Source organism: Balaenoptera musculus, chromosome 2, assembly GCF_009873245.2.
Source record: "Balaenoptera musculus isolate JJ_BM4_2016_0621 chromosome 2, mBalMus1.pri.v3, whole genome shotgun sequence".
Lineage (NCBI taxonomy): Eukaryota > Metazoa > Chordata > Mammalia > Artiodactyla > Balaenopteridae > Balaenoptera > Balaenoptera musculus.
Genome location: NC_045786.1, coordinates 33,198,705 through 33,325,359, shown reverse-complemented (window position 1 = coordinate 33,325,359; position 126,655 = coordinate 33,198,705). Strand labels below are relative to the sequence as shown.

Genomic DNA, 126,655 nt, shown 5'->3' with positions numbered 1-126,655 from the left:
ACCCTTCCAAGCAACCCCGCCTCCTCTTTGAAGGTCCTCGTCCCGGAGTCCACCTCCCGGGAGACTTCGGTCCAGCTGCCAGGCCCAGGGGCCCTGGTCCTACCAAGAGCAATCCCCAGCTTGGCGTTTAAGGCTCTGTCCCTGGTGACTTCAGCCTCGTTTTCCCCCGGCTGCGTGGCCTGCTCTTCTGCTCAACAGAAGTCTTGTTGGGTTTCCGGGACACAGCAGACCCTTTGACGCCAGACGCTGCCTCCTGGGCTGGTACAATGCTTCCAGTCTCGTCCTTTCCGCCTTCATAAACCATGCTAATCTGTCAGCTATGGCATTTCCAGTTTTTCGGGGAAAGGAAGAGTCGTGCCTGTTTGGAAGGCTTACATTAATGAGATTAATATTCTAGAAAATATAACTCACCTGTTTATTTCATATTCTAGTGTTAAAATGACACTGACAAGATGTTTGACCTTGGACAAGTTACTTAACCCCTTTCTGCCTCAGCTTTCTTCTCTGTATGATGTTGATGATCATGGTTCCTACTTCACAGAGTTGATAGGAAAATTGAATTAATTGTGGAGCATTTGTGCCTGGCATAGAGAAACTCTATTTGTTTGTGTGTAAAGATTGAAAGGGGAGACTGAGAAAAAAAATACAGAGAGAAAAGAAAGAGGGAAAGGGAGTGAGGGAGAAAAAACTGAAGGAAGGGAGGGAGAGAAGAAGAACAAATTTACACCTTAATCCTCTCTGCAATGCTGGTGACACAGCAAAAAGGATGAAGATTTGAGATCCACCTCTGACAGCACAAAAGTGTTTAGCTTAGGCAAGTTAAACTCTCCAATCATCCGTTTCCTCATCTGTAAAACAGACATAATAACAATACTCCAGGGTTTCTGTGATGGTCAAATAATGCCTGGCACAGAGTTAGTTATCAATTAACTACTTTTTTACCCCCAGGGACATCCAACCAGAAAGTTAGCCATTTCTTTGTGTCTGGGTTTTGCTTTTCTTTTTGAAGAAGACAATCAGAAAAAGAGAGAACACAGCTATAAAGGTAAAGTGGTCAGCACTGACTGAAAATACATTTATAATAGAAATGCAATTTCTTAGAAACCTAACAAAATTATTTCTTTAAGTGGGTTAAAATTATTAAAGTATAGGCTGCACAATACTCATCAATACACAAACCAGTATTTGCAACACTGACTTTTGATTAATTTGCTTGGGAATTCTTACGACATTAGAGTCCAAAGTTAAAGAATTAATGGATACACAAGCAGAGCTGTCTGAAAATAAATCTGAAAACCAATTTAAGCCAAAATTCTAGAAATTATTTTTAAAGAACATTTTAAAGGTGGCAGAATCATCCTAAGGTTTGTAAATATAACAAACTGTTTCCCTTCAAAAACATTTCATAATGAATAATAATGATAGATGGAAAGACCTAAAAGTAAATAAGAAGTTGCACCTCCTTTGCCTGCAATGTCTTGCCCATATCTCCTCTCATCCACTATCCTGCTCCCTAAATGAAGTTCAGTCATCTTCATTCTTCAGACACATTTGTCAACAGCCAGTCCCAAGTCTCCCAGCTGTTCCTTCCTGTCTTCCTTTCTCTGTCCTCACCTCTAAAACAACACTGCCTTTTCAACAAGATCAGCAGTGAAGTGTGTACCAAAGAGCTTGTAGTTAGAACCAAGTATTAAAACTGTAGGTGACTGGGACTTCCCTTGTGGTGCAGTGGTTAAGAATCCACCTGCCCATGCAGGGGACACGGGTTCGAGCCCTGGTCCGGGAAGATCCCACATGCCACAGAGCAACTAAGCCCGTGTGCCACAACTACTGAGCCTGCACGCTCTAGGGCCCGTGTGCCACAACTACTGAGCCCGTGTGCTGCAACTACTAAAGCCCAAGCGCCTAGAGCCAATGCTCCGCAACGAGAAGCCACCGCAACGGTAAGCCAGTGCACCACAACGAAGACCCAATGCAGCCAAAAAATTAATAAAAGTTTTTTAAAAATTAAAAAAAAAATACACACACACAACTCTGCAGAGTTACGGAGGCTGCCCTGCAGTTTGGCTTGGAGGGAGGAGAGGCTGGGTTGGTGGCATCATGTGAGATTAAGAGGGCCTGAAACCAGAAGGCCTGAGATGAGGGGGCATTACAAGTAGGACTGGCTGCTGAACCCCCTCCCTAGGCCTGGAGATGGTTGGAGCTGACCAGAGGTCACCCTGCAAGGGGCTCCCTCTTGCTCAACCTGTTCTCGGCTCTCATCTCCTGCCCTGAGTGTCTGTGCCAAGGGTAGACCTGAGTTTTGGTTAAGTCTGCCCTGCGGGGGGAGGAGGGGATGAAGGGCAGTCTCTGGCAGTGGTACATGTTCTGACTCATTCTGGCAGGTTCCAGAAAGGGGAAAAGAAACAGGACAGGGTCCCAACTCTTGTTCTGTGGCCTTAAGAAGCCTTCTGAAACGGAGCAGGGCCCTATGGTCTATGCCCCCCATGTCCTCCGCCTGCCTTTTGTCTGTGGAAAAACTTTAGCCAAAGGATAAGTTTAATCAGAGAAGTGAGAAAATGCAGAAGCAAAGAAAAGCAGTCAAACAGGACTAAACAATAATAGTTTAGTCAGTAAGCAAAGTCAAGAACCTTTAGTTTCTCCTCAAGGGCTACAGAGAATATTCTGAGCCATATCCTGTGAGCTGTCTTGTAGGTACCGAAACCCACACCAGGTGGAAGAAGTTAACCACATAATGACCAGGCTGTAGCCATAACATAAGCTGCCACAATGCAGAGAACTGGCCTCAAAGAAATGGAAACAAACCAACCCTGGAACTGAAGATTAACTGTACCTAAAACAATCAAGATGACGCTGATCAGACCACCAATGACCAAGTTCAAGATGACTGTCGGAGCTGACTGTGCTGTTTCTGCATGTAGCCCCCTCCCTCCGTCTATAAAAGCTCTTGCCCCGGATTGTCAGTGGGCGGAGTCAGCCTTCGGACAGGAGTCCACCCTCCCCCCCCACCCCAGTTGCCAGCATCCAAAATAAAGCAAACATTCCTTTCCACCAACCTCACCTCTTTATTGGCTTTTGAGCAGCGAGCAGCTGGACCCCACTTTCGGTTACTCTTCCAGGCAGCACCTAATACCTACAGAATTCTAGTGACTCTTTAGCTGCAGGGCAATGAACTATTTACTTGTTCTGTACTGGCCCTGCCTCTCCCCATAGAGACAGGAACTGTCTTTCTTATTCTTTGTGTAGCTTTGTCAAGGCCCAGCAAAACACCTGGCACAGGGCTTCCCTGGTGGCGCAGTGGTTGAGAATCTGCCTGCCAATGCAGGGGACACGGGTTCGAGCCCTGGTCTGGGAAGATCCCACATGCCAGGAGCGACTAGGCCCGTGAGCCACAATTGCTGAGCCTGCGCATCTGGAGCCTGTGCTCCGCAACAAGAGAGGCCGCGATAGTGAGAGGCCTGTGCACCGCGATGAAGAGTGGCCCCCACTTGCCGCAACTAAAGAAAGCCCTAGCACAGAAACGAAGACCCAACACAGCCATAAATAAATAAAATAAATAAATAAAAAATTAAAATAGCTTTACCTTTAAAAAAAAACAAAAACAAAAACACCTGGCACAGAATAGGTGCTCCATAAATACTTAAGGAAATAATAAGAAACTGCTGACTAAAGGCAATTAATCAATAACCAGTGAGCCTCCTCCCCTGCCCCCCACCCCCCCCACCCCCCCATCCAGGCCCTGGGCATACTGCACAGCTTCCTTATTTTCTGAGCATGGGCTGTGTGAGCAATGGGCCAGGAGCTTCCCCTGAATACTCACAAGCTAATGAAAGCCTAGATGATAAAAACCATGTAAAGAGAAAACTTTTGGGGGGAAGGGTGTGGGGCTGATGTGTGTATGGGAAGGGGTGTGGGCATGAGATAGTTGAAGGGGGAGGAAGATTTCGTAGTTTTAAAATAGACTTGCCAACCCACTAATTATATATAGTGTCTGAAGACACCAAAGCTGTCCTCTATTTGGAAAAAAACATTTGAAGTGACTTGCAAATACACTGTATTTTTTCTTTCTCCTCTTTTGGGAGGGGGTGTGTTGAGCATGTACATTACAACAATTATAAAAAAGAGTTTTAAGGAAAAAATATTGCCTGTAATCCCACCATCCTACAGTTTTCACATTTTCATGTTATTTGCTCGTTCCATTTGTTATGCACATGATTTTTCCATCTTTGTGAACTTTACAGAGAGGCAATTTTTTAGTCTTTCCTTACATTTGTCTCCTGAACATTTTTCCTTGTGGCCAAATAGGCTTCATTATTATCATTTTCATCAGCTGAAGAAATTGCAATGTTTGGGATTGTAATAACAATGGAGCCATGAGGTCTGCATGCACAAAATGTTTTCCTTTTCCTACACTTTTGCTGGAGGGTAAATTCCTGGGTCGAAGGGTATGGGTGCTTTCCGGACTGGAAGTGAGTTTTGGCACCTCCATCATGAAGGGCTGGTTTGAGCCTCTGTAGCACCAAATTCAGTACCTCCCTCGGATGCTAAAATGTAGCACACAAGAGGCTCCAACAGCTGCACTGCTGGCCTCATTCACACAAGCATGCCCCTGGCTCCCTTACAAGAGAACTGGAAAGGGCTTTCTGAATCCAGGGCGCAAATGTCTTGCAAGGGCTCCGAGAGGCTGGCAACTGCCATTCAGAGAAGCAGGAAGTGGACTCTGCCTGTACTGGGAGAAGGAGGGTGGCCTTTTTGGGCAACCCTAAGGAATCCATCCATTCCCTTCACCCCACCCCACAAATTTCACTTGCACTTGAATTCCGAGTCCAGTTCCAAGGTCCTCTAAAGGTTGAACTCCTTGGAGAGAACAGAATGTCACTCATGTTTGCACATGATACACATCCCTCTGATGCTAAAGGGTATGGTATACATGCCAAACACATGGTGTCCCCTCTAAAACGTGTACAATAAGCATTTCTGAGCATGAGCCTTAAGGAGAGAAGACATTTGCTTCATTGAAGAGTTCGTCTCTGTCAGAGCTCCCTCTTTTTCTTGATAATTCTGAAGCAGAGCCAAATGAACCAGCTCAACCAGGGCTGGGTTTTTTGCAAGACAAATTTTCTTCTTCCTGCCCTCTTTTATTCTGTCTTTAGTCTGCTTTAATTGTTTCAGGTACTATTGTATCCATGTTTTGATGGAATACTACCTCAAAGCCATTTTGGATTTAAGCAGGATCTGAAAGACCCATAAATAAACAGCATGTTAAGTAGAGAGAACATCATTGACAATTGTATTACTTGATAATAATGTGTACCATACAATGAGCTTTCGTTTATTGTTATCAAAGCACATGCAACTTTTCAGATCCTCCTTCTCTGTGATTTCAACAAGATACTTAAAACTTTGTTTTGCTTTTTTGTATGAATACTTATTGAAGGGTTTTCCCATCCAAATTTTTCCTTTTCCCATCTGAATTTTCAGGGTCTTTTTGAGCTTTAGCTGTGGGTCGCATCCTGTACCCAGAAATGCAGAGAAATTTCAACATTTAACATGTACTCTGTATCCAACCTGTTTGGCATAGTTGAACAGACAATTCAGTGCCTCTCTCCCCAAACATTGCTTTCCTGTCAACAATAACTGCCCACTGAAATATGTCTCTCATAAACATCTCTGCTCCTTCCTTTCTAAGAAACCCCAGGAATATAGCACTAAGTTTAGACCTGCTTCACTCTTACTTAAGGCTTCCAGATCAAAAGCTCTACTCCTAGTCTGCCATCTGCCTTCTCTGCTTATTATTCCAAACCCCCCTACTGCATCCGCCTTGCCAGACAGACCAGGGGAGTCCTGAATCTTCAGCGTCTACCTTGCCCACATTCTCTTTGGAGGGGGTGGTCCAAATCTGCTCTTTCCTCTGTCAGATCTTGGGGCTCCTGCTTGCGCATTGACGGAAATCAGCACAGCTCCCCTGGACACAACACACTGGGCTAGACCACTGCTAATAGATTGTTCTGAGGTGATGAAGTTGTTCTGTATCTGTGCTAACCAAGATGGAGCTACTGGAGCATTTGAAATGTGACCAGTGAATGAGGAATCAAAGTCTTCATTTTATTTTTAACAGATTTAAATTTAAATTTAAGGGGCTTCCCTGGTGGCGCAGTGGTTAAGAATCCGCCTGCCAATGCAGGGGACATGGGTTCGAGCCCTGGCCCGGGAAGCTCCCACATGCTACAGAGCAACTAAGCCCGTGCGCCACAACTACTGAGCCTGCACTCTAGAGCCCGCGGGCCACAACTACTGAGCCTGCGCTCTAGAGCCCGGGAGCCACAACTACTGAGCCTGTGCTCTAGTGCCCATGTGCCACAACTACTGAAGCCCACATGCCTAGAGCCCGTGTTCTTCAACAAGAGAAGCCACAATGAGAAGCCCACACACCACAACGAAGAGTAGCCCCTGCTCACCACAACTAGAGAAAGCCCGTGCACAGCAATAGAGACCCAACGCAGCCAAAAATAAAAATAAAAAATAAATTTAAAAATTTTTAATAAATTTATTTAAAAATTAAAAAAATTTAAATTAAAAAAATTTTTAATAAATGTATTTAATTAATTAATTTTTGGCTGCCTTGGGTCTTACTGCGCGCAGGCTTTCTCTAGTTGCCGTGAGCGGGGCCTACTCTTTGTTGCGGTGCGCGGTCTTATTGCAGTGCGCGGTCTTCTCATTGCAGTGGCCTCTCTTGTTGTGGAGCATGGGAGCATGGGCTCTCGGCGCGCGGGCTTCAGTAGTCGTGGCTCATGGGCTCTAGAGCGCAGGCTCAGTAGCTGTGGCGCACAGGTTTAGTTGCTCCGCAGCATGGGGATCTTCCTGGACCAGGGTTCGAACCCGTGTCCCCTGTATTGGCAGGCAGATTCTTAACCACTGCGCCACCAGGGAAGTCCCTTAAATTTAAAAAGCCACGTATAAACTAGTGGTTACTCTACTAGACAGTACACCTATATAGACTCTGCTGTATGTAGTGGTGTCCCATGGCCCTGAAATTTAACGTGACTTTTTTTTTTTAAGGTGAAAGGTTTGCTATGCTACCTAAAGGTAGACCAAACCAGAGAGCCAGAAGCAGCAGTCCCAGGCATCTTCTGCAGGGGTCGCTACAGAGTTGTCTGAACCTTCCAACAGAGGACAGCCATTTCCTTGTCTTTTTAACTAATAGACTTTATTTTTTACAGCAGTGTTGGGTTCACAGAAAAATTAAGCAGAAAGTATAAAGAGTTCTCATATATGCCCCTGCCCTGACACAGTTTCCTCTATTATTAACATCTTGGATTTGTATGGTACATTTGTCATCATTGATAAACAAGTATTGATACAATATTATTAACTGAAGTCCATGGTCTACCTTAGGGTTTTTTTTTTTTTTTTTGGCTGTGCCTCATGGCTTGTGGGATCTGAGTTCCCCAATCAGGGATCGAACCTGGGCCCCTGGCTGTGAAAGCGCCCAGTCCTAACCACTGGACCACCAGGGAATTCCCAGGGTTCTGCTTTTTGTGTTGTACAGTTCTATGAGTTTGGACAAATGCATACTGTTACGTATACACCATTACAATGTCATGTAGACTATTTCACTGCCTTAAAATCCCGTGCTTCACCCATTTATTCCTTCCTTCCTCTACCTGAACCCATAGCCACCACTCTTCACTGTTTCTAGTTTTGCATTTTTCAGAATGTCATATAGTAGCAAGCCTTTTCAGACAGCGTATTTCACTGAGCAATATATTTAAAGTTCCTCCATGTTTGTGCCTTGACAGCCCATTTCTTTTTATTGCTGAATACTGTTCCATTATATAGATATACCACAGTTTATTGGTACATCTGAAGGACATCTTCGTTGCTTCCAATTTTTGGCAATTATGGATAAAACTTCTAAAAACATTTGGGTACAGATTTCTGAGTGGACATAGTTTTTAATTCATTGGACAAATACCTAGGAGTGCAATTGCTAGGTTGTAAGACTATGATTAGCTTTAAGAAACTGCCAAACTTTCTTCTGTCCCATGTTGCATTCCCATCACCAATGAATGAGAGTTCTTGTTGCTCCACATCCTCAGTAGCATTTGGTGTTGTTTTGGATTTTAGCTATTCTAATAGGTATGTAGTGCTATCTCATTTTAATTTGCAATTCTCCAATGACATATTATGTTGACCATCTTTTCATTTGCTTATTTGCCATCTATATCTTCTTTGATGAGGTGTCTTGATATTTCGACCACTTTTTAATTGGGTTGTTTTCATACAGTTAAGAGTTATTTTTATATTTATAAGTCTTTTATAAGATGTGTTTTGCTATTTTCTCCCAGTCTGTGGATTGTCTTTTTGTTCTCTTAACAATGTCTTTTGCAGAACAATTTTTAATTGTAAGAAAGTCCAACTTAAAAATTTTTTTCATGAATCATGGTTTTGGTGTTTTATCTAGAAACCCCATCGAACAACTAACCATCTACATTAGAAATGGTCAGCCATACTAGTAAGCTGAGTTACTTAGAACTAAAGTCGCAATTAAGCAATTTGTATAATTATCTTTAAAAAGGATTACCTCTTTTGACTTATTTACCTGTATTTTGGACTTTTTCCTAAATATTCAATAAAAATTTTTTAAGAATAAACCATGTGCACGGAGAAAAAAAAAAGAAATAACAACAACAAACAAATAATCGCCAAAACTCCCGATTTTAACATGTGGTCATAAAAAAGATTCATAATTATGACTTTGGACTTCAGGTACAGGAAATTGGATTAATCGTAATTCTTGGTTCATAAGACTCTCAGCATTGGCTCACACATAGCCTGCTTTTAGTTATGTCTAGAAAAGTCAAGGCCTTGATCATATGGTACCACATGCCTGGCCTCTTCCCATCTAAGGATATCATACTGAATTCTGTCATCACTACCCTGCTTTCTCTTCATATAAATTCCATCTATGTGACTTGCAAAAAGGTGTATTTTGGTTTACTATCTGGTACTTTTATTTTGTTGTCTCTAGGGATCTCTAGTTCTGATCACTATATTTCTATTCCATTGTAAGAATATATCACATTTTATTTACCCATCATTCTTCAATGGGGACTTGAGTGGTTTCTGGATTTTTGCTTTCTGTAAACAATGCTATGAAAATTCCTATGTCTCCTGTTACACCTATGTGCAAGTCTGTCTTGGGTATACACTTAGGAGTAAAATTTCTGGATTATAGGATGTTTGAAAGTCCAACTTTAAAAGGTATTAATTACCAAAGCATTTGAAGGATTGAACCACTTTTGGTTAATATCAGGAAACTTTAAGAGATTATGTGGAATCCCTCCAACATTAGATACTGCCAGACTTTAAAATTTTTGCCAATTGAATGAGTGTAAAATAGTATCTTACTATGGTCTTGATTTGCACTGGTTTGTAACTTGGCTTTTCCCTTTCTTTGCAGATAGATAGCTTAAGTTATTTTTGGTTTAAAATGCCTCTTTTTAATAGACAAATTCATCAATAATACTTTCAGTTAATGCTTTGTGTCTTAAACAGTCCTTCTGTATCCCAAGGTCTAAGCAGTAATCATCTTTTTTTTTTTTTTGAGAGTTTAAAAATTGTTTTACATTTAAGACATTATTTTTTTCCCCCTATGGTATGACATACGGATCAATTTTCACCTTTTTCCACACTGATAACCAGTTGTGCTCTCAGTACCTAACAGTCTCCTTTGCCCAGTGTGGTGTCCCATCTCTCTTATACCAAGTTCAGCTCATGCATGGCTTTTTCTGGGCATTTTGGTCTAATCTACTGGGATTCTGTATAGCCCTTAGCTAATACCACACTATTTTAATTAACATGGCTTCATAGTGAGTCTTAACATCAGCAGGAAAAATGCCCACCTCCCTGCTCTTTCCTTTCTGAAATGTCCTAGCCTTTTGCTCTCCTTTATCTTTTACTTTAGAATCACTTTAATAAGTTCCAGGAGAAAACTTAGTGGGATTTTTGATAGGAATTGCTTTGAATCTATAGGTCTATTTGGGTACAAATGACATCTTCATGATATTGTCTGCCTAGCCACGAACATGTCTATTTTTTGAGGTCTTAGTTATCTCTTAATAATGTTTAAGCATTTTTTCTTAAAGAGGTCTTCAACATACATTGTTAATTTCCTAGGTACTTGGTATTGTAAAAGATGTCCTCCAGTTTTCCAGTTGTTTCTGCTATAAAGAAATGCAACTGCCTTCTGAAAATTAATGTTACACCTACCACCTAACAAAACCCTGTATTTCTGGTACTTTCTCTTTAGAGTTATTTGGGCTTTCTAAAAAAACAAACATGTAATGTACAAATAATGAGTTTCCTACTTTCTATTTCTTATAAAATTGGCTAGGATCTCTACATGATTTTGAATATAAGCACTGATAGTGGAAAACCAGCCCTTTGTTTCTGGCTTTAAAGGGAAATGAATTTTCCTCTTTTTGGAAGATGCTTGTCTTTTGTTTATTTGGTTTTACATAGAAACTATCACCTTAAGGGAATTCCTTTTTAGTCCTAATTTATCAAGGGTTTTTATCATGAATGGGTATTAAATTCTACTGAATACTTTAACTGGGTCTATTGAGATAGTCATAATGGTTTTCTCTCATTTACAGATTTCAATGCTAAGCCATCATTACATATGAAGGTAGAATATACATACTAAGCTACAGTATACAAGTAGTAAGCAAACAAATGTAAACATAGACATTTGTACTGTAAAATACTATTTTAATCTGTTTTACATAATATTTCAAGTTTTAAAAAGGTTGGCGGCCAGGTAAGTTTGAAACCACAGGACAAATGGTCTTTTGGAGGTCTTTCTACTTCACAATTCTCCAATTGCTGTGTTTGAGTTATGCTGTTTCTGTTTCTCTAATCCTACCAAAACGAAGCTTCTACTAGATGCTAATTCAGTGTGACAGAGTTCAGAACAGAGAATCAGACAAGAGCTAGAAAATATGACATGTTCAACTCACAGGAATGTAAGATCACAGTTTGTCATCCTAAGATTACTCACAAACAGATGTGAGTTCATCTCACAAAATTAAGTAAAGTAGAAAACTGAAGGACCAAAAGTCAAAATGAACTACCAGAAAGAATAAGAGAAAAAGTAATACAAGGGAACATTATGGTTTTCCTTTTTATTTAATCAAAGACTGGTAGATAAACATAAATACAGCACAATTACTTCAGATCATTCTTCATATTGTATACACACAGACCAATGAACGTAATCTGAAAGAAACCTGCAGTCAGCAATGAAATGCATACAGCTTTTCCTTCCCTCGCTCAAAAAAATTTAAAAACACACAAACTTCGAATCTCATCAGCACACACTCTCCTGTGACAAATGATTCAGACATAAATAGTGGGTGCAAAGAAACTATATGCTAACATATGTATAACCTTTGTTAATGAAAAACAGAAGCAGCCATAATGATTAAGATACATTCAGTTACTGATAACTAGTTGTGCCCTAAAGGGCATTTATCAAAAGAGAAATCGTGCTGCAGAGAAAAGCTATATATACATACACAATGAGAAAATAAACTGCAAGATTAACGCATGCATGTTTAATACTGGAAAAATCACAGCCCTCCGACATTTCTCCACGTTTGTTATAAAAGCCCTCTGCACTCAACTAAAATTAAAATGATCTTAAAAGGATAATACTTGTAAAGTTTACTTAAGTCTTTTCAGCCACAGAAACTGCAATGTAAATAAATGTTCAGAGTCATTTTCAAAACAAAAACAAAAATCTATTCTTCTGATGACATGCATGATTAAAAGGTCTATGCAAGATACATTGCTCTACATTCCCAATGACTAGGAAAAAAAACCTCAAGTCAATTTTTAGTTTGCAGATGGTCAAAGGATTTTGTATTCCAGGAGTTCAAATCTTCTGGATCTTTTCACCAACAACTACTGGATTTTCTTTTCTGATTTTCTCAGCAGCATCAGCTTTGTAATTGTAAGAGCAATTGTGTACATCTGAGTAACGGTGTACACCACAGTAAACATTTCCACACCGACATTCAAACCCTGAAAATGGATTAATGCACATACATGAGTTGAATGGAAGGTCTAAAAATATTAAACTCTCTAGCATAATTAATGTTAAAAAGATCATATATTTAGGGCAGCAATCTAAAGAATCATTCCAAACAAGCAGTTTCACAACCTAGTAACATTCTCAAAATCCATAGCTGATAGCTTCATTTCTTTTTCCTACCTACAAATACAGGTTTGTATCAGCAGACCAAGTCATAACCACTTCTCTGAGCGCAAGTTTTCACCTGTGACACAACTGCTTCCTATCAAAAACAGGGTTGCTAAATTGAAAATGTGAAACACTCCTCAAATACTACAATGTGAAAAAATAAGCATACTGTCAGAAGGCAATCTTAAGATTTAATTAAGGAAGATGAAATGAAACTTTTGACAGAACTGTTAACAAATAGTGTAGTATATTAGCTTTCCTTGGCTAACCTCCAATGGAGAGGTGAACTGTAATCTGGCTGAGTGATTTAGAGCATGAGATGGAGTTATGGTTGCTTAAGTCTGAATCTATTTACTAACATAGGCACATTACTTAGCCTCTCTGACCCTTAGCTTCTGCATCTCTAACTTTGGAATTGGTTACAGTAAGAATTAAATGAGGAAGTATTAAGTGCCTAACATATAGTAAACATGCAATAAATGCTACTTATTTTAGGGAAATGCCCCAAGAATTGAAGCCAAAACAGAGAAATAAGCAGTGTGGATAGTCTTTAAATAAAACCAGTCCTGCACCCCCAAATTAGGATTTTATGGTAATGATGGAATTGCTGGAAATGGAACATAGGAATCAATATTTTAAACATTGACATTTGATGTAAACTTCCTTTACCAAATTTTTTTAAACTTCAAAAAGATACTCTGTAACTTCATAATTTTCTTTTATTTTAAAAATTTTATTATTTATTTTTTGGCTGCACCACACGGCTTGAGGGATCTTAGTTCCCTGACAAGGGACTGAACCTGGGCCCTCGACAGTGAAAGCGTGGAGTCTTAACTACTGGACCGCCAAGGAATTCCCCTATAACTTCATAATAATGAATGAAAAATGGAGCCAAGAATAATACTAGACTGACAAGACAGAAATTACTAAGTCGCAGCCTTCTTTCTAATCATGAAGTCGAAGTTTCTGAGGTTTAGGAAGACAGTATTTGATGCTAAATATGTACACTTTAAAATGCCTTACTTGTTCACGTCTGTATTCTTTAAATAAATACATTTGCCAAGGCATGGGCCAGTCTTAAACATGTCTGATATCAGACTGTAAATCTCCTTTCCTCTTTATCTACACCTTAGCCAGACAAACCTTCCTAAAACATAATTTACTTAAAATCTTATCTCGGGCTTCCCTGGTGGCACAGTGGTTAAGAATCTGCCTGTCAATGCAGGGGACACGGGTTCGAGCCCTGGTCTGGGAAGATCCCACATGCCACGGAGCAACTAAGCCCATGCACCACAACTACTGAGCCCATGTGCCACAACTACTGAAGCCCGCGCACCTAGAGCCCGTGCTCTGCAACAAGAGAAGCCACCACAATGAGAAGCTCATGCACAGCAATGAAGAGTAGCCCCTGCTCGCTGTTACTAGAGAAAGCCCACACACAGCAACAAAGACCCAACGCAGCCAAAAATAAATTAAAAAAAAAAAAATTATTTCCTCTTAAGCCAATTTCTTAGGCAGAGTATTCAGCACAATGCCTGGCACATAGTAAACAATAAATGGTAACTATAGCTGCAACTGTTCCCCATCAGTTAACTACAGTACACATCATGAGCCTTATCTCTATGGTGGTATCTAACCCCCTTCTTCACATATTTTGTGCTACAATCCCCTTTTATGGTCCCCTAAACATGCCCTATCCTTTCTGCGAGCTTTCGTTCAAGGTATTTTTTTTTTTTTTTTGCCTGAAATGCTCCCATTTCCATCAGTTATTAAGTCCTACTCATCTTTCAAGACCCAGCTGAAATATTCTACCTTCATGACTTTGATGGGCCTCTACTCCTCTTCTTTTACATAAATTAATCACACCCATCCCTGAATTCCCAAAGAAATCTATTTGACTGCACTTAAATGTACTCTTTGCCAAATATCCAAGTAATATTTCAAACATTTTCTTCTCCCTCTCTTAATAACAATCCCAGCTAACAGCTCTGTTACAGTAGTCAACATGTATTGATTACTTATTGCATGGCAGCACGCGGCTATCACCTTACATATATGAGCTCTCTGAACCCTCATGACAACCTGTGACTAGCCACTTTACATAGAGAAAGTACTTCACAGCTCACCAAGGACTTAAATATTCTCTCACACATAACAATTTCAGCTCTCTGAAGGCAGGAGCCACATCTTTGCCCTTTCACAGCACCTGGCACACTGACCTTACCTGTCTAATATTCTCAAACTCAGCTGAAATGAATTTTTTAAAAGAAAAGCTATTCATTTCACTATTAGGTATGTAATTAAAGCTACTTTTATTTAAGAAAATTCAGAAGGTGAAGCATATCCATTATTAACTCATATGGGAACAGAAACAATCTTAATTGAAGCCATTAATAGTAAGTCATGCATCATCATAAATAAAATCTTTATTTTAAACCATGTGATTTAGGCCCTTACCAGTAAGTCCCACTTTCTTCCTGCACATGAAACAGCGATTCTTTTTTTGTTTTGGTTTTTCAAGAGACTTGCTTTGCTCTTCAGATGGCTGCTGTGCCGTTTCTGATACTGAAGCTGATAAAAATAGGAAGGTGGTAAAATTTAATTATTCAATGAGATTTTGAAATTTGGGTGGTTGTTACCCCTCACCCCACCCCCACTGATCTGTTTATTCAGAGGATAACTGAGTAATTTACTTATTTACTAGCATGGAAAGATGCTCACATTAAGTTACAAAGTAGTTTAAATAATATGACCCCCTTTTGGTGAAATGCATATATGTATGTAAAGTATGCATGTATGTATACACACATGGAGAAAATCTAGACTATACACTGACATGTTAACAAGTGACTCTAAAAGCACTATATTTTCTAAAATTTCTAATAATTATGTATTTGACCAATAAAAGACATACAACACACAAACACTACTTGGGTATTCTAAGGGAGTGTGTAAGAAAATGGTCACATGCAAACTTCTAAATATTGTTGAGCTCAGAACTATGTACATTTCAAAGACAATAAGGGGAAAAAGCCTGAAACCAAGATTTAGTGGAATACTAAGTATGTTCAAAATTCTCAGAATGTTTCATATAAAATCTTTAAAATATTGAGAATAAGACAAATTGATTAAAATGTTATAATTAAGATAATAAATTGATTTAAGTGTTGAAGCCAAGGCCAGCTGCACCAAAATTCAGGTCTAATTATTGCCCCTAAATCCTAACTAATGTGACCCCCGCCACTCCCTCTCACTAACTACCCTGGCCCTCCCAAATGCTGTTACTAGAGTTAGAATCTATCAGGTGACCTAGCAGACATGGTGTCTTGTTCTAAAACAGTCAGTGACTTGCCAGGGATCAAGGATTTAACCTCTCCAACTTTATCACCAACCAGTCCTTCTTCTTCAGTAATCTACTCCTTAACCAATCTATGGGACTATGCCAGGTACCTTTGCTGTGTACAACCAATTCAAAAGGGCTTCCTTTCTCTCATTTCACCTAGGTCAACTGCCCTTTAAAGCCTCCAGGAAACCCTGTCTCAGTTCTCTTGCAATGTTTCACTCTGATTACCCTTAATTCCCTTAAATACTCTCTACCAAATTCTGGGCACTTCACATGAGCCCCCTCTTCCATCCATGCTTTACACATTGCATCCAAATCATCTGCCTTACATGAGAATCTAATGATGTGCCCTCCAATGTTTAAAATTCTTTGACAACTCCCCACTAACCCCCAGGATAAATAAAGCCCAGAGGTCCTTCAGGATTTTTCTCATCCTTCTTTTCTAGCCTTGTCTCTCACCATTCATCAACAATACTCCATGCTTCAGCCATACTGAAGTATTTGCAGTTTCCCTGGACATACTAAATTCTCTCTTACCTCTGGGCTTTTTGTAAAAGTTGTCCTTTCTATGTGGAACAATTTTCCTATGCCCCTCTTGTCCCTCCTCCTTACCTGGCTAACTCCAAGGTGTCTTTTTTGTTTAAGCTTATATTATCAACTCTTACTCCATTCCCTCCCCCACAACTTAGACTAGGAAACCCTACTATGCCCGGTAGCACTTTCTGTACTATTATATTATAAATGCCTACTTGACTTAACCTGCCCTTAACCTTTCAGGGCAGGAACCTGTCATTTTCATCCTTGTTACCAGTGCCTCCTACTACACAGCAGGCATTCAATAAATATCTGTTGAACTGAATTAGTATTGAGTTATTTACCTATTGTATTTATGTGCTCCATTTCCCCAACTACACTGTAAGCCTGCTGAGGAGAGGGATAGCATCCTATTCCCTGTTCGAATTTCCAGCACCTATCACAGTGAACTACACACAGTAGATGCTCAAACATTTGATGTAATAGATTCTAACCTGCTTATGTTAACACATTATCTCATATTTTAACAAAATATGACAAAAGGCAAAACACCACAAACTAACAAATAAATATGCATGAATGAAGAACTCTATAACATGATTATTCCACCTGGACATTCTAAAGCTAGATGGGGAGACAGTGCTACCAATATCTACATTTTATTTTTGAAACAAAATGTGGATACATAAAGCCTTTTATTTTTAATAAGTAAATACCCCTAGAATGTAAGCTCTGTGAGGGCAGGGGCTGAATATCTCGCTTACTGTTTTATCCCCAGCTCCTAGAACACTATCAGATAAGGTTTGGCTGTGTGTAAAGAGCTCAAAAATAGTTAACTTGCAATCAGAAAAGAATCTATTCTATTTATTACCTTTGACATCTATAAGGCATACCTATTCTCCCAAGCAAGTCTGATACTCAAATATACTAATATAAATAATGCTTTACTGGCAGTAACAACACCACTATCCCACAAGATTACATATTTAAAAAAACCAATTTAACTACTGAGACACAAACTTTGGTATCTGGAAATGGAGAATAGTGAAAATACATTTATCTGCTATGGATACAAATGCTACTGTATACCTCAACAGAGACATTTCACAGTATTAACCCGAAAGATCTGTCAAGGCAAATGGTTTCTCTTTAACTGAGGTAACTGCATAACCTTTGAAGTGAAGGATCAGGTGGCACGCTAAAAGCTTATAAACTAGGGTTCAAATTTGAGGCTGACCAATGTCCACTATCCTCATCAGACTAAGGTAACCTTAGCTTACCTGCAGTTAGTGGCTGGTACCTGAATTTAAACATTTACCAAATGAATTCATGGGCAAGATGGTAACAGTATTCTGTAAAAGTCTAAGATTCTTAGAAATTATTCCTGTTTCCCCAATTTTCATGTGAGATTTAAGATCAAAGCAAACCATAATTATCAAACTCTAAGTTATGTAAAAGGAAACAATCTTTTAAAAGGGCCATACTAAATAAATAAATAAATAAGCAAGCAAGCAAGCCATACAGTAGACTAAGGGCCAAAGGGCCATACTCTTATTGAACCTGAAGCCAAAATAAGGACGGTTTCCTCAGAACTAGGCAGTTTTTCATATTCTGAATTGAGAATTGTAAACAGAGAATACCCACTTGTTAATGATTAAGAACAGGTGGCTGCCTGTGTTGCATCCACTGGTCCTAAAGGGCTATTCGGGAGGCCTATGCAATGGCATAAAGGCTGAGAGATAAACTGTATAGCACTTGCTAATAATTTTTAATGGTAATCTCAACTAGACAAAGCCTTCTGGCCACTACTTTAAAGATCCTTCAAAAACACCAGGCAGGTAAAATTAGTTTAACTACCCACATGGAGGACCACATTCAAGAGGAACAAGGCCCTCTGCTCTGGGTCCTGTGGAAGGAAGGAAGGAAGGAAGTGGGGGAGGGAGGGAGGGAAGAAAAGAAAGAAAAGAAAGAAAAAAGTACACAAATATAACAATAAATACATAAAACTATTTAGCACTACCTGTTTGGGGGATAGTCAAGACACATGGTGAAAAATAAAACTGAACATAAGATGACATTAATACGCAATCCCCGAACATTATCTTACAGTAGATACAATATCTATGTAATATAACATATATCCCTTACATATATGGATATATGTTATATATATAATATAACATATATCCATATATATAACTTGTCATGACGAGTCTCATTCAAGTATTAGACTAAGCATTCTGAGGGTGGGGACTATTTCTGTTCACCACTGTATACCCAGTGCTTACACAGAGCAGTTGCTCAACAGATATTTAGTGAATAAATGTACACTTTTACAATGACCCATTGGGATAAAATTCATTTCCCTTCTCTGGACTTCACTTTCTTACCTGCAAAATAAGGGGGAGGACAAAATGATCTTTATGTTATTCTTAGCTCAAAAATCCATTACAAGACTTCCCTGGCAGCACAGTGGTTAAGAAACCGCCTGCCAATGCAGGGGACACGGGTTCGAGCCCTGGTCCGGGAAGATCACACATGCCGTGAAGCAACTAAGCCCCTGCGCCACAACTACTGAGCCTGCGCTCTAGAGCCCCTGAGCCACAACTACTGAGCCCACGTGCCACAACTACTGAAGCCCGCGCGCCTAGAGCCCGTGCTCCGTGACAAGAGAAGCCACCGCAATGAGAAGCCCGCGCCCTGCAACAAAGAGTAGCTCCCGCTCACCGCAACTAGAGGAAGACCTTGCGCAGCAACGAAGACCAACACAGCAAAAAAAAAAAAAAAATCCATTATAAAATGAAAAAATTTTTTAATATTCAAGAGAAAAATTAGCCTGCATAGTGGGCTAATAGGGTCCAAAAAAAATAGGGTCCCAAAAAAAATAATGAGAATCATATATTTAATTTTATGTTTTCTAACGGGTATGTTAAAAAGTAGAAACAGATAAAACTAATTTATGTTATCATTTAAATACAAAATCAATATGAAAAGTATTAATAGAATATTTCACTTTGTCTTTTTTGCTACTAAGTCTTCAAAAGCACTGTATATGTTACACCTAGAGTGTAACTAGCAAATAAATATGCACTAAATATCTAACTTCGGACTAGCCACATTTCAAGTGATCACATGAGGCCAATGGCCACCATCCTGAAGAGAGCAGCTCTGTAAATGAGATCAGTTTCTAACAGCAGTTATTTGGAGGCAAAATACTGTTACATTAATCCTTAAAATACAACTTTGTGCCATCTTACAACAAACAAAAAGAAGCAACCAACCTTCAAAATGGCTCTCTTCCCTTATCATGGATTAGAACCCAGTACCTTAGAGATTTTCCATGACCTGATTCTAGACAATCTTTCCAACTTTAGTTCCAACACATACTTGTCTGAACTGGCCACTCTAGCAACTGTTGTTCTATCTCCCAAATTTCGTGTTTTCCTACCAGTATGCTTTTGCTTTTACAAACTCTTCTCCAGCAAAAAAGCCCTCTTCATGGTGCCTATCTTTCACATAAATGGAGTCATACAATACGCTGGCTTTTTGTACCTGGCTTCTTTTATTTAGTATATTTTCAAAGTTCATCCACGTTGCAGCACGTATCAGAACGTCATTCTTTTTTATGGCCGAACACTATTCCAGTGTATGAATATACCACTTCTTGTTTATCCAATCACCTGTTGACAGCCATATGGGTTCTTTCCATATTTTGTTAATTATGAATAATGCTGCTATGAATAGTCTTATATAAGTTTTTGTGTGAACACATTTTTTCAATCTCTTGGGAATTAGGAATGGAATTTCTCGGTCATAGAGTTAATTCTATTTAACTTTGAGTTAACTTTTTTAACTGCCAAACTGTTTCCCAAAGTGGCTGCACCATTTTACATTCCCAACAATAATGAATGAGGGTTCCAATCTCTCCACATCCTTAACAACACTTTGGCCATTTTTATATCTTCTTTGGAGAAATGCCTATTCAAACCCTGTGCCCTTTTAAAAATTGGGTTGTCTTTATTGTAGAATTATATTTCTTTATATGTTCTAATCAGATATATGATTTGCAAATTTTTTCCCTTTCTGTGTTGCCTTTTCACTCTTGATAGTCCTTTGAAGCAAAAAGGTTTTTAATTTTGATGTAGTTCAATGTGTCTATTTTTTCTTTGCTTGTGCTGTAGGTGTCATGTCTAAAGAAAACTAATCCAAGGTCATGAAGATTTATGCCTGTTTTCTCTTACAAGTTTTATAGTTTTAGCTCTTACATATTGGCCTTTGATGTATTTTGTGTAAATTTTTGTGTACGGTGTGAGGTAGGGATCCAACTTTATTTGTTTAAATGGCCCAGCATCATATGTTTTTCCCCTATGGAATGATCTTGGCACCTTGTTGGAAAATCAATTACCTGTAAATGTGAGAATGTTATTTCTGGACTCTCAATTCTATTCCATTGATCTATATGACTATCCTCATCTCATACTAGTACCATGTAGTCTTGATCATTGTAGCCTGTATTAAGTTTTTTTTTTTTTTTTAATTTTTTTTTTTTAACTTTGGGTTTATTTATTTATTTATTTTTATGGCTGTGTTGGGTCTTTGTTTCTGTGTGAGGGCTTTCTCTAGTTGTGGCAAGTGGGGGCCACTCTTCATCGCGGTGCGCGGGCCCCTCATTATCGCGGCCTCTCTTGTTGCGGAGCACAGGCTCCAGACGCGCAGGCTCAGTAATTGTGGCTCACGGGCCCAGTTGCTCCGCGGCATGTGGGATCTTCCCAGACCAGGGCTCGAACCCGTATTCTCTGCATTGGCAGGCAGATTCTCAACCACTGCGCCACCAGGGAAGCCCTGTATTAAGTTTTTAAATTGGGAATTGTTAGTCCTCCAACTTTGTCCAGATTGTATTGGCTATTATCACCCACTCTTTAAAAATCAATCTCTGATTTTTAATCCATACAAATTTCTGATTTTTAGTTGAAAGGGACTATTCCTCTCTGATTGTTCTGAACAACTGATCTGACAATTCAACTTGGTATGAAGAAAGGAACCCTTAGAGTTGAAAAGATTATGAGAATTCTAATTTACTCTGCCACTCAGTGCAGGTATCCCCTCTACTTTGTTCCTGACAATAAGTCAGCTCTCTGAAAACACTTCTGTGATGGAGAGCTCACCACCTTAGTCATGATTACATTCTACTGCTGGAAAGCTTCCATATTCTCTTATGCTAAGCCTCCCAAAACACTGGGATTATACAGAATAAGAATATCCTTTGTAGTTATTAACAAAACACATTTCATCTTCATTATTTCACTGACTTCTAATAACTTCTAAGGTGGACATGGTTATTATTCTCCTTCAAAAGTAATTAAAATAAGGTTCAGAGAAGAGGAGGTATCAAGATATGAGAACAGAACTTCTGAATCCAAATTCCGTATTCTTTTTACTCTGCTCCAATATCTGAGGGACTGAGAGGTTAACTGAAGTTAAGCATATTGTTCTAATAGAAATGAAGTATGATAGTTTAGAGTGCACAAAGACACTTAAATGTTTTCGTTTTTAAAAAGCTAAGCTGGGACTTCCCTGGTGGTCCAGTGGTTAAGAAACCGCCTGCCAATGTAGGGGACACGGGTTCGAGCCCTGGTCTGGGAAGATCCCACATGCCGAGGAGCAACTAAGCCCGTGCTCCACAACTACTGAGCCCACGCTTTACCCGCAAGCCACAACTACTGAGCCCACACACCACAACTACCGAAGCCTGCGCGCTCTCGGGCCTGCATGCCGCAACTACTAAAGCCTGCGCACCTAGAGCCCGTGCTCCGCAACAAGAGAAGCCACCGCAATGAGAAGCCCACGCACAACGAAGAGTAGCCCCCACTTACGGCAACTAGAGAAGGCTCGTGTGCAGCAACAAAAACCTAACGCAGCCGGAAAAAAAAACTTAAAAAAAATTTTTTAAAATACAAAGCTAAGCTTTCATAAACTGGAAATCTGTCATTCCTAACTGATACTGTGTAAGTGAGGTACCGTTGTTTATTAAGCTAAAAGGCATAATTAAACGAGAAAGATGCAGTAATATGGTAAATTCTCAGGTAGACATGAAAAAAATTCTTCAGAGCTTCTCCGTTAAACAGGAGAAAAATTATTCAGAGCCATGAGGACAAAATGGAAGCAGTACCACCCACCTGGTGGCAACTTACCTAATTATAAGCAGAATACCTACAGGGAAAAAAAGCTGTTTCAAGGACACTATTCTGAAAACTCCAACAACAATGTTAGGAAATTCTGGCTTAGGCACACAGATGCTACTCTTGTACCCTCTTCCACCTGGGATGACCTTCCTATCTAAAAAAATTTCCCTTGAGGAATACAAGTGGAATAATAAGGAAGAAAACAGATACCTGGGTAGGTCACCAAACCAGTTGATCCTACCCTGGGAACTGAGGGAGGGCTGGATATGGCAACAGAAACACACACAAGGACATCCTAGTCCAGGAAGCACCACAACTGTCTAGTGGAAAGAATAATGGTCTAGAGTCAGGTGCCTAGGTTCCAGTTACAGCTCAAATGACCACAGGACTTGAGTCAAAGACTTCTCTTTTCGTCCATCTATTAAGTAGATGGAAAAAATATTCTCTGCATTTGTTCCTATCAAATAGGGAAATCACAAGTACATCATGTGTTATGAGTGTATGTGTATATATACACACACATACTCGTGTGCATGTTTATAATAAAAGATATTTTAAATTCAACAGTATAAGATATTTTTTAAAAACTAGGCTGTTAAGAGATTTTACCCACTGAAAACTAATCCTCTCAAACTCAGATGAAACTTACATCTGATTGTTCAAAGATTTGCTATGCTGAAATTATGAATGCTAAGTTTTTAAAAGGTACTTAAAAGTTAATACTGGTTTAACTTACAAGTCATTGAAATTACAGTGAAAAAAGGAGTCTATACAATTTAAAACCCCCCTACAATTTCTCCTAATATGGCATCAAGACCACCGTTTGCATTAATGTATCTAGGGCTATGTGGAGAAAACTATATTGTTCTCCATACACCATAAATGTCACTTCCTATTACATTAGTTCACCAACTTACAATCTTCATTTTTTGTCACACTTGCAAAACAACTGCTATTTTATTCTTTTTCTTAAAAGAAATAAATTTATTTATTTATTTATTTTATTTTTGGCTGCGCTGGGTCTTCGTTGCTGTGTGTTGGCTTTTTCTAGTTGTGGCGAGCGGGGGCTACCTCTTCTTTGCGGTGCGTGGGCTTCTCATTGCAGTGGCTTCTCTTGAGGAGCACGGGCTCTAGGGTGTGCAGGCTTCTGTAGTTGCAGTACATGGGCTCAGTAGTTGTGGCTCGCGGGCTCTAGAGTGCAGGCTCAGTAGTTGTGGTGCACGGGCTTAGTTGCTCCGCCGCATGTGGGATCTTCTTGGACCTGGGATTGAACCCGTGTCCCCTGCCTTGGCAGGCGGATTCTTAACCACTGCACCACCAGGGAAATCCCTGCTATTTTATTCTTAAGCAGCATATATTTGCAGCATATATTTTCCCCCTACCAACATTCTAAAATTTGTTTGATTGTAAGACATAAATAACACCTTCATGGTTGGCAGCCTATTTTCATTCTTCCTTACTTAGCTCTCTCTCAAAATTGCTAAGCAACCCTTGCTTCTTGAAAATTCTCTGTTGACATCTGTGGCCTAAAACTAACCAGGATCTAGATGACTTCTTCCTGTCCCCTTTGCTGACTCATTATCCTACTTGCTCTTCTTGATTTTGCCTCTCATTTTCAACCTGTGCCAAAGACTTCCAAATCTCAGACATAATACTGATCATACATTTAAATACCTATTAACTATCTACAACCTCCAATTGAGATTTTAAGTTTTGAAATTTGACCACTTCCAATTTACTCTATCTAAAATCTTGTCTAACCATTACTTCTTTCAACCTCCCGGTCGCAAACAACCACACCATTGCCATTTCAACTGTCATACAACTGAAAGCTTTAATACCACCCCGTCTTATTTCCCATGTCTAATGGATAACTAGATTTGGGGAATTTTTCTATTTCTGCTTTAAAAATATTCCTTATCTCTGCCCGTCCTTAAACTTTCCTATTTAACTAAAAAATAAAAATTATTCACATACTATTTATGAATATTTACAATATTATACTGGAATACTTATGTTGGCCAGACAGTACATTTTTCTATAGCAAAATCTACAAAGAGGCAAATTATGCCAATCATTTGTTGGGCATGAAATCAGAGGAAGGGGAATTAGCCAGCTTAACTAAATTTAAACTTCAGCAAACTTCAGCTAAGATTGCCAGATGTATCTGTCACCACCCTGTGAACACCATGTACAATGGAAGGTTTCACTGGGCATGGTATCTTCTCCCTTTAAATCACGCCATAGGTAAAATGACACACAGCTCATCTTTGGACTTGTCTTTCCAGAGTATCCTTCTCAATTTACACATTGTTTCCACACAGTAATAGAATATAACTAAGCACAGATTTTTAACAGCATCCTAAATGCCTCCTCCACCATCTCTGCCCACTAAGAAAGCCTTCAAACACATTTTCAAGTCTTCCTAGATCCACTTCACTTTAATCCACATAATGTGGATATAAAGAGCATGGGCAAGAACAAGAGACACCATGCTATAAATAAGAGTAATTGAATGTGACTGTTGTGCTGGAAGTCACACACGGGGAAAGAGGGGGTCACTGCCAGTCAAAATAATCAGTCACTTACATAACCTGAGTCAAAAGCAAGAGATTCCTCTCAAACCAGTAGCCCCAGTTTGCTGGGAGAGGAAATAGTATTTAGGTTAAATTGGGCAAAACGGTAAAAGAGAAAAGTATAATACCACCACTCATTCATTTAATTATATTTCTTAAACAAAACAGATTTTTAATTTTCTATGTTTATGCTGATGACCTAATTATATATAGGTGGGAAATGGCTCCCAACATTTCAGTCAATTAAATACTTGAGGATATAAAATATTCTGCTCATAAAGAAAACAAATGTAAAAATATGTTATCTTAGGCAGGTAATTTAAAAAACATACGCATCTAAGATAGTGCCTGGCTTGTAATATTCAAATGTTAAATAAATGACAAAATATATGCTAGTTCATGTGCAAACCTTGCAGGTCTTCTGTTTCAGGTATTGCTTTATCCACAGATGTACTGTCCACTTGGGAAGATGCTACAGATTCTGATAAAAGTGACTGATTTGATACAGGGCTAGAAAAGCAAAAATATTTAGATTTTAAAAGATGATCTCTATGCATGAATAGTAACTAAAGTGATTAATAAGTAAGAGTTCACATATGTAAGTAGATCATTAAGACAAGAATTAATCAGAGATACTTTTTTTTTATAACTTAAACATAACTATAGAGCTTTGAAACTTGAGACCAATTTGGACCAGAAGTTTATTGCTTTGAAAATAAAGCAACAGTATATGTCCACTGTGTATGAATTCACTAAATGAAAACTAGTATGATAAAGACATGATTCAGGAACCCTAATACAAAGTTGTATATGATACACTGGCATAGCAGAACTGAACATCTCCCATCATAAACTGGAAAAAGGAACTTCAGAGTAGAAACTTAATATCTGTTTCCTAACAGTAGAGTAAGAATAAAACAAACATTTCTGTGTTTTCAGGCTTCTAAATGATGTGACTTCAAAGTTAAAAAGAAAAAATACACTACAATACAAATAGATATCAGTACCACATCATGATATTAAACGAAGAGAACCTGTGACAAGACTGCACTTTTTAATACAAAGCACTAGTACTTGCATAATAAGCCTATGACTAGAAGAACTGAACATGCTTCAGAAGGACTTCAAGGGTTGGTCAGGATATATTATGAAAAGAAATAAAGAAAAACCTGTCTGAAAGGAAATCTGAGACTTAAAAGACAACTCCCTACTCCCACCCCAATTTAAACCCAATAAAAAGATTTTTCTGACTAGTCACTAATAATAATGAGACAGATACAATTTTATGCCAGTTAATCCTAAAGTGACTTTACATAGTTTTCCTTCTTAACAGAACTGATCATATGGAATATATGCTTTATTTTTCAATAGCTTTCCAATCACACTTCAGAGGCTACATCTTACCTTGGCTGCATAGATGAAGATGTAGAGTCTAACGCCGACTGAGTTTCTGGGACACTGCCATCTGTGCACTGAACTGGTAAAGACTCAGACAGACTACTGACAGAAGGTGCTGTAACAGGACCACATCTCAGGTTAGTGACTCTGTACCCTGGGCAGGCCAACACCTCATCTACAAAAATCAAGATCAGTTTTCCAAGAAATATAGTATATGGATTTTGTTTTACTATATAGTATGCCGGTTCATTACTTTAGTTAAAATTTTTTCAATAGTTTTCCTATGAAAAGAATGCTGATTTTAACCAAGGAAACCATATACAAAATGTATATATCCAAAATTAAACTACTATTTCTTAGGACTGATTATTACCCAAATCCTTTAATTCGCAAATGTCTTCCAAGTACTAGCGCACAAATATTTCAAATAAAAAAGAATTTAGCAGTAAGGCAAACGTAAGTTCAAAATTAAAATCTGTGCTCAGGTTATATTATTTTACTTGTTCTTTGAAAGGCAGAAATGTAGACGATGACTTAAAAAACAATTTATATTCATTTGATCTTAGCCTTAAGTAAAGAAGTTTTGATTAAATGATTCTAGCTTTTGGCTTCAACACGAAGTAATGATGAGAAAGACTCTACACACAATTTTAAATGAACTAATAACAGCCTGCACTTTCATTCACCACAAAAACCTATACATTTAGGCATTAACCTACATGAGAACTATCCTAGATGAGTACCATTAACACTTTACTTTTGCAAAGCTTACACTCAAAATCCTCATGATCCTTCTTACACAACTACTGAAACAAAAGCCACTTCAATTCCAGGAGAATCCTTTGACATAAAAATGCATAAAGAACTCAAATGAACTGGGGATGAACATCCCTTTCTCTGAGTCAAACTGTTACACCTCTCCTTCCTAATGGAGAAAGGCTTTTTCTACAGTCAGCTGTGGCTATATATAACTCACTCTTTCCTTCTACAACTGTCTTGGCTTCAAAAGTCATCCTAGATAAAAGAAGCAAGGTCCTCGTACAGCCCTCACTCCCTTACACCTTATTTTCCAAGACAGCTATATATACTTGAATGAAGTGTGCCTCTATTTTAATAAGATAATAGAATTCTCTAACACAGCAAGTAAGAAGTAGTTCTTTTCAATGGGTAAAGATACTCCTATTCCTGTTTCCAAGACAGCTATATATACTTGAATGAAGTGTGCCTCTATTTTAATAAGATAATAGAATTCTCTAACACAGCAAGTAAGAAGTAGTTCTTTTCAATGGGTAAAGACACTCCTAATCCTGTTTCCCTACCACTGATAATCACAATATGTAATGAGACATTTTCCTGATGTAAGTGTAGTAATAGAAGTAAAATGTGAAAGCAGAAAAAGGTACTGGGTACCCTGTGCTATTCAGGTGTATCTCAATTATGAATAGTGCTGTGTTTTACTTACCAGGTAAGAATTACTTACCAGGTGGGCTTATTCTACCATTACTACTATTCTGTCTTTGAAGATGTTCTTTATAACATACTGAACACATGCCATTTGTACGAGGGTTTCCATAAAATCCGCAGCCAGTGGAACAAAGCATAGGCACTTGGCTGTGATTAGTTTCTTGAGCCATGTTCCTCTGTTGCACACCTGAAATTTACACAGAATTAGCAAAGAACTCAGACACACACTACAATCATACATTATCCAAATTTGCTTTATATAATAAAGGAAAATGCACTTATACTCTGCCCTAAACCACTCTGTGCAGCTGTCTCAACACATAGGCTGAGGTAGAGACAGAAAAAAATAAAGATTAAAAGGATACAAACTAAACTTTTATCTCTGACCCACTCTATACAAGTAGGTCTGTACTGGTTCAAAAAATGTTATGAACCAGAGAAGGGTATCTGTACTAAAGACTCTGTACCATCAGAATGTTAAGGAAAATCCTTTAAGTCTAGGTTCAGCTTGGACTCCTAGTAATAAGAAATACACAGTTTGCTATGTGTTGTATTATTAACTTTTAAGCATTTAAACTTTTGCTAAAAGTTCATGTTTTAACTTGCATAATGTTTTCTGTTTAAAAAGCATTGAACATAATATCAATGCTGGTGAAGATGTGGAGAAATTGGCAGAACAATGGTAAAATGAGAAGTTGGGTCAATCTTTTTGGAAAGCTATGTGGCAACTCACCTTAAGAGCCTTGTAAAAGATTGCCCTTTTGAACCAATCATTCTCGTTCAACAGAATAACTAGGGTATAATCAGGAGAAAATTATATATACATATGTATATATATATATATATATATATATATATACATACACACACACACACGGGATGTGTTTTACAGCATATTTATAATGCTGACAAACTTAAAATAACTTAAATATCTAACATTAGGAGAATGGATTTTTTTCACAAGTTAATAAGCAGTCATTTAAAATATTTTAGAATTCTTTTTGGAGGAAATTGCTGATAATGAATGAAAAAGCACAATATGAAATGTATATACAATATGTTGCCAATTAGGACAAAAAAAGGCATCTATTAACCATCAATAAGGATAAGAAAGAATATATCCAAGGATGGCAAAGCTAACTGATTTTTTTTTTCTGATTTGCACCTTCTCTGTACTTTTAAAATCCTCTTAAATGAAGATACTACTTATGTAATTGGGAACAATATTTATTTATTTTTAGAGTATTTAAAATTTAAAAACTAACAGGCAGAGGAACTGTTTGGGAACCACACAGGCAATAATCAATTACAGCAGATGGAAGAACTCCATGTGCCATTTCTCCCATACAGCAAGTGGTTCTTTGGCATAAATAACATGAGAAGGTAAAAAGAGGTTCTATCTCACTTTATTAAAAAACAAAACAAAACAAAAGCCTCCCAAATGAAATGAAGGTTCCTCCAAAATGCGTGTATGTGTATTTACAGATGAGTGTATGTTCAAAGATCATACAGGATAAGACTAAGCAAAGAAGGACACTGTTCTGCCACTGAAGTTTCCCTGAACTGATAAACATTCACTGTTTACCATTAACAGATTTTTTTTCTTCACCTAAATTATTTGAAAAGACAGTTGTGGAATGGGGGGAGGGTATTTAATGCAAATTTCAGAACCAAGAGCAATAATGCATTTGACTCGATTACAAAACAAAGCAGGTTTAGCATTTGCCTTTAAAAAGAAAAACCTAAAACTGTTGAGAATCTTTAGACCTTTAGGCCTAGGAATATAAATAAAAGATCTAGGGCTTCCCTGGTGGCGCAGTGGTTGAGAATCTGCCTGCCAATGCAGGGAACACTGGTTCAAGCCCTGGTCTGGGTAGATCCCACATGCCGCGGAGCGACTGGGCCCGTGAGCCACAACTACTGAGCCCACGTGTCTGGAGCCTGTTCTCCGCAACTAGAGAGGCCGCGATAGTGAGAGGCCCGCGCACCGCGATGAAGAGTGGCCCCCGCTTGCCACAAATGGAGAAAGCCCTCGCACAGAAAAACGAAGACCCAACACAGCCAAAAATAAATAAATTAATTAAAACCCTTAGGAAAATTTGAAAAAAAAAAAAAAGATCTTTACACATAGGAATGTAATTTGGGATTTTGACCAACATCTTTTTTACTTCATGATGGCAAGTCATTTCAGAATCTAATCTTGGCTGCTCTGCTTTATATATATGCTACTTTTTTAAACCCTCCCTTTCCTGTAGTTCTGTAAATACATATACAGTGTATCAAACTAAAAGAAACCGTTAACAATGTTAGGATAGAAAAGCAAATGGCAAACATTCTGTTGATTTTGGGGGCCTATATTCATGAGGGATAGTGTGTTTGTCTGGTTTGGAATCAGGGTAATTGCTCAAGGTCATGGATGTAGCTAATAAGTGATGGAGCTGAGATGCAGTAGAAGTCCAAGCTCTGAATCAGTGGTTCTCAAAGTTTGTTCCTTGGACCCCTGGGGAGGTCAAAACTGTTTTCATACTAATGCTAACTAGTTATTTGCCTTTTCCACCATGTTGACATGTGCATTTGTGGTGCAAAAGCAATGGTGGGTAAAAACCTGGAGCTTCATCAAGGAGCCAAACCATAACAATGGCACTGAAGTATACTACCTTGTATTCTTCATCACCACACTGTCACAATAAAATTATTAATTTTATTAAATCTTGAGCCTGAACACACACGTCTTGCTAATATTTTCTGTGACAAACTGGGAAGTACACATAAAGCATTCCTGCTGCATATAAAAAGTATGATGACTGAAGAAAAAGCACTTGTGCAATTGTCTGAGTTACAACCTAACCGAGTCACCTTTTTCACAGAACAAGCTTTTTATTTCAAAGAACAACTGATAAACTCTGGTTATTCAGACTTGAGTATGTGGCAGGTATTTTCTCAAAAATGAATGAAGTAATAAGCCTGTCACTTCAAGAAAAATAACTAATACTATTTATTGCTGAGGACAACATTCAAATGAAAAAAAGCTTGACAAGTATCTCCAATTTTTAGAGAGTCTTTGATAAGGTCAGTGGTTATATTAATGACATGTGAGTAGTTGGTACTATTATCGACATTTGGAAGGTCTGCATAAGTCAGTAAACCAATATTTCCTAAGTGACCAATGTATGATAGTACAAAATTATTCATGAACAAAAGATTTATTCAAAGGGAAAGAACACTGGATTTCAGAGTAACAGACAAAAGGTTTTTATATAGTATGAGATTCTACAGTGCAACTATCCCTTTAAGAAACTACAAATGCTTACATTTTGGTGTAATATCAAAGAAGAGAAACCTCTATTATCTGAAAATGTTATTAAAATACACCTTCCTTTTCCAACTACGTATCTGTATGACACCAGCTTTTCTTTTTAACATTGTAACAGAATGCATGCAGAGGCAACTATGAGAATCCTGCTGTTTGCTATTAAGCCAGACCTTAAAGAGATTTGCAAAAATGTGTAACAATGCCACATTTCTCACCAAACCATTTGGGCAGGGGGGAGGGAGAAATGGTTATTTTTCATAAAATACTTTTAAATAAATTAATAAATATTTTGTGATTTTTCTCACTTTAATTTGTAACATGATAAAATTTTCGCTAGATATGACAGACATAAACAAAAGCTCTTCAACGTGCTCAATAATTTTAGAGATTATAAAGGTCCTGAAACCAAAAATTTTGAGAATCCACTGCTGTAAACCATCAATGCAGGCAGAATCACCTCAAGAAGGCAAACACTGATTCTTTGGGGAATGGGAGTACAAAAAGAAACCCCCTTACTATTTATGTATAAAACACAGCTATACATATAATACATAAATAGATAACTATTATATATATGTGGAATTAAAATTTTATGGAGGTAGGAAGCCAATTAGGAAAAAACTGTTTTAAAAGGCTCCTGGGGATGGGGGGGAGGGCAATAAAGGAAAAAAGATTGAGAAACACTTTTTTTTTTGGCTGAGCCATGTAGCTTGTGGATCTTAGTTCTCTTACCAGGGATGGAACCTGGGAAGTGAAAGCACCGAGTCCTAACCATTGGACTGCCAGGGAATTCTTGAGAAACACTGTTCTAAATCACCAACTATTCTATGCTACCTATTAATGACATTAAAATGATATGTTATAAGAATTAAAGAACCTTCCCCACTGGTACTGATAAATCTTTCAGTATATGTTGGCAATGTACAAGCATCCAGAGAAGATAAATATCTTATTTCTATAAAAACTCAAGTAAATATTCACAGATTAAAAGTACAATATGACCACCAAGTTTTTTATATCACAATCCCTGCTTCTGAATAATAAGACTAAATTTTAAAACATGTAACACTAGCAACTTCCCCAAGCCAAACTGCCCTGCACAGTAGCAAACTAGCAATTATTTTCATAAGCCAAGAGCTTTCTTATAAAAAGCTATTATCCTGGCAGATAAAAAGCACAAAAGATTTCACAGGTTACTTAAAAAGAAAAGAAAAAAAGAGACAGAGAGAGAGAGAGAAAGAGAAAAAGGAAAAGAATCAGCATTAGTTATTCATTTTTAGGCCACAAAATGTACCTTTCCATTAAGATTCAGGAAAAGACCAAAAGCCATAAAAGGGTATCTTAGTTTATCTTTATGTGTAGTGGCAAAGATGGGGTAGCTATGGAGAAACTGGAAATCTTGCATCCCCTTGCTACTGCACCTTTTTGGTAGGTAAACAATTTGGAGGGCCCATTAGCCTGGCATTCAGGAAGGAAAAGAGGAAAGAGCATGAGAAGGCAGAAGAATTCCTTAATTGCTCTACGTATTGTGGGATTATAAAACTACAAACCCAAGGAGGTAAAGAATGAGATTACCAGACATACAGAGAAAAATGGATTAGCATGGTATAATTAAAAAAAAGGAAAAATTACAAATTAAAGAGAATTCAGAAAATGTGATTTCTGACTCTTAACATTCATAATCAAACCTACAACTGACTGTCCTCTCTACCCCACTCGGATAGTATTTAGTTATTCAGAGCTTACTATGGGCCAAAAACTGCCTTTATTGTTTTATTTATATTATCTCATTTAATTCTCTCCAGAACCCTATGATGTTGGTATTACTGATATCCCCATTCTTAAATGAGGAAACTGATATTCAAAGAGACTGAATAACTTGCCCAAGGTCACATATCTAGTAAGCAATTAGGTCAATGTCCTTTTTTTGATCTTAAAAAAACAAAGAGAATGACTTTCAAAGTCCATCCTGTCCCTGCCAAACATAAATTCATGAGCATTCATGAATTCTTATTCTTTTCATTTAAAGATAATTTAAACTTTCATTCATTTATTCAACCTTAAGATATTATGCAGCTTTAATTAGCTTAACCAAGTTCTTGAGAAAATTTGTTTTTCCTTTAAGTCTTTTAACCTAAAAATTCTCATTAGCATAAAAATTCAAGATCAAATATTTTAAGATTGCAAAGAAAATTCATTATCAATTATTAAAATTCTGACAAAAGGACAGCAATGAATGAATGCAACATAGACTGCAACGAATGAATGCAACATAGACTCAATTATAACTGCAAATACATGTCAATTAAACTTATTTCCCTCTGCTTCATCCCCTAGAATTTTAAGTCACCAAGTTCCAATAATTTTCATTTTGAAATATCTCATGCTCTTTTCTTTTGCATCCCAATTCTGACTCATCACTTCACACCTGGGTTATTTTAACGGTTTTTTTTCTTCTGTTTTACTGCCTCTCCTCACAATCCACTTATTTAAATTCTCCTAAAACACCCAGTTCTCATCATATTACTTCTGTTTTAGTTACTAAATAATTTCCCCAGAAAGGAGTACTAGACCTGGCATTCATGCTGTACATACTTTACCTTAACCAGCCCAATTTCCCTGGAAAGTATGCTGAGTGAAAAGTGAACAGGCTTGGGGTCAGATCCCAGTTTTGCCGTTTTAATTACCTATTAAGAGCTTGCACGTGTTACTAAACTTCCTTAAGTTCAACTCCTTAAAAGTGTGCTCAGGTGCTTGCTTCAGCAGCACATATACTAAAACTGGAACGATACAGAGAAGATTAGCATGGCCCCTACGCAAGGATGATACGCAAATTCGTGAAGCGTTCCATATTTTTTCAGCCATAAAAAGAAATGAAATTGAGTTATTTGTAGTGAGGTGGATGGACCTAGAGTCTGCCATATAGAGTGAACTAAGTCAGAAAGAAAAACAAATACCGTATGCTAACACATATATATGGAATCTTAAAAAAAAAAAAGGTTCTGAAGAACCCAGGGGTAGGGCAGGAATAAAGACGCAGACGTAGAGAATGGACTTGAGGACACAGGGAGGGGTAAGGGTAAGCTGGGACGAAGTGAGAGAGTGGCATTGACATATATACACTACCAAACATAAAACAGATAGCTAGTGGGAAGCAGCCGCATAGCACAGGGAGATCAGCTCGGTGCTTTGTGACCACCTAGAGGGGTGGGATAGGGAGGGTGGGAGGGAGACGCAAGAGGGAGAGGATATGGGGATATATGTATACGGATAGCTAATTCACTTTGTTATACAGCAGAAACTAACACACCATTGTAAAGCAATTATACTCCAATAAAGATGTTTAAACAAAAAAAAAGGTGTGCTCAGAACTTCCCTGGCGGCACAGTGGTTAAGAATCCGCCTGCCAGTGCAGGGGACACGGGTCCGAGCCCTGGTCCTGGAGGATCCCACGTGCTGCGGAACAACTAAACACATGTGCCACAACTACTGAGCCTGCGCTCTAGAGCCCACGAGCCACAACTACTGAAGCCCGCGCGCCTAGAGCCCATGCTCCGCAACAAGAAGCCGGTGCACCGCAACGAAGAGTAGCCCCCTCTCGCTGCAACTAGAGAAAGCTGTACGCAGCAACAAAGACCCAATGCAGCCAAAACTAAATTAATTAATTAATTAATTATTTTAAAAAGTGTGCTCATATTTATTTAAGACAATGTATATAGAAAGCTTCCATATAGTGCCTGGCACCTAGCAGAAACTCAGTAACTGCTCCAACTCTGCTCTGCCTAAAAACAGAGGGTCCTTTTGCGCTTGTTTGAAACAAATCATCCTCATTGCTGGAAACAAGCTTCTAGCTCATACTGCTCCTTCCTTCGTAAACGTTGTCCACTTCCTCACTCTGCCTATAACACTCTTATTCAGCAATCAGCTTAAATTCTACTTCTTCTGGGTTCATTTCTGTCCACCTCAATCCTCCTCTGCTCTGTATTTCTACAGAAGCTGTCTGTACACCACCCTTTTGGGGCACTTAACCTTACCATTACCCAAGTGCTTTACAGGTATACAAATCATTTCCCAGTTAAACAGTTTCTTCTTCAAATCCCCTTTATGCCTAATATGAATATTACAAAATATTTTGTTGAATAAACACATTTCATTATTGTTAAAAGTATTCACGTCAGGCAAAAACTGGTTATTTTCCATTGAAAAGGGGTGAAAACAGATTGATGAAAAATGTTTCAATCACAGTACTCATAATTTATATACTGAAACAGTCATTCAGCAAGAATGATCAGTAACCCAAGCCAGTTACAAAAGGCACGTACAATTTTTCATTTCATTGTTCTTCTCCCTCCTCCTGAAATAAATAGGGAGGATATATAATTTATAATGATGACTTAAATACAGAAGTTGTTAACTGGCAAACAAGTTAAATCTGACCCACAGGCATGTTTGGTAAGCCAGCACATATTAATTTTTAAAAATTAATTGTTAGCATTCAGAAATTGGGGAATGTCAAATAAAAATCCCAGGTTTCCAGCTTCTCTTGAAAAACAGCAAGACCTGACAACAGTGGACTGATGTTCCTCAAATTAAAACCAATCAGTTAGGACCCTCTTAGATAGAGCTTATACTCTCCAATTCAAGGCTACCTTCACTTTCAGTTACCTAATCTTAACCTATGATGATACCTATCATATGGGCAACATACCTATGTTCTGGAGGTCAAGAACCTTTGCAGAGATTACAAAATATCTAGGAAAGTTCATAAAACAAATAGATCAGAAAGTATGACTCAATATAGAACAGTTGGGACAAATGCTACTCACTCTGATAAAAGTATAGGGACTTTGGATTAGGGTTCTTACTGCACTGAGGATGCTTTGTAGTTCTCTCTCTGTATAGCAGTCCCCAGTTCCCTATGTCAGGTTGTCTTTCCTGCTGTTTCCTGGGCTGAAAGACAAAAAGGCGCGAGTCCAGCTAACATGAGAATACATCTTTGAGGATACTACATATTCCTTCCCAGCAAATAATTCATCAATTTCAACATACTACGTTATGTAAGGATAAGAGACTCCAAAGCTAATTCTAATATATACAACCCTCCCAGTTATTGATATAAGGAAAGTTTTCATTGACTGGTATGATAAATCTCACAAAAAGAAGCCACTATAAGTGTTTCCAGTTGAAGAAGACAGGTTTCAGAAAAACTCTGATTGGCATTCCCATCATCTGACTCTAATTTGTCACATTCTGCCCAAAAATGTGTAAATCAGTGGTTGGCAAACCTTTCGGTAAATGACCAGACAGTAAATATTTTAGGCTTCAGGGCCATACAGTCTCTGTTACAACTACTCAATTCGGCTGTTGTCATGTAAAAGCAGCCACAGACAATATGTAAACAAATGAGCTATACTTATGGCCACCAAAATTTGAATTTCACAGAATTTTCACATTATAAAATGTCCCTCTTTTGATTTTTCCTCCCACCACTTAAAAATGCAAAAACCATTCTTGGCTCATGTGCTGAACAAAAACAGGTGATGAACCAAAAGTCTGCCAACCTCTGGATTAAATAAGCAAATGACTTTAATGCAATCACCACTGAAGAAGATGTGGGGAGTCTAGGTAGACATGGGACTCAAGCACAGGTACTATTAACTGTGGGATTCTCTAATCCAAGCAATGTAAATTTACAGTATTGTTTGCTCTTGCTAAGCCTCATCTCTTATTTAAGTATATGTTCATCACCCAATAAGGGGAAAGAACTATGAAAGGCAATATTTCATCCAAATCTGTATCACCAGGTATAGTTTATACAGAGAGTTGTAGCTATGATGTGAAAAATGACAGTAATGTTCTTAGTACAAACTGTCCTCTATTTTAGCACACAGTTTTCTATTCACCAAGGCTAAATAAAATCCGTGGTGTCTTAATAATTATAAAATCATTCAATAACTGGACTGGGAAGACATCCATATTCCTGAAACTGATAGTTTCTGTCTGCCTGGTATGTTTCCTTCCTCTTTCAGATTAACAGAACCTCTCTTTCCTGTGGGAAGACCATTTCATTTGTTTTGGGTAGGCTTAACCCCTCCTCCTCAGGGCCAGACCTGTCTCAGTGGTGGGCACGTGATCCAAGCCGGGGCATTATGTCTCAGTCTGAGCCAATCACTCATTCCTCCCTGGATTTTACTGGTGCTACTGGGAAAGAGGCAGACTTTGCTCTGAGATTACATTGAAGACAATACAATGTAAACCTGGTGCTGCTGGTGGCCGTGTCTGCCACAATGGAGAAAGAGTCCACATAATTAATTAAAATAAGGTAAGCAAAGCCAAAATGGGTAGGAAGGAGACAGCCAAGACAAAGGCTTACTGAGGACAGCTCCACTCCTCAGACTTCCCAGTTATGTGAACAAATTCTCATTTTGCTTTAGTTTGCTTTGGGCTTCTGTCACTTGCAATTCAAAGTCCTTACAAATGTTATAATCAAGTTGCTCTACTAAAACTTTCAAACAGAACAGAATAATCAATGCATATCAAAATGAAAGATACTCCATTAGTTCAATTGAGATGTCCTACAGTAAAGAAACCTACAAAAGTAACCAACAACTCCCATTCTTTTCTTCTTTAAACATATACAAGTCCCAAGTGTAAAGCTTAAATTTTCACAAATTGAACACAACTCGGTAACTAAGCACCCCAATCAAGAAACAGATTATCATCAGTACGCCTCAAAAGCTTCCTCATGCTCTTTTCCAAATATTATCCTTTCCCCAAGGATAACCACTATGCTGCCTTCTAATACCCTAGATTAGCTTTTCCTATTCTTGAACTTTTAATAAATGGAATTGTACAGTGTACACACATTGTGTCTGGCTTCTCTCAAATTGTTTTTGAGATTCAACCATGCTAATGTGTCTAACCACAGTCCATTCCTTCTCTTTGCTATCTAGTATATTACACTGCATGACTAAACCACTATCTATTCTAGCGATGATAGGGATTTGGGAACTTTCCAGCTTATGACTATGACAAATATTGCTGTTATGAACATTATTGTATGTGTTTTTTGACTAACATACATACGCATTTCTGCTCAGTATATACCTAGGAGGGGACATGTTGGGTCATAGGGTATATGTATGTTCACCTTTAAGCAGATACTACCAGTTCCCAAAGCAGTTATACAAATTTACACAATCCTGGCAACGTTAGAGCCTCTGGCAATGTATGAGCATTCCGGTTACTCCATACCTCACCAATACTTAGTACTGCCTGCTATACTGGGCTAAATGGTAGCCCCAAAGACATGTCTATGTGCTAATCTCTGCAACCTCTGAATACTACCTAATATGGCAAAAGATGATTAAATTAAGGATCTTAAGAAGAGGAGCTAGCCTGGATTGTTTAGTTGGGCTTAAGATGCAATCACATGTATACTTATAAGAGAAAGGCAGAGAGAGTTTTGAGAGACACAGAGGAGAAGGTGATGTGAAGACAAAGGGAGAGACTGGAGTGATGTGGCCACAAGCCAAAGAATGCATGCAGCCACTAGAATCTGGCAGCAAGAAATGTATTCTCTCCTAGAGCTTCTACAGAGCATGGCACTGCCAACCCCTTGATTTTGAACTTCTGGCCTCCAGAACTGTGAGAGAATACATTTTTGTTGTTTTTAAGTTTCCTAGTTTGTAATTGCAGCCCTAAGAAATTAATACATCTGCCTTTCTATTTTAAATATTCTTAAAATCCTCTTTTGTTAAGTGCCTATTTAAGTTTTTTGTGCATTTTTTTCTGTTGGATTGTCTTTTGCTTACTTTACCTTCCACGACGGTTTGTCTTTCCATTTTTAATGGTGTCTTGAAACCAAAATTCACCTTAATATGATTTTGTTAACAATTATCTTTTATAGTTATTTTAAAAATCTTTGCCTACTCCAAGGTCACGAAGATGCTCTCTATTTTCCTTCTAATTTTATTATTTTACCTTTCACATTTAGATCTGTAATCCATCTGGAGTTGATTTTTTGTATGGAATAAGGTAGGGATTAAGATTCGTGTTTTTCTCCATATGGTTATCTAATTAACCCAAATCCATTTATTGAAAAGACTGTCCTCTCCCTACTGCACTGCAGTCTCACTCTTGTCCATACATGGGTTATCATACACATAATGCGGGTCTTTTCCTAGACTCTCAATTCTATCCCACTGGTCTATTCATCTATCCTGTTTCAAGTTATTATAGATTTTGGATAGCTGGTATCAGTTTTATTCTTCCTCAAGACTGTGTTGCTTATTCTTGGCACTTTCCATTTCCATACAAATTTTAGATTCAGTTTGTCAATTTCTATGGGGGGGGGGTTGGTGGGGGGGACCTGTTAGGGTTGTGTTGAATCTACAGATGTACAAACACAGCAGACTCCTAAATTTATTTAGGTCTTCTTTAAGTTCTCAGTAATGCTTTGACAGTGTTCGTGCAGGTCTTGCATATTTCTTGTTAGATATTCCTAGGTATTTAATTTGTTAAAAGGCAATACATGGTACCTTTTTAAAATTTCATTTTCTATTTGTTGCCAGCCTCCAAGGTGGCCCCCAATGATCCCCATGCCTCCTGATATTCTGGCCCTTTGTAGTCCCCTCCCACATTTTATCAGTGTTGGTCTGGATAACCAACAGAGTACTGTGGAAGTGTTGGTTTGTCATTTCTGAGTCTAGTCATAAAAGACAACTGTACATTATGGCTACTGCCTTGCTCTCTCTCTCTCTTGTGGATCACTCACTGCGGGGAAGGCAGCTACCACTGTCATAAGGACAGCCCCACTTGCTGAGTAACTGAGGTCTCTGGCCAAAAGGTGTATGAGTGAACTTGGAAGCAAATCCTTCAGCCCTGGTTAAGTCTTTGGATGATTGCAACGTTGGCTAACATCTGGGGCTGCAACCTCATGAGAGACTCTGAGCCAAAATTATACAGCTAAACTATGTCTATATTCCTGACAGAAACTGTGTGAGACAATAAGTGTTTGTTGTTTTAAACCATGAATTTTTTGGAATAATTTGCTATATAGCAATTGATAACTAATATAGTTACTGGTATATTAGGTCTCCTTGCTTCTGTTCTTATCTTCCTATGGTGTATTTTCAATACAGCAGCCAGTGATCATGTTAAAATCTAAAGCAGATCACACTGCTTGCTTACTCAAAATCCTTCAATTCACCAAGTAAAAGCCAAACACCTTACCATGACTTAAAGGCTCTTTATAATCTGTTCCCCCATTACCTGACCTCCTCTCCCACTCCTCCCTGATCATATACAGATATGCCAGGTATGCTCCTGTCATAAGGCCTTTGTAACTGCTGTAACTTCTACCCTCCAGAAGTCACTACAACTAGGTTCCCTCATCTCCTTCAGGTCCTTTGCTCAAATGTCATCTTCTGAGAGAGGGCTTCCTTTACCCCATTTAAAATTGCAACCAGCATCCTTTATTACCCTTTCTAGTTTTATTTTTCTTTAATGCCTTTCATCTTAATTTACTATTAAATTACACTTATCTCTCTTCCCTCTACTAAAATGTTACCTCTGTAACAGCAGAGATTTTGTCCATTTTGTTCACTGATGCTTAAAATAATGCCTGGCACATGGCAGACATTCAATATTTGTTGAATGCATGAAGGAAACTGTGCTGGCAAGGTAGCAGCAGCCTTGTACTACAACCTGTAGTAACCAAGTATTTACCACAAGGCAAACAGGCTGCAATAGGCTCTTTTAAAAGAAACTGAATTTGCTGTTTGAGAAAAGATCTAGGTTTGCCAGCAGGGCCCACTACATATGTTATACAGTTTGTGCACTGAACAAAGATGCTTAGCCTCACACTCTAAGCTGTGGGGTATCTTTTCTAATTCATTTCACTCAGAGAGAGGTTCATTTAGCAATTTGCCTAAGTTGGCATACCAAACATAGTAATTTTATAATTAAAGTTGTAGTCAATTTTACGTTCTCAAACCGACCTAGGTTCCATACTGCGTATCTTAAAGAATTAGGCAGTTACTACCTGCACAAGGCAACCCAATACCTTTTTTTGCAAAATGGGGAACCCACTCAAATTTTCCCATTGGTTTCCACATTCATGGGCTTTCATTCACTTTTCTTCTCCAAAAGACTAACAAAATAAGCTCTATGTATGCAAGATCCACATTTATGAACCTTCTTTTTATTTCTTCTTCTTTGACCTTAAACCTCATAATTCAACATGCATGAATTTGTGCTTCACCTCCCTGTCCCCAGCCCCTTTAAGAAATCTCTTCTCCTAAGGCAAATCTCCAACTTAGTTTCCAATACTTGTAAATGAATGTTTCTCCCTGATTTCTTCCATTGTATGGTCAATCTCTAAATTAAATCTCTCCTGTTCTTCTGAAACTTTGTATAACACTTTTTATACAAATAACTGGCTTTATCATTTGGTTTTATTTAATAATATTTATATAGTGCTTTATGTGCCAAGCACTGTTCTAAGCACGTTTATAAACTTCAACTCTTTTATCCTCATAACAAACCTAGGCAATAGGTATTATCAGCATATCACAGACAAGCATGGGGAGGTTAAAGTAAATTGCTTAAAGTCATACAGCTAGTAGTAAGTGATGGAACTAATAGTCAACCTTAGCATTCTGGCTGGAGTCCATGCCCTAGGTCAGTAATTCTCAAAGCTTATCTGTGGACCCCCTGGGGATCCAACCCCTGAGATCCTCTCAGAGGCCCAGGAGGTCAAAACTATTTTCATAAAAGCAAGAACTTGTTATTTGCCTTTTCACTGTGTCGACTGGCAGCATAAAAGCAATGGAAGGTAAAACAAGCTGGAGCCTTGGCTTCATGCACCAAACTGTACTAGCAGTCAGCAGCCACTGTATTCTTCATCACCATACTCTTACCTTCTTCCCCCCCAAAAAGCACCACTTAACGAATATTCCTGATTAAACAATAAAAGTACTAATTTTATTAAATCTTGAAACTAATTATACTTCACTGTATTCTTCCTCTTTGACCTATTCTGGGATACAGGTACTGCACAGTAAAGTCTTCCTCATTCTAGTTTCCTACCCACATACCCCAAATTGAAGTCTACCCTTGGACAGAATCTGGGCATACAGCTCTTAGTTTCTCATTTCAGGGAAAGGCCTACTAAGGACACATACCCCACAAACTCAGAGTTATGGGAGCTATTTATAGTAATCAACATCGAATTTCAATATGAATTGAAATATGAACAATGAACAAATAATATAGTCTGTAAAGACTAATATAAAAGAGAAAAACCAAATTAAATACACAAAATGATTATTTAGTTTTTTCAGGGTTGTATCCCCAACACTGTAGATTACAAGTTGGTAAACTTTTTCTCTAAAGGGCCTGATAAGTAAATAATTTAGGCTTTGTGTGCCATATAGTCTGTGGTAACTACTCATCTCCACTTCGGTAGTGAGAAAGAAGCCACAAATACTGCATTGGCCAAAAAGTTCATTCGGGTTTTTCCATAACATCTTACAGTCATAATAAATCCAAGACTCCTTCTTTACCCACAGCTCACAAAGGGCAGGTACATAAAAGGTGTCCTTTGTCTCACAGACAGTGATCACCTGTTAGGAGATCTCTTAATCTTACTTCCTACTGAGATGATTTCTTGATTACAAGTGTGAGGGAAAGGTTTCTAACATCCTCCTACCAAAGTTTATAAAAGGATGCATTGATTAGTAAGTGCTTATACCTACTATTTATAATTATGGGGAAGGATAAAGCAAGTACGGTATCTTATCAGGCGAGAGAATCTTGTGTGTCTGGAATACAGGGTGGACTAATCCTAGAAACAGTAAGGCCATATAGTGAAGGCTTTGTATCCACGCTAAGGTGTCTGAATTTAAACCTATAAGCAATGGAGAATCCCATCACCCTATAATGGGAAGGAGGGTTTAACAAGTGCTGTTCACTAAACACATCACTATGATTTTTTATATACTTCATGGTGCGCTGAAAAGGATTTAAGGTGACTTTAAAAATGCATGCTATACGACAACATTAGACAGAAGCAAAAATGGTCAATCCAAGACAACGTGGTAGAAAAAATGAGGAGTCAGGTATATTGTCAAAACAAAACGCATGCCCATAGGGCTTTTTTGCTAATTAGAAGCCATTCAGCTGACTCTACTCTTCCTAGTAGCCAATGGCAAAGGATATGACTAGTTAAGAGGTACAATATTCAAAAGAAAAATGAAATCAATTACTCAGAAATACAATTAACCTTGACTCAGATAACATAAGAGTGAGTGTTTCATATATAGTTTATAAGGAGAACACAATGTGATATGTGGTATGGTCAACAATATCTGTAAAGTAAAATACAAGTTTCTGGGGTTGTTTATTAGTACCACCTTTCAAGATAAACCAATATCATGGCCAACTTCAGTTAACAGCCAGTCTACAAGCAGCCAGAGTCAAAAATAAAATCTCAAAACATCTAAGGGTGTGCATGGGCTTACGCATGCTTATCCATTCAGGCAATCATTCATTAAATTAATTTCTCTTAAGTGTGCTTCTACTTCTTATAACTAGGCATTCTGTCAATGATTGCTGAGGCAGAGGGCACAGGTGAAGAGAAAACTGAGATGGTAGATTGGGTTGAACATTTCTGCTTCAAGCAGAACAGTTCCTTTTTAGTATTTTTAAATATCAGGTTTCTGTAAAAGATCTCATTTGAACAAAGGGTTCAAATGGCTAAAACAAATACGGAAAAACTATTCTAAGCTCCTGATTAAAAACATACAATGCTCAACAGTAAGCCAATCTAAGGTTAACAGAATATCATGAACAGTTTAGGGCATAACTACCAGCCCAGTTAGGCAGCCACTCCACCTCTGAAATAAATGCTCTGAGTGGGGTATCCATAGGTCATCATTTAATCTTAAGTTCTCCAAACCTTCTCCCTAAATTAAAAAATCAGATCAGAAAAGTACATACTTCGATATACATTAGTAAGTACTCACTGAAAACATTAGGTGTCATGTACTAGGCCCTGTGCTAAGCACTTTAGATGAACTGTCTCATTCAGTTTCACCATATCTATATGAGGAAGGTAGTATTATCTATCAGCCCCCTCCCTGCTTCCTAATCAGTTAAACAAATTGCAGTTAGACTTGCCAACTATTGACTCCTTGTTAACATTCCCTTTTAATACAACCTGTACTACCTACACGTCTTAACTCTTGTTGCTCCATTGGTACCATGGGATAATATCTCCAGAAAAGTTAAGCAGACATGGGTGAAAACCTGACCCAATGAACCAATCTGAAAAGGTTGGGGTGGAGAAGAGGAAGAACACCAAACACATAGAAAGGTACCAAAGCTGTAAACTTCTTGCCAATTCCACAAGATTTTTCACATATCTTTTAAAATAATCTCCCCCTTTCCCTTTTTCAGTTAGAATGGGTATCTGTTCAGATGTGTTCTGGCCCCTGATTAGATTCCAGTAAACAGCAAGTTCTCACAGAACATAAAGCCATGTTTCTACTTCTTGCTACAACCTCCCCCCACAACACCTACCATGTTTCTAAACACACAGTAAGAGTGATGGTCAGTGCTGAAACCCAGACTACTTTTTTTAGGCTTTAGTAGGATAATCCCCAACACAGGAGATTCTCTTACAATAAAACCACTGATACCTAATCCTTCCTGAAAGACTTAATAATGCACCATCTATAACACTACCAGTGCTTCTAGATTAAAAAGCACTCTATCAGCAACTAAATGCAAAAAAATGGCTCACTTTAATCCAAGAAGCAGTCACTACTGACAGAACTCAAAACCTGCAACACCACTTAATTCACCCATCCATGCCTTTATTTTAAAATAACATTATAATGACTTTGCTGAATTTGCTAAAAATCACTTTACCTAAAACCCAGAGAAAATATACCTAACTTTCACCAACATTCTTTAAGACATATTTTTGCTTCCTTTCCTCCTCTTTTGTGGAGTTACATCTGATGCAAGACCAATCTTTCATGTTCCACACAAATACAGCTGTGTGTCATCAAGAAATGTCATGTTTAGGGACTTCCCTGGTGGCGCAGCGGTTAAGAATCCGCCTGCCAATGCATGGGGTATGGGACATGGGTTCGATCCCTGGTCCGGGAAGATCCCACATGCCGTAGAGCAACTAAGTCCATGCACCACAACTACTGAGCCTGCATGCCACCACTACTGAGCCTGTGTGCCTACAGCCCGTGCTCCACAACAAGAGAAGCCACCGCAGTGAGAAGCCCATGCACTACAACAAAGACCCAACACAGCCAAATAAATAAATTTTAAAAAAATTATTAAGTATAATTTAAGTTATTAAATTATTTCCAAGAGCAATTTTCTATACTAATATCTAACATCATATTCCCCAAATACATTTTCATGACTGTTTGGTTAAAGTATTAATTTTAAAAGGCTGAAATCAACTGCAAAATAAAGAGAGATCTAAAGAATTATATTCTATTGCTTCACAGTAATGGAATAATGATGAAAAAAGATGTATGGTTATTAAGTGATATTCTCAAAAATATTTTATAAATAAAAATCTACCACCCACTCCACCCTCAACATCGCACCCACCAGAAAAAAAATAGACCCTAAAAAATATCTCATCACACTGATGTGTTATCTTTAAGCACTTTAGATTTTAAAAATTTTAAATTATGCCTAATTACATAGGGTTACAGGCTTAAGTCTACTCACACAGTTGAGGTTGATGAGCAAACAGCTGTCCTGTATCTTGAGACAGACATTAGCTTCCTGCCTTCCCTATCCTCATAAGCAGCTAAACTTTGAGTTTTATGCAAGAAAACATTTTAAAGCCTTCAGTGTTTTACTGCAGCAGACTTCAGATTCATTCCTGTAACACATTTAACATGAAACAGAGTTGAGACAGTTCAAATTGACTATGTACATTTTAATTGTCTAAACTTTTAAGGAGTGCTTTCACTATTATAACTATATAAAAAGGGTTGCTATGTAAAATTAAGAAAAACATTTCATTTGGTATCTGACACTAATGTATAATTTAACAATATGTAACTTTAACATATAGATTTTTCTTCACCTGGCCACAGGCTAGGTAAGGAAGAATTACTTTTTATAATCATTTGTACCCAAAGTAAGCAAAACTAGGTATTTTTTCTTTTTTCCTAAAGTTTAGCTAATTTCTTTAGCATAAAGAGCCACCAATTAAAGAACAACTTTTACAAGGAGATAGCGGGGTGCCCTCAGTGTCCCAAGAATATCCTTTGGGACCCTCCTGACTGGGGAGAAAGAGACTCTTGGTCCCATTGTAACAGAAAGAGGAGCCATATTTCTAACATTTACAATGAAGGGTTACACCACATTTCTCCACAGATTAAAATTTCTGTAGTATCATTATTGCGACAGGTTACTCAAGTGTTATAGAAAGCTTGTCTGGAAAATAAAACTGCGTTCAATCAATATGTCCTAAAATAGCTAGATAACAATTTTTCCCCCATAAAGGTGTATTATTAACCCCAATTTCTATAGTAAATTTTAGGAAAAGTTTTAGGATTTTACAGAGTAAATTTACTATTTATATTAACAACATGGTTTTAAAACACCATGAGAAATAGACAGCATCCAAACACTCAAAATTCACTGGCTAATTTTTAAAGTTTTACTTAATGCTGAAAATTGACTGTATATTTGCTATGTCATAAAAGATGACTAAAGGTTTTAGGATTCATTCAAAATAACTCAAATGTTTCTTTATAATCTACTTATACTGTACATATAAATAATTTAAAAAATAACTCAGAACTTTATAAAAGTTGTAACTGATAGAATAATTTTCACTTAAGTTAAAATATTTGTTCAACAGGCTAACTGTGCTTCAGTATAACTTATTAAAACTTTCTGATTTTCACCACAGGTTTAAATGAGTCTACAGTAAACTACAACGCTAAAAAATAAATTGCACCAATCATGGGCTGTAAAAACAGAAACATCCTTTCTATAAAATAATAATTAACATTTAATGAGTGATTACGGTGCAAGAGACACCATCCCCAGAATTTTACATGCACACTTAATCCTCATTCTACCCTAAAAGGCAGGTGAAATTATTACCAACTCTTTTCAGGTTGTGGAACTGAAGTTTAAAGATATTACGAACTTGCTGATGATTACACAGCTAATAAGTGGCAGAGAAAGGACTTGAATCCAGGTTTATTTGTCTCCAAAGCCTGGTGTTATTACGTATCAAGCTAGATTATAAGCAAGAGCAATCTACTGCACCGATCAAACTATATCTGAAATTGGTATAAACCATATCTGGAATTGGTATCTGGATTTGGTACTCTATGTTAAGTATGATATTGATAAATGAGTGTTATCAGGAAACCAACAGGATGGTTATAAATTCAGGAAAGCTACCTCTCACAAGAAACTGTTAGAAACGGGAGTACATAACCTAGAGAAAACACAAAAAGGGAATGCATTATGAAGGGCTGTTAAAGAGAAGCAAAGAGCAGTCTTATCTCACAAGTGGCACAAGAGTACAAAATTTGAAACAATGTGTCAAAGTCTCAGGAGACAAATTCCAGTTCAACACAAAATACTTCCTAAAGCTAAAGAATCCAACAGTTAGAACAGTCTCCCTCCTATATTACTGGGTTTGTGCAATTAAATATTTGAACTTCAACTATCATACTAATAATGGATTCAGGCAAAATTACCATTTGTTAAAATTCTTTGTGGGTGAAAGTTTGATGAGGAAGAGCATATATTAACTCCCAAAGTATCGCCCCACAAATTACTTATTGGAGAAGGGAAAATAATAATGTTTAAGTGGAAGAACTTGGCAGATACTACATTAATCAAAAGATCAAAGTTGGTATCACTGAAAACAGGACAAATGGACATATGCCTCCTGATGTGATGCCCTGAGAAGCACACAGCAGTAATGTAGAATTCCTGCCCAAGCTACTATATTTCCTAAATTTCATCACAAGGACACATGAGACAAACCCAAATTGAGGGATATTCTATAAATAAATGGTCTGTCACTCTTCAAAAGTGTCAATGTCATAAAAGACAAAGAAAGGTTAAGGAAATGGTTCTGATTAAAGGAAAATAGAGACATGACAACTAAACACAATGAATGATTGTGGGTTGGATCCTAGACTGAGAAAAAAATTATTAAAGAACATTATTGAGGAAACTAGAGAAATCTGAATGTGGGCTGTGTATTAGAGAATTGTATTATATCAGTGTTAAATTTCCTTGATATGATAACTGGAATGTCCTTGAAAATATAAGAATGCTGTTTTCAGAAAATATATGTCTAAGTACTATATGGTAAAGGGACAGGATGCATGCAACTTATTCTCAGTTCGGAAAAAAAAATAATATAACAGAATGATAGCACAAATGTAGCAAAATGTTAACAATGAGTGAATCTTGCCAGGGGGTATATGGGAATTATTTGTATTATTAATGCAACTTCCTATAAATTTGAGATTATTTCAAAATAAAACCTAAGAAAAATAAATATTTGGACCTGATATTCTAAGGATTTCAACCAAATACCTAACAATAACAAGCGAACCATTATTTCCTATCTCATCTCCATACACTCAAACTCTAATTCAACAGCAATCTAAACTGATTTGTGGTTATCCATTTTAATCAACTGTAAGAAATAGTGCTCTCATTGAAAACATCAGATGTGAATGCTTATGAGTCAAGTGAATGTCTGCCTCCTCTCAACCTTCTTATTCTATTGCAGTTAAAGAGACAAACTTCTCCAATAAAGCAGGGTTATTCCTCAACTGGATATGCAGTAGCAGGTGTGTCCTTGTTAAAAACTCCAAATTAAATTAATTTCTAGTTATGCCAGGTAGCAAAGCAATACCAAAGCAAGAGTTAATGAGTGATCAATAATATACAAGGGAAATACTAAAACAAACGTCCCACCCAAACAAACTCTGTTATGCCAATAAGAAGCCAACAAAGCACACACTGACCTACAGAGCACCTGGAAAAGACAAGATAACAGAATGTTAATCACTGAGAGGCCAAAACACAAATATTTCTGTGGCATAAAACCACAAAATAAATTAAAGGAGAGGGAGGAAAGAGGTGGAAAAAAGAGAGAGAAAATGAATAAAATAAAATGCAAGAAAGGAGAAAATCTTCACTATTACTTCACTAATTTCATGTTCTCCTTCCTCTCCAATGGCTTAACCTATTTTCCCTCATTTTAACTTATTTTGGATTGTCTTTTACCTACTATAAGAGTCAGTCTTTGTAAGACTGCGACAGTTGTTAAGAGCATAGCTTTGACTATATTGTAATTATTTGCATCCTATGCCCATACTTCATTTTTGTTTTACTTGTCAGTAGGCCCAGAACAGCAGTCTCTCTAGTAAGAAATCTCACAAACAATCCACCTTGGAAAGGAGCAGAACAACTCGTCACTTAGCTCACAGTCTAACAGAGACAGAGGCAGCAATTGGAGGGGTAGATAGCCAACAAAACTGAAGAGTCAGGACAAAGTTGACCTGGGACGAAGGGCTGAATTTAGTCTCCTATACTAATCTGGATATACCCTCTTATCAGGTATGAGCAACGTTAACTGGTACAATATTTACTGGTACACTTTAGCTAATTCCAGGTCTGGAACAGTGTTACTGAGCCATGTGGCCTTCTTTCAGGCAGGCTCTGTATCACATTAATCTTTGTAACTCAGCAGCACCAAACATCACCTTGTTTGTTTAAAAAAGGCATTTTAATTTTAATAAGTACTTGTAGAATGCCCAACTGCAAAACAGGCAAAATTATTTTATCCCACTCCCTGCCTTCTCTCCCTTTTTCTCAGGTAGCATGTGTCAAATACTCTACCCAATCTACCTGCTAACTCTCCAAATTTTTCCTCTGACCTCAATTCAAACTCCATTTCCCTAAATGCTGCAGTAAATGCTGTTATAATAAAAGGATTAGAATAACCCACACTGTGACTGAAATCTGACCAACTCAAAATTTAATCCAATTTTAAACCTAAAATCCCTAACTTAAGAAATATGGGACGTGTATATGGGCATTTGTATGTATACATATGAATATATTTGGGAGGGCAGGGAGCAAGTTTTCAGGTATCACCTGCTTCTAAATCAATTCTTAACTACACTGCCGAAAAGATTATAACATATATACATGAGTCAGCAAATACAGCTTACTTCACAGGTTTCATTAAGTCAGATCAACATGGTCTGCATCTGAATTTCCAGCAAACCCCTAATATATGATATGACAAATTATGAACCTTTCTTTATCTGTAGCTTCTTCTGTATTTCCCTTAACCCATCTGTACTATACAGGTCCCTATTCTGAAGAGAAAGGGGGTGCTATAGAAAGAAATGAAAAAAGACTCCAAAACAATAAAGTTTAATATGAGGTGGAAATACTAGGGGGTAGGGGACAGGAAGTGTATAAAATATCCATGGTTCAACTAGCCCATTCAAAATTTAGCATATTCTTAACACAACATTGTAATTCAACTATACTTAAAAAAAAAAAAAAGCTCTTTGAGAACAACTGTGCTAAAAAGGAATTAGCATATTCTTATAAATTTGAGTTTTAAATAAGGAATGCCATTTTATAAGATGTTTTAGTTAAAGGAAAAGGTAATAGCCTTTTTTGGGGGGGAGGGAGATAAAGAATAAAACAAAAGTATAAGAATAGGAGTAACAGCTGGCAATTCAACTCTTTCCCTGAGATAAATTTTGACCTTCTGGTTTAATATAAATTTTTCTATCTCCCCCATCAAAACCAAGAAACAAGGCCTTACATTTAAACTACAGCAAAGCTCCCATTCACAGGTATTTACACACATGTCCCTGAAAAGACTTGTACTCAATTGTTCATAGTGGCCTTATTTATAGTAGCCAAGAACTGGAAACAATCCAAATATCCATCAAATGTGAATGGATAAACAAATTGCAGTATATCCACACAATGGAATACTATTCAGTAATAAAAAGAAATAAACTACTTATGAACATAACAACATGAGTGAATCTCCAAATTATTATGCTAAGTGAAAAAAGACAAATACGACTATATAACGTATGACTCAATTTATATGAATTGCTACAAAAAGCAACTATGACAGAAAGTAGATCCAGGGACCAGGGGTAGGAGACAAGATTAACTCCAAAGTGTGACAGAAATGCTCCACATCACGATCAAAGTGATGGTTATACAACTATTTTCAACTGTCATACTAAAACTGCACATTTTAAATGCGTAAATTTTATTGTATGCAGATTTATCTCAGTAAAACTACTTTTTAAAAATAATAAAAAAGGACAGTGGAGTAGAGAAAGCCATTTTGGTTCAAAATATTACTCAGATTTATACCTATGCTAGGTAAAGGATAAATATTACAAATATGAGTTACACCAAGATGAGCCACATAACTAATAAGTTCAAGTTTCTGCAAGTATCAGTTTTCCACTAAGTAATTATTTTATTTTTTACATTTTAAAATAATTTTCTAAAAAATTATCCTCATTTAGATATAAGCAGAAAAACAAACTTTTCCCTTTCTTACCTTCTCTCCATATCAACTTCTTATATCATTTCAAAAACCTGGAAATGATTTGGTACCTTAAACAAGATCAACTCGGACTGCTTTTTAAAATAACACGTTACTGGGGCTTCCCTGGTGGAGCAGTGGTTAAGAATCCGCCTGCCAGTGCAGAGGACACAGGTTCGAGCCCTGGTCTGGGAAGATCCCACATGCCGCAGAGCAACCAAGCCCGTGCGCCACAACTACTGAGCCTGCGCTCTAGACCCTGCGAGCCACAACTACTGAAGCCCGCGCGCCTAGAGCCCATGCTCCGCAACAAGAGGAGCCACCACAATGAGAAACCTGCACACCGCAACAAAGAGTAGCCTCCGCTCGCCGCAACTAGAGAAACCCTGCACGCAGCAACAAAGATCCAATGCAGCCAAAAATAAATAAATAAATAAATTTATTTTTAAAAATAAAATAAAAGGCAGCATAGCTTATTCCTTTCATCAAGAATCACTTCTGAATGTTTCCTAATTCTTCATAAAATACAGAAAAGCAGTTTCCCCTCACTTCTTTGTCCAATTACTAGTTATGCTACAAACGAATTCGTGTTCCTGAAGAGTTTATCAGATAAGAACTTTCATTAAAAACAAAAATCCTTCTCCTGAAAAGTTTAGTAACCAGTAATCAAATATAAAACCTAAAGATTACCTTATAATAAGCTGGGTAATTTGAGGCCAAGAGATTTCTTCAGAGACCTTAAAAGAATCTTAAAGTATTAAAAAAAAAACCCTGTAATTTATTTGAAACATTTTTACTCATTTACTACAAAGTTGAAATGCTCAAAACAACAGCTATTTTTTTTTAAAAAGAGCAGCCTTTTATTTAAACAATTTTTCTCAATTCTATTAGTATAATGGTTATATCAAAATTGCCAAGATAAAACACTCCCGGGTAAACACCTTCAATGAATCCATTCACTCATCACTGACTATATGCAGAGTTGTGAGGGATATAAAAAATATAAGACACAAATCCAGCCTCAATGAGTTAGGTGTGGTCCTTTGTCTCATAACTCTTACCATTTAGAAGTCTGAATAAATTAAACTGTTACTACCCATCTAATAAAAATGTTAATTTGAACAACTGATGTTTTAAATACCATGTTCTGTTCACTGAGAATATATAGTTGATTTTAAAAAAAGTTTCCAATAAACATCAAACCATTTTTTGTCTATAAATCCTGTTGCATTTATCCCAGTTAATAATTATCTTGTAGATAAATATTATCTGTTGCAAGTGAGATATGTATATATGGAGAAAACTAAATATAAAAACACCACTACTTAGAAACAAAGTACGTGTTAATACACAAGCCACTTTCCTGGTGAAATTTAGACCATGTAATTCAGCCCACTACATTTTAATAACATGATATTTTAGGAGCCATCTGTCTTGCCCACCACTGTATTTCTAGTATCTGGCACACCTGCATAGAACAGGTGTTCTAGGCACTCAAATGTTTATATAATGGATTAACACTTGACTTGCATTTACCCACATCACAAAAACAAACCCTGAACCCCTATATACCAATTATAGGAAATCCGATCACCTGTGTAAAAATCAAATTACCAGTCTTTTCCATCTTTAATTTTTAGGATCAATCTGGGAATGCTTTAACAGTGTAGAACACACTAATCCAGTTTAAATTAGCTCCTTTCCTCCTTCAGGCCATTAAATAGTGAAGCGGATTAATCTATGACAATCTAAAATTAGTGTGCCAGATGACAAGTCTGTGTTTAAAACTTTCTAATTTGTACTATATTCTCTTCAGGAATTTAATGTAACCCATAGGTCATTTAACACACAAAAACTATATACAAGTACAATCAAAGTAGTCTCTTTTTCACAGCATTACAACATCCTACGTGTGGGCTTCCCTGATGGCAGAGTGGTTAAGAATCTGCCTGCCAATGCAGGGGACACGGGTTCGAGCCCTGGTCCGGGACGATCCCACATGCCACAGAGCAACTAAGCCTGTGTGCCACAACTACTGAGCCCGTGAGCCTGGAGCCCGTGCTCCGCAACAAAAGAAGTCACCGCAGTGAGAAGCCCACTTGCCGCAACTAGAGAAAGCCCGCACGCAGCCACGAAGACCCAATGCAGCCAAAAAAAAAAAAAAAATCCTATCTGTATATTTTCACTACTTCTAATGCTGAAAAAATCACCAGTAATTTGAGTAATTTTCAAGTCTCCCTTAATTAAGAAAAAAAGCAGCATATTAGCTTTAAAACTACTTAGAAGTCAACGCATGAATCTCCACTGATCTTGTTTCAATGTTACATAGAGATCACCTCGATAATTTTAAGTTCCTATGTTAGTGATACCTGTAATTGTTTGGCAGGCCTAAATCAGTCATTCCAAGATCAGGCTTTTCTCTTCTGTTTCTATGTGTAGTTTAAAAACACAAAATAAATTGCTAGGCACCATACTCTTTGAAGCCATTTAGCATTCAGCTGAAAATTGTTTCTACTTCATCAGCAATGGGCCCTATAATAGCTCCTTATTTATTTGTCTTAAATCTGCTGGATGAAGTCCAACTAGCTCCAACATTAGCCTCAATATACTGCCAGGAAGTTAAAGTCCCAAGGACCTGACTTCAAGTCATACAGAACCAAAGACCAAGGAGAGAATGATTCAAAATTTCAAGAGATAAGCAAGTTTAAGAAGTCTGAGTTTTCCTCAAAGGCAGAACATTCTGACATAAATCTGAGCAATATTTTTTTGGAAGCATCTCCTATAACAAAGGAAATAAAAGCAAAAATATACAAATGGGACCTAATTAAACTTAAAAGCTTTTGCACAGCAAAGGAAACTAACGACAAAATGAAAAGACAACCTACTGAATGGGAGAAAATATTTGTAAATGATATAAACAGCTCATACAACTCAACATCAAAAAAACAAACAACCTGATTAAAAAATGGGCAGAAGACCTGAATAGACATTTTGCCAAAGAGGAAATGCAGACGGCCAACAGGCACATGGAAAGATGCTCAACATCGCTAATCACCAGGGAAACGTAAATCAAAACCACAATGAGATATCACCTTACACCTGTCAGAATGGCTATCTTCAAAAAGAACACAAATAACAAATGTTGGCGAGGATGTGGAGAAACGTGAACCCTTGTACACTGTTGGTGGGGGGGGTAAACTGGTGTAGCCATTGTGGAAAACATGCAGTTTCTCCAAAAACTAAAAACAGAACTAACATATGACCCAGCAATTCCACTCCTGGGTGTGTGTGTATATATATAGATATATATGTAAAACATCCCAAAACACTAATTCAAAAAGATACACGCACCCCAATGAGAAAATGAATAAGTATTTAATAGGAAAAAAAACCTGGCATCACGCTCTCTGCCTCAATCATTTCCAGAGGGTGAGGACCTAACCACATGAGAACACTGTCAGTGATACCCTCCTATACTAACAGAAAAGACAAAACAAGCCCTTCTTCCCCAAGATGGCTATTTCTCATTAAGAACTGAGAATTTTATGAGCTTTTCCCTGTTTTTTTTTTTTAAATAAAAAAGGTAACATATGAGACAGGCACACAAAATTGTGATTTTATAGAACAAAGTTACAATATATCCTTATGCCTGTATTATTCCAAGTTGAATTTTGCAGAGAATAACTTCTGTGGTTAATGTGGTTTCTTTTCTTGCTTTTTCTAAACTTCTAAAACCAACTATGCAATAAAAGTTTCCATCAAAAAGACAGAGTGCCCATTCAATATACATTCTGATTAAGCAAATGTAAATTATGAAATAATTAGACCTCCTGGGATTATGATCATTTAAAAACGCTCAGCTGTGGCTAACACCTTATAGACACTCTGGGGTATAATTATCTTGCTACCTATGTACTTTGAACATTACTTAATACCTTTTTATCTCTTCTAACTATTTAAAAAGCTAGGTCTAACAAATGACAGGTAAAAAAAAATATTTCACCTGCAGTACAAAATAATTCTACCTTTTCCTATTAATAAACACTCAGTTTCATTTTCCTCTGCTAAAAAAACTGACAGTCACTTAGACTCATTTGACACGCAAGATTTCTAGTTAGTATGAAATATATTTGTGTTTCTATAGTTATTCATACATATTTTTGTTTTGTCTTAAGATATACCATAAATGTGAAATCAAGTGGCCACAACCAGCAAACCAGGATATTGTTCTCTCTTTGCTAATAAACATCCTCAACTTATGTAGCATTCTCATTTTAAGAGTTAAGGTGCTGAAAATATAAAACAGTTTCTACCCCAAAATGTCAAATGAATAATCACTGCAACTGATTTGGTCTTAACTTGAGAAATAAGCTTTCTCATTATCAGACAGTAAAATTTTAAATTCTAGAATTTTATCACCTGTTAACACTCACGGTCAGAGTGAGGTACTAAAGATATGTATGTATTTAAAATTGGGATCTGTTTTTTTTTTCTTCTTCTATTTTTGTGGCCACAATGTGCGGCACACGGGATCTTAGCTCCCCGACCAGGGATCACACCCATACCCCCTGCAGTGGAAGCGCAGTGTCTTAACCACTAGACCGCCAAGGAAGTCTGGAATCTGTTTATTAGAGACAACCAAACCAAGGATATTGATGACAAATTGGCAAGGCTCTGTGCAATTTTTCTAAAATATTTTACTCCTGATTTTCATGGGAAGACAGCACTATAAAAAATAACTATAAAAATTTTATCTACATGGAACTTATTCTGTAAAAGGAATCGGAGAAGAGGTCCTGGTAACCCATTTCCTTCAAAGGGATAATTATTCTGAGAAAACTATCAAAATTATTAGAAGAATAAAATATGGTTTGGAGTTTAATAATATACAAGCCAGCAATTAAACATCTAAATTCATCAGGGATTCTTGTGATCATTTACATTTTCTCTGATTATCATTTACACTTTCTCTGATTTCATGTGCATGTCCCCCTTGCCCCATTTCCTCTGATAAATAAAGCAACTAACGAATAGTTACTGACTTCTTACTGACTAAAAAAACAATACAAATTCAAAAAGAGTCATGTAGGGCTTCCCTGGTGGCGCAGTGGTTGAGAATCTGCCTGCCAATGCAGGGGACACGGGTTCGAGCCCTGGTCTGGGAAGATCCCACATGCCTCGGAGCAACTAAGCCCGTGAGCCACAATTACTGAGCCTGCGCGTCTGGAACCTGTGCTCCGCAACAAGAGAGGCCACGATAGTGAGAGGCCCGCGCACTGCGATGAAGAGTGGTCCCCGCTTGCCGCAACTAGAGAAAGCCCTCGCACAGAAACGAAGACCCAACACAGCCATAAATAAATAAATTAACAAATACTTTAAAAAAAAAGCAGCTATTCCACCTCACTTTAAAAAAAAAAAAAAAAAAAAAAGTCATGTACCACAATGTTCATTGCAGCTCTGTTTACAATAGCCAGGACACGGAAGCAACCTAAGTGTCCATCGACAGATGAATGGATAAAGAAGATGTGGCATATATATACAATGGAATATTACTCAGCCATAAAAAGAAATGAAACTGAGTTATTTGTAGTGAGGTGGATGGACCTAAAGTCTGTCATACAGAGTGAAGTAAGTCAGAAAGAGAAAAACAAATACCGTATGCTAACACATATATATGGAATCTAAAAAAACACACACAAAAGGTTCTGAAGAACCTAGGGACAGGACAGAAAGAAAGACGTAGATGTAGAAAATGGACTTAAGGTCATGGGGCGGGGAAGGGTAAGCTGGGACGAAGTGAGAGTGGCACGGACATATATACACTACCAAATGTGAAACAGCTAGTGGGAAGCAGCTGCATAGCACAGTAAGATCACCTTGGTGCTCTGTGACCACCTAGAGGGGTGGGATTGGGAGGATGGGAGGGAGACCCAAGAGGGAGGGGATATGGGGATATATGTATACGTATAGCTGATTCACTTTGTTATACAGCAGAAACTAACACAACATTGTAAAGCAATTATACTCCAATAAAGATGTGAAAAAAAAATAAAGGATGACTGCGCAGTAAAAAAACAAAACAAAACAAAACAAAAAAACCAATATAACATTAATGAAATCTTACTTTGGAATTAATTCCTTTGATGATTTCTCTTCCTCCTACTTGTCAAATGGGGTCACACCTATGATGACCTATGATGACCATTATCTTCTGAATCAAAACCTAGGACATGTGATCTAACAAGATAGAATATTTTATTGAAAAAAACATGTACCTTTGGAGAGGGTGTAGAAAAGGGGCAGAAACATCACGGTACCTCAAATTTCTGTACTGCTTCCAAGTATGTGACTGTATTTTATGGATGCCAAAAAGTTGATATTTCTGAAATATTTCAAAAGTTTAGAAGCCAATTAAAAAATACTTAAAAACTGTTATGTCCAAAGATGTATGGCTCCTGGACCTATATCTCAATATCTCATCACCTGCTATTTGTCTTTTTATCTACAAAGTTCAAGTTTCAAAGCTCTAACTAGCAGGTCTGAGTAAATGTCTTCCAAGTATGACTCTAGCCTAGAACTTTCTCCAGAGTTCTCTTTTTGCTAACTGCCTAGAAATTCACTTAGATGTCTCATCAACTCTGTCAGTTAAAAAATCATGGGGTAGGACAAACTAAGAGAAGCTAGTAGCTAAATCAGAGTAGTAGGACAAGATAAGAATAGAAATGAGAGAGTCCATGATAAATTCTTTACCTGCATTGTCTCCTCTAATATTCACAATAATAGTAGGACTATTATCACCTCCATTTTAGAAATGAGGGAACTGAGGCTTAGTGAGATTATGCAACTTGCTCAGGTCAAACAGCTAGTAAGTGGTAAAGCAAGGATTTGAATCCAGCCAGTCTGACTTCAAAGCCCACGCACCTATACATGCTAAAACCCCAAGAAGAGACACGATATAGATTCTAACAGGTGAGCTGTAGTCACTGGTCAATTCAAGAAGCATTCCCAGAGCACCAAGTATGTGCCAGATACAAGGGAGACCAAAAAAAGATCTGAATTTAAATCCCTGCTTTACCACTTAATAGCTATATAACCTGAGTCTCCAGCTTAACTCTCAAATGATTCAGAAAAAAATAATGTGCCTATATTTGTACACACACACACACACACACAAGACAGAGAGAATATGATAAAGCAGATGGGACAAAGCGTAACAATTGATAACCTAGGAAAAGGGAATGGGAGCTCTTTGTAATGTTTATGCAACTTCTATATGAAACTAAATCAAAATAAAAAGTTATAGAAAGGGCTTCCCTGGTGGCGCAGTGGTTAGGAATCTGCCTGCCAATGCAGGTGACACGGGTTCGAGCCCTCCTCTGGGAGGATCCCACATGCCATGGAGCAACTGGGCCTGTGTGCCATAACTACTGAGCCTGTACTCTGAAGCCCGCGTGCCACAACAACTGAACCCATGTGCTGCGGCTGCTGAGGCCTGCACGCCTAGAGCCCGTGCTCCGCAACGAGAGACCACCACGAGAAGCCCGCAAACCGCAGCGAGAAGCCCGCAAACCGCAGCGAGGGGTAGCCCCCGCTCGCCGCAAGTGGAGAAAAGCCTGCGCGCAGCAACGAAGACCCAACGCAGCCAAAAATAAAATAAATAAAATAAATAAATAAAAAAAATTTAAAAGTTACAGAAAAATTCACAGTGGTATCAAAACATAAAATTCTGTGACTTTCTCTGGTAGCATTCAGCAGCTTAGTTTTAAAAGCAGAGTATATAAACGGTAGAACTGCTCCAAGACTAGAAGCTAAGAATACTGAGAAGAAAAGTGATTGAAGAGGGAACTGAAGCTAAGGAAAAGAAGAAACAACAGGTGTTGAAAGTGGAGGTCTTAATCAAGCTTAAGACTAAGTGTGGTGGGAAAAAGAGAGCGAGAATTGGAATGACAGGAGGCTACAGCCAGAAAAACAGATTAGCATTCAACATTAGTTATTCGTCATTTAAGAAATGCAAGTTAACCCCACAATGAAATGCCACTCCACATCTACTAGAATGGTTAAATTTAAAAAGACTTACTATATATACTAAGTGTTGATGAGGGTAAAGTGAAAAACTCATGCATTACTAGTAGGAATGTGAAAGACACAGAAACTTAGGGAAACAGTTTAGCCATTTCCTATAAACATGCAGTTATCACATGACCCAATAATTCGTTTTAGGTTTCTACCTAAGAGAAACAAAAATGTATGCCACACGAAAACTTATATGTAAATGTTCATAGCAGCATTATTCAGACTAGCCAAAAACTGGAAACAATCCAAATGTCCATCAACTGGTAAATGGATAAATACAATATGGTATATATCTACACAATGAATACTATTTGGCAATAAAAAGTGATTAAGTCAAGACAATTCAATGGAGAAAGGACAGTCTTTTCAACAAACAGTGCCAGGAAAATAGGATATCCACGCAAAAGAATGAAGCTGAACCCTTTACCTTATACCACATGCAAAAATTAACAGAAAATGGATCAAAGACCTAAACATAAGAGCTAAAACTACAAAACTCCTAGGAGAAAACATATGGCAAAAGATATAAACACTGAATTTGGCAATGATTTCCTGGATATGATACCTAAAGCACAAGCAAAAAAAGGAAAAACATAATTTGGACATTATCAAAACTGTAAAATTTTGTCCATCAAAGGGCATTACCAACAGAGTAAAAAGACAACCCACAGAATGGGAGAAAATATTTGCAAATGATTTATCTGATAGGCAATTAATACCTAGAATATATAAAGAACTCCTACAACTCAACGAACAACCTAATCCAAACAAACTAATCCAAAAATGGGCAAAGGACTTGAATAGACATATCCCCAAAGAAGGTACACCCAAGCATGGCCCATAAGCACATGAAAAGTGGCTCAATATCACTAATCATTAAGAAATGCAAATCAAAACCAGAATGAGATACCACTTTATATCATTAAGATGGCTATTCTCAAAAAGTCAGTACGTTTTGGCAAGGATGTGAAGTAACTGGAACCTTCGTGCGTTGGCGGTGGGAATGTAAAATGGTGCAGCCTCTATGGAAAACAGCTTGGCAGTTCCTCAAAAAGCTAAATATAGGACTGCTATGATCCAGCAATTCCACTTCTGGGCATATACCCAAAAGATTTGAAAGCAAGAACTAGAACAGATATTTATATACTAATGTTTATACCACCATTACTCACAATAGCCAAAAGGTAGAAACAACACCATGTCCATGGATGGATGAATGGATAAACAAAATGTGACATATATACATACAATGGAATATTATTTAGCCTTGAAAAGGAGTGAAATTCTCATATATGCTACAAAATGAACCCTGAAGACATTATGCTAAGTGAAATGAGCCAGACACAAAAGGATAAATGCTGTTTAATTCCACTTAAAGAAAAAAAGAAAGAAAAGGGGGAAAAAAAGAAAAAAGAAAAGAAAAAAAAGGACCAAGCTAATTATAAATATGGAAGGAAAAAAAAAGAAAAGGACGAAGCTAATGATAGATGGATATACCTCAAAAACATCCTAGGTTAAAGAAGCCAAACTCAAAAGACCATGTATTTTATGATTCCCATTTATATGAAATGCTGAGAAAGAGCAAATCTACAGAGATAGAGAAGCAGACTATTGGCTGGATACGCAGGACTGGTGATGGAAATGAGTCCTGTTTAAAAACAGACTCAAGGGATCTTTTTGGAGTGATGGAAATGTTCTAAAACTGCAGTGTGGTAGTAATTACACAACTCTGTAAATTTATTAAAAATTACTGAACACTTATTAAATGGGTGAATTTTATGGTATGGAAATTACACCTCAATAAAGAAAAAAATTTTACTCACCAAATTGGCAATCACTCAAAAATGAACATACCTACTGGTTTATTACGCAGTTAAACTAGCTTTTATTGGGTTGGTCAAAACGTTCATTCGGTTTTTTCTGTAAGATGGCTCTAGTAGCACTTAGTTGTCTTTAACTTCATTCGAAACAATTTTGTTAGATTGCATGTGACAGCTGTCATATCAGCATGCATTTAAAAAACTTACCAAAATTGGTGAATTTTTGTGTAGCCATTTTAACATTAAAGATGGAAGAAAAAAAGCAACATTTTCAGCATATGCTTTATTATTTCAAGAAAGGTAAAAACGCAACTGAATTGCAAAAATAGATTTGTGCAGTGTATGGAGAAGGTGCTTTAACTGATCTAATGTGTCAAAAGTGGTTTGTGAAGTTTTGTGCTGGAGATTTCTCGCTGGACAATGCTCCACGGTTGGGTAGACCAGTTGAAGTTGATAGCGATTAAATTGAGACATTAATTCAGGACAATCAACGTTATACCACACAGGACCATAGTCAACATACTCAAAATATCCAAATCAAGCGTTGAAAATCATTTGCACCAGCTTGGTTATGTTGATTGCTTTGATGTTTGAGTTCCACATAAGTGAAGCAAAAAAAACCTTCTTGACCATACTTCTGCATGCAATTCTCTACTTAAATGTAATGAAAATGATCTGTTTTTAAATTGTGATGGGCGAAGAAAAGTGGATACTGTACAATAATGTGGAACGGAAGAGATCGTGGGACAAGTGAAATGAACCACCACCAACCACACCAAAGGCCGGTCTTCATCCGAAGAAGGTGATGTTGTGTATATGGTGGGATTGGAAAGGAGTCCTCTGTTATGAGCTCCTTCTGGAAAACCAAACGATTAATTCCAACAAGTACTGCTCCCAATTAGACCAACTGAAAGCGGCACTCGACGAAAAGTGTCCAGAATTAGTCAACAAAAAACGCATAATCTTCCATCAAGATAACCCAAGATTGCATGTTTCTTTGATGACCAGGCAAAAACTGTTACAGCTTGGCTGGTAAGTTCTGATTCATCTGCCATATTCACCAGACATTACACCTTCAGATTTTCATTTATTTAGGTCTTTACAAAATTCTCTTAATGGAAAAATTTCAATTTCCTGGAAGACTATAAAGGGCACCTGGAACAGTTGTTTGCTCAAAAAGATAAAAAGTTTTGGGAAGATGGAATTATGAAGTTGCCTGAAAAATGCCAGAAGGCAGTGGAACAAAAGGGTGAATATGTTGTTCAATGAGGCTCTTGGTGAAAATGAAAAATGTGTCTTTTATTTTTACTTAAAAACCGAAAGCACTCTTTGGCCAACCCAATACATATTTTCTTGGTGAGAATATAAAGTAGTACAACTTTTCCCCAGAACAACTTAAAAATGCATGTACACTTTGACCCAAGATTCCACTTCTATGAATTTATCCTAAGGACATACTCACGGCAGCACTGTTTCTCAGAGTAAAAAAAAATTACTCCCTAAGCAAAAAGGACAGAGGGTTGGTTAAACAAACTATGGTACTTCATACAACAGAACACTACGGAGCCATTGACAATGATGTCATCACTTAGGAGATTTATGTAAGCATCTTTAGTGCAGGGGCTGTTTCCTTTAATGTTGTATCTTTAGCAACTGGCACACTGCCTAGCACAGAGCAGGCATTAATATGCTTTGAGTGAATAAAGAATAATTACATGGAAAGATTTCACAATAAACCCTAAAATTACACACACATAAAACATCTGGGTTTTTTAAACAGTATTTGCGTTATGACTCCTCATTTCAAAAAATTTAAAACATATGTGTAGAGGAAAAAAAGGCTAGAAAGATATAGGCAAAATATCCATTTTCATCTCTAGACAGCTAGATTATGAGTGATTTTTTTTTGTCTACTTATTTACTAAATTTTTAGTAATTATCATGTATTATACTTCTATACTCAGAAAAAATTTCTGGGGTGGAATTGTTTCAAGCAGCGATAAGGTCTCAGGCTTGGTCTTTGGAATAGATTGCTAAAGCTCTGTGGAGACAGAAGTCAGGAAGTTTTAAAAAATTTATTTATTAAAAGTTTATTTATTCAATAAATATTAAGTGAGCACATTTATGTGCCACCCACTGTTCTAGGCACTGAGGATAAAAGAATACATTAAAAAAACCAAAATCCCTGAATTCATAGAAGTGGAAAGTCACTTGGATGGCTAAACAGGAGAAAAAAGAACTTCAACCAGGTGCCAAAATCCTCAATAAACATGAAGATGATATAGATAAGATAATGGACAGGAGAAGCAGTCATATTAGAAGGATCACAGGATTTCTGCTTGGAAGAGCAATGGTTTGACAAAGGGAGTTAGAAAACACAGACCTCACTCCCCTTTTAACAAGAATCAACAGCCACCGCTCGAGAAGACCAAAGGAAAGTGGCGGTCTTTGGGAAAGCTTCAGTTAGGGCAGGTGACAAAGGAATATTCTGTGAAGAGTTAAGTATCTGAAGCAACTGAGATGTCTTTCAGTAGGGAAATAGATTAATACATTGTGGTACAACCACACAATGGAATATTATTCAGTCCCAAAAAGAAATAAGATAGCAAGCCATGAAAAGACATGAAGGAAGCTTAAATGCGTATTACTAAGAGAAAAAGCCAAACTGAAAATGCTACATATGGTGTGCTTCCAACTATATGACATCCTAAAAAAGGTAAAACTTTGGAGACAGTGAAAAGACCAGTGTTGTCAGGGGCAGAGGAGGAGAGGGAAGGGTTAAACAAGAGGAATATAAAGGATTTTTAGGGCAGTGAAAATACTCTTATGATACTATAATGATGCATAAATCTCCTTGTATGTTTGCCCAAATCTACAGAATATATAACACCACGAGTGAACTCTAAAGTAAACTATGGGCTTTGGGTGATAATGATGTGTCAATGCAGGTTCATCAATTTTAACAAATGTACCATTCCAGTGAGGAATGCTGATAATGGGGTAGGCTATGCATGTGTGGGGACACAGGTCATACACAGGAAATCTCTGTACCTTCCTCTTAATTTTGCTGTGAACCTAAAACTGCTCTTAAAAATTAAAAAAAAAGTTAAACTCTGATACAGTGTTCAGTATATGTATTGTAATTATTAAATTAATCCTCTTTAACATTGTTGTCACCACTTCTCTGCATAGAAGCTTTCAATAGTTCACCACTGCTCACAGTCGCGTCATTCTCACATCCAGAGTGTATTTTCCATGCCTCTTCATCACCTGAAGAATCCCATGAAGTTGGAGCTTCCTGGGCAACTGGAAAATTACACAGAACCTACTGAACCAGGAAAATGTGGATGGGAGCATGTCCCTCTATTACTCTTTCTGCTTTACCATTTTGGGGTTGTCCCTTTTCAGGTGAACAGAATTAAAGCTTTTGCTCTATATCCAAAAAAAAATTAAATAAAATTTTTAAAAAGTTGGTAGCAGCACTGCATCACCTGGGCTGACTCAAACATATATAACCTTCAACATTTTTTTCTTAAACATAGTTATTGGAGTATAATTGCTTTATGGTGTTGTGTTAGTTTCTGCTGTATAACAAAGTAAATCAGCTATATGCATATGTATATCTCCATATCCCTCCCTCTTGCGTCTCCCTCCCACCCTCCCTATCCCACCCCTCTAGGTGGTCGCAAAGCACCGAGCTGATCTTGCTGTGCCATGCAGCTGCTTCCCACTAGCTATCTATTTTACATTTGGTAGTGTATATAGGTCAGTGCTACTCTCTCACTTCGTCCCAGCTTACCCTTCCCACTCCCCGTGTCCTCAAGTCCATTCTCTACGTGTGTCTTTATTCCTGTCCTGCCCATAGGTTCATCAGAGCCATTTTTCTTTTTTTAGATTCCATATATTTGTGTCCACATATGGTATTCGTTTTTCTCTTTCTGACTTACTTCACTCTGTATGACAGACTCTAGGTCCATCCACCTCACTACAAATAACTCAATTTCGTTTCTTTTTATGGCTGAGTAATATTCCATTGTATATATGTGCCACATCTTCTTTATCCATTCATCTGTAGATGGACACTTAGGTTGCTTCCTTGTCCTGGCTATTGTAAATAGTGTTGTAGTGAACACTGTGGTACATGACTCCTTCTGAATTATGGTTTTCTCAGGATATATGCCCAGTAGTGGAATTGCTGGGTCATATGGTAGTTCTATTTTTAGTTTTCTAAGGAACCTCCATACTGTTCTCCATAGTGGCTGTATCAATTTACAACAGTGCAAGAGGGTTCCCTTTTCTCCACACCCTCTCCAGCATTTATTGTTTGTAGAGTTTTTGATGATGGGCATTCTGACTGGTGTGAGGTGATACCTCATTGCAGTTTTAATTGGCATTTCTCTAATGATTAGTGATGTTGAGAATCCTTTCACGTGTTTGTTGGCAATCTGTGTATCTTCTTTGGAGAAATGTCTGTTTAGGTCTTCTGCCCATTTTTGGATTGAGTTGTTTGTCTTTTTGATATTGAGCTGCATGAGTTGCTTGTATATTTTGGAGACAATCTTTTGTCAGTTGCTTCGTATGCAAATATTTTCTCCCATTCTGAGGGTTGTCTTTTCGTCTTTTTTATGGTTTCCTTGACTGTGCAAAACCTTTTAAGTTTCATTAGATCCCATTTGTTTATTTTTGTTTTCATTTCCCTTTCTCTAGGAGGTGGGTCAAAACGGATCTTGCTGTGATTTATGTCAGTGTGCTCTGCCTATGTTTTCCTCTAAGAGTTTTATAGTGCCTGGCCTTACATTTAGGTCTTTAATCCATTTTGAGTTTATTTTTATGCATGGTGTTAGGAAGTGTTCTAACTTCATTCTTCTACATGTAGCTGTCCAGTTTTCCCAGCACCACTTATTGAAGAGGCTGTCTTTTCTCCACTGTATATTCTTGCCTCCTTTATCAAAGATAAGGTGACCATATGTGCGTGGGTTTATCTCTGGGCTTTCTATCCTGTTCCATTGATCTATATTTCTGTTTTTGTGCCAGTACCATACTGTCTTGATTACTGTAGCTTTGTAGTATAGTCTGAAGTCAGGGAGCCTGATTCCTCCAGCTCAGTTTTTCTTTCTCAAGATTGTGTCAGCTATTCGGGGTCTTTTGTGTTTCCATACAAGTTGTGCAATTTTTTGTTCTAGTTATGTGAAAAATGCCATTGGTAGTTTGATAGGGATTGCACTGAATCTGGGTAGTATAGTCATCTTCACAATGTTGATTCTTCCAATCCAAGAACATAGTATATCTCTCCATCTGTTTGTATCATCTTTAATTTTTTTCATCAGCGTCTTACGGTTTTCTGCATACAGGTCTTTTTTCTCTTTAAGTAGGTTTATTCCTAGATATTTTATTCTTTTTGTTGCAATGGTAAATGGGAGTGTTTCCTTAATTTCTCTTTCAGATTTCTGATCATTAGTGTATAGGAATGCAAGAGATTTCTGTGCATTAATTTTGTATCCTGCTACTCTACCAAATTCATTGATTAGCTCTAGTAGTTTTCTGGTAGCATCTTTAAGATTCTCTATATATAGTATCATGTCATCTGCAAACAGTGACAGTTTTACTTCTTCTTTTCTGATTCGGATTCCTTTTATTTCTTTTTCTTCTCTGATTGCTGTGGCTAAAACTTCCAAAACTATTTTGAATAATAGTGGTGACAGTGGACAACCTTGTCTTGTTCCTGATCTTAGTCAGTTGTTCACCATTGAGAACAATGTTGGCTGTGGGTTTGTCCTATATGGCCTTTAATATGTTGAGGAAAGTTCCCTCTATGCCTACTTTCTAGAAGGTTTTTATCATAAATGGGTGTTGAATTTTGTCGAAAGCTTTCTCTGCATCTGCTGAGATGAGCATATGGTTTTTCTCCTTCAATTAATATGGTGTATCATGTTGATTGATTTGCATATATTGAAGAATCCTTGCATTCCTGGAATAAACCCCACTTGATCATAGTGTATGATCCTTTTAATGTGCTCTTGGATTCTGTTTGCTAGTATTTTGTTGAGGAATTTTGCATCTATGTTCATCAGTGATATTGGCCTGTAGTTTTCTTTCTTTGTGACATGTTTGTCTGGTTTTGGTATCAGGGTGATGGTGGCCTCGAATGAGTTTGGGAGTGTTCCTCCCTCTGCTATATTTTGGAAGAGTTTGAGAAGGATAAGTGTTAGCTCTTCTCTAAATGTTTGACAGAATTCGCCTGTGAAGCCATCTGGTCCTGGGCTTTTGTTTGTTGGAAGATTTTTAATCACAGTTTCAATTTCAGTGCTTGTGATTGGTTTGTTTATAGTTTCTATTTCTTCCTGGTTCCGTCTCAGAAGGTTGTGCTTTTCTAAGAATTTGTCCATTTCTTCCAGGTTGTCCATTTTATTGGCATAGAGTTGCTGGTAGTAATCTCTCATGATCCTTTATATTTCTGCAGTGTCAGTTGTTACTTCTTTTTCATTTCTAATTCTGTTGATTTGAGTCTTCTTTTTTTCTTGATGAGTCTGGCTAATGATTTACCAATTTTGTTTATCTTCTCAAAGAATCAGCTTTTAGTTTTATCGTTCTTTGCTACTGTTTCCGTCATTTCTTTTTCATTTATTTCTGATCTGATCTTTATCATTTCTTTCCTTCTGCTAAGTTCGGGGTTATTTTTTTGTTCTTCTTTCTCTAATTGCTTTTGGTGTAAGGTTAGGTTGTTTCAGATGTTTCTTGTTTCTTGAGGTAGGATTGTATTGCTATGAACTTCCCTCTTAGAACTGCTTTTGCTGCATCCCATAGGTTTTGGGTCATCGTGTTTTCACTGTATTTGTTTCTAGGTATTTTTTGATTTCCTCTTTGATTCCTTCAGTGAGCTCTTGGTTATTTAGTAGCATATTGTTTAACCTCCATGTGTTTGTATTTTTTATAGTTTTTTTCTTGTAACTGATTATCTAGTCTCCAGCATTGTGTTCGGAAAAGATACTTGATACGATTTCAGTTTTCTTAAATTTACCAAGGCTTGATTTGTGACCCAAGATATGGGTCTCTGTCCTGCAGAATGTTCCATGAACACTTGAGAAGAAAGTGTATTCTTCTGCTTTCGGGTGGAATGTCCTAAAAACATCAATTTAGTCCATCTGGTCTATTGTGTCATTTAAAGCTTGTTTCCTTATTTATATTCTGTCTGGATGATCTGTTTATTGGTGTTAAGTGGGGTGTTAAAGTCCCCTACTATTATTGTGTTACTGTCAATTTCTCCTTTTATGGCTGTTAGCATTTGCCTTATGTATCGAGGTGCTCCTGTGTTGGGTGCATAAATATTTACAATTGTTATATCTTCCTCTTGGATTGATCCCTTAATCATTATGTATTGTCCTACCTTATATGTTGTAATAGTCTTTATTTTAAAGTCTATTTTAGCTGATATGAGTATTGCTACTCCAGCTTTCTTGTGATTTCCATTTGCATGGAATATCTTTTTCTATCCCCTCACTTTCAGTCTGTATGTGTCCCCAGGTCTGAAGTGGGTTTCTTGTAGACAGCATATATAAGGGTCTTGTTTTTGTATCCATTCAGCCAGTCTGTGTCTTTTGGTTGGAGCATTTAATACGTTTACATTTACACTCAAGGTGATTATCGATATGTATGCTCCTATTACCATTTTCTTAACTGATTTGGGTTTGTTTTTGTTGGTCTTTTTCTTCTCTTGTGTTTCCCACTTAGAGAAGTTCCTTTAGGATTTGTTGTAAAGCTGGTTTGGTGGTGCTGAATTCTCTTAGCTTTTGCTTGTCTGTAAAGCTTTTGATTTCTCCGTCAAATCGGAATGAGATCCTTGCTGGGTAAAGTAATCTTGGTTGTAGGTTTTCCCCTTTCATCACTTTAAATATGTCCTGCCATTCCCTTCTGGCTTGCAGAGTTTCTGCTGAAAAATCAGCTGTTAACCTTATGGTTATTCCCTTGTATGTTATTTGTTCCTTTTCCCTTGCTGCTTTCAGTATTTTTTCTTTGTATTTAATTTTTGATAATTTAATATGTGTCTCGGCGTGTTTCTCTTTGGGTTTATCCTGTATGGTACTCTCTGTGCTTCCTGGACTTGACTATTTCCTTTCCTGTATTAGGGAAGTTTTCGACTATAATCTTTTCAAATATTTTCTCAGACCCTCTCTTTTTATCTTCTTCTTCTGGGGCCCCTATAATTTGAATGTTGGTGCATTTAATGTAGTCCCAGGGGTCTCTGAGACTGCCCTCAATTCTTTTCATTCATTTTTCTTTTTTTTTTTTTTTTTCAATTTTTATTTATTTATTTATTTACTTATGGCTGTGTTGGGTCTTCGTTTCTGTGCGAGGGCTTTCTCTAATTGTGGCAAGCGGGGGCCACTCTTCATCGCGGTGCGCGGGCCTCTCACTATCGCGGCCTCTCTTGCTGCGGAGCACAGGCTCCAGACGCGCAGGCTCAGTAATTGTGGCTCACGGGCCCAGCTGCTCCGCGGTATGTGGGATCTTCCCAGACCAGGGCTCGAACCCGTGTCCCCTGCATTGGCAGGCAGATTCTCAACCACTGCGCCACCAGGGAAGCCCTCATTCATTTTTCTTTATTCCGCTCCCTGGCAGTTATTTCCACCATTTTATCTTCCAGCTCACTTATCCGGTCTTTTGCCTCAGTTATTCTGTTATTGATTCCTTCTAGAGTACTTTTAATTTCAGTAATTGTGTTGTTCATCACTGTTTGCTCTTTAGTTCTCCTAGATCCTTGTTAAATGTTTCTTGTATTTTCTCCATTCTGTTTCTGAGATTTTGGATCATCTTTACTATCATTACTCTGAATTCTTTTTCAGGTAGGTTGCCTATTTATTCATTTATTTGGTCTTGTAGGTTTTTACCTTGTTCCATTGTGTGTAACAATTTTTTTGGTCATTTCTTTTGTTTTTTTTTTTTTAAATGGGTAGTGCTGTATTCCTGTCTCACTGGTTGTTTGGCCTGAGATGTCCAGCACTGGATTTTGCAGACAGTTGGATAGAGCTGGGTCTTGGTGCTGAGATGAGGACCTCTGGGAGGCCTCACTGCAATTGATATTCCCTGGGGTCTGAGGTTCTCTGTTAGTACAGCCGTTTGGACTTGGAGCTCCCACCACAGGAGCTCGGGCCCAACCTCCGGCCTGGGAACCAAGATCCCGCAAGCCAGTCACTGGGGGTTCCTCCCGTCCCCTTAGGTGCCCATGGTCCCCCCACCGGTGCCTGGCAGGTGCCCTAGTTGTGAGGAGACACAAATTCTGCATCCTCCTAGTATGCCATCTTGACTCTGTCTCCTACAGCAATCATTTTTAACAAACCACAATTTGGCACTCAGTAATATACAATACTGACTTATAAGATACGAATCCTTCAGAAAAGAACCAGTCTTTTACCACTTTGTAAACTCACCTGACTAGTCAACTGGGTTTGACAACCTGACTAGCCTCTATGCATACAGCTCACTAAGAACTGGCTTACTGAAACAATTATTTTAGGCAATTAACGAGACCTTTTCAGTGTAGGTTTCCACTTTAATCTGCCAAGACTTATTTTTCCTACTAAAAGTGAATGTATTTTATAAGTTCTATAGCTATCAGGATTTGGTTCTCATTCAGAAGGCGTACATTATATATTTTAAGTAATTATCTAAACATTTAAGAGAAATGACTGTGTATTCTTATTTATCAAAGCTAAATAATATATTATTTTCAAATTTCTTCTGTTTTTTTATTATTATTATATGAATGTATTAGAACATTTAACATCTATTAAATGAGCTGTTAGTTGACAATTTTATTATTTTAAAAAAAGCAAAAGATTACTCTGGATAGTAAAATATACCAAATTAAAACTTGAGAGTAGTATGGCATTTTCCACTTCTAAAATACTTTAATGGTAAAACCAAAAACTTCTGCTTTTATAATGGGCAACCATGGATTTTTATTAAAAATTTATAATTACATTAATTCCCAACTATAGTTAAGAAATCAAACCCTTCAAAGAGACTAATATTTACCTATATTTACAAAAGCTCTATCTACTTGCTCTTTTTCTTTTAACACCAAGTTTCTTTAAAAGCTATAGATTTAAAAGGTTCTTGGGGTTTTTTGGTCCAGGGGAGGTCCTTTTGCCTTAAAATATGTTGGAGGGAGATGGTGGAGAGAGAGAGAGGAAAGAAAGAAAATACTTGAAATGAAAATGATTCCAAGTCAACTATTTCTCAGTTTATCTCAATTTTCTTTCTAGGCAAGATTAGCTGCAGTATTTAACTTTTTTGATGATATACTTGATATATAAACAAATATATGGAGACTACTTCCCTACCTATAAGTTACTCAGTACCTCATGATTTGTGTTCACAGGTAGATTCTTTACACACCTGGATGAAAAAATGAACACAACGTCCTGGCTAACAGTTATTTAAGGAGGTCATTAGCATTTCAGATAGCTCAGATAAAGTGCTTTCACACTTTCCCTAATCTTCCTCTTGCACAACTAGGTCTCAAGCTTTTATTAAATGTGAGGAACTCAACAGCTTTGAAATTCAAAACTAACCCCATATGGAAAACTACTTTTATTTTTCCTATGTCTCATTCTTTTACTTTCTTACATTCTAGGGATGCTAAAATGTCGTATCTTTTTGGAGTGTTCCAAAAAATTGTCAGAAATTCTTCTTTGAAAATGTTTGTTTTCCTTAAAGCACCTTTAGGCTCAGGCAACAAGTTATTTTTTAGGTCGCACCGAGCAGCGTGCGGGATCTTAGTTCCTCAATCAGGGATCGAACCTGTGTCCCCTGCAGTGGAAGTGCAGAGCCCTAACCACTGGATGGCCAGGGAAGTCCTTCAGGCAACAAGTTTTGAGTATGTCTTAGAAGGAGGGACTGCAAATAGTTCGGAATGGTGTGGGGAAAAAAGAAGATGGAGAAGTAAGTAGGGGTTAGCTTAGTAAGGCACATGGCTGGGTGGTTAAGAGGAAGGACTTTATTGTGGCAAACTTCAGTTCAAAGTATGCTAGCCACTCACCAGCTAACGCAACCCTGGACAAATCAGCAAGCATTTCTAAATCATCTCACTTGTGTTTTTAATTAATTTTTTTTGGAGTATAGTTGCTTTACAATGTTGTGTTAGTTTCTATATAATAGCAGAGTGAATCAACTATACGTATACATATACCCCCTCTTTTTTGGATTTCCTTCACATTTAGATCACCACAGAGCACTGAGTAGAGTTCCCTGTGCTATACAGTAGGTTCTCATTAAATCATCTCACTTGTTAAATGAAGGTAACAATACTTCCCCTCTTAAAATTGTTTGGTGACTACCTGAGAGAATGCTTAGCACAGAATTAGCTGGTAGTTAAGAAAGTTCAAAGGGCAATAAGAAATCACTAAAGAATTTTAAGCAGATAGACAGATGTAAATGCATAGTGAAGAATGTATTATAGAGAGCCAAAACTGGAAGTGAAGATCAGTCAGGATGCTGTTTTAGTAATCTGAGAAACCATAGCATGACATTTGCTAAGATGGTGAAGAAAAAGAAGGATGGATCCTAGAGTTACTATGGGTTTAAAATCAATAGGAAGTTGTGGCTAACTGGGGATGAAGAAAAGGAAGAATCAGAATGACACCTGGGTTCTAGCATGGATAGTAATACCCACCTATTGTGAGAGGAGGGAAAAAAGGGCTTGAGGGACACTGCTGGGGAGGACAAAATAAGCAGATAAGTTCAGCTTTGTTGAGTTTAACACAGGTATGGAAGAAACATTCATGAGCTGGGTGAACAGGGGTCTCAAGTGCAAACAAAAAACTATTTATGATACCAATCTCAGAATTGTTAATATATACAGGATATTAACTGAAGATATGGGACTGGAGATTACCCAAAAAGAATATAGAGAGAAGAATGTTAAGGTCAGAATCCTACAAAATTCCAATACTTAATGGTTGTAAAGAGGAAACATTTGCAAGGACAGAGATCACAAACAGAAGGAAGCTCAGGCATATCATTAAACTTATGGGAGGAGTTTCAAGAAGTAAAGAGTAGTCAGTAGTGCTAAATTTTGCTAAGAAATCAAGTACTGACCAAAAAACAAAACAAACAAACAAACAAAAAACATGGGAGTAGGGGAAGTACCCAAGATGCTTATTTGGGGAGGGAAAAAAAAGGTATAGAGAGATAGATGGATCTGTTCCCTTCTACCATAACATTACTAGCCACAATAATGTTTTGAGTTCTTTTTTTTTCTAATGACATACAAATGCAGAAAATCAGATTCAGCCAAACAGGTTAATATACACATCAGTTAATAAATAAGCATTCCTAAGTTATTTAAAAACAAAAACAAAAAACCCTCCTAAAACATTTACCTACTTTTATAAAGAAGCCATACAGGAAAAACACTGCAGAACTGTAAAGTCCCCCTATTACACAGAACAAAGAGACCTTGTAATTACTAAGCCACGGTTTCTAGGCTCTTTCAAGTTTTACCAACTTGCTGCCCCTTAACCTTTTTCCTTATGTCATTAAGAAAATGAAAAATCACTGTATTCCCCTTGAATGGAGACAAACAATAGAGACTTTGAATACATTTAATATCCCCCCTCTAGATCACTTTTTTTCTCCATTCTAAAAGAATAAAATAGAGCTATCACTATTGTTATCTTGCCTCAATATTAGGTCATTTAGAGATTCTTCTCCCTCTAGAAAACTGGCTTCTACACTACGAATGAAACCAGTGTACTAAAAAGGATACTCCCTAGTTCTGCAACCAGAGACCAGTACAGTAGAGAAACAATTAAAGATTATCTGTTCTCAAGGTTCTAATGTTACCAGAGTACTAGAGGAGTAGGTAAACCTTTATGTTGGGTACCCATCAAAATGTAATCTACAGTCAAATTTGAATGACTTTCACTAAAATTGTTATATTTACAAGTACCTTCATCTCTACCTGGCAGCAATAAGATGAATCTGTTAAGAAGAAAATTAAATACATCTTCTCAAATTCAGAACAAAGGAAATATGATATAAATATTTAAGCACCAACATAAGTTTTAAATATTCAGGTGAAACTCAAACAATTGTTCTACTCATGAATAAAGTATTTAGATTATCTGTATAAAATTCTGACACATCTAGCAAATTTAAATGCAGAGAAAATGTATTTTGCAACAATTATTTCATTAATTAAAAGTGATTAGTTTTAAGTTTTTTCTCTTCCATTCCAAATGTTAAGAAAACCAAAGTATCTGGAAAAATCAAACTCTTAAGCCATGAAAAACAAAACAGGCATTAAAAGAAAAAAAAAAAAAAAAAAAAACTTCCCCCTGAAACAAACACAGTGACCAACATACCAACGTTAGCTCTGAAAGTTAGAGATACTAAATTTATCAGCAAAAATTTACAGAAAATAAATTACTTAAACTTCAAAATGAGCTAGACTATTTAATTCAAGATTATACATACATGCTCAACTACTGGTTCCATCAGTGAGTTAGAGCTTAACCCATGACTTAACACTAGCTCCCATTTATAAATTAAAATTAGAATTTTTAAACGTCTTACAGAATTTTGCTTTAAAACAACTTTTTAAGTTTATTCTGGTGCATTAGTTAACAAGTTCCTATCCTGAACAGTTATAGCCTATTCTATTTAACAGACTAGCTGGCAAGAGTATATACATAATGCAGAAGTTATTGCCAAACGGAGAATGCTCTTAAAGACAAACGGAAACAACATAGGACAAGTAACACACTACGTGTGTGTAGTCATCTTGCCTTCAATTGAAAGCCTGCGAAATACTGGAAAGGTGTAATATATCATTTTAAAACCTAGATCTATACATACTAATTGTTTCTATATTGTACTTAACAATCAGAAATGTGCTATTCATACCTGTTCAGAGTTAAGTCAAATACTACTGCCACCTCTCAAAAAATGTTTCTGATGTACTTTCTTAAAAGAAAATACTTCTTCTGGTATGTGCTTACCAAAGAAACATGTACTGAGAAAAGTTGGCGGGAACAATGCCAATGTAAAACATTAAGCCCTCTACTTAAATGAAGCAATACATACAATATAACCAACAAAAATATAATTGCTCACTTAAGTAGGTAAAAATTCTCCCAATTTCCTTCAGCTGATCTTAATGTCCAGAAAATGGATTTAGATCCATCTACATCTTAGAAAATGGAATTTAAAATAGGCTATTAGTTTAGGCAAAAACTAATCAACAAGTCAGAGAGCTTCAGAGGCACACTTTAATGAGAACACTTAAGGGGCTACCCATTAGAGAAATTTTGAAGCACATTCTTCTGGTGGCAATATAAATTGGAATAACCTTTTCGAAAGGCAATTTGGCTACTGAAGTGTTTATATCCTTTGATCTAGGTAAGCCCACTCCAAGGGATTTTTCCAAAAGAAATAAAGAGGAAAGTATTCTAAAATTTACACAAAGAGGTTTGTTCAACACAATACCGTTTAAAATGGTGAAAAATTAGGAACAATCTAAACGTAAAACAGGTAAAAGACTAGGTAAATTAAGGTCCCATTAACCTAAGAGAATTATATAGCAAATGAAATGAAAACAATTTTAATAATAGATGATATAATTTAATGAAAAAACATAAAACTGCCTTTATTTACAATGAGGGGGAAAATATAAGAATATGGTAAGGTGCAGAATAGAAGAGGAGGAAAAAAATAAGACCACCTCACAATGATCTTCTTGTGGATATCTGGGTGACTTTTCTTGATTTTATTATTACTATAGTATTGCTTATGCAATAGAGCAGAAAAGCATTAATTTAAAAACTTTTGCATGATCTGGAAGAAGCAGCATAGCAAATACAAGTATACTGATTATTCAAATTATTCTATACCTTAATTTCTATGCGATCAAAGAGCAACAATATAAAGACAAGAGCCTCTAAAGGAAACTTCTGGTACTGAAACATACTACAATTATTTCATAAGTAAGAAATGTCAATAGATTCATAAATACTTTTTTTTAAGTTTTGGTAGTCTACCTATACCTCGGAAAAATAGAAATCCATCCATTTCCTGTTTCAAAAGGGTGTCAATTACTTTACGTCCACCTTTGAAAGAAATGAAGTTTGAACGAAGGAGAAAGTTTTACCTTGTTCTATATAAAATGAATCCATGATCTTTTAAAAAACAAAACTAAAATTATAAGCATATTAAAAATGCCAACAATATTGCTAGATTTAAAGTATACTGAAGTTTTAAAAAAGGGGAGGTATACTGGGGGATAAAAAAAAAAACAGCTGGCATTTCAATTCTTTAAAAAGGACCAACTTAACCCTACCACATATATATGTCTTTTAGCAACTTAACATCTTAAGTTTATGGAAAATGACATATCAAATAGACCTCCTCAAGATGTCATTTACAAAAACTGACAAATGACTCCTCAAACATCCAATCCAAGAGAAAAGCCTGTTACTGGAGATGATTTTTATTCAAGGATTTTTTAATGACACTTAAATTCTGAACTAAAAGTAATGATAAAGAAAGTCAAGTTTGCTTCTCTGAACACCTATTTCCTGTCCAAACAGCCCTTTTGTTCTGCTTCCCTGCTTAATTTTAATGTTCAGTTTGCATCAGAAAATAGCAACAATGACAAAACCTGACATACACAGAAGCATAAAGGAGCAAAAGTGTAAAATGAAGGATCATTAAAAGATTAGAACAAAAATCCTACCAACAAAACCTCCACAATTTTCTGTTTGCTTCACCTCAGATTAACTTCACTTGAAGCTGTACTCCAAAGCAACCAAACCTGAATACCAAGCTCCACCTTCTCCAATTTTAGTGGCTGAAGAGTAAAATCTCCTCCCTGTTAGTGAAACTGATAATTGTGATTGGATACGGCTAATATCCATTATTTTAAAGAACTTTTCCTTGCTAGCAGGTTAGGTAAACACACTAAAACCCCCTGGATAAGCTGGTTTCTTAAAGGAACAGTAGGTAATGTTTCAGTTTTCCCATCACATACTATTTGCTTACTCTTTTGTCTAGGTAAAAAATAAATAAACCAAGTAACAGAAATGAAAATCTCACAGAAGCAGCATTAATTTGCAGTTCAGCGACCAACTGTTTAAAATACAATGCTTTTAAGCTAAATCATTTGATATTTTTTACAGAGCCTGAAGGTGAAGTTATGCTTTATAAAGACAAGACTCCTTTTTCAATACAGTTCACATTTTGTATGAAAATTTTAAAACAGCAACAGAAAATCCATTGCAAAATTTTGCTAATAAGAACAAAACAGTCTTTTCTCTAAGACTTAAACATAAAACCACATCTTGAGTGAAAATACATAGCACTAAAACACTGAATGCAAAAATTTCATTTCTAAGCTATCAAATTCACTGATACTTACGTTCTCAGTATCACAAGAATAGAGTGAAATTTTCAGTGACATCAGACTGATAATTCTATTTGAAACTGAAGAAAAATGAGGCAGAAACATTATTTCTATATTACCACATTTACAGGTCTGACGCGAGTTTTTGCAAGGATAATGCTTAGCCACTGCAAACGGATATCTATAAAAGGAGAAGGCAACTTGTTCTAATGAACATGTTCAGGTATAAAGTTTGGGATGGTTTAAGTTGTTTTTTAAAAAAATTATTATTTTTTTTAAGAGATGGGTGGACACTATTTTGCACCCTACTTAAGTATTACTTTAATGTGGCATGGAAACCCTAAGGTACAGCTGAAGGGTATACATACGCCTCTTAAAATAGTAAGTTACGTTAAATGTTATTTTTACTACAGAGATTCTGATTTTTCAACAAAAAAGACCTACAGTCACTTTGTACATTACTAAATTTGCTGTATTTTATTATGTTTATTTTAATTAAAACTGTGTATGTTTTTAGGAGCTTGATCCATTAACTATTACTCTGACATTAATCATTATCTGATTGAATGACATTTAAATAATATTCACCTCTACCAAAAATTGACTGATTTATAAAAAGATTCAAAATTAAAGCAAATTAGCGTAGCTCCTTCTTAAAATATATTCAGTAAGTTTATATAATTTTTAATTTGAATTTAGTTTTCTAAGTTAAAAACCTTTCAAGCATTTTTCCTCAAAGAAAATTCATATATTAGAACAACATAAAGCCAACAAACTTGTTTTGAATACAAAGAGAAGTCTTTGTAAGAAACTGAAAATTCACATAATTGCAACTAGACATGAATATGGAGTAATACCCTGCAGAAGCCCAAACAGCTGCATAATCTATTATGCCTTTTAAGTGGACAAATTGAAAGAGCCAATTCACAGAGGTCTAGTCCCAAAATCCTTTGCAAGGATTCATGGCTGTGAATGCCCAGTACTTCACGAGTCAAGTTCAGGTTTTCTTCCCACTGTGTGAACACTTGCAAAAGGACACTGGAAGCCGAAGAGGTACAGGAACAAACAACAGAAAAAATACATAATTTGAGTTACCGCATAGAACTTGAGTTAATCATAAAACAAGTTTTAGATGGCCAAAACTTTACAGGGTTATAGAAAAATGATGGCAAACATTTTAATCTTAAAATTTGCCAAGCATAAAATTAGTAGACAGTTATGGGAACCAAATGAACCTTTGTTCTAATACTAATTTTTCACATAGAAGTTAATTATCTGTGTAAAACAAACGCATAGAACATACACTAATTTAACACCAAAACCACTCTCAATCTATAACCAACAGAAAAGAGAAATATAGACTTAGCTATTCCAGATTGTTCAAAGATCTCCAGGACCTACTTGAAAGAACTTCAAGTTGAATCATTTTAGGTGGCTTACAGGTTAAAATTAAGGGTATTTTATTCCTCTTCTAAATCCATAGTAGAAGAAAACAACAGCAAAAATAAATGAAAAGAAAGCATTACCAAAAAAAAGCATCACCACAACTGAGATTATTTGAAAACAATATTGCTTCATAGGAACAGGGAGGCTGCAAAAGCTTCAAGGCTCCCAGATTGCATGTGACAATACCACTTTTTGAACATCAAGTATTCAAAGGACGTATTGTATATTCTTTGTGGGAGTTCAGAGGTTTTCCCAAACCTATCAACTGAAAACAATTTAGAAGAGCACAAGCCACTGAACAACTTGGTCTCATTTCACTTTTGATTAAAAAGACCCTATATAAAGAATCAATACCTAGACTATTAGGAACAACTTTTGGTACATACAGAGCAGGGTGAAAACTTCCATAGAATTTTTAAGCACTGAGAATAGCTCAAACTATTCTTCCTACAACAGAAATTAATCCTTGGCAGTAGTATCCCTGGGTGCTATATAAATATAATTACAGGTATAATATAAAATGTATTTTATATATAATATAAAATATAAAATATAAATACAGGTAGTTAAGGCAGTAGTAGGTGAAAGGACCACCCTGACATTAGCAAAAACATGACTAGGGTCACTAAGGATAAAGTCTGAAAAACACCAACTAACAGAGGAAAAAAAATTAAATATTTCCCTGACAAATACATGGTGTCTACAAAAGTGAGGTATGTATTTGAGTTTGCAACTCCTGATGACTACCTTCTAACTCATTAAGGGAAAAAAATACAAGGTGAGAATCGGGGAGAGAGGGAGGGTGGTGATGGCCCATTCAGCAAAATACTAAACAAAGGAAACATTAAGAAAATAAACAGATAAGAAAGCATAAACCAAGCTGATAGAAAAGATGTCTTTCTATAAGACAGTAAATTGCTTTAAGTCTAAAGGAATAAACAAGGTCACCAATAAATGTAAATTAAAAAGGAACAAAGATCATAATATTGAGACCGAAGTATAAGTAAAGGAAAAAGCACTCATAACCCTCAATTATTTAGATTTAATAGTCATAAATTTTCATGTGCCAAATAACACGCAATAGATCATCTAAGTAAACTGCTAGATATAGAAAAATGAAAGAAAACAGATTGGCAGACTTTAAATTCCCCTTTCTTTAGCAGCCTAAGCCAGGAAAAAAAAAACCAGAAAAACCCAAAAAACCCAAAAGACGAATGATGCATAGCAATTATTTCATAAGGATAATTTTTATATAGCTATCAAAAGAAAAGCTTCTTTTCTCAAGTCACAGGAAAACACTTTTAATTTTAGTCATGAAGAAAACCAACAATTTTAAAAAGCACAAGTTGAATAGGGAGCATTCTCTACCTATTGAAAAGTTTATTCATTCATCAAACTTTTTGAACACCTACTATATGCTGGGCACCACTAGCTGCTGTGGATGCCATGATGAACTGTCTCTCCATTGTAGAAACTTACAGTCTAGAGTTAGACCAGGGCTGTCCAGCAAAAAAACAATGCAAGCCACATACTATTTTCCATTTTCTAGTGGCCACGCTAAAACATTTCAATAAAGTTAAATTAAATGTAATATTTTATTTAACACAAAACATGTAAAAGCATTTTTTAAAGTAATGAAGCATTACTTCAATATGTAATCAATATTTTAAAAATTGAGCTCTTTTCCCTTTTTTGTGCTAGAAATCAAGTTCTTATTTCATACTTACAGCACATCTCAATTCAGACTTGCCATATTTCAATAGCCAGATGTGGCTACTTAAATAAAATACCATAGCTATTAGCCACATGATTACTTATAAATTAAGATAAATTTTCATTGTTGTAAAAGACTCTTTATCTCTGCTGTCCATTATAATAGCCACTAGTCACATGTGGCTACTGAGCACCTGAAATGTGACTAGTAAGCCTGAGGATATGAATTTTTTTGTATTATTTAATTTTAGTTAATAATAAATAGCCACAAATGGCTAGTAACTACCAAATTGGAAAGCACAGCTTTAGAAGAAAAAGATGCTAAAACAAAGCACATGTGTCCAATGTGAAAAGAGTAAATACATCCAACAGAAGAACTTAACCTCTTTTGCCAGCATTAAGGATTAATTCATCAAGGAAATCACAATGAAGCAAACGGGGACAGCATATGCAAAGATCCTGAATGGGAAAAAAGTGAAAATACAGTAGAAATAATGAAGGAAAGTATCAAGGAGCAAAACAAAGTTATTTGCAGGCGACTGATCTGGATCATGGAATATAAATAGGATAGGAAGGTGGCAGCGAAGTGGAAGCAGCCTTACCACTTGGAAATAGTAAGTCTTGCAATAAAGTCTGTCCCACTCTCTTCACTCAGTAAACTCCAGTCATTCCAATCTCGGTCAAATCCTAAATCAAGCTAGGTACTTTTCGTCCCCTTTGTGCTAGCAGTTCCCTTTACTTGGGAAATTTCCCCCAGCACTTTCCTGATCTTAGAACTCAGAATCACAGTTCCAAATTTTCTATACAGGACAAGCGTTAAGGCAGTAATCCAACTGGAAGATACGGGGTGGAGTGGGTAGGGTGGGGTTTGAAGCTGTCTGCAAGGCAATTTTTACAAAAAAATTTTACAGAAAAAGTTCAGTGTGTCATTATTTTTTTAATGTTCTGACAGACTGGGGAAGCTAAGAAAACTCCCCAAACACACTTTAGTATCACCACTAACTTTAAACATTATATTCTCAGGACATCCAACTAGCACCTTCTAATCTCTATCAACACACCCTATTTCTTTCCTTCCCAGCACTTATCAAAATCTGAAAACTGTTTACTCATCGGTTTGTTAATAGCCTAGCTTTTCCAACAGACTGTAAACTCCATGAGAGCAAAGACCTTGTATCATTTTCATCATTGTATCCTCAGCACTTAGCACAATGTCCAACTAGCAAAAAATAAGGACAATTATTTCACTTCACATGTTATGTCAAAATAAATCCGGGATGAACAGAAAAGAGATAGATGTGAAAAATGAAACCACAAAAAAACTAGAAGAAAACAGTTATCTGGGTAAGAGAATCCATTAAATATGAAAGTAGAAGCTAAATATAAAAAGAAAGTATTAACCTAAACTTCTTAAAAGGTAAAAACTCTTCTACATTATTAAAAAAAATATATCTTAAACAAATGAAAGGCTAATGAAGAGTCAGGGAAAATGTTTGTAGTATGTGTCAAAGGGTGGCTATCCTAAATATATAAAAGGCTAAAAAGGGTATCACAAATATAAAACACCACCCCAAATGAGCCAAAGACAAACTAGATGTCCAAAACCTATATCTCTACTCATTATCATAATTAATTAGTCTAAGAAATAAATAATAAATCTTATGGAAAGGGAAAGAAGGAAAGAAAATACTATTTCTTGGTAAAGATATGGAGGAAATGTGTATTCTCTCATATTTTCAGTCAAATTTTACACAGGTTTGGTCAACTTTATACTATAATGTTAGTCAAACTTTTAAGACAAGATTTGTCAGTATTTATGAAAAGACAAAAAATGTTCACATCCTTTAAGCAATTTTAAGACAGGCTGAATCCTAAAGGAATGAGAAATACATAGTAAGACTTAGCTCTTAAGATGTTCTTCACCACATTATAATAGTGAAAATGGGATAAAGTAACACGTTATACACGACAGGTGACTAGTTAAATTACAGTACTTTCATGAGATGAAATGGTATGCACCTTTTAAAAATTATATTTTTAATGTATGGGGACCTAATGATAAACATGAGGAAATCCTGTGCCCCCCAGCAGTTTACATTCAAGCAGGGGATACAGACAATAACCAAATAAATCATTTCAGATGTTAGGTTCTAAAAGGAAACGAAGAAGGGTAACAGAGTCGTCAGGGAAAGTGGTCTGAGAAGGCATCTCAAAAGGAGTGACTTTTGAGCACAACACGATTGAGTGTTCCAGGCAGAAGGAAAAACAATTTTAAGAGAACTAAGCTTGGCATGCTCATGAACCCCCAAAAAGACCAGTATTACTGGGGGTACATGAGTCAGGGGACAGTGGCAGGAGATAAGTGTATGATGCTGGCAGGCCTGATAGTCTCGAGCAGCACCGTCCAATCTGTAGCCACAAGCAAGGCCAGCCTAAAAAGTACCTGAAGTGGAAAAAACAACGAATTGCGAAGACAGTCTGAAAAAAGATAAGTAAAATACCCCATTAATAATTTCTTATACTGATTACTTGTTGAATCATAATATTTTTGGGTTAAAAAATATTTCACCTGTTTCTCTCCCTTTTTTTTGTAAATGTGGCTATCAGAAAATTTTAAATTTCTTATGTGGCTCGCATTTGTAACTCCTATTATATTTCCATTGGACATTGCTGGTCTAGGGTATAAAAAAGTTTGAATTTATTTTGTACTGAAAAGTTGTGGAGGGTTTTGAGTCTGGGAATAACATAATCTAATTTATACATTTAAATGATTGTTCTGCACAGGAAAAGCAAGTAGACGGTAGGGGAGAGAATGTTGAAGCAAAGATACCAGTTAGGTGACTACTACCACCATCTTTTGTACAACAAAGATGTTGAGACGGATCATATTTGGGATAAGTTTTGAAGATAGAAGCAGTCTAGTACTGTTTACAATTCAACATTTAGTTGTTTAGGATATGAAGAATACACAAAAACAGAAAGACTGGGGGTATACCTGCCAAAATGTTAATGATTATTTATTCTTTGTAACTTTTCTGAAAGTTTGAAAAAAAAATGCCCTAATAATCAAATACAAAAGTGAGTTGTTTTTTTTTTTTTAACACGATAAAATAGCCCTATCAAAACAAAGCATCCTGACATTTGTCTGCAGGCTGCATACACTGTTTAAAACACACACACACCCCATCTCTCATGCCTTTAAATAAAAAACAGCTTATTCAAATATATACATAACCTCATATTACTTACACACACACCGTTTTCAGGAAGTTAATCCTGCTCCCTAATTTGTCTTTGCATTGCTGTTTGCATGATAAATAAAAGCACTCCCAAATCTGAGGCAAAGGAAATAAAAAGTACTTAAATGTGTGGTTAACATATCCCGGTAAATACTCACCACACAGCTTTCTCCAAAAATGTTCCCAAGGACACACTCAATGTAATTCCAGAGAATAACACTTTGGCCCTAATCCTTTTCCTTAAAGGCTCTGCCATTTGATATGTGCTTCCCTTAACTAAAGCCTGCATAACTGAAAGGATAAACTTAGGACAGGTTTCTTTTACATGAGTATACTAAGGCACAAGAAGTTTTAAGTAACTTGCCAGAGACTACAAAGGGGGAAGGAGGAACACAGAGTGATTTATTTTATACCCAATCAAGTGTTTTTTCTACTATGCTTACATTTTGCACTGAAAATGGAGGTATCAAATAGTGCCAGACTTCTTACCACAGGATTTCCAAGGAAAAGATTCACTGTATACAGATTAACAGGAATCCTGGTTTCTCATGCAAATGTTCAAAAACTGTGAACCAACCACTACGGATATGAATCTTCCATTAAAACATAAAAGAGAATCCTAAAGTTTTTCATTTATTTTATTTCTAGTATTTCAATCTATTTTACTCCTGACTACCTAAAACTTCCCAATGAAATCTACATTTACTCAAAGAAACTCGCACTTGTGCACCAGGAGCCAGGAAACAAGAAATGTTTATAAACCACAGCTGTTGACAGCAAAGCAAAATCAAAAACATAATCTGAAGCCCCATGAGTTACGGAAGATTAACACAATATTGTACAGCAATGAAAGGACTGAACTACAGTCGCGTACTACTTTTATAAAGCTCAAAAGAAAAGCAAACTAAACACACTGAGCACACAAACGTTATGTGATGAAACTTTCTAAAAAACGAAACAGAATGGTAAACAAAATCCACTAAACTGAAATGATTACCTCAGTAAGGAGAGGCAGAGGTATAAGACAGGTAAGAAACTCATAAACATATGTAAGTTTTGGTAATGTTCCAGTTACTGGTTTGGGGGTGCAAATCGTGGGTTTGTATTGTATTTTATCTCTTTATACCGTATTGTGTGTATTCATACTTTTGTGGTATCAAATATACTTTGAATACTTGGCTTTTTTAAAAAGGGCTTTATGGAGGTATTAAGTGACATACAATAAACTGCACATACTTTAAAGTGTAAAATGTGATCTGTTGTGGCACAGGAAATTATCACTACAATCAAAGATAATAATCCAACAACCCCTAAATACTCCTCATGTACACCTTTGCGATCCCTGTCTCATTAAATGTGTTTTAAAACGTTAAAAAAAAAAAGTTAAAAGACAACCTGTTTGGGAATTTTGCAGAAAGAGAACATTTTCCCCTGAAGCCCTAGACTATGGGAAACTTGGCAAGTGTCCTAAAATTGGCAATATAAATATTACATAACTAACCTTAAAAGTGTATGGGATTTTACATTAAAAAGTCACATTCCGAATTTAATCTGCAAGAGGACTTTAAATCTCTTTATCGGAGCATTAAACCATTAAAAACTAACCAGTTTTTACCGCCAAACAACTTTAAACATAAATGGTCTGTGCGTAACCCCCCTTAACTTCTTCACAATGTTGAACGACCTTCTAGCTGTTAAGATAAATCATCAGAGCACCTTAATCGTGTGGTTTAGCACAAGCTTTCAACGTAAAGTTAAAATTATTTCAAACACAATATTCTGCTGTACTTGTTTACGTAGCTAGACGGCAACTTGAAAATACTATTTGAGAAGAAAACTCAGAAATCCTGAGTCCACCAAACAGCAGCAGAGGAAAAAGAGACCGACCCCAATCCCCTTTTCTAGTCCGACTTGCTAGACTTTCCCCCTTGCCGGCTTCTGAAAACACCGCCAGGTGAAAAACATTCCAAAAAGGACTCAGGCTCAGAGCCGCGGGGCGGGGAACTTGACCAGGGCTGGTGACAGGGACGCGCCCGAGGGTGCCCGGGGTCCCTCCGACCCCTCACCCACCAACTGCTTGGCACCGGGTGCGAGCGGCGAGCGCAGCGGCCCCCGAGGCCCGCAGGGAGGGGGAATTCGACCTCTGCGCGCCAGCCCCCGCCCCCGCCCCCGGCGGGAAGCCCCGGACCGCGAGCGCCGGGCGCGCGCCCGAGGGGGCCCGCTGCGCCCCGGCCCCTGCCCCCGGGGCCGGGAATCCCCTCGCCCCTCAGCAAACGCCCGGCCCGGGCCCGCGAGCGAGCGGCCGGCCCACCACCTGCTGCGCCCGCCGGCCGCCCTCCGCTTCCGGCTCCCCCGGGCCGGGAAGAGCCGGGGGCGGGCCTCGCCTCAGCCTCAGCCGAGTGGGGGAAGGGAGTGAGAGGGGGAGGGGTGGCGGCGGGCCGCCAGGGCCCTGTGGGCCGCGGTCCTCACCTGGCGGCGGCTCTCTCCGCCTGACGCGCTGCCCGCCTCCGCCGGTCGCCGCCGGTGAATGGGGACAGGTGAAGCCACCGAACCGCTGCTCGCCCCGGCCCGGCCGCCGCCACCAGCCCCTCCGCCTGCTGTTTATTAAACTTTTCTGTTTGGTTGTTCGGCCTGTGACGCGGCCGCGGGGGAGAGCTCCAGGATTGGCCGACTCCTACCGCTGACGCGGCACCCCCCGCCCGCAACCTAATTATCACCGGCCGGGGCGGAGCCGCAGGCGGGAGCCGGTGGTGAGGGGCGGGGCCAGGGCTCGGAGCGCGCAGCGATTGGCTACGGCCCGGAGAAGAGGCGGGGCGGAGCGAGGGGAGACGCTCCTCCGCCCTCTCCGCCTCCACTGTTCTTTCCTCCGCTCTCCCTGGGGGCTTCTTCCCGGCGGCGGGAGGACGTTTCGAGGGGTTTCGAGGGGATGTGATGGGTCGGGGGCAGATAGGTTCAGGTCCCTCTGCTACCTTGAAGGGAGTCCCATGTTCCTGTCCCGGATTGAGGCGCCAGAAAGAGTTGCGCTCCACCTGCCAGTTGTGCAAGAGGAATTCCGAGCTCTCCCCACGTGCAACCTCGTGCCCCCACTCCATCTTTGCAAGCGCAAAGTCCAGGGTCTGGGTGCGCACTCGAAGGCAGTACTCTGCCCCGCCCTGAGCCGTGGCTTGGAAAGAGAAGGAAGAAGAGAAGCGCGCGTGCACACGTGTGCCACACACACACATATATATGCACCGACACACACGCCCCCACAGGCACCCGGCTCCCAGAGTTTCCAGAAGAGCGTGTCCGCTTCCCGGCTGAGTGGAGCAGGCCGCGCTACTGAGCTGGGGCGTGGGGTGATGAGAACGGCTCTCCCGCAGTTTTTCGGCCTTCGGGCTCACATGCTGTTCAAGAAGTACAAGATCGGAGTTCGAGGATATTCAGTCCTACTGTGAAAGAGGGGTTCGGATGGGGCCAGCAGGTAGGAGGCGGACCGAGTCCTGAGGATCCTCTTTAATTTTATATTTGATGTTTTGTTCATGAATCTTTTTTTTGGACCTAATTTTGATGTTTAAAAAATATAGTATTAGGGACTTCCCTGGCGGTCCAGTGGTGAAGATTCCACTCTTTCAATGCAGGGGGCGAGGGTTCGATCCCTGGTTGGGGAACTAAGATCCCACATGCTCCGCCAAAAAAAGTGAATGAATTTAATTTAATTTTAAAAATATATAGTAATTAAAATATTATTTATCTTGATTACTGAGATTTTTGGTGCCCCTTTAAATTTTAAGCTTAAGTATCTCACTATTCTCACCCTAGTCGGGTGGCGCTGGGGGGAGAGAGATTTTGAGGTGACTGACTGTAAAGGTAAGGTGTTTTGAAATAGGGCTTTGGGATAAGAAGCAGTTAATTATAGAGGAGAGATAGGGGCCAGAAAGAAGTTTTCAAGGAGAAGGTGGCATTGGTTTTTGGCACTGAAGAGTGCATACGGCCCAGCCTGCTGGGAACCAAAAGAAGCATTTTCCTGCTCTCCTAAAGAGGCTGGAAGATGCAGTGCAGGGTTTGAAGAATAGAATGTGAAATGTTATGCGGTGTCAAACAGATGCTTCAGGAGCAAGGTAAGGAGTGTCCTGTGAAGTTACATCTAGTGTAAGCCAAAGAAGGGAGCCAGTAGTAAACTGGAGGGTCTTGCCCAGGGCCTAAAGGTATTCAAAATGTGGTTTTAAAATGCATTCAAATTTAATTTTAAAAACGTACATACAAACAATGGACTAATGCAACAAAAGAGGATTTTGCCCAAGGACATCATCCCTGATAATGGGGACTGGAGATCAGGTTATAATGGAGACTAGAGATAGTGTTAGGGTCAATTATTTTACAGATCTTCGAAGCCAAATTGAGTAGTTGACTTTACTTAGTGGGAAATGGAAAGCCATTATAGAACGAGAACTATAAGGAGAGGAAATGGTGAATTATAACAGTTTGGTGGATTCTTCTGGTACTAGGAATAATTTTGCAGCCTGGGCCACCTGGGGTACTTTCAGCTGTTCACTGCCCTCTTGTCACTGGGTAGAAGAACTATATGAAAAGAACTTAGGATTTTGGCCAGGGTTCAGATCCCTAATCAAACGTGTTACTCAGAGACATTGAGCAATACTCAACCTCTCTGGGTCTCAATTTTTTATGAGTCTGGGAAACATCAGCAAACAAAACAAAGATCACTACCTTTATAGATTTTTCATTCTAATGGGGGAGACACAAAAAACATAATAAGTATTTATGTTGTGAGTTAGAAGATGGCAAGTGGTATACGGACTGAAGAAAAAGTAGAGCAGGGTAGAGGATGTGGGAGGGTGGGTTGCAGTGTTAAACAGAGCAGTCAAGGTAGGCTTCATTGAGAAAGTGAGGTTTGAATAGAATTGTAAGAGATGAGGGTGTAGTCCTGAATACCTGGGAGAAGAGCATTCCACACTGAGAGAACTGTTAGAACATGGGCCCCAAGGCAGGAACGGCCAGGAAATTGGTGTTCCTAGTGCCAGGTGAGCTGGGGAGAATAGGAGAGGAAGTTAGGGAGGTAGGGAGGACCTGCTCACGTAGGGCCTGGGGGGGCCATTGGCTTTTACTGTAGAGCCAGTGCATGGTTTTCAGCAGAAAAGTAACATGATCTGACTTAGATTTTAAAGGATCATTCTTCCTGTCATGTTGAGAGTGGACTAACAGGGCAAACAGGGTAGAAGCAGGAACTTTTAGGAGGATACTGTCTGCATCCACGTGAGAGAGAGCGGTGACTTGGACCAATAGAGCCAACAGAATTTCTTGATAGATGGGACGTAGCGGGGGACAGTGAAGAGTCAAAGGCAACATCCAGGTTTTTGGCTTGTGCAGCTGAAAGAGGGAGCAGGATGGAGATCAGGAGATTCTTTTGGCACACGTTGCATTCGAGATTATGTTTACACGGAGATGTCAGGTGGGCAGTTGGATGTATATCGCTGGAGCTGGGGCTCAGGTGAGGGGAAGATATTGGTTTGGGAGTCATCATCATATAAATGGTACTTAAAGCCTTGAGACTGAGCAGGAAGTGAGTACAAAGAAGACCAAGGACTGAGCCCTGGGGGTTCTGACATTGAGAGTTCACGGAGAAGTGTAGGAATTCACAGGGGAGACCAAGAAGGAGGAAATGGAGGTTGGAGGAAAAGAGAAAGAGTTTGGTGTCCTAGAAGCCAAGTGAAAAGGTGGGTTAAGGAGGAAGTATCAAAAGCTGCTGATAGTTCAAGTGTGAAGAGGACTGAGAATTGACTGTTGCATTTAGCAACATGGAAATCACCTTGGAGAATATAGTTTAGGTGGAGGGTAAAAGCCTGATGGGAGTGGCAATAGTATTTTACTTATTAGGGATTTGGTAGGGGGTGGTTAATGCAATAATATGTGTGAACGAGCTTTGTGAACTGGCAAGGATATGAGCAAGTTCCTAGGGATTTTATCTTAAATTTCTTTTCATTCAGATTCTTGCCCAGTTTATCATTGTATTAACCTTGGCACCTAACACAGTTGGGTATTCACGTATATTTGTTATGAATTTGCAGAAACTAGGTTTACATGGCCTCTTTTGCTCCCTTTAGTTCCAAGTCTGTACTGAGAGATGACAGCATTGCATAGTGATTTCGAATTCAGACAGACCGCTGCCACTAATTAGCTTTGTGGTCTTAAGCAAATCATGTAAAATGGGACAAAAACCTACCTCAAACGGTTGTTATGTGGGTTAAAAGATACTACATTTGTACTCATTCAGCGAACATTGCATGCTGACTTTCTGCCAGCCTGTGTTGGTAACTACCAGGATACAGCAGGAAGTAAGAGAGCTAAAGGGCCCCCTCTCATTGACGTGTCTATATTAATATAACTCTTCTCATTGGCAGTGTATACATAAACAATACATTTACAGCACAGGTACCTACCTAGTAGATGCTCAATAAATGATAATTTGCATTATTATCTCCAGTCCTTCCTCTTTTCTGTGCTCTAGACCACGGTATCCAGTGTCTGTTCTCAGAGGCATTCAGTATATCCAAGGTTCATTTTCTTCCCCCAAACACATTCTTGCCTTCTGTGGTCCCAATTTTGGCCAATGGTGACACCTCATTTCCAGTTATTAGAGCTAGAACCTCATCCTTTTCCTTTCTTTAAAAAAATTTTTTTAAAACTACTTTGTTGAGATTTGATACATATACCATAGAGTTCACCCATTCAAAGGATACAGTTCAGAGAAAGACAAATATTACATGATATCACTTATATGCAGAATCTAAAAAATAATACAAATGAACTTATTTACAAAACAGAAACAGACTCTCAGATATAGAAAACAAATTTATGGTTACCAAAGGGGAAGCGGCGGGAGGGATAAATTAGGAGTATGGGATCAACAGATAACGTGACTATATATAAAATAGATAAACAACAAAGATTTACTGTATAGCACAGGGAACTTTATTCAATATCTCGTAATAACCTATAATGGAAAAGTTTTAAATATATATATAACTGAATCACTTTGCTGTACACCTGAACCTAACACAATATTGTAAACAACTATAGTTCAATTTTTAAAAAGGGTACAATTCAGTAGTTTTTATCATATTCACAGAATTGTGCCAATATCCCCATAATCACTTTTAGAACATTTTATTACCCCAAAAGAAACCCTCTACCCATTAGTAGTCACTCCCTTTTTCCCCCAAACCCCCCACCCAACCCTAGGCAACCACTAATCTTATTTTGTGTCTCTATAGATTTGCCTGTTTTAGACACTTCATAAATACGGAGTCATACAATACATGGTCTTTTGTGACTGGCATCTTTCACTTAGCATAAGGTTTTCGTGGTTCATCCATGTTGTAGCAATACTTTCTTTTTGTTGCTGAGTAATATTTCATTACATGGATATACCACATTTATTTATCTGTCACTTCATGGATATTTGAGTTGTTTCCATTTTTTGCCTCCTATGAATAGTGCTACTCTGAGCGTTTGTATACAAGTTTTTGTGGAGATATATGTTTTCATTTCTCTTGAGTATATACCTAAGAGTGGAATTATGGTAACTCTGTGTTTAACCATTTGAAGAAGTACTAGACTGTTTTTCAGAGGGGCTATACCATTGTACACTCCCATCATAAGTGAGTGAGTTTCAGTTTCTCCACATCCTTGACAACACATTATTGATCTGTCTTCTTGAGTATAACCACCCTATGAGTATGAAGTGGTATCTTGTGGTTTTGATTTGCATTTCTTAGTGGCTAATGACGTTGAGCATCTTTTTATGTGCTTGTTGGCCATTTGTATATTGTCTTTGAAAAAATGTCTACTCAGATCCTTTGCCCATTTTTAAATTGAGTTATTTATCTTTTCATTGTTGGTTATAAGTGTTCTTTACATATTCTGAATACAAGCCCCTTATCAGATACATAATTTGGAAATATAGTCTCCCATTTGTGGGTTGTCCTTTCGCTTGCTTAACGGTATCAAAATTTAAAAGTTTTAAATGTTGACTCACCATTTTCTTAAGTCCTCCCCTCCCCAACATCTAATTAGTCACAAATTTCACTGATTCTGCCTTAGAGATATCTCTGAAATGTACCCCACCCCCACTGCCGCATACACCCCCCCCGTATTATTTCTCACCTGAATGGAAGCAATAGCCTCCAACTCCTATTCTCTTCTCTACATCCTCCACAGCCCACCCAGTGGATCCTCCAGCTGCCTCCAGAAGGATCTTCCTGAAGCACAAAGTGAGCAGGTCAAACTGTTGCGGGAAGGGGGACCCCTTTCAGGGCCCGAGAGCGGGCTCTTGTCGAACACTCGGAAATGAATCGTCCGAGGAGACACACGTGCTGACAAAGCAGGAGACTTTATGGGGAAGGGGCGCCTGGGCGGAGAGCCATGGGGTAAGGGAGCCCAGGAGTACTGCTCTGCCACGTGGCTCGCAGTCTCCAGTTTTACGGTGATGGGGTTAGTTTTCGGGTCGTCTCTGGCCAATCATTCTGACTCAGGGTCCTTTCTGGTGGTGCCCACATTGCTCAGCCAACATGGATTCCAGCGAGGAAGATTCTCTGAGGTTGGGAGGACATACAGACTGGTGTCTCCTTTTGACCTTTCCTGAATTCTTCCAGTTGGTGGTGGCTTGCTAGTTCCGTGTTGCTTACCAGGAGCTTCTGTTTAAGAGAACTCATGCAAATGGTTACTGTGGTGCCTGGCCAGGGTGGGCGGTTTCAGTCAGTGTTTCCCTTAACGAAACCTCTGTTGGGCCAACATTCCTAATGGAGCAGTTCTCAAAATCCTCCAGTAACAAATCCTGGAACATTTAAGAAATTCAGATTGCAAGTCCATAATCTGGGCACAATAAATCAGAATCTCTAGGGAAGGAGCCTGGGAGTGTATTTTTAGTAAGCCTCCAGGTGATTCTTATTCTCAGAATAGTTTGATGTAGAACAATGGTTCTAAACTAGGGATGATTTTGTCCCCCGGGGGACATTTGGCATTGTCTGGAGAAATGCACATGATCATAGTATTTGTTATTAATAACTCACTTGTATTATGCTTTGTCGATACTGTGGATGAAATTTTATTTTTTTTTATATTTTCAAACTGGTCATTGATAATATTATAATGCTATTTAATTCTGTATATTTCTTTTATACCTGACCATTTAATTGATCTTTTAAAATAGTTTTAAATTTTTTCGTTGTTTTTGTCATTAATGAAATAGTATTTTCTCTCTCTCTTTTCCAGTTTTTATGCTTATTACATTCCATGTCTTATTGCTGTAGCCAGAATCTTCCAAAGAAATTAAATAATATTGACAATATATGGCACTCTGGGCTGGTTTCTGACAAATGCTGATTTATTTGGAATAAACACCTTTTAAAAAATGATGTTAAGGAAGTAACTTCTATTTTTATATTTAGTTTTTATTAGAAATGGCTATGAGTTGTATGACTGACTTTTCCCCATCTTTGGAGATCATTTCTGAGATCGTTTTCAGATTCGATCCACAGTTGTAAAGTAGTATATTAGTAGATTTACTTATATTGGATTTTTCTTGCATTACTTCATGTAGCTATGGTGAGTTTTTATTTCATTACATGGTTTAATTACATCTGCTACTATTCTCTTTTAGGTTTCTTTATCTATATCTACTTGATATAGCCCAATTCATCAGTAGTATCAAATGAGCTTACATTAAATGATTCTAAACTCCCAATTTACCTATGGCAAAGGTTCTTCTCCCTTACCCTCCCTTCCATGATAATTCCGGGGGACTTACTCAGGCCAAAGGATACTTACCCTCAAAGAGAGAAAACCAGAACATCAGCCAAATCGACAGAAGAGTCTCTGCTATTCATTTTGCTGTTGGTTGCGTTACTCCAGCTGTCAGCGTCTTGGCAGTCCTATCCATGTTTGCTTTCTTCTCCAGCAGTAGTTCCTCTGCCCAGTGGTGGGGCTGGTATTCAGACACTCCCCTACTACCAGCAGCAAGGAAGCTGGGAGGACTAAAGTCTACCCCTGAACCGAATCCTTCCCTTCTCCTCTCCAGGTCCCAAGTTCCACCTGCGTGAAGATAATCAGATGCAGGAATACCCATAGCCTTGCCCCCTGGGCCCAGAGACAATTCCAAAGGTTAGTTTTTTTTTAATATATAAATTTATTTATTTATTTATTGGCTGCGTTTGGGTCTTCGTTGCCGCGTGCGGGCTTCCTCTAGTTGCAGCGAGCAGGGGCTACTCTTCGTTGTGGTGCGTGGGCTTCTCATTGTGGTGGCTTCTCTTGTTGCGGAGCATGGGCTCTAGGTGCGTGGGCTTCAGTAGTTGTGGCACGCAGGCTCAGTAGTTGTGGCTCGCGGGCTCTAGAGCACAGGCTCAGTAGTTGTGGTGCATGGGCCTAGGTGCTCTGCGGCATGTGGGATCTTCTCAGAGCAGTGCTCGAACCCGTGTCCCCTGCATTGGCAGGTGGACTCCCAACCACTGTGCCGGCAGGGAAGCCCTCCAATATTATTCTTGATAACCTTCTCAGTCTCTGCTTGACTTACTGATGGAGTCAGGTTTTTCACTCCATGTTTTATCAATTTTGACAATACATGTTTTTATAGAAAACTGTCTATTTCATTGAGATTTTCAAGTTTGCCAGTGTATGCTTATACTGAGTACTCCAGGGCTCATGTGGGTTGCCTCCAAGCACTAGGATGTAAAATTGTCTGCTGAGAGTTGAACTGCAAACCCAACTCATTAGGACTATAGTAGAAATGTTAAAAGGTTGTAGTCATTGTTTTTAGTTTGTGGACCTCTTTGAGGGTCTGATAAAGGCTATGGATTCTCTCCTTAGAAAACTGTGCAAACTAGGTATAAGGAGAATTATTTTAGGGAGTTCCTATACCTATCTGTGGACCATGGACCTATGTCCATGGACTTCATAGCTAAAGAGAGAGTGGCCCCAGGCCTTCCATTGTTAATGTAGCCTTTTCCAATGCAGTAACCTATCTGAAACAAGCATGTGTCAGTTATAAGCGGGGGAGAGTCGGTCACCATAGAAGCAGAGACAGAGGAGAGGCAGAGATGCAATCGTTGGCAGTGCCCATCTCAGCACTGTCCAGGGCATAGTTTCAGCAGCTGGATTTCATATATGCTGGTCTAGCTGGCAAGACCATCCTTGTAAGGTGATGTGTTTATCCAGTTTCCATTCTCTACAAGGCTATTTTGATTATTAATAGCTCCATTTCTGACTTCTTTGGTAGGAGTTAATATGATTGGGCTGTTTTCTAGCCTCAGTTATATTTCTCATTTTTCAATTTGCAAATTGTTGCTTGGATTTATGTATCAGTCTTACGAACTTGGCTAATTCGAGTCCCTCTATGAGAAATGAATCTGATGACAAAATCAGTGTTCTGAGATGCAAGACTGAGGGCCTGAGGTAACCACACGAGGGTAGGGAATGCCACCCCATGAAGCCTCTCAGGGAATCTGCTACAGGCCTCACCCAGGCAGGGCATCCTAACAACATTAGGATGGCCAAGCTAGGCATTCATTCTCTAGACATAGAACTCTCTTAAACCTATCTGTATATCCCTTTTCTTCACTCTAATTGTAATGACTCCCACTTCTTGACTAAAGTTCAGAGGATTATCTTTTTTTCATCATCACTTTAAAAATGTACCATCTTATATTTATCAATTCTCTTTTTTATAGCTTCTAATTAATTTAAATACTTAATTACTTTCTTCCTAATAGTTTTATAGGACACTTCCCCTTCCCCTAAAATCATAAAGTGTCTGTTTTCTTATTATCTCTCGTATACAGAAGCCTTTATGATGGTGAATTTACCTCTGAGCTGTGTCTCTTCCGTATGGAGGTCCCACACTGTTTGATTTCCATGTTGGCTTTGTTTCTTCTACACTAGGCTCCTCTCATTTGTATTTTCAGAATTTTACTTCTCTTAGCCTATCTTAGTCTGCGTAACTGTCTAGAAGAGCAGAAGGGCACATGACAACTAAATGCAGTGTGCTATCCTGGGTGGGATCTTGAAACAAATAAAGGACATGAAGTGAAAACTAAGGAAATCTCAATAAAGTATGACTTCAGTTAATAATAATGTATCAGTATTGGTTCATTAATTGTGACAAATGTACCATAAGTAATAGTTGATAGTAGGGGAAACTGGGTGCTCTGTACTATCTTCATAACTTTTCTGTAAATCTAAAAACTATTCTAAAATAATTTAAAAAAAAAAACAACCCAACAACTCTCAGTAACCCCTCAGACACTCATCAGGACCTGTTTCCTCTCATGCATCAGTGACCTGCCTTGGCTGGGCCCTGGGCCAACAGACCCCACTCCTGGCCACTTCTAAGGTGTATCCTATTCAGTGAGCAAGACAAATGGATGCCCAGCCATTGCTGGGAACCCACCACTGATATGCAGAAGACAGGATGCTGGATATTTTCCTTTTTTTTTTTTTTTTTTTAATATTTTCTGTTTGCCTCTTTGGATACACTTTTCTCATATTTCCCCCCAACTTTGTGCCCTGAGAGGCTGACCCACATAGACTGCCTCAGAGAGCATCCTTTTCCTTTGGCTTCCAGCTGGAAACACTGGCAGGAGATGGGAGGGAGGAAGGATCATGAGGTCGGGTTATTGATTCTTGGTTCTACTCCTGCTGGGTCACAGAAGGTTAATGATATTCTTCTACCAAAGGCCATAGCTCCTGTCATGTGGCCTGTTCCATTCAGCTACTCATCCAGGTTCCCATAACAGCCCTTTCCCGTGTCTCTTATCAGCCTACAGCACAGCCTTCACTCAGCACTATGGGTGTTGCCCTTAGAGGTAGCACCTGGCAACCTCACCGGTGCCTGGATACCAGGTAGATGTGTGTTTGCCCCCTTGTCTGTCTGTCAAATGAATGAGTCGGTCAATGAATCACAAAATATTAAAGTTGCAAGAGACCCTGGCGACAAAACAGCTCAGTGGTTAGAACGCTGGGCACACAGTGCTGGGCTCAAATTGTGGCTCCTTCCCTTACCAGGTCAGTGATGTGGAGCAAGTTGTTTAAGTTCCGTGAGCTTCAATTCCTTATCTTTAAAGTGGAGTTAATTATATTTTCTTCATTAGGTTGATTAAATGAAAAACATTTTATGCAAAGGGCTTAGCACAGTGTCTGGCACAAAAATACTCAGTAAACAGTAGTTATAAATGTTATCTAATTAGTTATCTAACACAGCCGTGGCTAAAATTAGATGGCCTCTTGGAATAGATAAATGAGTAAGGACGCACACAGACAGTTAGCAAACAACTAAAAGGAATTGCCCAGCAAAGTTGTAAACGTGTTCAACCTAACTTAGGAAGCAAAGAAATGCAAAGTAAAACAATAGTAAGAGACCATGTCTTGCCTCCAGAATTACGGAATTGCTTTAATAATATGTAAAGCTGAAAAGGACACAATGAAACAAGGACTCTCAATCATGCAGTTTGGGGCTCCGAAATACCAGACACAATAGTTTTCAAAATTTAAAATGCACCTGTCTCTGTCCCAGTAATTGTACTTTTTGTAGTCTAGACCACAGAAACTGACACAAAAAAGTGTGAATAAAGAAGTTTCTAACACCATTGTTTGTACTGATAATAACAACAGAGACAGCTGTTAGGCAGATAGGTAGGTAGGTAGGTAGGCAGGTAGGTAGATAGGTAGGTAGGTAGGTAGGTAGGTAGGTAGATAGGTAGGTAGATATAAAACCACCTAAATATCCATCCATAAGGGAACATCTGACTAAATTTTGTACAGCCGTCCTATGGATGTCTGTGTAGCTGTTGAATACAGTCAAGTTCATCTCCAGGTTGTCCACTGCACGAGAGAGCCCACTGAAGTCTCTTCTTGTTCACCTACTACACCAATTCCTGCCTCCTTCCCAACTCTGAATCTAGAGATTCACACACATTCCTCATCTGGAGGTGGAGTGTGCACCTTTTGGAGGCCCAAGGACCCTGGTGTCCAGGGAGTTCAGGGTATATGTGGGTGACAGTGTGGGTGCTGTGGGTACACAGCCAGGCTGCTGCGCACCCTGGGCAGAGCGGAGCAGATTGTGCAGTAATACCCTAACAACAATATTTTATTTGAGGAAGGAGTGCTTTTTCTAAATCTGGTAAAGGGTAAAGGCAGTTCAAAGCTAGTGAATGCCCTGTTGACTTCTGTGGTGTATGGCAAAAACAAGTTGCAGAGCGATAGGTACAGTGTGATTCCAATTAAGTAAATATGTACATATATGTCAGTGCACAGAAAAGACTGTCACTAGGGGCTACTGCTGGACAGAAATATGGGTGGGGAAGGAAGGAAGAAGACTGAGATTTTGCTCTTTTTTTTGCTTTGTACTTTGAATTTTTTATAGTTTGAATATACTCACATATTGCTTGTGTAATTTAAAAACTAAGTTAAAATCAAGAATAACAACGGGACTTCCCTGGTGGAGCAGTGGTTAAGAATCCTCCTGCCAATGCAGGGGACACGGGTTCGAGCCCTGCTCCGGGAAGATCCCACATGCCGCAATTACTGAGCCTGCGCCCTAGAGCCTGCAAGCCACAACTACTGAGCCTGCGAGCTACAACTACTGAGCCCGCGTGCCACAACTACTGAAGCCCATGCGCCTAGAGCCCATGCTCCACAACAAGAGAAGCCACCACAAGAAGAAGCCCGCGCACCGCAACGAAGAGTAGCCCCCGCTCGCCACAACTAGAGAAAGCCCACGCAGCAACGAAGACCCAACGCAGCCAAAAATACATTAATTAATTAATTAAAAAGAAAGAATAACAACAACAACAAAGAAATGCTAAGTGAGTTTCAATAACTATATCTATTCAGTTGAATATTTCAGTTTACAGAGAGTCCGTAAACTACCTGTGGAAGTTAAGTGAATAAAGCAAGAGAGAAAGTTGAGTATGAAAATATTTCAATAGTAATTGAAAAAGGCAAGTCACAGAGCAGTACTATGTTAAGGTCATATTTATGTTAAAATATAGACACATGTATACATACAAATAAAATAAGTACCTGAAAAGACAGATATCAAATTGAAAATAGTGTCTATTATTTCTGAGGGATGGATTTGAGTGGTAAGAGGAAACTTATTTCTGAAGTATTTAAATTTCTTATAATGAATATATATTTTATATTAAAAACTAAAACAATGTGTAATTTATATATGTATGTATCTATCTATATATACATACACATATGCATGCCTAGGAAGATAGATGGGAAATGTTAATAGTTTTCTCTGAGTAATGAGTAATGGGATTGTGAATGACTTTTACTTTTGGCTTTTTTTTCCCCCTTAAATATTTATTTATTTATTTGGCTCCACCGGGTCTTAGTTGCCACGTGCGGGATCTTTTTCTATATCTATAAATTTATTTATTTATTTATTTAGGCTGCGTTGGGTCTTCGTTGCTGTGCGCGGGCTTTCTCTGGTTGCGGCGAGCAGGGGCTACTCTTCGTTGCGGTGCGTGGACTTCTCATTGCAGTGGCTTCTCTTGTTGTGGAGCATGGGCTCTAGGCGTGTGGGCTTCAGTAGTTGTGGCACACGGGCTCAGTAGTTGTGGCACATGAGCTCTAGAGCACAGGCTCAGTAGTTGTGGCACACGGGCTGAGTTGCTCCGCGGCATGTGGGATCTTCCCGGACCAGGGCTCGAACCCTTGTCCCCTGCATTGGCAGGTGGATTCTTAACTGCTGCGCCAACAGGGAAGTCCTCCTATTGACTTTTCTTTTTTAGTGTATATTTCATATTTTCACCAATGACCTTGTATTTTATAATCTGAAAATAATTTTTTAAAAAACCAAAAGGTTAAAAAAAAAGAAAAACCTAATAAAACTATACAGTATGATAACTGGTTGATGAAAGTAAACACAGAGGCTGCCGTGGAAGTGTCCATTAGCTGTGGCCTGGCCGCAGGCCTCCCACACTGGGCACGTTTTACTCCCTCAAAGCTCCAGTTACTAGGAGCTCCGTGGTAATTTATATCCTGACAGAGACGATTTTCCTGGTCATGCTGTGGGTTAAAGGGAGGGGTCGCAGACCCTCCCTGTAGGATTTACAACCTAAGGCCATCCTTATGAAACCGAGTCTTACAGGAGCCCTTGCCAGGGGGGTCGTGCAAGGGTCTCAAATGTAGGTGGTAACCAGTGCCACGCAATCAGGCCGGCCAGCTGCCACATGCAGGCTCAGTGGTGGATTAGAGCAGTGGTTCTCAAACTCTAGTGTGTGTCAGAATCCCCTGGAGAGCTAACACGGCCCACTGAGACCCAGGCTCCTGGAAGGAGAAAAGGCCCTGGGCCTTTGTGTTTTTATCACGTTCTCTAGGTGGTTCTGATCCAAAGTTTGAAAACCACTGGGTTAATGCCTTGCTAGTCAAGTGTGGTCTGTGGGCAGGCAGCATCAGCATCATCTGAGAGCCTGTCGGAAATGCATCACCTCTGAGTCCTCCGGGACCTAGTGGAGATCGGTATTGCCATTTTAATAAGATCTCCAGAGGATTTTTACGCATCTTACACTTTGAGAAGCACTGGTTTGGATCACAGACTGACTGGGCAGTACATGGGCCCCCAGAACAAGGCTCCAGGCCCAAAGGAGAGACCGTAGCTGAGCTGGACCAGCCAACAGGACAGGACAGGGTCACCCATCTGAATTGACAGGGATTGACAAGGAGCTCCCTGGTGGGGAGAGGAAGGAGTGATCTGTTACTCAAGGAAATGGATCCTGGGTCTGGAGCAGCAAAGAAATCTCGGGGAGCAATACAGGCTGAACCACGGCCAGAGGCCAATTACAATAGAGCCCGTGGGGACTTCCCTGGTGGTCAGTGGTTGACTCCTCGCTCCCAATACAGGGGCCACGGGTTTGATCCCTGGTCGGGGAACTAAGAGCCCGCGTGCTGCACAGCACAGTCAAAACAAACAAAAACAATAGACGCTATGCACTCACCCCATATGCGGGGCCTCTCACTGGCTCTCTGTGCACTTTGCCCAGGTTTCCTGCTCAGGCCAGCAGCTGCCTGAATCCTGAGCCCTCAAACTTTGCTCTTTCTCAGCCCCAGACTCAGCTGGCATATTCGATGATTAAATCCAGATTCTCTGTTCTGCAGGTCCTGGTAATCCAGCTTGCACTCACTGGTAGTTGCTCCAAGAAACCTGAAGACCCCACTCCTGCCCCTGGGCCCCTGGGTCCCACCCAAGCATTGGGAGTCTGGGGTGGAGAGTGTATTTGGAAAGCCCCAGGTAGTCCTGGTAGACAGCCTCTTGTACTGGACTCCATCTGCCCAGGGTTCCTCCTTTAGTCCTGCAGGCCTACGGAGTAAGATCTCCACTGCTACTTGAGGCAGGTCACTGCACTATCCCTGTGGTTCTATATCTCACCTACAACTTGGTAAAGAGTCCCTTTGTCAATAAATCTTCCTTGCGTTATTCTAATGAGCGAGCTGCCTGTTGGGACCCTGATTAATACAGTGGGGCTGGGCATGTCCTTTGGGAGAGCTGTTACTCCAAACACAACGGTGCCCACTAAGCTCACCTAGGAGCTCAACACTGGAGTACGGCATGTCTAAGGGGCTGGTTTCCATGTAAGGGATGAGTATGGAGGGAAAACTCGCTACCAGTGGGCACCACCCAACCAGTCACTAGACACCGGAAAGGGAGTGAACATCCCAGCAAGGCAGATTTAAGCAAAGGCTAAAGGCCGTTTCTCTGCAGAGAGCAGCAAGATTCCTTTCCCGCACAGGTGGGAGGCTGGGTTCCTTCCAGCTGGGAGGTAGTGAGTCTAGAAATAGTCCCGTGCTCCTCCCACACCCTCCTCACAGCTCTCCAGGGACCCAGCCGCTAGCTGGTGGTGAAAGTGTTGATTGGGAAGGAGAAGAGGAAGGACTGACACTTCCCATGGTGCCTCGTTTTCACCGCATCAGCTGCCTGACTGTAACTGACCCTGAGAGTGCAGCTGGGGGGGGTGGGCGGTGGGACAGAACGCACGGGAGCTGCCAGCTCAGAGGTTCAGAAAAGTCAGCATACAGATTTCCCAGGGGAGGCATCGGGTTAAACATAGGAACCTAGTCCAGGCAGCTGCCAGACTTCAGACTGTGGGCGACGGGGTAGCCTACACCCTGAGATCAGCCCAGGAGGCGGAAGCCCTGGCCCTGAGCCGTGGGACACTGGCAGCAACAAGGCGAGGCCCCTTCAGGGTGGGAGGGAGCAGAGTGCTTGTCAGATATCGGCCAAGGGGCCCGGGCAGCCCTGAAGAGTCCCTGTGGAGTGGGAAAATGAGAGGGGGCTGGGTTCCAGGCCACATGGGTGCTCTAGGCTGGTCCCTGGGGGCTGGAGGTCCTGTGTCCAAATGGCCACAGAAGAGACCTGAGAAGGGGGGCCTGTGGCCTGGGCCAAGGGCTTCCTCTAAGCCCTGCTGAATGGAGAAACCCCGGCTACTCTGAACTCATTCACCACTGGCCCCTGCTCCGGGGAGCACTCTGCTGGCTGCTAAGATAGAGGAGAGAGGAATGGACAAGAGCAGCAGGATCTCCACCCTTCCTCGCGGATCTCAAAGCCGCCCTTCCTGCCTCCCCACCGGGACTGACTCAGCACAGAGGTGTGGCTGAGTCAGCAGGCAGCAGGTTTGAATGGCCTGGAGCCTGGGAGCTGGGGCTGGCAGGGCGCCAGATCGGAGAGGCAGGTGCTGACCCCAAGATCCTTCCCTGCAGCAGTTCCCGCCTCTCCCTCTGTGAGCCCCAGACCGGCTGCCCTGGGACGTGTGCAGACCAGCATGTGCAGCAAAGGGTACAGAGTGTAGGGTGATGATCAACTGTCCTGGTTTATCCAGGACTGAAGGGCTTCCCGGGACAATGCTAACACTGAACTAGGGGACTTCCCTGGTGGTCCAGTGATTAAGACTCCATGCTTCCAATGCAGGGGGCATGGGTTCGATCCCTGGTCGGGGAACTAAGATCCCACATGCCATGCGGCATGGCCAAACAATTAAAAAAACAAACAAAAAAAAAAACTGAGCCGGTCCTGGGGAAACTGGGACAGTTGGTCACTCTAGTATAGAGTGATGAGGCCCAAGGATTGAGGTCCTTGGGCAGCTGAGAATGAGGGGTGGCCGCACACAAAGTGACTAATTGCTGGCCCCGAGGTGAAATCCCTAGGCTTGAGCCCTGGAAACCTGAACAATGCAGGGTTGGTGTTTGTTCCCAGATGCTCTGAAGGACCACACAGCTGGGTGTGTGGGAAACAGTTAGTGGCATTTCTGACCCAAATTCCTCCAATTCTGGTTCATTAGTCATTCTTATACGTGAGGAAATGAAGTCAGAAAAAAACATTGAAGATAAAATCATACATTATGTTGATTTGGGTGTCTGTTCCCAGTGACCCCTGGGTGCTTTGTTCTCTTATCACCCTGAATTGTGCATGTTTATTCTTTGGCTGTGTTTCCTACCAGATTCTTCAGAATCTTGAGTCTGAAGATTTAATATCTAGCACATAATAGAGACTCAGTAAATGCTTAATGAATAATTACATGAAGATGCAGTTTAGTTGTTGCAGAAACTAGGAGCCAAAAGGACAGGATGACATGAGGAAGCTGATCATTTTGAAAGATGGCAAGTCAAAACGAGAGGACCGGAATAGACACTGTAGGAAGTCTGGTTTCAAGCAAGCAAACAGGAAGCATTCAGACAACAACCTCACGGTCATCCATGGGGCCTTGTGTTGCTAGATTTCCTGGCAAAGGTTCTGTTTGTTTAGGGTCCTCCCCACCAGCTGGTCTGACTGCCAGGTCTTCTGCCAGCTGTTCATTCCTGCAACACACATTTGCTGGATCCTACTAAGAGGGCACCGGGCAGGGCATTAGCAGCATGCTGAGGCTGATAGAAAAGGGAGCTCCCTTGGGGGGGTGCAAGTGTCCCAGAGGAATTCAGCCCAGACACACACACACACACACATACACACACACACAGCCATAATGCAGTAGAGAAGCTGTGAAGTGTCAGGTGTGGGTGTTTCCTTTTTGAAGGCCATGGCATGACCTGGCAGGTGTAAGTCAGAACGTTTCGAGCAGCCAGAAGGAGGCCATCACCAGTGACTTGGGCCTGCCCCGTGTCTCCCACACCTGTGTCCTTGCTCACCTGTGCTGGTTCTGGGCTCGTCTCCAGATGTGGCTCTTAAATGCCACAGGCATATGTGTGCTCTCAGCCTCTTTTGTGCCAACTGACGCTTGCAGTTGACTCATGTTTTACAACGGACTCCACCCTCTCCTGCCCCCACTGACTTTGATGCTTGGTGTTTGCCTCCTATGCCTACGAACTCACTAAATGTTTATGCAATGCTTCCTCTGTGCAGGCAGTGGACTGGGTGCTGGGCAGTGCTGGTAAACAAGACAGGTGCCTGTGGAGCTCATTATTAGGGGGGAGGAGGAAGACAGTCACCAGTCAATTACACTCAGTGTGCTAAGTGCTATGATGGGTGTAAGCACCTGTGGACCTAGGGTGGAGTAGGGGTTGGAGTTGGGCAAACCTGGAGCAGGGAGAGGAGGAGGCTGAAGCTCTGTTTCTCGGTTGTACCTCGTGCCATGAATTTCAGCTTAATATCTTGTCCATCTGTCCCCTGTTACCCATCCCTTCACTTACCCACTCTTTCATTGGCTCATTTGCAAACTGTTGAAACCCTATTATGTGCCAGATACTCTGCTAGGTCCGGGGAGCATGATGATAAAAAAGACTGGTTCCTGTGCTGCCTTGGACTTACAGGTTCCCAAACGTGTCTTGATCCTCCCTGCCTCAGAACCTTCACACTCACTATTACCTCTGCTTGGAAGATCATAGTCCTATTCCCCTCAGCCCCCACCTCTGCCAGTTTGCCTCCTCCACCCTTTAGACCTCAGCTCAGAGATCATCTCCACGGGGAAGGCTTCCTTGGCCCCTTGACCAGTTTAAGGCCCCATTATGATACTCTCAGAACAACGTGTCATTTTCTTTCATAGCACCTATTAATTATTTATTAGTGGGACTATTTCATTAATGTTGGTCCTCCCAGTCATCTCTGTCAGAGACTCATTTATTGTAGTATCTACACTATTTAGCACAGGGTGATGCATTTAATAAATGCAAATTGAACGGATAGATGGGTGGATGATTGGATGGATGGATGGATGGGTGGATCTTTGGATGGATGGTTGGATAGATGGATGGATGGATGGATGAACGAGAGCTGAGGTGGAATGAAGGCAGGGACCAACTAGGAGACTGACCCAATAGTCAGGGCAGGAAAAAGATGAGACTCGGTGAGTAAGCCAAGGCAGCCCAAGTGGGAACGCTGAGGAGAGGACTGATAGGAGAAAATCTGCAGGATTTGGTCTCTGGTTGAATTTCAGGAGGGAAACAGAGAGAGGAATGCAAGGTGACAACCAGGGTTCTGACTGAGGACTGGGGAGACGGACAACAAAAGAGAGCAAGTTTGGAGGTATTGGATAAAGATGATGACCTCCTGAATTTGAGATATCTCTTGAGTCAATGAAGTGGCAATTTTTAATTTTGGCCACTGTGAAAGTTAGGATAATACAGTAGGTCCCCTACATATGAACCTTCAAGCTGCAAATTTTCAAAGGTGCGAACATGCCCAGAGAAAGGACAAAGAGAGACAAGAGGAAGAAGAGGTAACTGAAGAACCGAAGAGATTCGCGACGCAGGAAATGGCAAGGGGATTTTCTGTTATTTGAGGAGGCACCGTTAGTTTCTGAGGCACAGGACCCGAACGTAGAACGGTACACGAAGGCTGCAGCAGCCATTCAGAATGCAATCCAGTGCTACCGCGTCATCTATGACGAGAAAAAAAGAGCTGCTACCCAGACATCACTGGATCGTTTTTTCAAGAGGGTAGATAGAATGGAATCCAGCAAGGAACCAGAACCTGTGCCATCCACGTCAGGCGTGAGTGAAATTGCAACTCGCCCTCCGTCTCCTATTGCTGACGATCCTTCAGCTCTACCATCTCCCACCTCCTCTCCCCCCTCCAGTCAGTAACTCTTCTTGCCTGTTTACTTGATGCCAGCCCCTGGATGCCAGCTGTTGTACTGTACTACTGTACTTTTCAAGGTACTGTGCTGTAAGAGTCAAAATGTTTTCTTTATTTTTTGTGGGTTTTTTTAATGTATTGTTTGTGTGAAAAGTATTATAAACCTATTACGGTACAGTACTCTATAGCTGATTGTGTTAGTTGGGTACCTAGGCTAACTCTGTTGGACTTAACGAACAAACTGGACTGATGAACGCACTCTCGGAACGGAACTCGTTTGTATGTAGGGGACTTACTGTACTAGCTGCTCTAAGAAATAAACTCCACAATATCAGTGGCCTAAAATAATAAAAGTTTTTATTAAAAAAAATTTTTTTTGGTCCACATGACGTTCCAGTGCAGGTATTCAGGGTCAGCATGGTGACATGGTGGTTTAAGGGACTCAGCATCCTTCCATCTTGTGGCTCCACCATCTCCCAGGGCCGTAGAGCTAAAGGGGGGAGAAAGTGAACACACACCTACTTCTTAACCACCTTGGCCTGAAAGTGCCACCTAGCACCCAAACCCTCTTCCAAACTTTATGAAGCGGAGCCTACCTCCCACCATAAAGCGAAAAATCAAGACTTGCCTTCTCAGACTTACTTGAGTCAAAAGCATGGACACACAACCTAGGCTCTGGCACTCAGACATTTCTCGCCCCTCGGACTTTGATTTGTAAGTTAACTCAAAGAAGCAGCAGCTGAGCAGAATCCATTCAGGTGAGCGAGGTGGTGGCCGGTGTTGAGAGGCTGTGGTGGCAGCTGTCATAGCTGCAGTATCCACTATTCAGTGTCCGTGAGATCAGTGGCCCAAGATGCTGTGCCTGTGTCCGCTGGTGGTTGTTCTGTGGCTCGACCTTTGACACTGTTCTCTGTGGTGTTGCCTGGTTGTTCTTTCAGAGATTCCATGAGCTATTTAATATCTTTGTTTTTTGGTTTTTTTTTTTTGCCATGCGGCATGTGGGATCTTAGTTCCCCAACCAGGGATCGAACCCACGCCCCCTGCATTAGAAGCGCGAAGTCTCAACCACTGGACCAGGGAAGTCTCTCTTTGGTATCTTTTTAAATGAAGGTTTTTTTCTGCATACATGTGCCAGAGGTGTTTTCTGTTGCTTGCAACTAGACACTGGGTCTCATACAGACTGAGTGTAAATGTGCAGATAGCAGTTGGATACACAGGTGGAGAGCTCTTGGGAGATCTGGGCCAGAGATATCCATGGAAGGGTGTGAAGCCATAGGAGGGGATAAGATCGCTCTGGGAGTCCGTGTCATGGCAATGGAAGAGGGCCTGGCCTGGAGACTTGACAAAGGAGCAGAGGAGAAGGGGCTCCCAAGGGTAATGAGAAGGAACCAAGTGTTCAGCTCTGTTCCTAGCGCACCGCGGCGCTGCTGGAGTTTGCTGTTTTGGGAAATCAGTTCCTAGTCTGACAAAATGAATCACTTGATTTTTCAAGCCTTGTTCTTTTTCAGGTGATTTGCTGCTGCTTTTTTAAAAATAAATTTATTTATTTTTGGCTGCGTTGGGTCTTCGTTGCTGTGCACAGGCTTTCTCTAGTTGCGGCGAGCGGGAGCTACTCTTCGTTGCGGTGCACGGGCTTCTCATTGTGGTGGCTTCTCTTGTTGCAGAGATCGAACCCGTGTCCTCCCATGCATTGGCAGGCAGATTCTTAACCACTGCGCCACCAGGGAAGTCCCTCTGCTGCTTCTTTAATGACGGTCTTCTTAAGGCCACCCCAGAAGACTTCTGCCATTATAATGATAATTACAACACCCACACATCCGAGTGGTAATGTCAAATAGGTGGCATCTGTGATGCCCTCCCAATGCCAACAATCTCTGGTAATCACAACAGGCATTTCTACCAATCAATAGCACTGTTTCCCAGTGAGCCCAGCCACAGCCTCAGAATCCTTCTCAACCCACTTCTCCAGGCAGTGCTAATAAATTCATGGGAGTTGGCTCATGAGATGAAGCCTACTTGTTAGCTCAGGTCAATAGTTTTTCAGTGTACACAGTGTTTTTATATATTATTATCTTGTTTCCTTTTCTCAACAGCTTTATGAAGTAGTTGCTACCAGGCCTGTTTTATAGGTGAGAAAATTGCTGTCTCAAGAAGTTAAGTGACTTGCCCAAAATTACACATAGAAATCATGGGAGAGACAGGATTTGAACTCAGAGATCTTGATGTAAATCCCGAGGATACCGATAAGGTATTCCTCACCTGTGTGTCTTATGGGTTACAGGGATTCTTTTTTTAATGCATTTCAGGGGACAGAAAAAGTGAAGACCAGTTGCTAAGCCTCTTGAGCTGGCCCAGCAGAAAATACTGGCTCATCTAGCTGGGAAATGTGATCATCTTCTAGATAAGCAGCTATAATCTTAAGTTGGATTTTACGCAAATGTTAGGTTCTACGTTCTAAAAAGCCATGTATATGCCAACAGAGGGTAGAGGACAGTAATCTTTAAATGTCCAGGAAGGTGCGCCTTGAGCATCTGGAAAATTGGGTCATGGGGAGTAGAGCCATAGCCACTGAGATTTAGGGACAGAGAATTTTGTCCAATAATTCACAGTTTTAAAAAAGTAAGCATGCTCGGTCCTTTAAAAACATATACTAGGCCCAGTGAAAGGTACCAAACCATGTGTGGTGGACACATGGATTAATAGACACACACACCCATTCTAAATGAGAGGCCGGAGCTAAAAATGGCATTTCCCAGACTCCCCTGCCCCTAGAGTACAGGACGTGAATTACTTTCTACCAACCAGATGGACGCGCATGTGACGTTGGATTATGTCAGGAGGAAGATGGGACAGGGATTGTGGGAGAGGCGGTATGGATCTGGTGGCTGCTGGTGGTGGCTTCCTGATTTAGGAAGCAGCTTCTGGGAGATGCCTGCTTCTGAAGCTGCTTAGTCATGCACGAGCGGAAGGTCCCGTGGCTGCACCGTTCTGTGTTGTGGTTTGGGGAGTGCTTCCTGGAGCCTCCTGCTGGTGTCTGTTCCTTGAGTCCCTCCATTGATTCTGTGATCTGTCTTTAACCCTGCGTAAAGCTTTCTGTTCAAACTAGCTGGGGTGGATTCTGTGGTCCACAACCTAGAACTCTGACCAACACCCCACCCCTGGGAGGAATGCATCTGCCGGTGGCTGGGTTCTTCCTGGTAACTCACAGGCCTTCCCATAGGCACCTTCTGCACGTGGAGCAGGTGTGCTGCCCTCCCCAGAGCGTGTCACTGCTCTGGTTCCAGCTGAATGGGTGTCCTTTTCTGAAGCAGAAGCCCAGGTCCCCTGGGAGTTATACAAGCTTCTAGTTGGGAAGGTGGTTACTGTTCCTAATATCCCTGGGAGAAAGGAAACAGGAAGGAAGAAGTGTCTGTTCTGCTTCTAGAAAGAAAGCAGAGAGCTGTGCTTTGAGCACCTCTTTCAATAACCCTGGCCCAGGGGCTGCTTCCTCCGTTCCTACTGTCCTATGGTTGGGTGTAGAGTATGCATGTGTGTGTGTGTGTGTGTGTGTGTGTGTGCGTGTGTGAGAATAACTGAAGGACCAGTCCTCTGGGGGAGTTCCTTCAAATTAAATACTCAGCTTGCCCCTTGAATTTGTCACATCTCCTATTTGCTGTACTCTGATGCTTTGACCTCTTGGGGCCCAGGTGACTCTGGAGAGACTGCCCTTCCTGGGATTAGCCAGTTCCTAGAGATAGTAAGCAACTCACCTGGGAGTGTACCTTTCAAGTGCAAACCAACCAATCCAGATCCCACACCCCCAACTACCTCCTCTACTGGGCTCTTCTACTCCAGCCATGATCTACCCGCCCTAATCACCTGAGGACCAAGGCACCACTAAGGATAGCCCCACTAAGGCAACTAAGGACAGCCCCAAATATGCCCAGAATCAAATGAGATTATTCAAACTAGCCAGTCCTCAGCCTTCTTACCTTGCCTCACCTGTTACTGAGGAAACCTCCGTGAAGGCTCTTGTCCACACTTCCCCCTCACTGCCTCTGACACCTGGCCGACGCTGGGGCTTCCCTGTGTGCCCCCATGGTTTGCCGTGCCCCCTTCTCTTGGGATCTGTGGGTTTAACAAACTATTTTTTCAATGGTAGTCATCTCCTGATCTTTTGGCCTTGCCATACCTAAAAAAATAATAAAGCCTAGATTTTAAAAACACTTCTCTGCAGTACTTGATAGGCAGTTGGTAATGTTAAGAGTAAAAGGGAAACTAAGAGACAGTTCTGTGTGGTTCATGAAGACTACTGACATTTTCAGGGGTGGTCCAATGGGGAATCCATTGAACTGGAAGGAGTACACTGGATTGGATATGTCTACTTGGCAGATACTCAGAAATGTAGTTTGCACTTAAGCTATAATTTTATTTGTTCTCTTTCTGAACTCCATTTTGGATTTTGAATGAAGCAATATGGAAGCAACCAGCAAAATAACTCGTTTAAGTACATCTTTTTTTTTTTTTTTTAAAAAGAGCTAAGATAGGGCTTCCCTGGTGGCGCAGTGGTTGAGAATCTGCCTGCCAATGCAGGGGACACGGGTTCGAGCCCTGGTCTGGGAAGATCCCACATGCCGCGGAGCGACTAAGCCCGTGAGCCACAATTGCTGAGCCTGCGCGTCTGGAGCCTGTGCTCCGCAACAAGAGAGGCCACGATAGTGAGAGGCCCGCGCACCGCGATGAAGAGTGGCCCCCACTTGCCGCAACTAGAGAAAGCCCTCACACAGAAACGAAGACCCAACACAGCCATAAATAAATAAATAAATAAATAAAATTTAAAAAAAAAAAAAAAAGAGCTAAGATAAAGACTTTGGAAAGGCTAAACCAAGCAAATTAGGACTTTGGAACAGTATCGGGGTATTAAGCTGAGAGGGTCAGCACATGGTCAACATGTGATATCACATTTCCTACACAAGGAAGGTTGTCCAGTTTGTTTACTCCGTTTCAAGGAATGCAAGTAAGGACTGGCTTGAACTCCATGGAATTTCTAGTATGAAACTCTATTTATATTAAGTGGAAAGTAACTCTTTGCACATAAATTGGTATAATAAAAAGAAATACACAAAAATAAAAAAATAAGTAAAAACACTCCTCTATTCATTCATCCATCCACTTAAAGAATATTTTCTTAGGCCTCTTAAGTGCCAGTCACGATGCTTGGGCTGGAGAATCTAGTGATGAGCAAATCAGACGCTGTTGTTGCCTTTGTGAAGTATAATTAGGGCAACAGACATGAAACAAATAGTCACATAAATCAATGTATAATTACAGAATATGACAAAATGTATGAAGAAAAATATTACAGAGTATTACGTGAGCATAAAGGAGCAGGATGTGGCTTCTAAACTAAAACCTGAAGCGTGGGCCAGGTGAAGAGTGGAGGGGAAGACCACAAAAGGAGAGGGAATAGCATGTGCAGAGACCCAGAGGCAGGAAAGAGGGTGTGTTTGAGGAGAGGGAGAGAGGGTTAGGGTGGCCAAAGCATCATGAATGAGAAGAAGAAGGCATCACATTGTTCCAGAGAGGCTGGCAGGACTAGATTCTGCAAAGCTTCAAAGGACAACTTAAGGATTTCGGAGTTCTTCCTAAAAGTAATGACTTATCTTTGAACGGGTTGGGGCAAAGAGTTATCTAATCTAGTTTACTTTTTTAACAGATCACTTGACTGCTGTGGATGGAGTATAGGGAGGAAAAAACGAGAGCAGGAAGAACAGTAGGGAGATACGTACAAAGATGCAGAGTGCCCTGAACTGGGGTGAGGACCGGCGAGATCAAGAAAAGGGAGGCATTTGAAATGTGCTTGGATGAGGACTGACAGGACTTGGTGATGGGTTGAAGGTGGGAGTGATGGAGAGCGGGGAGTGGAGGCTGTGCCACAGCTCAGTCTAGACCTTGGCCTTCAGGGGCCGTCAGATCCTGAGCAGAAGGGAGGTGGGGCCTCTGACTCTCGGCCTAAACGGCCTGTTTCTCCCGTGTCACCAGCTCTACCCTTACGGGAGAACAGGCCATGGAGAGCCCCAGGCCCAGCTCCTGAGTCCAGCTTCTCTTTCTAGGGCTCACACACCTGGCACAGGTGTGAAAGCATCTATTGCTCTGCTTCCTTGCCTGTCTCTGGAACCTGTGCCACAAGAGGACTCAGACCAGGGACTTTACCTCTGCTGCCCTGACCCCAGCAGAACTGAAGTGCCAGAGGGAAGAGGGAGCTGCAGGGTAATAGGACACACATTTTCGCCCCCGACCCCCCACCCGCCAAATGACTTAAAGGAGTGGTTTGCCCTTTTGGAGGGGTGCGGGGCAGGGTAGAACAACTTTTCCAGGACTAATGAGACATCTTTCCTCCCAGGGAGCACCATTCAAGTAATTGTGTTTCTTAAAAACTGACCACCCCCTACCAACTTTCCTACCCCCTGCCACCCCTTACTTGGAGAACTGGTTTTTCTGTTGCTAAAGAAACGAGGTTGGCTGCTTTTTTTAAAAATCAAATGTTCTGAGGTGAAATTTACATACAATAAAATGCACCCATTTTAAGTATACAATTTCATGTGGGGTTTTTTTGTTTTTCCGTTCAGTGGGTTTTTACAAGTTTTGAAACCCATGTAACCACCAGCCAGCAAAATCAAGATACAGAATATTTCCATCACCTCAAACAGTTCCCTTATGCCCCTGTGCAGTCAATTCCTGGACCCCAGCCCCAGGAAGCCACTGATTTGCTTTCTCTGCCGTTATAAGATTAGTTTTGCCCGTTTAGGAATTTCCTGTGAAAGAATCAGATGGCACAAAAAATCACACACAAAAAAGAATTTTTGTGTGTCTGTCTTTTTCACTTAGCATAACGTTTTGAACACGTGTGCCTGGTGTTGCATGTATTGGCAGTCCGTTTTTATGGCTAATCAGTGTTCCATTGCGTGGATGTTCCATTTCTTTTATCTATTCCCCTGTTGATGGACATTTGGGTTGTTTCTGATTTGGGGCTGTTACGAATAAGGCTGCTGTGAACTTTGGAGTACACTTCTTCGTGTGGATATATTTTTATTTCTCTTGAGTAAAATACCAAACAGTGGAATTGTGAGGTTGTATGGTCAAATTGTTTTTTAACTTTATAAGAAACTGCCAAACTCTTTTCCAAAATGACCGTACTATTTTACAGTCCCACCAGGAGTGTATGAGGCCCCAATTTTTCTATATCCTTGCCACATTTGGTGTTGTCAGCCTTTTTTGTCTTTTATATTGGAGTATAGTTGATTAACAAAGTTGTGTTAGTTTCAGGTTTACAGCAAAATGATTCAGTTATACATATACATGTATCTATGCTTTTTCAAAATCTTTTCCCATTTAGGTTGTTACGTAACATTGAGCAGAGTTCCCTGTGCTATACAGTAGGTCCTTGTTGGTTATCCATTTTAAATATTGCAGAGTGTACATGTCAATCCCAAACTCCCTAACTATCCCTTCCCCCCACCCTTCTCCCCTGGTAACCATAAGTTCATTCTCTAAGTCTGTTTCTGTTTTGTAAGTTCCTTTGTATCATTTCTTTTTAGATTCTGCTTATAAGTGATATCATATGATATTTCTCTTTCTCTATCTGACTTACTTCATTCAGTATGACAATCTCTAGGTCTGTCCATGTTGCTGCAAATGGCATTATTTCATTCTTTTTAATGGCTGAGTAATATTCCATTGTATGTATATACCACATCTTCTTTATCCATTCCTCTGTCGATGGACATTTAGGTTGCTTCCATGTCTTGGCTATTGTGAATAGTGCTGCAATGAACATAGGGGTGCATGTAACCTTTTGGACCATGTTTTTCTTTTTTGTTTCTTTTATTTCAGCCATTCTAGAGGATATTGAGAGGTAATCTCTCAATGTGTTTTATTTTCATTTTTCTTCTAGTTTTATTGAGGTACAGTTGACAAATTAGTAATATATTTAAAGTGTACAATGTGATGATTTGATATACATATATCTTGTGAAATAAATGAATCCCACAATCAAGTTGATTAGCACCTCCATCACCTCACAGAGTTGTCTTTTTTTTTTTTTTTCTTTTTTGGTGAGGATGCTTAAAATCTACTCTCAGCAACTTGCAAGTATAAAATATTGTAGTATTAACTATAGTCACCATGTTATACATTAGATCCCCAGAACTTATTCTTCTTATAACTGGAAGTTTGTAACCTTTGACACACAAACATCTCCCTGTTTCCCCAGCTCCTGGCAACCACCAATCTGCTCTCTGTTTCTATGAATTTGATTTTATTTTTTAGATCCCACATATAAGTGAGATCATACATTATTTGTTTTTCTCTGACTTAATTTTACTTAGAATAATGCCCTCAAGGCCTGTCCGTGTGGTTGCAAAAGGCAGGATTTCCTTCCTTTTTTATGGCTGAATAACATTCCATTGTATGTATGTACCACATTTTCTTTATCCATTCATCCCTCAGTGGACATTTAGATTGTTTCCATGTCTTAGTGTTTGTGAATAAATAGTACAATGAACATGGGAGTGCAGATGTCTCTTCCACATAGTGATATCATTCCCTTTGGATATATACCCAGAGGTGGGATTGCTGGATCATATGGTAGTTCCATTTTTAAACTTTTTGAGGAACCTCCATACTGTTTTCCATAGTGGCTGCACCAGTTTACATTCCCACCAACAGTGTATGAGGGTTCCCTTTTCTCTGCATCCTTGCCAACTCTCTCAATGTGGTTTTAATTTGCATTTCCATACCAACTAATGATGTTGAGCTTCTGTTCAATGCTAATTAGCCATTTACCCATTGTGAAATGCCTTTTTAAATCTTGTGCTCATTTTTAAAAGTTGTGCTGTCATCTTATGAGTTCTTTGTATATTCTGGATACAAGTCCTTTGTCAGATACATGTATTCTGTTTACTTTTTCTCCCAGTCTGCTATTTGTCATCTCATTTTCTTAATAATGTCCTTTGAAAATTTTAATTTTGGTGAAGCCCAGTTTATCATTTTTTTTTCTTTGTTTATGCGACTGGACGGGTTCTTTGTGAAGCAATCAGGCTCTGCCTGATAGGAACTCTAGGCCTATTGTAAGAAAAAAATGAGAGAATAAGGACTTTTGGTCCTTATTAAAGAAATAAGGGATAAAGAAATGTGGGTGGGAATTTGGAGGATTCTGGGGGAGGAAGGAAGAATTATGAGGGAGGTTTCAGACGCCAGGACCTTGAACCAAGATAGTGGAAACAATAATAAAAGTAGCTAGTATTTATTGAGTGTTTACTATGTTCCAGGCCCTGTTGTAGGATCTTTTTTTTTTAATTAATTTTTATTGGGATAGAGTTGCCTTACAATGTTGTGTTAGTTTCTTGCTGTACAGCAAAGTGAATCAGTTATATGTATACATATATCCCCTCTTTTTTGGATTTCCTTCCCATTTAGGTCACCACAGAGCACTGAGTAGAGTTCCCTGTGCTATATAGCAGGTTCTCATTAGTTCTCTATTTTATACATATTAGTGTATGTATGTCAATCCCAATCTCCCACTTCATCCCACCCCCGCTCCCACCTTGGTATCCTTAAGTTTGTTCTCTACATCTGTGTTTCTATTTCTGTTTTGCAAATAAGTTCACCTGTACAATTTTTCTAGATTCCACATATAAGCGATATTATACGATATTTGTTTTTCTCTTTTTGACTTACTTCACATAATAATAGTAGCTAGTATTTATTGAGTGCTTGCCATGTTCCAGGCCCTGTTGTAGGATCTTCATGTGTATTAATCATGAAATCTTTACAACAACCCTGTAGAATACGTACTATTATTATCCCTATTTTACAGATAGATAGGGAAATTGAGTCACAAGGTAATTAAGTAACTTGCCCAGGATCATGCAGCTAATAAGTAGCAGAGCCAGGATTTGAACCCATCCAGACTGGCCCCTGGCTCTTAACCACCATGCTTTCCTATGACTGCTCAAGCAGGGCTGGTATCAGGCAAGTAGGCTGAAAAATTCTGCCACAGTGGTACTGTTTGAGTGTCCGTTGGTATCCTCACCAGAGTACCACCCAGGGTTCTGTATCAATGAGCTGCTCAGTCATCACATAAGGGAGGGAGCTGACCTAAATTTCTGGTTCCCCCAGATTCAAGGCAACATTTGGTGCCACACAAAAATAGAGGGTGGGGAGACCAGAGCCGTCTGATCCTGCTTGTCGACCTGCCCCCAGGAGTGTTCTTGTGGGATTTTACCGCTCACCTCCCACATTCCAAAGTCCATTCCCATCCTTGCTGGGGATCTCCCTCAGTCCCAGACATCCCCCATCTGTTTGCATCTCCCGTCTCTACCTTCACCTCCAGTCTTTTTATACCATTTGGTCCATTGGCCCCATTTGTTCTCCAGTTCTGAGGGACCTCCTCCAGAATCCCACTAGCCCCTGCTCACCCCCCACTGACTGGGGGCTGGGAGGAGTGGGAGAATGCGGGATATATTCTGTGCTTCTACTTCTGCAGGTGGAGTTGCTGGCCACTCTTTATAAAGATGTGAGAACATTATACAGTGTAAACATATTTTAAAAGATTACTTGAAGGACTTCCCTGGTGGCGCAGTGGTTAAGAATCCGCCTGCCAACGCAGGGGACATGGGTTCGATCCGTGGTCTGGGAAGATCCCACATGCCACGGAGCAACTAAGCCTGTGCACCACAACTACTGAGCCCACGTGCCGCAACTACTGAAGCCCGCATACTCTAGGGCCCGTGCTCTGCAACAAGAGAAGCCACTGCAATGAGAAGCCTGTGCACTGCAATGCAGAGTAGCCCCCGCTCGCCGCAACTATAGAAAGCCTGTGTACAGCAACGAAGACCCAAGGCAGCCAAAAAAAAAAGATTACTTGAAGAGACACAACTTTTTCCCCACACTTTTTTAAGCCGTGAGAAAAACCTGTATAGTTTGAGATTATTATAGTATCAGGATAGTTTCTGGCTTCTTCAACCTAGAAAGAATAGCTGTGTCTAAGCATTTGCCGATAAATAGTTGACAATAACAGAGACTAGAAAATGGTAACTGAAAAATTATACTGTATAATTAAAATACGGCTCTGTCCAAAGACCTGGGTTTAAAAAAAAAGACTTTAAGAGGTCCAAATCCAGCAAACAGTTAGATGTAATGGAGCCTGAAGGGCTTAAAATGAGAGAGATGAGCTATTGAAAATATTAATGAATTCAAGGCTTTGATAAAGTTTGAAGCTAAGATGAACTTTTAATTGAACTCACCTTTGGTGAGGTTCAAGCGAGACCCCCTAGGCCACTATAAGCCATATGTTTCATGGAGATTTATCCTTAATGGAAGATCTCTAACTCTCAATGCAGACACTTTTTTTTAATTTAATAGTTTTAAATTATATTCTTTTCATTACATTGTAATTATACATGACCGAGTTTCATTTTGAGCCACTTATGCCCCATCTTCCTAACTGTCATGCAAAATGTATTAGTGCATCAAATTAGGATGGCCAGCTTTTGAACTATAGTTACCTCACATCTGGGTTTTTTTGTGTGACATGGTTGAATATGGAGCAATTAACTCCAACTAGATGAAGTAGGTCAAAAGGGTCAAGAACCTGCAACTAGATGTGCCCATTGGGCTCTTGGTGTGGAAACCAGAGAGCATGTTGTCAAGAGGTGTGGATGGGTCCAGGTGAATGGTTGGCCTCTGGGAACAGTGTATAGCATGGATGGAGGAATTCATATCCCTGTGTACATAATAACATGCCTGTCTCCCAACATTTCAACATCATTTATTCATGTCACCCCAATATCCTGACTTTCCAGAGCACGGAAGGAATGTATTGGCAAAATAATGTAATTGGACATAGAGTATGTTATCGGCTATGAAGCTGGATTCCCATGTTTTCCTGTTCTGCTATAAGGTGGATGTCCCATTTTTGCTATTCAATCAGTATAAAGACTAAAAGCAAAGATGCACTCTGAGTATTAGCTTTTGCCCAGGAGGTCCTGCAAGAAGTGGCAGGAGGGGACTTCCCTGGTGGTCCAGTGGTTAAGAATCCACACTCCCAATGCAGGGGGCCCGGGTTCCATCCCTAGTCAGGGAACTAGATCCTGCGTGCATGCCACAACTAAGAGCCCTCATGCTGCAACTGAATACCCCGCGTGCTGCAACTAAGACCTGGCGCAGCCTAAATAAATAAATAAAAGAAGTGGCAGGACTCCTCACCTCAGCACAGGGAATGGGACAGGAATGGGAAAGTAGGCGACGGCACGAGCTGGAGACCCAGGCAGAATCCACAGGTTCTCGGAGAGCTGAGGCCCAGGCAAAGAGATTCAGGTCCCTATGAAACGGGGACTCTGGGTTATACGATCAGCAGCCAGACTGCCTTGTTGCTGAAGGCCCTCAATGCCCCTGGGGCCCCCTAAGTCTTGTCTAGGAACCTGGGGCAGATGGGAGTCAGAGAGCCACAGAGAGGAAAGGAGGGCAGCAGGGAGCGTGACAGGTGCTGTTGTGCTCACGAGGAACAGTCAACATGGCTTCCTACCCATCTTCGTTAGCTCACCTTCCAGCTGGCTTGAAGAATGTTTATACTTAGTTTCCTTACCCATCTAATGATGGGGAGAGGAGGCTTTCCAAGATATTCAGCCAATACAAGAACTTTGTAGCGAGGAGCTGGAAGTGCAAGGGAGTGGGGTGGGAGGAGGGATTGAGGAAATTCACCTGCATGGCCCCACGCCGTCAGCACCTCGTGTAAGACTCTTCACTGGTCCTTTTGACACCACCATCCACAAAGTAAAATCTCTACAAACAGTCTGGCCTTTCCGTATTTTGTATTTTGTAGCAGATGGGACCTGCCCCCACTTTGAGATCGCCTCATTCCAATAATGATTATAGTGGCTTAATTCTTCTGCCATCCTTGGCCCAGCCTCAGTAATGATGGAAAGTGGAGGCGTGGAGCCCGTCAGTCGTCGAAGTCTGCCGTGTTTGAGGAGCCCTCACCAGACGCAGAGTGCTCTCTAGGTTGCTGGGAACGGCAGGGGCCAGGGTGGCAAAGAAGCCAAAGTCTCCTCTTCGGGAGCCCCCTCCTAGGACCGCAAAGCAAGCGTTGCACAGACTTGAGGAGTCTGATGTTGGTGCGTGGTGCACGTTATCATGCGCTGTGCCTCCTGAATACAGTTCCTTGTCCTTACCATATTAAAAGAAAAAGCTTCACACTTACAGGAGAAGATAATGGAAGGAGACACTCGGACCTCCAGGAGGTGGAGCTTTGTGCAAAATAGAGCCCCTCCCTCCCACAGCACACGCCAGGCTGGACCCCTTGCCCTCTTGGGTGAGTGGAGCACAGCCTCACAGGCTCACGTGGCGACAGTATTCAGGGTCCTTCATCGTCTGGTCTCGAACTGTCCTTCTGCCTTCATCTGCCGTTGCTCCCTTCTTTGCGGTGGGACCACCATACAACCCTACTGCCCCACTATGGCGTGGGCTCTGCGGGCCCGTATCTTTCCAATGCTTTTCTCCCTTCTCTGCCTGGTGAAGTCCTCTATACTCTTTTTTCCCCGCAGTAATTTTTGTCTCTTCTTGAAAAATATTGTGAAATGTGACACTCACCCAGAAAAGTGTAAAAAACATAAATTCACAGCTCTGTGAATTATTATAAAGCAAATATCCAAGTAACAACACCCAGATCAAGAAAGAGAACATTCTCAGTCCGCCAGCGTCGCCTCCTCCCACTTCTACTCCCCTCCCCCAAAGGCTTTTCTAATTACAGTCCTCTCTCTCCATCATTCTGATGTTTATGGAAACGTCCCGTCCCTGCATTTTCTTTTTTCTTTTCACCACATAGGAATGCAACCCTAAATTCTACCGTTTAGTTTTGCCTGTTTTGAACACTATATAAATGGAATCACACAGAATGTACTCTTGGTGTTTTGCTTCTTTGCCTCAATTTTGTCCTCGTGAAATTCATCCAGGTTGCTGTGCGTAGCTGTAGGTAGTTCACTTACAATGTTGTGTAGATTTCCTTTGTATAAATACACCACAAATCATTTATCCATTCTGCTGTGATAGACATTTGGATTATTTCTAATTTTTGGCAATTATGAATAATGCTGCTGTGAACATTCTTTTGCATCTCTCCTGTTCTATATAGGCCTTCATTTCTGCTGGATACAAACCGTGGAGTGGAATTTTTGGATCTTAGGGTATGCATATTGTCAACTTTAACAAATCCAGCAAACTGGTGATTGTATCAATTTATATTCCCATCAGCAGTTTATGAGAGCAGTGGCTGCTTTATATCTGTACCAACACTTGGTATTGTTGGTCTTTTAAATTTTAGCCATTCTGGTGGGGGTAAATGGTTTTAATTTGCATTTCTCTGAAGATTAGTGAGATTGAACACCTTTATATCTATTTATTGGCCATTTAGTATTCTCTATTGCAAAGTTCTTATTCAAGTCTCTCACTAATTTTTTTACTGTGTACTCTTTCTTTCCTTATTCTGGAGATATATATATATATGCGCATATGTATGTATGTATATATATATATTTAAAATATACATGTATGTATATATGTGCATTCATATACACATTCATATATATAAAATAAACACATAATAAAATACATGTATATTTTATTCACATACGTATGTATATACGTACATATATAAATGTATATAGTACATATATAAATGTATGTTAAATTATCTCTATATAATACGTACACATATAGTATATATAATCAGTTCTTTACGTAACGTGAATGTGATGCTTTTTGTCTGTTACATGTATTGCAAATCTCTCTACCACTCAGAGGCTTGTCATTCTCTTAACAGAATCCTTTGATAAAGAGAAGTTTTTAAATTTTATGTGGTCAAATTTATCAGTCTTTTCCTTACTGTTAGTGCTTTAATTTACTAATTAGGAAATACTTGTCATAAATATATTTTTTCTAGTATCTAGTAGGAACTTTAAAATATTTTAAATTGAGATATAACATGCATAAAGTATATAAAGTACTGGAGCTTAAGTGTACAGCTCAGTGAATTTTTACAGATGTATATACCCATGTAACCACCACTCAGATCAGGATAGAAATTTACAGCAAACCAAAAGACTTTCCAGCGCCTTTTCCAATCACTTATAACCTCCTCACTAAGAGAGCCACTGTTCTAAATCTGTTTATCTTTTCTCCTGTTGTTGGATATCTGAGTTGTTTCAGTTTTTGACTATTATAAATAAGTTGCTATGAACATTCTCATACACATCTTTTGTGGACATAGCACAGATGTCTCTTATATATATAGATAGATAGATAGATAGATACACACACACGCACACACACACTTAGGAAAAGAATAGTCAGGTCATAGTGTTGACATATGTGTAGATATCACCAGACCTTTTCCAAAGCGATATACCAGTTTACACCCACAAAAGCAATGTAAGAGAGTACCAGTTGCTCCACATCCTCACCAACACTTGGTATTGTCATTCATTTTAATTTTAGCCATTCTTCTTCGTGGCTAGTAGTATCATATTAGAGTTGAATTCACATTTCCTTAACAAGTAACGATGTGGAACGCCTTTTTATATATTTATTGGTCATTTGTATATCCTCTTTTACGAAGTTTCTTATCAAATCCTTTGTCTATTTAAAAAAAAATCAGGTTGATTTTTTTTCTTATTGATTTGTGGAAGTTCTTTATAAACTGTAGTTATGAGTCCTTTGTTGGGTATATGCTTTGTAAATATTTTTTTCCAGTCCATGGTGTCTTTCACTCTCTTAATAGTGCCTTTTAATTCAGAGAAGTTTTAAATTTTAATGAAGTATAATTTATCAATTATTTATTATGAATAGAGCTTTTTGTGTCCTGTTTAAGAACTATTTGCCTACCCTGAGGTCTTGAAAATATTCTCCTGTGTTTTCTTCTAGAAGCTTTATTATTTTACCTTTCACATTTAGGTTCATGATTCAGCTCAAATTACTTTTATGTGTGATATGAGGTAAGAGTTAAAATTCTCTTTTTCCCCCCCATGTACAGTATCCACTTTACCCACTACCATTTAATGAAAAGATCATCTGTTCCCTCATTGAATTGTAAGTCAAGGGATTATATGTATGGGTTAATTTTTTCCAATTTTATTGAGGCATAATTGACAAATAAAAATTGCATGTATTTACAGTGTACAATGTGATGTCTTGATATATGTGTACATTGTGAAGTGATTACCACAATCAAGCTAATTAACATATCCATTACCTTACATATTTAATCTTTTTTGTGGTAAGAACATTTAAGATCTACTCTCAGTAAATTTCAAGTATACAATACAATATTATTAACTATAGTCATTATGCCTACATTAGAACTTCAGAACTTAATCCTGCACACTGAAACTTTGTACACTTTGGTGAGTGTCTCCCCATTTCCCCCACCTACCCCAGCCCCTGGCAACAATCATTCTACTCTTTGTTTCTTATCTAAAAGACAGAAGATAGCAAGTGTTGGTAAGGATGTGGAGAAAAAGGAACTCTTGTACACTGTTGGTGGGAATGTAAATTGGTACAGCCATTATGGAAAACAGTATGGAGGCTCCTCAAAAAATTAAAAATAAAACTACCTTATGATCCAGCAATCCCACTTCTGGGGGGAATTTATATACAAAGGAAATGAAATCAATATCTTGAAGAGATATCTGCACTCCCATGTTCATTGTAGCATTATTTACAATAGCCAAGACATGGAAACAACCTAAGTGTACATCAGTGATGAATGGATAAGGAAAATATGGCATATGCATACAGTGGAATATTATTCAGCCTTATAAAAGTAGGAAATCCTGTCATTTGTGACAACATGGATGAACCTGGAGGACATTATGCTAAGTGAAATAAGCCAAGCACAGAGAGACAAATACTGCATGAACTCACTTATATGCAGAATCTAAAAAAGTCAAACTCATAATATGGATCTACTTCTAGACTCTATTCTGTTCTGTTGGTCTATTTTCCTATCCTTGTCCTAAAATCACACTGTCCTAAACTAATGTAGCTTTATAGTAAGGGTTGAAATATGGTAATTCAAGTTTTCTAACTTTTCTTTTTCAACATTGTCTTGGCTATTTAGGTCCTTTACATTTCCATACAAACATTTTGGAATCAACTTGTCAATTACTACAATAACCAGTTGAAATTTTTTTTTCAAGATTACATTGAATAGACTTCTTTAACAGATAGTCTTCCAATCCATAAACACATTGTATCTCTCCATTTATTTAAGTTTTCTTCAGTTTCTCCTAATAATGTTTAATAGTTTTCTGCAGAGGTTTTGTACATCTTTTCTTAAATTATTGCTATATTGATATTTTTGAATGCTAGTGCAGATCATATCCTTTTAAAAGTCTCTTATTATGGAAATAATTTCAACATATGCAAAATAAACAGCACAGTTTAATGAACTCCCATCATACAGCTTTAATGTGACTCAACATCCTGCCTTTCTTGTTTCAAGAAACACCCACCCACCTCCACTCAATTATCATTTTATTATAGTTTTTTATTCCTGATGTAAAATTTATATACATTGAAATGCACGTGTCTCAGCAGTACAAATTTTACAAATGGATATTCTTGTGTAAAACAGAGCCACGTCTAAATGTAGAACATTTCTACCCCAGAAAATTCCCTCATACCCTCTCCCAGTCAATCTTCCCCAGACTCCAGAGCAACCACTGTTGTGATATCTTTTTCACTTTAGAGTAGATCTGCCCATGTTAGAGTCCCATATAAATGAAATTATACACTACAAACTCTTTGGTGTCCAACTTCTTTCTCTCAGCAAATATCTGTTAAATTCCTCCACTTTGTTGCATGTACCAGTAGTTCATTACTTCTTATTGCTGATTAGTTTTACATTGTATGGATGGATAAACACTCTGTTTATACATTCCTCTGTTGATGGACATTTGGGTTGTTTCCCTTGTTTGGTTAGAATGGATAAAGCTGCTATGAACATTCTTGCACCAGCCTATTTCGTGGACATATGCTTTCATTTTTCTTGTGTCAATACCTAGGGGTGGAATTGCTGGGTCAAAGGGTTTCCCCTCCCTAACATTTTATTATGAAAAGTTTCAAGCATATGCAAAAATCAGAAGTCTTTTAGAGTCAGTGAAAACTTGTGTACGCATCAAAACTTATATACCTATTCTACCATTAACTTTGTACTCTACCGGCTTTATCACGTAACCATCCATCTTTTCATCACTCTATCCATTGATTAACCTATTTTAGTCAATTTTCAAGTTAACTGCAGACATCAGTACAGTCCTCCCGGATAGTTCAGCATACATATTATTAACTAGAATTTAATATTTGCTTATAGTTTTTCATTTGGATGTAAAATTTACAGTCAGTTAAGGGCACACGAGATTCTTCATGATGCATGTACACTTGCTCAATTTTGATAATGCATATGTCACCCGAACCCCTATCGAGATATAGTATTGCCATCACCCCAGAATGTTCTCTTGCAACCTTCGCATTCAGTCCCCACTTTTGTCCCTGAGAGACAACCACTTCTGATTTTTTTCCACTGTAGCTTAGTTTTGACTGTTCTAGAATTTCATATAAATGGGATGATACAGTATTTACTTTTTTGTAAGGTTTTTTTCACTTAGCATAACGTTTTTGAGATCCATCCCTCTTGTTGCCCGTATCAGTAGTTCATTCTCTTTTTTTTTTATTACTGAGAAATATTCCATTTATATATGTACTACAGTTTGTTTGTTCAGCATTCTGTTGATGGGCAACTGATCTGTTTCCAGATTGGGGCTATTATGTAAAAATCTGCTAAGAATATTCTTTATAAAACTTTGTGTAGAACATGTATTTTCATTTTTCTTGAGTTAATTCCTGAGTAGAATTGGATGTCATATGGCAAGTGTACTTTTAACCCTAAAAGAAAATGCCAAACTGTTTTCCGAAGTGGTTGTACCATTTTACATTTCTACCAGCAAGTCATGAGAATTCCGGTTGCTTCACCTCCTCACCAACATTTGGTAAATGCTATGTTGTGTGTGTGTGGTAAAATACACATAACATAAAATTTATTATTAGTTATATTTAATATATTCACAGTGTTGTGCAACCATCACTACTATTTAGTTCCAGAACATTTTTGTTACCCCAAAAAGAAATCCTATACCCACGAAGCAGTCACTTTCCGTTCTCCCCTCCCTCCATTCCCTGGCAATCGCTAAAATGGACATACAATATGTGGCCTTTTGTGCCTGGCTTCTTTCACTCAGCATAATGTTTTCAAGGTTCATCATGTTGTAGCACGTATCAATGCTTCGTTGCTTTGTGTGACTGAATAATATTCCATTGTATGGATATACCACATGTTGTTTATCCATTCATCAGCTGATGGATGTTTGGATTGTTTCCACCCTTTGGCTATTGTGAGTAGTGCTGCTATGTCCACATTTTTGTTTGCACATCTGTTTTCAGTTCTTTCAAGTATATACCTAGAAGTGGAATTGCTTGGTCATATAAAAATTCTGTGTCTGCTGCAGGTATTTTTTTGTAGATATTCTTTATTAGATCAAGGAAGTTGTATTACTAGTGTGCTACCTTTTTAAAATTCAAAATGCATATTGTGTGTGTTTTTTTTTTTAAATAAATGTATTTATTTATTTTTGGCTGTGTTGGGTCTTCGTTTCTGTGTGAGGGCTTTCTCCAGTTGCAGCGAGCGGGGGCCACTCTTCATCGCAGTGCGCGAGCCTCTCACTATCGCGGCCTCTCTTGTTGCGGAGCACAGGCTCCAGATGCGCAGGCTCAGTAGTTGTGGCTCACGGGCCTAGTTGCTTCGCGGCATGTGGGATCCTCCCAGAGCAGGGCTCGAACCCATGTCCCCTGCATTGGCAGGCAAACTCTCAACCACTGCGCCACCAGGGAAGCCCCAAAATGCATATTGTGTTTTATCAAAAGTTTTTCTACACTTCCTGACTTGATCCTACCATTTCCCTTTTTATGTCAATTTGGAAAATTATACTGAATAACTTTAAAAATACTAAACAACTTTGAATTCTGGAGTCAGCCCCACTTTGTCATGATGTGCATACATCAGAAGAGCTTGTAGCGTCTCAGCAGTACCACTGAGAATCAGTGACTGG

At 39.1% G+C, this 126,655-nt stretch overlaps 1 protein-coding gene and 1 non-coding gene across 8 annotated transcripts; one reads left to right on the top strand and one right to left on the bottom strand.

The window, feature by feature from the left end:
• Positions 1-11,171: 11,171 nt before the first annotated feature.
• On the bottom strand, positions 11,172-87,037 carry ZFAND6 (zinc finger AN1-type containing 6). Of its 7 annotated transcripts, none has more exons than XM_036842234.1 (7): positions 86,867-87,037; positions 45,842-45,998; positions 27,779-27,949; positions 26,305-26,413; positions 25,310-25,410; positions 14,723-14,836; positions 11,172-12,087 (listed from the first exon to the last, which is right to left on the bottom strand). In XM_036842234.1, exons 3-7 carry the CDS (start codon positions 27,930-27,932, stop codon positions 11,939-11,941), a joined length of 627 nt encoding a protein of 208 aa, XP_036698129.1. In that variant the 5' UTR covers positions 27,933-27,949; positions 45,842-45,998; positions 86,867-87,037; the 3' UTR covers positions 11,172-11,938. The 7 variants fall into 7 exon arrangements, 6 of the variants coding, with proteins under 6 accessions (XP_036698129.1, XP_036698130.1, XP_036698131.1 ...); XM_036842235.1 differs by lacking the exon at positions 45,842-45,998 and adding an exon at positions 35,902-36,025 and having other exon boundaries at positions 86,867-86,995; XM_036842236.1 differs by lacking the exon at positions 45,842-45,998 and adding an exon at positions 35,941-36,025 and having other exon boundaries at positions 86,867-86,995.
• LOC118891361 lies at positions 33,826-33,932 on the top strand. Its single transcript, XR_005018945.1, has one exon. It is a non-coding gene; the product is annotated as a U6 spliceosomal RNA (small nuclear RNA).
• Positions 87,038-126,655: the final 39,618 nt, after the last annotated feature.

What these genes read in the sequence shown, in the direction of transcription:
- ZFAND6 (XM_036842234.1), bottom strand. Translation starts at nt 27,932, where the DNA reads ATGGCTCAAGAAACTAATCACAGCCAAGTGCCTATGCTTTGTTCCACT. An exon ending in TGGTAGAATAAGCCCACCTG is followed by an intron (nt 26,414 to 27,778) that starts GTAAGTAATTCT and finishes GTCCTGTTACAG; the next exon opens with CACCTTCTGTCAGTAGTCTG. An exon ending in GAAGAAAGTGGGACTTACTG is followed by an intron (nt 12,088 to 14,722) that starts GTAAGGGCCTAA and finishes ATCCATTTTCAG; the next exon opens with GGTTTGAATGTCGGTGTGGA.